The following is a 144,179-nucleotide window of genomic DNA, read 5'->3' as shown; positions in this document are numbered from 1 at the left end:
TGTTTACAGCACAAGAGGTTGAGTATGTTGTTACTCCGGCAACAGTTCGAAAAGCTTTACACCTACCTGAAAACTGTCAATTCAGTTCTGCTATGGAGGAACCATTGCTACAACAAATGATGGCTAATCTTGGGTATGAACAAAGTTTGGCTAAGTTGGGTCAACTCAAATGCCTATATATTCGAAAGGAATGGAGCTTATTCTTCGATTGCATTACGAAGACGTTTTCCAACAAGTGCTTAAGTTTTGATGTCATTCCTATTCTGACACAACAAATTGGGTATGCACTCTTAAACCAGTCTCATTTTGATTATGCAAAGACTGTGTTATGTTTTATAGGTGATGGAATGAAAGAGGACAGGAATGTAGTTTACTTTGCTAGGTTCTATCAGTTAATTTACAATTACTGTACATCAGATGAACCACAATTAGAAAGTGAACAGATAGAACCATTTAGATTAGCTAAAAGGGCTTTTACTGATCATTTCACTGTTGACAACAAGAAGGGAGTTTTAAGACCCCTTAGAATTCCTTTATCAGTAAAGCAAGCCCTTGTAAATGTTGATTATGAAACCTATTCATTGCTATATCCTAATGTCCAAGCCACCAACACACAACAGCCATCAGAACTAACCACTACCCAAACACAACAACCACAAACATCAGCACATACCAATCAACCATCAACACCTACAGTGAAGCCTTCTTCTAGAGAAAAGAGGACAAAGACTGTACCTCAGACACAACAAAAGAGAAGGAAGATGATTGTGAGAGATGAATCTGATGACGAGGCACATGTTCAACCATCGGAACTTGTTGCTGAAGTAGCTGAGGAAGTGTCTCCTCAGAAAACAAAGGCACTGGGAGTTCTAGGCCCCTCAAAAGGCTTAGAAAGATAAATTCTAATGACAAAGCTCCCAAAGTCTCTCCATCCTTGAAGAGATGGAAGAAACAAAGAGCTAACAGGGACATAGTTGAGTCAGATTCAGAGGATGTGGAAGCAACAGCTAAGGAAGAGGATCGGGAATCTCTGATCCCAAAAGAGCCAATTGTGATTGAATCCCTTCCATCTATACAACCAGAATTTGCTGAAGCCACTGAATCTACACCTCCACTGTCGCCAATTCAAGATGAAGAAACTGCTCAAGACAGAGTGCCTATACCTTCTATCTCTCCTATTTACTCTCCAGTACATGCTGATAATCCAGGTACAAGTGCTGAAATAGATATTCACAACTTGAATGTGCCTGAGGTTCTGTACTTGGAAGCTCCAACCATTCATCAACATACTCCACCAACAATACCAATTTTTGATGCTGATTTCAATACAGATATTACAACAACACCTCTTCTGAATCTAGATGATGAAGATCAGATATTAGGTGAGCATCAGAATTTGGATGTTGATCAGAATTTACTGCCATATCAGCACTTAGAGGATGATTTTGAAACCTCTATAGCCTCACATACTATCATTTTATCAGAGGATGTTGATTCTACAGACTCTGTAAGTTCTGATGCGGCAAATGTTGACACTACTGGTGAAGCTACTACAAATGTAAATGCTGAGGCAGCTGGTCCTTCAGGACATGCACCTCTACAAACAGTTGATAAAGCTGATTTGATTAAAAAAATTATGAGAGAGGATGCACCAGTACCTTGGAGTGAAACTAATAGAGGAAGGGAATGGATCAAGGAGTGGAACAAAGTTGATTTTGTTCCTACTACCAATATTCTTGCTGAGCACCTGGCTAAAGCTGATGAGATGCTAATGAATGATGACTTCAAAGCATAGCTCAGAGTTATTGTATTGAGTACAAGGAACCTTCAAGGTCAACACTCAATAACTCAAGCCAAGGTGAACAAAATTCAAGAAACACTGATTCAGCAAGATATGAATGTCAAATTGGAAAAGAACAGGTTTTTTAAGCCAGCCTTTGACCGCATTGGGTATATAGAAAAGACTCAAGAAAAGCAGCAAGCTCAACTATCTGATATTTTGAAGAATCAAGCTGCTCAACAAGATCAACTCAATGAAATCCAATCTTCAGTGGAACTACTTCTCTCTCTCCTATTACCTGAAGATGCCAAAAAGGGGGAGAAAGTGATTAAGTCCAAATGCTCTACTGATTTAGCACTGAAGAAAAAGGATGATGGAAATGATGACCAGGGAAACTCTGAAAAGGGTAGAGGTCATGGTCAAGGCATAGGCTCTTCATCTAGGAAAGCAGGAACTTCTACACAGAGATCAAGCTATGATGCTGATAGAAGAATAAGTTCTGATAAGCAAGTTCTGACTAAGCCTGATGTTCTGATATAGGGTGAAAGTCAAGAATCACAGAAGTTTATGCAGACACTGAAGTTCAAGGGGAAGGAAATAACAGTCTACTTTTAAGACCCCAAGCTACAGAAGCTGGATGAAGAAATTTCAAAAAGACTATTTCTCAAAGACAATCCAGGAATGGACTTTGAAATTCTGAAGGAAGAAGATGTAACACCCCCAGATCCGGGGTCGGGGATCCGGGTCGTCACGGTCTTTCTTTCCACAATATCACTTCACTTAATTAATAATAAATAACCTTATGCTGTGACCCCACACTAACACACACCACAACCCGTTATAGTCTCAGAGATGAAATTGAAATAAGTACAAGTCTTTGAATCCGCAATTTAAAAGTTATTACAACCCAAAATGATTACTTGATAATTTACAGTTAATTGCCATTATCTGCCACAAGTTATAATTATACATAATTTGATTCTCAAAAGTAGAGTGCCTGGTCTACCAATAGATCTACCTCTGCAGCTATAGCAGCTACAACATCATCGGGAAGACGCGGGACGCTTCCCACGCGCTTGCGCTGGGTCTGCTGGAGTCTGGCCATCTTTCCTAACTGTTGTTGTGTGATGAAGAAATAAAGCAAGAGTGAGCCTTACAGCTCGCAAGATAATATATAGTGATAACAATAACAATAATATATGTTTATGTTTATAGTTTTCAAAACCTTATTCGATATGTTTATAAGTATCCATTTAGATACTTATATTATTGTTATCACTATATATTATCTTGCGAGCTGTAAGGCTCACTCTTGATTTATTTCTTCATCACACAACAACAGTTAGGAAAGATGGCCAGACTCCAGCAGACCCAGCGCAAGCGCGTGGGAAGCGTCCCGCGTCTTCCCGATGATGTTGTAGCTGCTATAGCTGCAGAGGTAGATCTATTGGTAGACCAGGCACTCTACTTTTAAGAATCAAATTATGTATAATTATAACTTGTGGCAGATAATGGCAATTAACTGTAAATTATCAAGTAATCATTTTGGGTTGTAATAACTTTTAAATTGCGGATTCAAAGACTTGTACTTATTTCAATTTCATCTCTGAGACTATAACGGGTTGTGGTGTATGTTAGTGTGGGATCACAGCATAAGGTTATTTATTATTAATTAAGTGAAGTGATATTGTGGAAAGAAAGACCGTGATGACCCGGATCCCCGACCCCGGATCTGGGGGTGTTACAGAAATGGTATCAGAGCTAAGCGTTATAAACCTCAGAGATGATGCGACGATATAATAATAAACTCACAAAGATAATAAGAACTCTTGCCAAGTTCATGGTCGGACTACTTAAAGTAGCACTGACAGTTAAAACCCTTACGGGAACCCTTATAAGTATCATGATAGTAACTTAGCTCGTTTAATGTGTAGGCGCCTGAGATAGAGGACCCTGAGATGTTCGAACGTGAGCATGATGAGGCACTGCTAGATGTTGAGGATCAGGAGGAGCCTGAGATGGAGGAGGATGAGGAGGACCCCTCAGAGGAGTCATAGACGGAGGTCATTGCTATTTCAGATAAGGAGGACCCCTCAGAGGAGTCAGAGACAGAGGTTATTGCTATTCCAGATGAGGAGGACCCCTCAGAGGAGTCAGAGACAGTGGTTATTGCTATTCCAGATGAGGAGGACCCGGATGAGGTCCCAGTAGCTGAGGAGCGTGTTGGACCTATGGTAGTGTATGCTGGTACCCGTTTACCCACACTTCCGGTGGTCAGAGCCCCTACCCCTCCACCACTATCTTGGATTCCCGATGATGACAGCTCAGAGACCCATACTTCCGAGCCTAGGCAGACCGAGGAGGCACCCTCAGCGGCTCCTGATTCACCACCTCTTGACCCTGCCCACAGGCAGTCTTCGTTAGCTCATGGATATGTTCAGGATGTTTCTGAGGACCCGAGTGGCTGTTGCCGAGGGCCGACTGGATGAGGCCAGGAGGGAGTTGGATGCGGAGAGGGCGGGTAGGCGTACCCGAGCTTATGAGACTAGGGCTTCTATACCCTGATCCTTGAGGAGGGAGCTTACGGGGATAGAGCTCACGTCCCGAGCGAGACTCAAATCTCTCCAGGGGGACATGCATGGTAGGATCTCCAGGCGGCAGGCCGACTATATTTTCCGTCGTGCGATGGAAAGGGTATGGGAGCTGACCCGCTCCGGTGTGTGATTCAGGATTGACGATGGAATAGTCTAGTTGTCTAGTTAGCCGAGGCCTTAGTAAGAGCCAATTTTCCGGGATAGTTGACTTGTATATAGCATCCCTTTTTCTGACTAGACAGATAGACTCTTGTGTATCACTTTTGGGACAGATGACTGTAGCACTGTTGTACTTTTGACCAGATCAAACTATGTAATTCTCGCATTATGTATATATTTGTTTCCTTCGGTTCAGTTCCTTAGTGACGAGATCACTGTTTTTATCATTATTATTACTGCACTTCGTATTAGGACTGTCATAAAATAATAGAATTGCGATATACGTTCTCCCCATTATGAAGCTGTGCAAGGCACAATGTTGTATATGATTGTGACCTAACGTTGATTTTCCCAATAATTTTTTTTATTATCAGAATCATGCCGCCAAGAAAGATTGGAACTAGGGCGAACCCTGGATCTGAGGACCAGGGAAGCCATAACCAGGATGATAGGAACCAGGAACATAGTGAAGAGGAAGATGAGGATTATGTGGAACAGGATGACTCCCTGTATGAAGAGGAAGAAGAAACATATGATGTTGATGGATTTGAGATAGAGGCTGAAGAAGGAGAAACTGAGGTTGAGCAACCAGTACCAAACCCATGCATGGATCCCATGGGTCAGTTCATGCAACTCCTAAGGCAGAATTTGGAACGTCAACCCAACCCACCCCCTCAAGGAAATAACAATACTGTGGCAAACTCTTTCAGGGCTTTTAAGTCCCTTAAGCCCCCTGAGTTCCACGGATCAGCCGACCCAGTTGAGGCAAGGGCATAGTTAAAGGAAATGGAGAAATCCTTTGAGATCTTGAGTACCGATGAGGCACAAAAGACTGTATTTGCTACCTACCTTCTGAAAGGAGAAGCTAACTACTGGTGGGAGGCCAAGAAAAACATGGAGACAGATGCTATTATAACCTGGGAGAGATTTAGTCAGTTGTTTCTGGGAAAGTATTTCCCGAGGTTTATGGAAAACCAGATGGAGCTCAAGTTCTTGGAGCTAAAGCAGAATAATTTATCGGTAGCAGAGTACGAAGTGAAATTTACTGAGTTATCAAGGTTTGTGCCGGAATTTATGAGCACCGAGGAAAAGAAAGCTAGGAGGTTTCAGCAGGGACTGAAACCGTGGATTCAGAATAGGGTGGCAATCCTTGAGCTTACGGACTATGCCACTCTGGTGCAAAAGGCAACGATTGTAGAAGTCGGAAGTGAGCAGATGCAGAAGGAAAGAGAGAAGAAAGGAATAAAGAGGAAAAGTATGAGCATGGGTGGAGGTTCCGCAGTAATTCATAAGGAGTTAGCTCTTGATTTTTTCGGGGTATCCTATTTAAAAGATAATTTGCTGACATGACAACATCTCCCCACATATACTCAGATAACCTTGAACTTAGCAACATCGCATTGCACATTTATTTCAAGGTTCTATTTTTACGCTCAGCAATCCAATTTAATTGAGGCGAATACGGTGCAGTGACTTCATGAATAATTTCATGTTTTGCACAGAATTCACCAAAATGTGATACATATTCACCACCTCGGTCACTTCTTATTATTTTAATTTTTCCATTAATTTGAGTTTCAACTTCATTTTATGGGGCTCAAATTCTCTATAACTTCATCTTTACTTTTAAGCAAATAGACATAACAAAACATTGTACTATCATCTACAAATGTAATGAATTACTTATAACCTTCCCTTGTTTGATTTGATTTTAAATCACACACATCACTGTGAATCAAATCCAAGGGTTTTGTTTGCCTTTTAATTGTTTCAAACGATGAACTTGTTAATTTTTCCTCAACACAAATTTCACATTTGTATTTTGAACTAATTTGGAATGTTGATGTAACACCCTCCAAATCCGGGGAATGGATCTGGGGTATTACTGCCACTAATTACATTATTAAACTGTACAATATTTATACAAATATATAATTACCCCTTTTCTCCTATGACTCAGGATCTTTTAAGGCTAAGGTGTGAAAACAAGAACAACGTATTATCTTTATTACAACAACCCAAATAAAAAGGTCTTACAAGATTTCTTTATTACACACCATCTATCTATGCCAGTTTTAAACTAAGCTTCTTTTATTTAAACAACATCTACATCCGTTCTTGCTATACCTGCTCGGGCATCTTAAAACTCTCTTCTGGGATTGGAAATTAGCACTCTTGGTGCCAGAGGGTCCCGCCGTCTTACCCGCTTCTTGACCACTCGAGTACGGATGGGTTTCATTCTCGGCCTTAACTGAAAAACAAGGTGAATAACAATAATAGGGGGTGAGCCATAATTGCTCAACAAGCCTGCAACATATACATGTATATAGTGTAAAGAGAGAAAGTTAAATGAACCGGTAATCTGATTACTCGTGTAACCACATGATTCTGCAGGGAACAATGAAAGCCACTATCGGCGACTACCAAATGAATTAGACTGGACATAAAAACCAACATATGCACTATAATCTGCTGATCAGTCAGGATATAGCGCGGATCTATACCCAACTGCATAGACCCACCAACATATAGGGTGTTAGGTCCCGAATTATCGTAGAAGGGGGGATTGAATACAATAATCACTAAATTAAAAATTATTTCGAATCTTTAGCGGATAAAATATTTAGTGCTCGGTTGGTGGTTTCGTGTTTTTGAGAGGAATAGTGTTTGGAACGATAAAGATGAGGAACACAAGATATTCGGGGAAATATATATTCGTATATAAATCCTTAAGGGGTCTTGCTACACTCCGGTAAATAAATTAACCGGCTACAATCTAAGAACAACAAAGTTCCTAGCTTCTACAAAGATTTACAAATCAAATCCTATATAATAATCTAGCTTTTGTTTGTACTAGGATTTAATTACCGGGTAACGATTATAATGCCCCTATGAATATACAAGAATTAAATCGGGCATTATAACGTTACTCCGGTGAGAAGTTCAACGGATAAATAAAAAGCTTGAGCTTCTCTGTAAATCAATGCTGCCATTTTCACTTCTCTTTTGGGAGAGAAGATGAACAGAAAATAATTCAGAATAAATGGCTCTGTATCTTCTGCTGCAATTGTGTAGACTTTATCAATAAAATGTGTGACTGAGGATTCTCTGGCGACCAAGCTTTCTGTGGTGACAGGAGTACAGGGGGGAGCTACTTGATTTGTGTGGCGACAGGGGGGGTGGATAATCTCTGAGGCGACATGTTTCACTTGTACATGTTTATGTACTTAACATAACCTTTAACCAACATGTTCATGTACACATTAAGTTTTATTCCTTTTTTTGTTTCTTTCTTTTTGATTTTCTTTTTCTTTTATTTTCTATTTCCTTTTTTTGTTTTTCCTTTTCTTTATTTTCTTTTCCTTTTCTTTATTTTCTTTTTCTTTTTAAGTTTAAATTGTAACTAAATTAATTTATAAAATATACTTAAATATAACTTATATAAATAAACTAATTTAGATTTATAAAATAAACTTATCTAAAGTTTATAAGATAAATCAATTTGAAGTTTATTAAATAAATTATATTAAAGTCCATTAAATAAATTTATTTATTTACCAATTAAACTTTGAGCTTCGCCAATCCCTTGAGCCGCTTAGCTGTATACTCCGCGCACCTCTTCTCGTACTTTAACAGATAAACGTTCAATCCAAGTACGTTCCTCAACTTAACAATCCTTCTATAAATAATATCCAGAAGCCTTTCACGAGCTGTTGATGCCTGGTGCAACTGGTCTGGTTCACAGACGACTAACCCCGATTCAGGTCTTCGTATTATGGCCTTGATTGCAGTGTTAAGCTTGCCTCAACTTTATTGCTTCGAACACTGACTGTCAATAAAAAACTGTACTTTTACTAGAATCCTTTCTGGTACTCTAGACAATGTCTTCATTAACCTCTGTCTATACCCCGTCTCCAATTCTTCAGATTCCTATGCTTCGAACACTGTCTATCTTCAATCAATGCCAATATACTGAAATCTTCCAGTAGCACTTGTATACTGAATCTTCAATATTTCTGAAACCCTGAAAGTCTTTAACCTTTGTTCTTCACTGAGGCATGATCATATTATTGAACTTCTTTCAGTGACCTGTAGAAAGACTTCAGGCTTTCTTATAATCTTCTGATTCTTTGTATTTGCCTTATCTTCATTCTTCCTGATTTCTTGTGTAGACATAGTATTACTAACCTGTCATGTTCTAGTGTTGTCATTGTGTTGAGTTATCACATAACTGTTCATACAGCTACGCAGTCTTACCAACAATCTCCCCCTATTTGATTGTAAAACTTAACAAATAAATTAAATAGAGAGGATAACTCAACTAACAACTAGAAAAATTAATGTACCAGGACTTGTAAATAATGCTACTGGTTTTCTAGATCAAATACTGCATTTCCAGATTTCTTGAGTAACTGAAATGAAAGATGCTTGTTCCTCTAGCACTGATCTAATCTTCAAGTAGTTTCATCTTCATCTCCTTAGTTCTTCAACTCTCTACCAGATAACACTTCTCAGTCTTGAAGTAATCATCAGCATCTTCTTTTGTACAACCACATTTCTTGTTGAGAAGTGCATATCTCTCTTGTTTCTCCCCCTATGAGAATCAACTGCTTAAAGGAGATCACCTTCGTCTACCACCTCTCCCATATAATAGGATCCGCAGATAATAACTAATGGTACTCCCCTTCTGGAAAACAGCTTCTCCCCTTATGAAGAATAGTGTTGAACCAAACCACTTCTTCTGATTACTAGGAAATCACCTTGTGTTTTACTTCCTCTCCTGTATAATATGATCTGTAGTTACAAACAACAATGGTGTGGTGTAGTGTACATATGCTTTACCTTTTTCTTCCTCCCTGCTATTTCTCCCCCTTAGTTGAGGAATCCTCCAAACTATTATATAAGCTTTTATCTCCCCCTTAGAGAAGGAATTTATGTTGTTGTCTGAAGGAGTTCTCATATGTTACTTAGTTGGAAATGAAATAACAAGTCAGAGTCTGATCAACCATGTCCTTTGAAATTCTGTAAAATGGCTTCACTGTTGATCATCCTGTTAACCAATATTCCCAACTCCTTATACCTCCCAAATGTGAGATCACCAATTGTTACCAATTATGAGCTCCAAAAGGTCCCTAAGTATTCTAATCCAATATGTAAATTTTAGTTCCCTAAGAGTTAGGTTCCAATCATAAACAGATTCGAGACCCGAAGTATCAAGAACCATATTTAGGGATAGGGAAAGGGATATGGTTTTTGTCTTTCTTCCTCACCGTGAGTGTGTGTCTCTGTTTTGTGTGCCTCACAAGTGTTTCACTCTTCTCTCCACTCGTGTTTACACTCATTCTCACAAGTGTATCACTCCTCTCATAGCTCCAAAATCTAGTTGTACTTGCAAGGAAAATCACCTTAGCCATCCTTAAGGAGGTCACAGGTGGTGCAATGGGAGTTCGCAAATCCCCATCCTTGTTAGACTCATCAGATGAATCTGAGTCATAATCTACAAGTTGCTAGTTTCCCTTTTAGGGTTCCAGATTTGAACTCTGGGAAGGTAAACAATGATCCAAATAATTTAGCATAAAGATCAAAGTTCTCTTATAATGTCTGTGAAGACATTTCCTTGTGACTCATCAGGTAATATCTGAATCATTGTCAACAAGTTGCCGATCTGCACCTATGTCAGATCCACTATCCGCAGATGCATCCAGGTTTATTAGTCCTGGGGAGGTAGACACTGACCACTGACATATGGCTATTGGATCAGTATCCTCTCATAACACCTATAAAGGCAATTGGTCCATTAAAGAACCTTGAACAATCGAATATGACCGTAAAATGGTCAAAACTCTTGTTTCCATCAACTCTTCCTTTGTGTGTGAAACCTTTCCTTGTGCATCAGGAATTGTTTATGTTTGAGGTGGTGACACTACATCGGATACCCTGGCCGATAGGCGAATTTTAATAGACGCATCATGTTAAGAGGATGAATCTAGTAACTGTTTTGTGCCTTTTCAGCCATTACATCTTTTTGAGAAGATGTATGGGATCTAGCAGTTGTCTCAGTTTTGATATATTTCAACTTTGTAGGAGACATGGCTGTTGGGTTGACTTCAGAACCTTCCTTAGGTGGTGCACTAAGGCACTTTCTCCCTCACGCTCAGTCATACTTCATTTTAGTGGTAAGAGAGTGTTGGTTGGTTCTGTTTATGTGTTTATCTTTACAGTCTGGGATAGAAGTTATGGGTTTTCAACCTCATGACTATCAAATGAAATAAGGCCATTGGAGGCTGAACCTGCATCATAGAACATATGAAAATATAGAGATAAAATGCACTTAAGATCTATAATGAATGAAAATTATGCATTTAATCTTTTGAGAGAAATGATGTACAATAGTGATTTCAAAATGATTTAAATGAAATAAGCAATCACTAAAGTAGAAAGAAGTTTGATTTTCTCTTAAAACTGTTCGAGTACAAAAGTCTGTTTTTAAGCCTAAAAAGATAAATAATTTGACAAGACACAGACTGATGACCTAGCAGTATTAAGAAGAGAAAGAAAAATTTTGTCTTTTAATATGAATGAGTTTTTGTAAAAGCATTAATCACTTAGGGTAAAGTCTGAGCAATTCTCATTCATGTCAAAAGCTCCATAATCTATCTTTATAAAATTATTACCAACAATATTGTTTATTGATAAATAATCTTAATAAGAAGGACTATGATGCTGATTTCAAATTGTAGTGAATCTGTCAGATGTAGCAACTCATATAAATCCTAAAATCTCATAATTATCTGCAACAAAATATTAACAATATATCATTGTCTGATACTTGTCAAGTACTTTAGATACCAATAATTATGTTGCATCCTATTTTAAATATTAAAATAAGATATCAATGAATTAAATACCAATTATCTATCAAAAGGACATCAACATTCAATTTCATATATCATACAATTGTTAACTCCTAACAACTGTAATATCTCAAACAATATTGGTTCGCTGAATAAAGCAACATTAATTAACATTAATTTGTTTGCAATCTTAGAAAAATATTCTAAGTTCTATATACTTTGATCCATTGAGTATTGCATCTATATCAAAGTGTTTAGGAGTTTGCAAGTATGTATAAAAATTATTCTAAGTGGACAACATATGGTTACTTCTAATAAAGCAATCAAACATTTTAACCATAGTTGTACTTAAGAAAAATTTCCACACTTTCTATATTAGTATAAGTGACCGAAGATAAGCATTGATTACTTAGAGGAGTTCTAAGTAATGTCACAAATACTAATACTTCACAATTAGTTCATAGTTAAACTTTTAACTAAATATTATTAACTGATATAAGTCAAGAATTTACACACAACTAATCATGCTACAATCATATTCTGATTTCAGTGAATTCTTGAGATATAAGCATTGCTAAATTCACTAAAACCAAAATCTCAAAATTAACTTAAAACACATAAGTTACAATCAATATACTAGATATCAATTGTTGACAGATTTAGTTATAATAAATCATGCTACTTATTTATTTTAAGTTAGTTTGAATTATGGAGCACATAAAATCATTGAATTGCTTCAATTTCCATAATCCAAACTACCCAAAATAAATACTAAATAAATAAATACTAAATATCTATGAGTTAGATAATAGCACTTAAATATTTATAATTTTAGAAATACTTTCTAAGCATATAAAATATTGAGAGTTTTATACACATAACTTAGAAAATACTTCAACTTTCAATATCAGTGATTTTAGAAATAATCATTGATTACTTAGAACAAAAATTCTAAATAATATCACTAATACTAAAAGTATCATAATTATTCATACATGATACAAATAACTATGCTGCATATTATTTTAATACAATTCAAATTATGAGACTGATATGGAATGGAATTGTCTACAGTTATAATTTAAATCAATTAAAATAGTATTCAAACTTAATGATGTACTACTTAACTATCACGAATGTATAAGATATTGTAATCATGATAATCAAGATAGTAGCACTAAGTACGAGGTACTGGATTACTGATAAATTCAAAAATCCTTTAAATATTGAAGATTTAATACTTGTGAACTTATATAAAAAATTCCTTACATATGGGATTTCCAACTAATATGCAATGAATGATATCCCACACTTACAAACCAGTCTTGAAAGATTAATTTTAACAAGTGATTTAATAAGTGTTTCTACAAGTGACTCTTTGACTAAAAGACATGCTCTCAAAATAAATGATAACTGGTATGAAGGTGCCTTGTCATAGAGTGTTCCACAGAGTTGTTGGATTTGAGGTTGTTTCTTATCATAACAAGAAATCAATCTTCTTTCACGAAGTTGACAGCTTTCTGAGATGCTTCTCCTGTCACTTAGGTTGACAGCTTCAAAGATGCTTCTCCTGTCTTTCTTACAACCTGGATATTCTGTATCTGTATAGCTAAACATGTTAAGCACAATATCTTTAGGGTACTTTACTCCATGAGTTGGTAGTCCCATAAGATATCTAATAATCTTGTTAATAGCTATACAATTGGATTCTCTAGGATCCATTTGGAACCTTGCACATTGGCATCTTGAGAACATTACATGTTGTCTATTAACATTTGAGTAAAAGAGTGAGCTTGTCATACCTCTATAGCTTGTCATTATACCTGAGTTGCACTGATCAAGCTTTAGTGGTTTCTGTTGGTAAGTAGTCTTGGCATGTTCAGAATCTTCCAAATTTTTGCATCTTCAAAAGATCCTTAACTTACTTGTATTTCCATCATCCTTTTGGTTTACTTGTGCTCCTAAAAGAATTGTTCTTTTGGCTTGCTTGAGCTCCTAAAAGAATTATCCTAAAGGCTTTCTTGAAGTAATTCCAAAAAGAATTGTAACATTTCCAACATGCTCCTTCATACCTACTCTGCAATTACTTAGCAAATAATCTTGCAGAAGTCTTGGTTAGTAGACCAACATATAACATTATCATTATATCACTACACATATAAAACAATATGTTTGTGCCTAGTGATAAAGAGAGTTATTAATATGACGACTCTACTATTTCACATTAAATTGTAACTTCAGTTAGAGTCTCCTACCATGTCCTTGACTATTGCTTGAGTAGTATACTAGTTCATTCCAACCTGAAGTGAGCTTGTGAAGAAGAGATATACATAGTCCAATTGATCTGCTATTGCAAAGTCCATGAACTATTTTGCGTTGACTTCCTCTTTTGACTCACCAACCAGGAGTGCACTTGTACACATCTACTAGAGTCCAATTCCAAGTGTAATGTGCATCAGGTGCCTGATATGTCATAATATCCTCAAGTCTCGTCGCTGGTGCTATCTGTTAGATACTGCTTTTTGATAATAACCTAGCATCCAGTTTAGCCTTGTCCCTCATAACAATGCCATTGTCATCTAGTATGACTTCTGGTTATCCTTGTACCAATTATAATATTGTCATTTGGTTTGGATACCAGCTTCTCGACAATCTGGTTGCTAACTGATTGAGTTCATCTTGCTTTGCAATCACCGAATCAATCCGGATCCATCAGAGCTTCTATAACTTTCTTAGTTTCTTCTACAGATAAAGAACTAAAGAAATTATCATTCACACTCAGTAGCCCTGCTAATCATTACTCCACCATCTGGATCACTTAAGAACTAGACTCTGGGAATAATATTGACATCAAACCCTTTGTTTCAGCAGATATGTTCTTGTAGTATCCTCTTGATATTCAATGTGGTGTTGTATCTGACTAGATGATCCTTCTTTTGCTCCCCCTAAGTTGTTGTTGAGATTTTCTGAAAATCCTTACCCTTGCTGACTGGCTTCATTGAAATAATAAGTTGTGTTATATACTGCCATTCCACTGCTTGGATATGAATCATCAAAACCATTAATTTTCTCCTGTAACAGCTTGGAGCATTAAGTTATTGAAATATGCATTTAGACTGTTAATCATCTTCTGTTGATCAACCACAAATGCCCTGTAGGTTGTAGACTCCACTGAGTAGCCATGGAAAATATCCTAACTGTAGAACATTCTCTCCAAACACTTTGAGGTTATCCAGTATTTGCTTCTGTTGGCCATTAACTCATTAGTGGTCTTCATGTATACATCCTGATCAAGGCTTGATCTAACTTATTGCAAACTGTATTAACTGCTCCAGCCCTTTGGTATTTAGAAAGTCTTGATTAGCTCGATATTTCCCTTGTAGCTTTAATCAAGTTCGGGTTCTTCCTTTGTACTACTCCATTTTGATACGGAGCTCTCTGTGCTGAATATATCTCAAATACAGTTGCTTCCAGCTTGATCTCCTGATATGATCAATCACCATATATGATGTCTTGTCTTGAGAACGCACGAACAACAACTTTGTTTGATAAGAGTAGTCAACCACCATCACTAAGGTATATCTTTGCTTTGATGTGATGTTGTCTTTGACTCCTCTTTCTGACATGTCTCACATTTATCATCCTTCTGAATTTCAAATGAGGTAGTCCCCTCACTAACCACTTTTCACAAAAGAGTTCCTTGAATTGATGTTCAAGCGTGAGAGCTTCTAATGCCATAGCTAAACTTTTGTCAGATGAAGCTTTAGAGTAGAAACCATTGACTTCACCTTTCCTAATAGTCTAGCCACGGGCATATCCTTTCCTTACTCTAAGAGAGCAAGCTTCTCAATCTTCCTGCTTCAGATGAGACACTAATCCTTCATTGAATTGACGTTTTATCCTTTGATGCAGAATTGTCTAATAAGAGGATTTGTGCCTTGATTCTCCAGCAAGAAGTTGCTTCAACTATTATCAGTGACTCCAATAATTAGTTGTTATCAGTTATAGCAATTGTTGAATCCATGATGGCATCCCTTTTTCTGTATAGCTTGTCCTGTAATGAAAACATTTGTTGTCATCTGTAAAGATTATTGACGGAATAGCTTTTGTTAATCACATTTGATTGTGAGGCTCTTTCTTTCATCATATGCCTTGAGTATGAATTACCAAGAATACATATGAATCAATTAACCTGTTATGTCTTGCACTCACAAATGGATTAACAGTTCTTGGTACTCAACTTATCAGTTTGGGTCCAGATGGATTAGATATATTATTATAAATAGAGATAACAACAGCTGCAACCTTATCATGCTAATTCTTATCTTTGACTGACCATTTTCTCTATTTTAATACCCTTGACAAATCTGTCTCTAGGCTAGGAGAAAAATGGTTCCAACCTTACATAAGGAGGACTAATAGTCTTTGCCCTATTGTAATTCTAAACATGCTTTTCTATAATTTATGCAAGTACTAAGAGATGCATTCATGGCATAGAAATAAACAAGCATTGAAATATGAGTACATGGCATACATTCAGAAACATTATGCACAAGAATTAAGAAAGACAGGCATGATATGAAACAAACAGAATTAACAAATAAATCACTAATTCTATCTAGTCCAATCCTGTTGAAAAATCTCATCTAGCTATCTCAATCCAATTATAAATTAATACATCTTAACAAACAATTCAGATTAAAAAGAATAAATCACATTGTATTAGGATACAAAAGATAAGCATAAACAAAGGTCTTATATGCTGGAAAAACATATACCTCACTAAAGCAATTAATCATGTTCAACAAATATTCAAACACATTTTTAAGATCATCTAAAGTAACATGCACAAGTAAACATCAAACCTAGTTACCAGAAAAATAGTCTAGTGAACTAGTTCAGCATTATCTATTTGTGATGCCATCATGCTTGTGCGAGTGTTAAACATTTAAACACTATGATCTTATCATGAATTGAATATTGAGAGCAAATTATTGTATTGGTCCAAGAATTTGAAACCTGAGATATGTGAGTTGGACCATCTTCAGAGATTGCTATGAAAGCAAGATATTCATTATTCTTGTCATCTGATCCATCCCAACTCTTTCCCGTGCACTATTAGTTTTGACTGGCTGCTTCCCTAAGAAAACATTCCACCTCTGTCACAGCTCTTCAGCTGAATCCCTACTCATCCTTGTTTATCAAGCTTCTTGTTCTGTTGTAGCAAAACCCCTGATAGTTACTTGACACATATTGCTTGTCAAACCTGTAGCTATCAAATCTTGTTTATGTCCCAACCTCAGTCTGTAACCACCTCTTGAACTGAATCTATAAGTATCTCTGTTTCAGAATAGATAGGCTTGATCCTTGGATACGGCTTTTGTACTCCTTGTGAATCTGATGCGACTAAACTTTCCTGACAAGTGAAACACTGCCTTGACGTCCAGTCCCTCAAGTAATTCTACCTGAGCTTCCTTTGATTCATCTATCAGTAACTCTTACATTTTGTCCCGAGGTTCCAACTATACTGTATGTAACTGAGATGTTTGTTTGTCCCCACTATTCTCTCTGACCTCCACAATTATCCCCTGTATGATCTCATTGATTCCCGGATAAATATAGCATTGGTACAAACCACTGTGTGGCTGTATAATCTGGAATCATAAAGTTGTCTTAAAATCTCCGAGAAAAGTTGTACCCGTAGAAATTTCATTCAATTTCTGCGTCTAAAAACCCAGTGTTATCCTATGGACTAAGCCTTTGAGAAGGTTCCACAATTTTCGTCTGTAGGTCTTGAAATCAATTCCCTTGGAGTAAGAAAACAATTATCTATAATTTCCGTCTGAATAACACATGTTCTACATTTTCTTCAAAAAATTAAAATCCACTTTAAAAACCCGGAGGAATCCTGAGTCTACCAATATCTGAGTACCCTTATATTTAATATTTAAGAAAAATTAAATTTCTAGTATTTTTAATTTTCTTAGAAAATAAATTAATCAAAAATAAATATTTATGTAAAATCTAATTATCAAGAATTTTGAATTTTCTTAAAAATTGAATAAAACGTAAATTACTATTTAATAAAAATTTAAATTTAAGAATTTTAAATATTTATGGAAAAATAAATAAATCAAAAATAATTAATTAAGGGGCTACATAATTTAAGTGTTATGTTGCGATCCAGTCTCTTGCGATCAATAGGACAACAGTAGTGTACAAGGAAAAAAATCTCCAGAGATGCTATGGTGACTACAGCTGTGGCGATCAGGAGGACACTTGAATTTGCTTGTGCGGCAACTGGTGGAACAGAAATCTTCTGTGGCGACTGGAACAAAGCTACCGAGACAATAGAGTTTGGTTCGCGCGTGCACTGCACAAATTCTGCAGCGCGTGAGGTCCCACGCGTGCCCTTTTGCACGTGCACTTGCCAAACAGAAACAAAACTGGCTGTTTATTTTATTTCCCATACGTACGATACAACCAGGTTCAGGCGCGTGTGGCGATCCAGGAGGCTGACAAAATGATGATGCGGGCGCGTGTCCTTCGCCGCGTGTGGAGATTAAACATAGATACCACTTGCTGTTGTGTTTATAATTTATTCACAGGTGCATTTAACTCCAATTAACTGTACTTGAATTAATAGAATTGGCTCTGGATTCACACAACACAAATTGGTAGCTATATCCAAAATCAACAAACGTACAGAAAAATGGCAGCTAATAGGTACTAGAAAATCAACCGCAAAAAAATTTAAATTAAAAATTTTTATTCACTAAAATTTAAATAATATATTTACTTAGTTAAATTTATAAAATAAATTTATTTAAATTAAGTTCATGCAATAAACCTATTTAAATTAAATTAATAAAATAAATCTTCTAAATCAAATTTACCAAAATAAATTTATATAAACGAAAAATTAATAAAATAAATTATTTTTAAGGATCCTGATTTGTGTATCAATCAGTCATCCCTGATACCAATTGTTAGGTCCCGAATTATCGTAGAAGGGGGGGTTGAATACGATAATCACTAAATTAAAAATTATTTCGAATCTTTAACGGATAAAATATTTAGTGCTCGGTTAGTGGTTTCGTGTTCTTGAGAGGAATAGTGTTTGGAACGATAAAAATGAGGAACACAAGATATTCGGGGAAATATATATTCGTATATAAATCCTCGAGGGGTGTTGTTACACTCCGGTAAATAAATTAACCGGCTACAATCTAAGAACAACAAAGTTCCTAGCTTCTACAAAGATTTACAAATCAAATTCTATACAATAATCTAGCTTTTGTTTGTACTAGGATTTAATTACCTGGTAACGATTATAATGCCCCTATGAATATACAAGAATTAAATCGGGTATTATAACGTTACTCCGGTGAGAAGTTAAACGGATAAACAAAATGCTTGAGCTTCTCTGTAAATCAATGCTGCCATTTTTACTTCTCTTTTGGGAGAGAAGATGAACAGAAAATAATTCAGAATGAATCACTCTGTATCTTCTGCTGCAATTATGTAGACTTTATCAATAAAATGTGTGGCTGAGGATTCTCTGGCGACCAAGCTTTCTGTGACGACAGGAGTAAAGGAGGGGGCTACTTGATTTTTGTGGCGACAAGGTGGTGGATAATCTCTATCGCGACATGTTTCGCTTGTACATGTTTATGTACTTAACATAACCTTTAACCAACATGTACACATTTAGTTTTATTCCTTTTTTTGTTTTCTTTCTTTTTGATTTTCTTTTTCTTTTATTTTCTATTTCCTTTTTTTTGTTTTTCCTTTTGTTTATTCTCTTTTTATTTTCTTTTTAAGTTTAAATTGTAACTAAATTAATTTATAAAATATACTTAAATATAACTTATATAAATAAACTAATTTAGATTTATAAAATAAACTTATTTAAAGTTGATAAGATAAATTAATTTAAGTTTATTAAATAAATTATATTAAAGTCCATTAAATAAATTTATTTAATTTACCAATTAAACTTTGAGCTTCGCCAATCCCTTGAGCCGCTTAGCTGTATACTCCGCGCACCTCTTCTCGTACTTTAACAGATAAACGTTCAATGCAATTACGTTCCTCAACTTAACAATCCTTCTATAAATAATACCCAGATTCCTTTCACGAGCTATTGACGTCTGGTGCAACTGGTCTGGTTCACAGACGACTAACCCCGATTCAGGTCTTTGTATTATGGCCTTGATTACATTGTTAAGCTTGCCTCAATTTAATTGTTTCGAACACTGACTGTCAATAAACAATTGTACTTTTATTGGAATCCTTTCTGGTACTCTAGACAATGTCTTCATTAACCTCTGTCTATACCCTGTCTTCAATTCTTCAGATTCCTATGCTTCGAGCACTGTCTATCTTCAATCAATACCAATACACTGAAATCTTCCGGTAGCACTTGTCTACTGAATCTTCAATATTTCTGAAAGCCTGAAAGTCTTTAACCTTTTTTCTTCACTGAGGCATGATCATATTAATGAACTTCTTTTAGTGACCTATAGACAGACTTCAGGATTTCTTCTAATCTTCTGATTCTTAGTATTTGCCTTGTCTTCATTTTTCCTGATTTCTTGTGTAGACGTAGTATTATTAACCTGTCATGTTCTAGCGTTGTTATCGTGTTGAGTTATCACGTAGCTGTTCATACAGCTACGTAGTCTCACCAACATAGGGGTACCCAGGCACTATGGCCTAATAATAAAGGGTCTGGTTCACACCCGGCCCGTATCGTAACCATCCAGTCCATAGCTCAGCATCCGGAACAATCGGTATGCTTTTGATGTATCCCAACATCGTAATATATCAGAGTATATGTATATGTATGTATATACCTATTGGAATATGAATAGAGGATTCAATGAATTATGAGAAATCAGGAATCGGAACGAATTATGAATAAAGGAACAACAATTGTGTATCAGTGTTTGTAAACAAGAGTTATCCGGGTATAGCTGCCATGGAAATTTGAAAGCAAATCACTATTCTGAACTTGGAATAGGGGAAAAACTTGCCTGGTATACGCTCTGCTTCAGGTAGTTCATAGCTCCATATTTCTGGCGTGATCCGCCTTGTTGGTGTTGTTTCTATCAAAGAAAGATATTCATTTAGTTGATTCTCATCGCAATGGTATCTCAGATTGAGACCATGTAGCCCTTATCGTCTACCCATATGATTTTATCTGACTCGTATAAAAATAATTAGCATTTAGGACTCAATTACTCACATAAATCACATAGCACATAAGGCATATAATTGACTTAGGCTCATAAATATTTTTAGAATCGAAATCGGATCTATATTCGCATTAACAAGCAATATCTGACTCGTTTCCTAATTTTCTGGGATTTACTAGACTTGTATTTATAAATAATAAGGTCTATAATTAAATAAATACCGTAATCCGACTTGCTTTCGAATAAAATTAAGATTTATAATTATTTGTAATGGATTCAGGTCATTTTTCTGAGTCTAAGGGTCTTCGTTTCGATTAAATCGGATAAACGGTTCAATTATTACGCAATAAACAAGAATAAATCAATTATTAATCAATTAGAATTAATTATTTAAAAATAATTGAATCTCAAATATATATATATATATATTTAAATAATTATTTAGGAACAATCAAATTTAAAAATGATTTTCCCTAATTTTTGGAATTAAATAGAATTTACTACAAATTATTCAATTAAATTGATTAATTATAATTAAATAACTATTTTGAATAAATAATCAACTAATAAGTAATAATTAACTAGTTAGATAAATAAATAAATAACTAAATAAATAAATAAATCTTCGAATTTCTAAAATAAGAAAATAATTTAGAATTATTTACAAAATAAATCAGATAATTAATCAAATTATTTACTAGATTTATTAAATAATAAAAACTGATTTTTCTAGATTTTATAATATAGAAAATACAGAAACAGATTTTTAGAAATCAATTCAGGGTTTTCAGGATCAAAACTGGGTCGACTACCGAGTTGAAACCGGGTCAACTACGGGTCTTCAAGAACACCCCCGACCACCGCCTAGAATCCGGTGCCGGCGGGTTTTCCGGCAAGAGCGGAACGACGACGAAACCACATGGTTTTGGGCTGGTTTTTCTTCGATTTTAATCCCCACATCACAGAAACAACACCCCATCCCCCCAGCCTTCAGCCTCATCGATTTCGAGGCCGAAAAATGAAGAAACGCCACCGGTATCGGCGACTTTCCGGTGGGCTCAAAACGGAAACGAAACTCGACAAAACTGGTACCAATCAATTGCAAATTCGACGATCCACACATCTATAACATTCAAATTTATCTCAGCAACGACAATCAAAAACACCCAAATCGAACTTTAAACCAGAAATTACAATTCTATAATCGAATAATCTAAATACAAAATTGATAACAGGAATAGAAGGAGGATTCAAAGAGCTTCAGTTTGATTACTTGCATGATTGATTTGGTGAAAAAACACGATGAAATTACGGATGGATTCCAAGAACTCGAAACCCTAATTGCTAGAGAAATTGGGGAATTTCTTGATTTTTCTGAATTTTTTTTATAATTTTAATTAATTAAATAATAGAAAATTAGTTATTTAAATTTGTAATAAAAATACCCCTAATAAAAATTAAGGCCCTAATTATACATCTAATAAAATTAATTGGCCCTTTTATAATTTTTGGGTATTAATTTTGGATTTTAAATATTCAATAAATATAAAATATATGCCAAAAATTCCCAAAAATTAAAAATAATACAAAAATTCAAATAAAAATAATATTTCATAATTTCATGATCCTATAAAAATAAAAATATGATTTTTGTGGGGCTTTTGACACACGAAGGGGCCCGGAAAAGTCATTTTTCGTTAAACGAGAAAAATTGTAAAATAACTGGATGTTCAGAATATCGCTATGGTATAGGTCATACTAGGCAAAATAGGGCCAATGATTTTTTTTATGAAATATCAGCTATTAAAACACTGTTTGGGCCGCACAACTTTTGATATAAAAGCATTTAACCTAGAATAAAACACCCGATAATTACCCAAAACACGTTCTGACCGAAACATAATACACATAGCACATAACAGCTAGGGGTTTATAACTCAACACACTTAATAACATAATAAAACACATAAATCATCTGTATTAAGATATAATACAAACATAATTTCTCAGTCGTTACATCCTCCCCCTCCCATTATTAGGATTTTGTCTTCAGAATCTCGCTAGGAAAATAACTGGGGATACTTCTCTAACATTTCACTTTCAAGCTCCCAGGTTGACTCTTCAACCATAGGATTTCTCCACAAGACTCTTACTAATGGCACAAATTTATTTCTCAATACTCTCTCTTGTCGATCTAAAATTTTTATTGGCTGTTCTATATAAGACAAATCAGCCTGAAGCTCTATCGGCTCATATTCTATTACATGCCTCGTATCAGGGTTATATTTCTTAAGCATTGACACATAAAACACATTAAGGATTTGCTGCATATGGGGCGGTAAGGCTAATTCGTATGCGAACTTTCCAATTCTTTTCAAAATTTCAAATGGACCAACATATCGTGGCTTTAGTTTGCCTTTGTTGCCAAATCTAGTGAATCATTTCCATGGTGATATCTTCAGTAATATATGTTCTCCTTCACGGTAATCCAAATCCTTTCTAGTTTGATCTGCGTATTTGCGTTATCGATTTTGTGATGCTTCAAGTCACTTTTGGATAAGCTCTACTTTTTCCTTGGTCTGCTGAATCAATTCTGGACCTAGAATTTTACATTCTCCAACTTCATCCCAACATATAGGTCATCTACACTTCCTTCCATATAAGGCTTCAAAAGGTGGCATTCCAATATTGGCGTGATAGCTGTTATTGTACAAAAATTCTACTAGCGGTAAATGTTCGTCCCAACTGCCTTCAAAATCTATTGCACATACACGTAGCATATCTTCAATTATTTGAATCGTCCTTTCTCTTTGCCCGTCCGTCTGTGGTTGATAAGCGGTACTCATATTTAGCTTAGTACCAAGGCATTCCTGAAACTGTCCCCACAACGTCGAGTTAAAACGTGGATCTCGATCAGATACAATGGATACAAGGACTCCATGTCGCATCATTATCTCCTTAAGATATAAATGCACTAGCTTGTCAAACGAGAACCTCTTATTGATTGGAAGAAAATGTTCTAACTTTGTTAATCTGTCAATAATAACCCAAATCACATCATGGTTTGCTCTGGTTCTCGGAAGTCCCACTACGAAATCCATTTTTAGGTGTTCCTATTTTCATTCTGGAATATCCAGTGGTTGTAGTAATCCGCTTGGACGCTGATGCTCTGCTTTGACTCATTGGCACGTATAACATTTACTGACCCATTCATCTATTTTTTTCTTCATGTCTGGCCACCAAAAGTTTTCCTTCAAATCTCTATACATCTTCGTGCTCCCGGGATGAATTGAATATATTGAATTGTGAGCGTCTCGCAAAATTTCTTCTTTCAATTCCGGTACATTGGGTATCCAGATTATCGAGGCAAATCGTAAGATTCCCTTGTCATCTTTCTGACTTGTAATTTCTTCTCCTATCAAATTGTCGATTTCATGATTCATTACTTCTTCCTGACACTTTCTTATCTTTTCCAATAATTATGGCTGAAATGTCATTTCATAGTTCATTTCAGTGGAGTTTTCTGGAATACGAACTTCAATTTCCAATTTATCAAATTCTCCGATTAACTCTTCTGAGGATGTCAACATAATTAATCTTTCTTTTCGACTTAATGCATCTGCTACAACATAAGCTTTACCTGGTTGATAGTTGATTGACATGTCGTACTCTTTGATTAGCTCTAGAAAACGTCATTGTCTCGTGTTGAGTTCTTTCTGCTTAAAAATATACTTTAGACTCTTGTGATCCATGTAGATTTCACATTTCTCTCCATAGAGATAATATCTCCAGAGTTTCAGTGCGAACATAATGGCGGCAAATTCCAGATCGTGCGTCGGGTATTTTTGTTCATGAGGTTTCAGTTGTCTAGAAGCATACGCAATTACATTGTTGTGCTGCATTAATACACATCCAAGTCCTCAATAGGAAGCGTCACTGTAAATGATGAAATCTCCTTGATCATCTGGTAGCACAAGTACAGGTGCGGTAACTAGTCGATTCTTCAATTTTTGAAAACTTTCTTCACATTTTTCATTCCATACAAACTATTCATTCTTTCTGGTCAATTTGGTTAATGGCGTATCTATCTTCGCAAAATCTTTAACAAATCTTCTATAGTAACCACCCAGTCCCAAGAAACTTCTAACTTCCATCGCGGTCTTTGGTCTTTCCCAATTTAAAATAGCTTCAATCTTTGCTGGGTCGACTTAAATTTCTTCAATACTGATTATATGACCTAGAAATTGTATTTTCTTTAACCAGAATTCACATTTTGAGAACTTTTCATAAAGTTGTTCTTTCCTCAAAATTCCCAAAGTAATTTTCAAATGTTCCGCATGTTCTTCTTCAGTTTTTGAGTAAATCAAGGTGTCATCAATAAATACAATGATTAATTTATCCAAGTAGTTTTTGAACACTCTATTCATTAAATCCATGAATGACGCTGGTGCATTGGTCAGTCCAAATGCCATTACAAGGAATTCATAGTGTCCGTATCTCGTGCGAAAAGCAGTCTTAGGAATATCTTCCACTTTAATCTTTAACTGATGGTAACCCAACCTTAAGTCAATCTTTGAAAACCACGCCGCTCCCTTTAGTTGATCAAATAAATCTTCGATCTGTAAAAAAGGATATTTATTCTTGATAGTTAACTTATTTAGCCCATGATAATCGATACATAGTCGCATACTGCCATCCTTCTTCTTTACAAACAATGCCGGTGCACCTCATGGGGATACACTAGGCCTTATAATTCCCCCATCCAGAAGATCTTATAATTGCGTTCTCAGCTCTTTCATTTCAACTGGTGTCATTCGATATGGAGCCTTCAAAACTGGTTCAGTACCTGGTGCCAAGTCAATAGTAAACTCAATTTCTCGATCCGGAGGCAGTCCTGGGAGCTCATCTGGAAAGACATCGGAAAATTCACACACCACGGGAATGTCTTCGATCTTCGGACTTTATTTTTCCATATCCAACATGTAGACTAAATAAGATTTACATCCTTGGCATAGCAATCTTTTAGTCTGCATCACCATTAGGAATCTTTGCTTCTGTTTCTCGCCTTTGAATGTTATCGTTGCATTTTCTCCAGTTCGCAGATTCACTTTCTTATTTACGCAATCGATCTGGGCATTATTACCAGCTAACCAATCCATTCCTAAATTAACATCAAATTCTCCTAACTTGAAAGGTATCAAGTCAACTGAGAAATAATGTCCCGCTATTTCGATATCGCACCCTGGACACACTCGGTCTACCGCAATTTGATACTCATTTGCTAATTTTATATTTAACGTTTTGTCCAAGCATTGGATTTCACAATATAACTTATGAATGAATTCTTCAGAAATAAAAGATCTTGTGGCTCCAGAATCAATCAATACTTTTGCATCTACAGAATTCACAGGAAGCGTACCTGCAACCATGTTCGGACTCTACAGAGCTTTTTTCATTGACATATTAAAGGTCATTGCCTAAGGCTGATTCTGCTGTGGTGGTGGAGGTAATGCCAAAACCCTTGGAATACTGACTGCCATTGCTGCTCCTCTACAGTCTTTAACAATATGTCCCTTTCTTCGGCATTGGAAACAAGTGATCTCTGTCTTCCCTGTTGTGTATTCCCCAGAGTAGTGTCCCTTTTGCTTGCATTTGAAACACGTGACATTCGGCTTATTACAGATCCCTGTATGTTTCTTCGCACATGTCTTGCAATCGGGTAGTGCTGGTCTAATGACTCTTTGTCGATATGGGGCTTGGAGTCGGTTACCCGTCCTCTGAATGCCTTGTTCTGTCCTTCTAAAATTTTTATTTTTCTGGGCTTGAAATCCCGGTATCCTGTTGGAACGGCTCTAAAAACTTCCTTATCCCTTTTCCTTTTGAGATGCCTCACTTTCTCCTTCAATGATCATGGCCTTTTGAACTACTACTGTATATATCGTAAGTTCGAATACTGCCACTCTACTACGAATCCATGGCTTCAATCCCTGTTGGAATCTCTTAGCACGCTTATCATCGGTATCTACCTGTTCCGGAACAAATCTAGCCAATTCAGTAAACTTGGCTTCATATTCAGTGACTGACAAATTCCCTTGCTTCAATTCGAGGAACTTAATTTCCATCCGGTTCTTCATATAGTGGGGAAAATACTTTTCCAGAAAAAGCTCGGTGAATCTATCCCAAGTTACGACACTATCACCTTCTAGCACCTTCTTGGACTCCCACCAGTAATTAGCTTCTCCCTTCAAGAAATAACTAAAAAAATCTATCTTCTGATCTGCTTCTACCTTAATCAGTGTGAATGCCTTCTCTATCTCCTTCAACCAGGCCCTAGCTTTAGTAGGACCTTCTATACCCTCAAATTCTGGAGGCTTTCCCAACTGAAACTGTTTAAAACTAACAACAGGTACAAATGGTGGTACTTGGGGCTCAGGGCGAGGTGGCTGCTATAACATCTGCTGTTGGAACTGTTGTTGCTGCTGCTGCATTTGCTACTGCATCATCACCATTTGCTGTTGCATCAGGTGAAACATTTGGTCCATATGGTATTTATTATTTTGCCCTTCAGTGTTATCATTAGATGACTCATTTCTGGTTTTTCTTTTTGGTGCCATGTTTCTAATAATAAAAAAATGGTTCTTTTAATAATAATTTATTAAACAGGTAATAATCAACTTGTCTGGTATTAAAATAGTAAATTTAAACAAAGGATAATGGAAAGAAAACAATTTGAAAGATATCAAGATGAAAAATTAAAACAGTTCAGAACTTAAACAAATTATTTGAAATAATTTTAAAATTTGGAATAATAAATTGCACATCATTATTTTAAATAAAACAGAACTTAAGGTATGGAAAAACTGTAAAACAGTAAAGTAAATGTACATGCTATAAAGACTGAAATTTAAAATAAAAGAAAAAGTTGAAAAAGTTCATTATATATATATATGACACCAGCTCCAGGTGTTAGTGCTTGATACAAAAGGGTCTACATCCGATCTGTCATAGCTACTGCTGATACATGTCAAAACTAGATACTACACACATAAAAGCCTAACCACACTATACTATGCTGCCTCTATCTACATATGTCATATATAGTACAACACATCTGACTGACTGGCTGATCTCAAAAACCTGGTGGCATATAGTCTATCTCCTTTCAGATCCAATCTAAAACTGTCTCCACCAACCTCATGGCCCGGTAGTACACTACCTCGGTCGAATGTCCTCCTGTCTCTGCTCTCCAAACTCCTATGAAGCACGTCGATAAATCTGCCTGAGCCTCTCTCTCATAACATAATCTGGCTGTAAGGCTGTCACGGGACCGTACTCTCGGCTCTCAAACAATCCAAGAATCTCACTGCACTGAGCCCTCCACATATGCATATCCTCTCTCATCCTGGCATACCTATGATATGGCACGGTCCGAGGCTCTCTAAGATCTTTCTGCGATCCTCGGGAAGGTAAAGGCACAGGATGATCAATAACCTGCTCATCCATAAACTCAGCAGGCGGAAATTGGTAAATCCCTGGCACTGGGGCATAGATAGCTAGGGGAGCTGGGAATAACACCGGTGGTATCTGAGGCTCGATCAACTGAGGCTCGATCAACTGAGGATCTGAATGTACATCTGGTTGCTGAAATGGAATCTCTGGCTCTGGCTGCTGGAAAGGTATCTCTGGCTTTAGCTGCTGGAATGGTACCTCTAACTCATCCAACTGCAGAAAATTAATCGGGTCAGGTATCTCGAGCATCGGGAACTCAAGAGGTGGTAGCTGAGGTATCACTGGCTCAAAATATGGGAAAAAGTCTATGGGATCATGTACCTCTAGAACTGGTGGATCCACAGGTGCTGTTGGAGGCATAAATACTGGTGGTATCGTTATTCCAGACACAGTCCTCTCAGACGAAGATGAAGCCATCTGAAAAAATAATCATAACACAAGAAAAGGTCATTTCCCATTCCTAGAACTTACAATTTCCTAATCTAAGAAACTAGCAAAACCCTAATACCATTATCCTTATCTTATGTGATCTTTTATCTTATCTTATCTTAATGTTCTTATTTCAGGGACCAAAACCTAAGCTCTGATGCCAACTATAACACCCTCCAAATCCGGGGTATGGATCTGGGGTAATACTGCCACTAATTACATTATTAAACCTGTACAATATTTATACAAATATATTATTACCCTTTTTCTCATACGAACTCGGGATCTTTTAAGGTTAAGGTGTGAAAACAAGAACAACTTACTATCTTTATTACAATAACCCAAATAAAAAGGTCTTACAAGCTTTCTTTATTACACACCATCTATCTACGCGAGTTTTAAACTAAGTTTCATTTATTTATACAATATCTACATCTGTTCTTTCTACACCTCCTCGGGCATCTCAAAACTCTCTTCTGGGATTGGAATTAGCACCCTTGGTGCTAGAGGGTCCCGCCGTCTGACCCGCTTCTTGACCACTCAGGTACGGATGGGTTTCATTATCGCCCTTAACTGAAAAATAAGGTGAATAACAATAATAGGGGGTGAGCCATAATTGCTCAACAAGCCTGCAACATATACATATATATAGTGTAAAGAGAGAAAGTTAAATGAACTAGTAATCTGATTACTCATGTAACCACATGATTCTACAGGGAACAATGAAAGCCACTATCGGCGAGTACCAAATGAATTAGACTAGACACAAAAACCAATATTTGCACTATAACATGCTGATCAGTCAGGATATAGCGCGGATCTATACCCAACTGCATAAACCCACCAACATATAGGGGTACCCAGACCCTATGGCCTAATAATCAAGGGTTCGATTCATACCCGGCCCGCATCGTAACCATCCAGTCCATAGCTCAGCATCCGGAACAATCGGTATACTTTTGATGTATCCCAACATCGTAATATTTCAGAGTATATGTATATGTGTGTATATAAGTATTGGAATACGAATAGAGGATTCAATGAATTAGGAGAAATCAGGAATTGAAATGACTTATAAATAAAGGAACAACAATTGTGTATCAGTGTTTGTGAACAAGAGTAATCCGGGTATAGATGCCATGGAAATTTGAAAGCGATTCACTATTTTGAACTTAGAATATGGGAAAAACTTTTCTGGTATACGCTCTGCTTCAGGTAGTTCACATCTCCATATTTCTGGCTTGATTCGCCTTGTTAGTGTTGTTTCTATCGAAGAAAGATATTCATTTAGTTGATTCTCATCGCAATCGTATCTCAGACTGAGACCACGTAGCCCTTATCGTCTACTCGTATGATTTTATCTGACTCGTATATAAATTAATTAGCATTTAGGACTCAAGTACTCACATAAATCACGTAGCACATAAGGCATATAATTGAATTAGGCTCATAAATATTTTAAGAATCGAAATCGGATCTATATTATCATTAACAAACAATATCTGACTCATTTCCTAATTTTCTGGGATCCACTTGACTCGTATTTATAAATAATAAGGTCTGAAATTAAATAAATACCGTAAGCCGACTCTCTTTTGAATGAAATTAATATTTATAATTAGTTTTAATGGATTCAGGTCATTTTTCTAGTCTATGGACCTTCGTTTCGATTAAATCGGATAAACGGTTCAATTATTACGCAATAAATAAGAATAAATCAATTATTAATCAATTATAATTAATTATTTTAAAATAATTGAACCTCAAATATATATTTAAATAATTATTTTGGAAAAATCAAATTTAAAAATAATTTTCCCCTAATTTTTGGAATTAAATAGAATTTATTACAAATTATTCAATTAAATTGATTAATTATAAAATAATAAATTAATTTAAATAAATAATATGTAATTAGGAAATAATAAAATAAATAAATAAATATTTATATTTCCAAATTTCTAAATAAATAGACAATATTTTGAATTTATTACAGATTATTTAAGTAATCTGATTAATCAATAATTAATTAACTATTTTGAATAAATAATCAACAAATAAGTAATAATTATCTAGTTAGATAAATAAATAAATACCTAAATAAATAAATAAATTTTCAAATTTCTAAAATAAGAAAATGATTTAGAATTATTTACAAAATAAATCAGATAATTAATCAAATTATTTATTGGATTTATTAAATAATAAAAATTGTTTCATTTGAATTTTATAAAACAGAAATAATATAGAAAATACAGAAACATATTTTTAGGAATCAATTCCGGGTTTTCAGGATCAAAACCGAGTCGACTACCGGGTTGAAACCGGGTCCACTCCGGGTCTTCAAGAACACCGCCGTCCACCGCCCAGAATTCGGTGACGGCGAGTTTTCCGGCGAGAGCGAAACGGAGACGAAACCACACGGTTTTGGGCCGTTTTTTCTTCGTTTTTAATCCCCATATCATAGAAACAAACACCCTACCCCCCATCCTGCAGCCTCGTCGATTTCGAGGCCGGAAAACGCAGAAACGCTGCCGGTAACGACGACTTTCCCAAGGGCTCAAAATGGAAACGAAACTCGACAAAACCGGTACCAATCAATTGCAAATTCGATGATCTACACATCTATAACATTCAAATTTATCTCAGCAGCGTCAATTAAAGAAACCCAAATCGAACTTTAAACCCGAAATTACAATTCTAAAATTGAATCATCTAAATACAAAATTGATAACAGGAATGGAGAGAGGATTCAAAGAGCTTCAGTTTGATTACTTATATGACTGATTTGGTGAACATAAACACGATGAAATTGCATATTGATTCCAAGAACTCCAAACCCTAATTGCAGAGAAATTGCGGAATTTCTTGATTTTTCTGAAATTTTTTATTATTTTAATTAATTAATTAATAAAAAATCAGTTATTTATATTTTTAATAAAAACACCCCTAATAAAAATTAAGACCCTAATTATACATCTAATAAAATTAATTGGCCCTTAATTTTATAATTTTTGGGTATTAATTTTGAATTTTTAAATATCCAATAAATATAAAATATAAGCCAAAAATTCCCAAAAATTGTGAATAACACAAAAATGCAAAGAAAAATAATATTTGATAATTTCATGATCCTATAAAAATAAAAATGTGATTTTTGTGGGGCTTTTGACACCCGAAGGGGCCCGGAAAAGTCGTTTGTCGTGAAACGAGAAAATTCGTAAAACAGCTGGATGTTCATAATATCGCTATGGTATAGGTCACACTAGGCAAAATAGGGCCAATGATTTTGTATGAAATATCAGCTATTAAGACACTGTTTGGGCCGCACAACTTTTGATATAAAAGCATTTAACCTAGAATAAAACACCTGATAATTACCCAAAACACGTTCTGACCGAAACATAATACAAATAGCAAATAAAAGCTAGGGTTTTATAACTCAACACACTTAATAACATAATAAAACACATAAATCATCTTTATTAAGATATAGTACACACATAATTTCTCAGTCGTTACATTTGGTATATGGTTCAAGTTAATTAATCTACTCATTATTTCATAATTAACATGACCTAGTCTACCATGCCATAAATTGGAAGACTCAAGCAAGTATGCATAAGAATTATTGTTCTTATTAATATTCTTCACAGTCATTACATTCAGCTTAAATAGGCCTTCGGTTACATAACCTTTTCCCACAAATATTTCCATTTTGGACAAAATAACTTTATTAGATTCAAACACAATACGTAATCCATGCTTGTTCAACAGTGAACCATAAACCAAATACTTTCGGATCTCAGGAACATATAGGACATCATTCAGAGTCAGCTCCTTTCCAGATGTAATCTTCAACACAAGCTTGCCTTTCCCAAGGACTTCAGATGTTGCAGAATTTCCCATGAAAAGCTTTTCTCCGGTCTCAGTTTGTGAGAAGGTGTGGAACAACTCCCTGCTAGAGTAAATATGTCTAGTAGCGCCAGTGTCAATCCACCATTCTTTCGGGTTAGAGCCAATCAGATTCACTTCAAAAACCATAGAAGAGAGACTGATATCGGATATGTCTTGAGCCACATGATCCACCATGTGGGCCTTGTACTTCTTCCGCTTTGGTAGTTTACACTCAGTTGACTTGTGTCCCATCTTGTCACAGTTGAAACACTTTCCTTGAAATTTCTTCTTAGAAATCACAGCTTTAGGTCCCAAGTTGGGCTTCTTGTCTGGTTTCCCCTTCTTGAACTTGGAGTTCTTCTTGACCTCCACAACATTAACATTTGAAGAGCCAACAAACCGATTCTTATTGTCCTCCTCTGTTATGAATATGTTGTGAACTGGATGATACGTTAAACGAAACACCTTAGTAGATTTAACTTAGTGGATTTTTTAGCACTCGACGGATGATCTAATATAGTCCCGACGGATGAACATTATAGTCTCGAAAGATGACAAATTGACATCCATCGAGTGAGTAGCTTATGTAACTATAGTACATTTCTGCAAACAATATGTATTAGTCAAGTAGATTGCTTAGGTTTCTGTAAGTCATGTTGACTACTAGATTGATATACAGAATAGGTTGATTAATTGTAAATATGAGATGTCTTGTAATTCTGTATAAGTGAAATAGAGTCAAGTGGCAGATAGACTCCCGACGGATGATCTACAAGACTTCCGAAGGATGATCAACATAGCTCCCGACGGATGACAAACATAGTCCCGACGGATGATCAAATTCAAATAGTTGTTGACAGTGACAACACAGTCACATGCGTTGGGTTTTGCAAAAGGAATGTGGCATCTTGTTAAGCAGGATTTCGAGAACAAAGAAGCATTACTATTTCCATGCGATTGTGAAGATATTCAAAGATGTTGGAATAGAGTAGTGAAGCAGCATGAAGTTAGACTAGATATGTTTTGTTTTATTATCTTGTCTTATTATCATATAAACTTGGTGATATATAAACCAAGTGAAACAAGTAGAACAATTAACTAAGCAAGCTTATTTTCAGAGAAACATATCAAGCTGTATTCTGTAAGCATTTATCTGTAGTTTAGTTGTTCAAACTTGTAAGCAGCTGTGAGCTATTCAAAGCTTCACAGAGTTCTCAATTTGATATATATATATATATATATATATATATATCTAGTGGATACTTTCAAATCCACTAGAAAGTTTTAAAAGCTTGTGTTTTATTACTTAGTGTTTTGATTTCTATCACTATTTTATTCTGTACCATTGCTAATCAAACACTGTTATATTTATCAAGTTAGAACATTCTTTAAATTTGAAAAAGTAGCTAGAATTACATTCAATCCCTCTTATGTAATTTTTGTTGTATTTGTTAGGAATATGTGTATTAGTTTGATGATAAGTTAAGCAAAACACTTAAGTAGAAATCTAGTGTTTGTAGGCTCAACGGATAAGACCATCTTGGCTATCCGTTGAAGGAGTAGCTTTACTTAGCAATAAGTTTAGTATTGTAGCACATTTCACTCTCTGGTATCAAGCTGTAATTCTTAGATGTTGTTAGGAAATAATCAGTCATGTTGACTACTAATGGATGTACAAATAGGAGGGCTAATTGTAAATATTTCATGCCTTGTAATTTTGTATAAGTGAAGAAGTGTCAACGGATACTGAAGACCTTCAACGGATAAGAAACAATGCTTCAATGGATAATATCCATCAATGGATAAATGCTTCAACAGATAATATCCATCAACGGATAAGTGCTTCAACGGATAAAGACTTCAACTGATAATGCATCAACGGATAAAGCTTCAACGGATAAAGCCTCAACGGATAAGGCATCAACGGATGAAAGCTTCAACGGATGCTTAGTTCATTAGCAGTTGATAGTGACAATTCACAAGCTGACAGAGGCACATGGATTGACAGAGACATACTGGAATGTGGAAGCCTCTAGGGGGAATCAAGAAAATGTAGCATTTCCATTCTGATGCAAACAAGGAAGTATTCAAAGATTTACAGATTACTCTAGATTGCATTGGATAGAGAAATGAAGAAGAAACATGTGAAGAATCTTTTCAATTGTATTTTACAGTTTGTCTTCACTTGTAAACTTGGTGATATATAAACCAAGTAGCAGCTAGTAATTAGATATGAATTTTCCTTGAGCTGTTTAGAAATATCAAAAGAGAAAATCATCTAGTTTGTACTAGGAAGCCGCTGTGATTTAATTCTTTGAATCACAGATTTTCTGAAATAACACATCTCTGGTGGAACAACAAATCCACCAGAAAAGTTTTTTTTAAAGTTCTTTATGTTCATTACATTTGTGTTTGAATATATATCTGTCTGCATCAGCTCCAAGCAATTCACACACATTTGATCACTCAAACACTTAGCCTTGGAAACTGCTCAAAACTTGAAAAAGTTTTGAGATTTACATTCAACCCTCCTTCTGTAAATCTCATTGTTATTCCACTGGGAATAACAATTGGTATCAGAGCAAGCTCTTAACATACAAAGAGTTTAAAGATCTATTCTGCTAACATCATAAGTGCATAGAAGAATCCTCCTGCTAATATCATGAATAGGAAGGATATTGGTGTAAAGATCCCAGTCCTGGAAAAAGATAATTATCATCACTGGAAAGTGAAGATGCATTTACATCTTCTTTCTCAAGATGAAAGCTACATCAACTGTATTGAAAATGGTCCTCACATCCCTCACAAAGTAGCCACAGCTGCTACTGCAACAGTTGCTGTTGGACAGTCCATTCCCAAGCCAAAAGCAGAATGGACTATTGAAGACATGGAAGAAATCCGCAAGGATAAGAGAGCCATGAACATTTTGTTTAATGGCTTAGATCAAGATATGTTTGACAATGTCATCAATAGCCAAACTGCAAAGGAAGTTTGGGATACTGTACAAATCATCTGTGAAGGTACTGAGCAGGTCAGAGAAAACAAGATGCAGCTTCTTATTCAACAGTATGAATATTTTCACTTTAAAGAAGGTGAATCACTAAATGATACCTTCAACAGGTTTCAGAAACTGTTGAATGGATTGAAGCTGTATGGTAGAGTGTACCAAGTCAAGGATTCCAACTTAAAATTTCTTAGGTCTCTGCCAAAGGAGTGGAAGCCCATGACTGTCTCTTTGAGAAATTCTCAAGATTATAAGAACTTCACACTTGAAAGATTATATGGAATTCTGAAGACTTATGAACTTGAAATGGAGCAGGATGAGCTGTTGGAAAAGGGAAAGAGAAAAGGAGGAACAATTGCTCTTGTAGCTGACAGTGAGAAGATGGAAGCCAGGAATGAGGAGAAGACAATGCCAAGTCTCAAAATTGGTACAAGCAAATCAGAATCAAGCAAGGGTAAAGAGCAAGTTGCTGAGGATGAAGACAATTCCAGTCAGGATGAATCTGATGATATTGAAGAACATTTGGCCTTTCTGTCCAGGAGGTTTGCAAAAATGAAGTTCAGGAAAAACACAAAGTTCACTAAGCCAAACAAAAACATGGTGGACAAATCAAAGTTCAAATGTTACAACTGTGGCATTAGTGGACACTTTGCAAGTGAGTGTAGGAAGCCAAATTCTGAGAAAAAGAAATTTGAGCAAGTTGATTACAAAAAGAAGTATTTTGATTTGCTCAAACAAAAGGAAAGAGCTTTTCTCACTCAAGATGATTGGGTCGCAGATGGGGTAAATGAAGATGATGATGTGGAATATGTCAACCTAGCCCTGATGGCTAATTCTGATGAAAATGAAACTAGTACATCAAGCAACCAGGTAATTACTACTGATCTCTCTCAGCTTTCTAAACATGAATGCAATGAAGCCATAAATGATATGACCAATGAATTATATCATTTGCGTGTTTCCCTTAAATCACTAGCAAAAGAAAACACTAGGATCAAGGAGAATAATGTGTTTTTAAGTGATAGGAATGCTGTGTTAGAGGATCAGGTAATTGAGCTTGAAAAGATGAAACTTAAATGCTTGACTGTTGAGAGTGAACTAGCAGAAACTGTTAAGAAAGTAGAAATTCTTTCTACACAGTTAGAAAGTGAGCAAGAGGTAATCAAGGCCTGGAAAACATCTAGGGATATTAGTGTTCAGATTGCAAAGGTTCAGGGAATTGAATCATTCTGTGAGGATGCCTGGAAGAAAAACAAAAAGGAGTTAGAATTAATTGATGGATTGTCAACGGATGTGAAATCAACGGATGATGAAAGTTATCCGTTGAAGGAAGAAAAGGAGCATCCGTTGAAGGCTCATCAATTAAAACAGGTAAGTTCTTTTAAAAATAAAAGTCTCAATAAAAAGAATGTTTCAACTCTCAAGAACTTTGTCAAAGAAGGAGCTAGCACATCCAGAGATGTCAGTAAGGTGAATATAGGACACATGACTTTAGATCAGCTAAAAGATAGGCTCAAGTTGGTTGAGGATAAGAAGGAAACTAAAAGAAAATCTAAAAGAAATGGGAAGGTAGGGATTAATAAACATAACAATTACACACCTGATAGGTATGCTCCTAGAAAAAGCTGTGTGCATTGTAAAAGTGTTAATCACCTATCTGATAATTGTAAATCTGTTAAAAATGCTCCCATGCCTTCAAATCCCTCCATGCCTAAAATTTCTATGTCACCTCTGCATGCTATGCCTGTTATGTCTCACCAGAATCCCCATGCACATTTTGTAAACATGCCATATATTAACAATCCTTATTTTACTGCATTTAGCATGCCTCAAATGCCATACAATATGCCTATGTGGAATAACATGTTTACACAACCTATGCCTTATCAAATTCAAACAAATGTGTTAAATGATTCTGTGACTAACCCTACACTTCAACCAACCACATCTGAGACCAAGGGTGACCCAAAGTTACCTAAGTCAAAAGATGCAGGAGGAATGAAGTCTAGGAAAAAGACTAACAAGGCTGGACCCAAGGAAACTTGGGTACCAAAATCAACTTGATTGATTTTGTTGTGTGCAGGGACAAAGAAGAAATCTATGGTACTTGGACAGTGGTTGTTCAAGACACATGACAGGAGATTTCACCCTGCTCACAGAGTTTAAGAAAAGAGCTGGCCCTAGCATAACCTTTGGAGATGACAGCAAAGGATTCACTATGGGATATGGCTTGATTTCAAAAGAAAATGTCATCATTGATGAAGTTGTATTGGTTGATGGTCTCAAACACAATTTATTGAGCATCAGTCAACTATGTGACAGAGGGAATACTGTTTCCTTCAATTCTGAAGCCTGTATTGTCACAAGTAAAAAGGACAATAAAGTGGTTCTAACTGGAATTAGAAAAGGGAATGTGTACTTAGCTGATTTCAACTCTACAAATGCAGAATCCATAACTTGTCTTCTCAGCAAAGCAAGTCCAGTTGAAAGTTGGCTATGGCACAAGAAGCTGTCCCATTTGAATTTCAAGACAATGAATGATCTAGTCAAAAAGGACTTAGTTAGAGGAATGCCTCTAGTGGAATTCACAAGGGATGGGCTGTGTGATGCTTGTCAGAAAGGAAAGCAAAAGAAAGTATCATTCAGTAAGAAGCTTGAATCTGCAATTGATGAACCACTACAACTTCTACACATGGATCTTTTTGGACCAGTCAATGTATTGTCAATTTCAAGGAAAAGATACTGCCTAGTGATTGTAGATGACTTCTCAAAGTTTTCATGGGTTTATTTTCTTAAATCAAAGGATGAAGCTAGTGAAATCATCATCAATCATATCAAGCAAGTCAACAATCATCCTGATTTCAAAGTAAGGAATATTAGGAGTGACAATGGAACTGAGTTCAAAAATTCAACCATGAAGTTGTTCTGTGAAGAAAGTGGGATCATGCATGAGTTCTCAGCTCCAAGAACTCCACAACAAAATGGTGTGGTGGAAAGGAAGAACAGATCACTAATTGAAGCTGCAAGGACAATGCTTGAAGAGTCAAAACTCCCAACTTATTTTTGGGCTGAGGCTGTCAACTGTGCATGTTACACTCAGAATATTTCTCTAATCAATCAGGCAAAATGCATGACTCCCTATCAATTATTCAAGAGAAGAAAACCAACTTTAAACTTTCTACATGTCTTTGGTTGCAAATGCTACATCTTAAGGAATCAATCTGATCACAAAGGGAAGTTTGATGCAAAGGCTGATGAAGGAATATTTGGTGGTTATTCTGCTGGAAAATCATATAGGGTCTACAATCTAAGAACCAACATTGTTATGGAATCTGTACATGTTGTGTTTGATGATAAAAAGATTGATGGACTAACAGATGAGGGACATCATGAAGGACTCAAATTTGACAACATTGAGATATACTGTGATGATAGTGAAAGTGAGAATGATGAAGAAGGCATCTCAAGAAGAATTCAGAATCTGCCTTTGGATAATGCACAGAATGCTGCATCCGTTGAAAGTCATAATTCAGCTTCCGTTGAAAGAAGCATTGCAGCATCCATTGAAAGACAAAGTGCATCATCCGTTGAAGTTCATAATGAAGCATCCGTTGATCGCAGTCTGTCAACGGATAATCAATTCACTTCATCAGTTGATAGAGCTCCCAATTCCTTTCAAAGGATCAGCAACTCAGGGGGAGTTTCAACAAATCAACATTCTATCTCACATCATGACAATACTGAGGCAACCTCATCTAGGGCTAATCTACCACCTCAAAGGAAATGGACCAAGAATCACCCTTTTGAACTGATCATTGGTGATGCTACATCAAAAGTACAAACTAGAAGGGCTACTCAAGATGAATGTCTGTATAGTAGCTTTCTATCACAGGAGGAACCTAAGAGAGTGGAAGAAGCTCTATTGGATCCAGATTGGATTTTAGCAATGCAAGAGGAGCTAAACCAATTTGAGAGGAACAAAGTATGGAAGCTGGTACCCAAGCCAAAGAACAAGAGTTCTATTGACACAAAATGGGTATTCAGAAACAAGATGGATGAAAATGGCATTGTCATAAGGAATAAAGCCAGATTGGTTGCTAAAGGCTATTCTCAACAAGAGGGAATAGATTTTGATGAGACATTTGCTCCAGTTGCCAGACTTGAAGCCGTCAGAATCTTTCTAGCCTATGCAGCTAATGCCAATTTCAAAGTCTATCAGATGGATGTCAAGAGTGCATTTCTAAATGGGGTATTGGAGGAAGAAGTTTATGTAAGCCAACCTCCAGGTTTTGAAGATCAAAATTTTCCAGACCATGTGTATTATCTATTGAAAGCACTCTATGGACTAAAGCAAGCACCTAGAGCCTGGTATGAGACTTTGTCAAAGTTCCTTCTAGATAATCATTTCACAAGAGGTACTGTTGACAAAACTCTCTTCTTTAGAAATTTTAATGGCTCTAAGATACTTGTACCAATTTATGTAGATGATATTATATTTGGATGTACAGATGATAAGCTTTGTAAAAAGTTTGGTAAATTAATGCAAAGTAAATATGAAATGAGCATGATGGGAGAGCTAACTTACTTTCTTGGTTTACAAGTTAAACAAGTTAGTGGTGGAATTTTCATTAGTCAAACTAAATATATTTATGATCTTTTAAAGAAGTTTGACTTAATGGATTGTTCACCTGCAAAAACTCCCATGGCCACTGCCACTAAGCTTGAATTAAACAAGGCTGAAAAGTCTGTGGATATTACAAGTTATAGAGGCATGGTTGGCTCACTTTTATATTTAACTGCTAGTAGACCTGATATAATGTTTTCTACATGTCTCTGTGCTAGATTTCAAGCTGACCCTAAAGAATCTCACTTAGTGGCTATTAAAAGAATTTTCAGATATCTCAAGGGGACTCCAAATCTAGGAATTTGGTACCCTAGAGAGTCTGGTTTTGATCTAATTGGCTACTCAGATGCAGATTATGCAGGTTGCAAAATAGACAGGAAAAGCACAACAGGCACCTGTCAATTTCTAGGGAACAAGCTTGTATCATGGTTCAGCAAGAAGCAGAATTCTGTTTCCACATCAACAGCTGAAGCTGAGTACATTGCTGCTGGTAGTTGCTGTGCACAGATACTATGGATGAGGAATCAACTATTTGACTATGGTCTGACTGTTGACAAAATTCCAATATTCTGTGACAACACAAGTGCCATTGCCATTACTGAAAATCCAGTACAGCACTCAAGAACCAAGCACATTGATATGAAGTACCACTTCATTAGGGAACATGTGATGAAAGGTACAGTGGAACTTCATTTTATTCCAAGTGAAAAGCAGATTGCAGACATATTTACTAAGCCACTTGATGAATCAACATTCACAAGATTAGTAAGTGAGTTAGGTATGCTTAATTATTCATAATCTATGTCATCTATATAATCTGTCTTGAAGCCTGAAATGAAATTTGCTACAAGAACAAAGTTGGCTTTAATTAAGACTTATCCTATCAATGGATATTCTCTATCCGTTGAAAGCCAAAATTGTTCTATCAACGGATATTCATTATCCGTTGAAAGACAAATACATTTCTGGTAATTTTATCCATCAACGGATAAAATGGCGTTGTTCATCAACGGATAACTATTTCCCTTATCCGTTGAAGTGTCACGTCAGTTACTATAAGTGAGTCACAACCGTTGATTCTTTTACTCAACCGTTGATACAGATATACAGTGTTGTATGCAATTGTATTTAAGGTAGTTTTCAGAATTTCTACAGTTTTCTTTGTTCTTGAACGGCTGTAACTTACTTAAAAGTATCATTTAATCATTTTATTTACATTTTAATTCAAGAAAGTATAAAAGCCCAATTGAACTCTTATTCTCACTTTACGCTTTCTTGCAATTCTTATTCTCTTTCTCTCTAAATTTTCAAGTTTTTCTCTGCAACCTCTACTCACAACAATGGCACCAGTAGTCAAAATTATGTCTCAAACAGGATTTGTTTATGAAAAGAATAATTTCATAGCCTTGGTTGAAAAGAATGAAGCCCATTTTGATTATCACAAGATGATGGACTTCATCAAAAACTGCAAACTAAGCTATGCAATGCTGGAAGCCCCAACCATCTACTGTGAGGTGATTGAGGAGATTTGGACAACTGCAGAATTCAACTCCACAGATATGACTATTGCCTTCTCTCTCAAAGGTAATGACTATTGCATTAATTGTGATGATTTACAATCTTGCTTTAAGTTGCCTGAGAATAATGTCATGACACCACACACTGATAAAGATGTCTCTACTATGCTAGATTCCATAGGCTATGCTTTTGATTCTGCTAGTTTAGGTAGTATTAGAAGGAAAGGCCTTAGGAAAGAATGGAGTTTTCTTGGAGATGCCTTTATTAAGGTTTTCTCTGGGAAGATTAGCAATTTTGATGCTATCACTTCATCTCTTGTTAATATGCTCTATATGCTAGTTTCTGATAGGTACTTTAATTTTAGCAACTGTGTTATGCTAGAATTAGGTTCCAGATTAGGTAACAAAGCTAATAGACCACATTACATCTACTATGCTAGATTCTTTATGTTATTGGCTAACCATGTTGCTGAAGGTTTGGTTATATCCAATGAGAATAATAAACTCAAATGCTGGGCACAAGAGAAAAGGGTCCTTGCAGACCTTTTGAGAATGAACCTCAACAGCCAGGTGCCATTGGTATACTTGCCAATCATGAATGCACCACAGGTAAGTGAGGTAAATACTTCTATAACTCTTACTACTTCCAACCCCACTGTTTCTTTGCCTTCTAGTGTGGCTATGGAACCTGTGTCTTTGTCCAAACAGGCTCCTACCAAAGCCACCAAATCTAAAGTTTCCAAAGTCAAGTCAAAGAAACATACCTTTGTTGTTTCTCAAAAGACAACAGTTGTAACAACTACCATAAACCCTGAAGGGAGTGAACAGGGTGTGAGTGGTGAGGGGAGGGGTGAACATCAAAAAGCCCCCCAGGATAAGGTGGGAGAGGTGAGTGGTACCCAAACCAGCCAAGCCACAGTCTCTCAAAAGACTGTGGTGGTTCAAAAGGAGTCCAGCACATCCCTAGTTGCATCCTCCCAAAAGGATGTAACTATTGAAAATAGTCCCCAACCAGGGACACAGAACAAAAGAGGGAGGGACACTAAAGCCACACATTCACCATTTAAAGCCTTTTCAAGGAAGAAGAAGGCCAAAACCCTAGTTTCCACACAAGGGATACACACAGCACAGATACATCCACCAGTATCTGTGCCTTCTCAAATTCAGCTTGATGTGATTCCAGCAAATGTGGAATCACAACCCCATTCTCTCAATATAGAAACACACCATTCATCAAACTCTCCAACACCCTCTCTGGATGTGGATATGATATTCACATCAATTCCTGATTCTCCCTCATTAAAACTCAGGGAGGAGCCCCACTCAAAACCTGATGATCATCATCTTTTAGATGATTTGTTGGATCATCAGCCAATTCTTTCAGGTGTAGTTGAAGAATCTGTGTTACCTCACTTAAAATCAATCCACACAGATTCAACAATTATGTCACTTTCTATATCTACATCTTTTCCTTCCTCAACGGATATCTCTCATCCGTTGACAAGTGGTTGTTCTTCAACGGATAAGCTTAACAGCAGTTATCCGTTGATACCATCAGTTTCTACTTCAACGGATACTCCCTATCCGTTGATGGTCTCTACACACTTAACAGAAACAATTCCAACTGTAGAGGACATGGCAACTGTATAATCACTTTTAGGTTTGAGGGAAGGGAGTGATCTTTTGAGTGAGAGGCTGGTTTGCTCCCAGGCAAAAGGAGAGGTTGAGAGTCACCAAATGCATGCTATTTCTTCCAGCATGGCAAAAGTGAGTGAGAGGAGTGCCACCTTAGAAGGTGAAGGTGAGGGTGTGAGGGTGTGTGTGAGCCAGGGGGAGCCCCTGATGCAAGAACAGAGAGAAATTGAGAGAAAGGCAGGTACAGAAGCTATAAGGGTGGATCCATCCATTGCTAGTGAGTTAATGAAAGTGGATGATGCAGATAAGGAAAGATAATTTCAGCAACATTACAAAGCTGTCATTGATAACATTTCCTTGGATGCTGACACTTTTACTCACCCTGTTTCAGCCTATCAATTATTGGCTGCACAGGGCAATGTGGAGGCAGAACAGACACTACACATTGTACACACTTCAGAATCTCTTCTCAGAGATAAAGCTGCTGTCAACAGGCTGCCTTCTCAAGCTGGTGAGCCATCTGAAGAATTTGGAGTAAATTCTAATGATGATGACTCTAATTCTTTGAATGAGAGCATGAACTTAGGGGGAGTAGCAGGCCCAAATTCTGTTCCTGATCTTCCTGCATGGGCATGGGCAAAACCATCAACACCAGGAGAGTTTGGTGTCACTTTGGTCAGACAAGTCATGACAATTCAGCAGGCCCTTTAGGAGACTCAGGATGCTGGTACCAAGGCAATTCTTCAAGCTCATCTGGACTCTCTGCATCTCTTGCAGTTGCAGCATTACCAGCAAAATCTAAGTGTGGATGAGCTCAAGCTGGACATTACTGATCTGAAATCCTACAATGCTGAGAAATTGGATTCACTTACACCCTATGGTACTATGCAAGATTTGTTGGGGAGACTGAGGAAAGCATCTGATGCTGACAAGAGGCTGGCCAGATTGGAAGATAGGGTTCAAATCATTGAAGACTCTATGGTCACCATTCTTCAGAATCAACAAACTCAAACAAATCTACTCATGCAGCTGGCACAAGCACAAGGCTTGACCCCTACCCTTGATGATAACAAAAAGGGGGAGAATAAAAGGGAAGGGGAAGGAGAGCCATCTACAACAGTTCAGATTTTTCAAGTGCTAGTTCCTGTCATCACAACTTCTCCAACTATTCAAGTCAAAGGAAAGCTAGATGAAATTGATCTAATCCAGATAGCAGCAGCTGAATTGCAAGTCAAAGAGCAAAGGAAGAAGATTGATGAAAAGATGCAACTAATATTTGGTTCTACAACTTCTCAATCACAATCTGTGAAGCATAGCACAAAAGTGGAATCAATTATTATGGAACTCAAGCTAGTAGGGAGGCATAAGGATGGAGAAACTTCTTCCAAAGATCTGCAACCTATGGTTCTCAAGCCCAACAACAGATCCAATAAGGACTCTACAAAGAATCCTCTAAAAGAGGTGGATTTTCCTCTTCCAAAAGCTGATGAGGACAAGCTTTTAGGTAGAAGTATTGCATATCTCAAAGAGACCATGGATGAGGCTGTAAGGAGAAACATGGCTATTATCTTCAGAGAGGGAAAAAGCATATGTGTGATGCAAGGACATCCCAAATTCTCAATAGCCAAGAGGGAAGAAACCAAAAGGTTGAAGGAAGAAGCCAAACAGCTAAAGGCTGACAAAAGAGCACAAGCAAGGCTTGAAAAACAGCTAAAGTCAAGTCAGGCTGAGGAACAAAAAGAAATTGAAGACAAAGGTGAAGATGAAGCTATGGGGGACATGGTTGGTACTGAGATGGAGGAAAGAAGTAAGGAAGAATGGCAGAAAGGGAAAAGAAAGAAGGTCAATGCAAAGAGAAAGAAGGTAGATAAGACTGAAGAAACCCAATCAATATCCAAACCACTACCCTCTATTCCTGAACCAATTGTACCTGACCCCTTCATGAATATTCATAGTGAAACAATCATTCCCAAGGAGGAACCAATTGATTGGGACACCATCAAATTGCCCACCTTCCTAACCTCTTCTCCACCATCAAAGAAGCAGAAAAGAAGAATCAAATCAACACCCTCTAAAGCCTCAATCAAATTTACACAGAAGCCTAAGCCTAAACCTCAAACATCTAAAGATGATTATGTTCACATCTGTGACATAAAAGAATTTTCAAACATTGAACTCTATCTGGATGAGCTGGAGGATGTAAGGGGAATAGCTGCCTACAGACAGCTACCTGAGAGACTAGTGTTCAAATACAAAGGAGCTGGGGAAAGAATATGGCCTCTTCACAGAATTCTGAATGAAGGCTACTCTACCTTGATTAGAGTCTACTCAGCCATACAGAAGGATTCTGGCTTTACCAGGACTGCCAAGACTGAGATTCTCAACAAGATTGCCAACATAAGGAAAATTTGGAGGGAGCCAAATGCCTTGCCTAGAACTTTACTCATTCAAGAAAGAGGAATTACAATTCACAAATCACCTCATTGGTTGATGGAGTTCAGAGACAACAAAGGAGTCAAAAGATTTTTCAGAATTGAAGATCAACTAAAGATTGCCAGTAATGAAACTCTCAAGGATATGCAATCTAAGTTAGATATCAACGAAGAAGATGAAGCTGAATTCTACAGACAACTTCAACTTCAAATAGAGGAGAATGACAAGAGGCTAGAAAAGAAAACCAGGGATCAAAGGAAAATAAAGTAATTTGCTCAGGCTAAAGGAGCACCCTTGGAAAAAATGTAATTCTTCAATTCCATCTCAGCATATATATTTTTGTAGCACTTTTGAATTTCTACTTTGATACAGTTTATATATTTGTTAAGTGTTTTGTTATCATCAAGCTAAACCCAAATTTATGCCTACAGTTCTAGTAGACATAAATAGGGGGAGATTGTTAGGAATATGTGTATTAGTTTGATGATAAGTTAAGCAAAACACTTAAGTAGAAATCTAGTATTTGTAGCCTCAACGGATAAGACCATCTTGGCTATCCATTGAAGGAGTAGCTTTAATTAGCAATAAGTTTAGTATTGTAGCACATTTCACTCTCTAGTATCAAGCTGTAATTCTTAGATGTTGTTAGGAAATAATCAGTCATGTTGACTACTAATGGATGTACAAATAGGAGGGCTAATTGTAAATATTTCATGCCTTGTAATTTTGTATAAGTGAAGAAGTGTCAACGGATATTGAAGACCTTCAACGGATAAGAAACAATGCTTCAACGGATAATATCCATCAATGGATAAATGCTTCAACGGATAATATCCATTAACGGATAAGTGCTTCAACGGATAAAGACTTCAACTGATAATGCATCAACGGATAAAACTTCAACGGATAAAGCCTCAACGGATAAGGCATCAACGGATGAAAGCTTCAATGGATGCTTAGTTCATTAGCAGTTGATAGTGACAATTCACAAGCTGGCAGAGGCACATGGATTGACAGAGACATACTGGAATGTGGAAGCCTCTAGGAGGAATCAAGAAAATGCAGCATTTCCATTCTGATGCAAACAAGGAAGTATTCAAAGATTTACAGATTACTCTAGATTGCATTGGATAGAGAAATGAAGAAGAAACATGTGAAGAATCTTTTCAATTGTATTTTACAGTTTGTCTTCACTTGTAAACTTGGTGATATATAAACCAAGTAGCAGCTAGTAATTAGATATGAATTTTCCTTGAGCTGTTTAGAAATATCAAAAGAGAAAATCATCTAGTTTGTACTAGGAAGCAGCTGTGATTTAATTCTTTGAATCACGGATTTTCTGAAATAACACATCTCTGGTGGAACAACAAATCCACCAGAAAAGTTTTTTTTTAAAGTTCTTTGTGTTCATTACATTTGTGTTTGAATATATATCTGTCTGCATCAGCTTCAAGCAATTCACACACACTTGATTACTCAAACACTTAGCCTTGGAAACTGCTCAAAACTTGAAAAAGTTTTGAGATTTACATTCAACCCCCCTTCTGTAAATCTCATTGTTAGTCCACTGGGAATAACAATATTGTTAGGGAATAATAATTGGTATAAGAGCAAGCTCTTGAAGAACAAAGAGTATAAAGATTACAACAAACAATAAGATGAACAAAAAGGATGTTGGAGTAAAGATTCCATTTCTGGATAAAGACAACTATGACCACTGGAAGGTGAAGATGCACCTACATTTTCTTTCCCAAGATGAGGCTTATGTGGAGTGTATAGAGAGAGGTCCTCATATACCAATGAGAGCTGCAACTGGCAATGAGCCATCTGTTCCAAAACCTAGGCATGAATGGTCAGACCCTGATATTGAGCAAGCTAGGAAGGATAAGAAGGCCATGAATATATTGTTAAATGGAGTTGATGGTGATATGTTTGATAACATGATTAACTGTAAAACAACCAAAGAGATTTGGGACAAAATCCAGATTATTTGTGATGGTACTGAGCAAGTAAGGGAGAACAAGATGCAGCTACTAATTCAGCAATATGAGCATTTCCACTGTGAAGAAAGTGAGTCTCTCACTGATATTTTTAGTAGATTTCAAAAGCTACTAAATGCTCTGAAGTTGCATGGAAGAGTCTATCAAACAAAAGACTCTAACCTCAAGTTCCTTAGATCTCTTCCAAAGGAGTGGAAGCCAATGACAGTCTCATTGAGAAATTCACATGATTACAAGGAGTTCACCTCAGAGAGACTATATGGCATCCTTAAAACCTATGAGCTTGAAATAGAGCAACATAAGAGGATGCAGAAAGGAAGGAAGAAAGGAGGGTCCATAGCACTGGTTGTTGAGTCAGAGAAGGAGAAAGAGATGAAGGTAGAAGCTGTTGAGTCTACATCAAAGGTCTGTGAAAGTAAGGGTAAAGGGCTGATAGCTGAAAATGAAGATCAATTGAGCCAAGATGATATGTATGATATTGATGAACATCTAGCATTCTTCTCCAGAAGATTTGCCAAGCTAAAATTCAAGAAGAATTTTGGAGCAGCTAAGCCAAATAAAAACATGGTTGATAAGTCAAAATTCAAGTGTTTCAAATGTGGCTTGGCGGGTCATTTTTCTAGTGAATGTAGAAAGTCTGATTCCAGCAAAAAGAAGTTTGAGCCTATTGATTATAAACAGACAAACTTTGAGTTGCTCAAACAAAATGAAGGGGCTTTCATCACTCAGGAGAATGATTGGGCTGCAGATGGATTGGATGAAGATGAAGAAATAAGCTATGTCAATCTAGCCCTAATGGCCAAATCTGATGAAACAGAAACAAGTTCCTCAAGCAATCAGGTAATCACCACTAATCTAGCACATTTATCTAAAGCTGAGTGTAATGATGCAATAAATGACATGTCCACAGAATTATATCACCTGCGTGTTACACTTAAGTCCCTCACTAAGGAAAATGCTAAAATTAAAAAAAATTGTTTTTAAGTGAGAGGAATAATGTGCTAGAGTATCAGTTTATTCAATTTGAGAAATTGAGAATTGAGTGTAAGATTGCTAAGAATGAATTAACTGAGTCCTTGAAGAAAGAAGAGATTTTAAAGAAGCAGCTTGAACGAGAACATAAAGTGATTAAGGAATGGAAATCATCTAGAGATGTTCATGCTCAAATCACTAAAGTTCAAGGTATTGAGTCCTTTTATGATGCAGCCTGGAAGAAGAGTAAAGAGAAGCTTGAGTCCAATTTGGTTGAAGCATTGTTTACAGATGTGGACTCGACGGATGATGAAAATCATCCGTCGGATAATAAAAAGGATTATCCGTCGAGTGACAAGGAGCCACATCCGTCGGCTGTGAGTAAACCAGTTAGCAAAGCTAAGCTAGCTAAGTTGAATGAGTAATATGGATCAGTTTCTAAGAACTTTATTCCAGGAGAATCAAGTCAATTCAGGAAGGAAAAGAAAGTTAATGTTGGTGTTTTGTCTTTCAAGCAATTAAATGATATATTAGAAAAGATAAAACAGAAGCTAAAAGGAAAAACAATAGAAATGGGAAAGTAGGAATTAACAAACATAACAACTACACACCTGATTAATATGCACCAAGAAAAATCTATGTTAAGTGTGGTAGTGTTAATCACTTATCTGTTAATTAAAAACTTGCTATGCCTACTTCCATGTCTGCACCCTCTTCTTTTCCCAACATGACTGCCATGCCTACCATGCCTATGAATGTTATGACTACTCAGAATATGAATGCACAATTTGCTAATATGTCATTTTCACCTAATCCTTATTATGCTGCATTTAGTATGCCTCAAATGCCATTTAGCATGCCTTACTGGAATAACATGTTTACAAATAGCATGCCTTTTCCTGTTAATCAAAGTGTGCATCATAATTCTATTTTAGTGACTGGTTTCAAAGGTCCAACTCTAATGACTAAGGATGAATCATAAATTCCCAAGTCAAATGAGATCAAACCTAAGAAACCAAAGAAGAAAGCTAACAAGGCAGGACCCAAGGAAACTTGGGTACCAAAATCAACTTGATTTGATTTTGATGTGTGCAGGGAAATATAAAGAATCTTTGGTATCTGGATAGTGGTTGCTCAAGGCACATAACTGGAGATTCTACCCTACTCACTGAGTTCAAGGAAAGAGCTGGCCCAAGTATTACTTTTGGAGATGACAACAAAGGTTATACTGTGGGATATGGCTTGATTTCAAAAGATAATGTCATCATTGAAGAGGTTGCCCTAGTTGATGGTCTCAAGCATTATTTGTTGAGTATCAGCCAGCTTTGTGATAAGGTCAACCCAGTTACTTTCAATTCAGAAGCCTGTGGTGTGATAAATAAAAAGAGCAACAAAGTGGTTCTCACTAAGTAAGGAAAGGAAATATGTACTTAGCTGATTTCAACTCATCAAATGCAGAATCAGTAACTTGTCTTCTCAGTAAATCAATTCAAGATGAAAGTTGGTTATTGCACAAGAAACTGTTTTATCTAAACTTCAAGACCATGAATGAGCTTGTAAAGAAAGAACTGGTTAGAGGTATTCCTCAAGTGGAGTTTGCTAAGGATGAATTGTGTGATGCCTGCCAGAAAGGAAAGCAGATCAAAGCATCATTCAGAAAGAATCTTGATTTAACAATTGAAGAACCTTTGTAATTGTTGCACATGGATTTGTTTAGACTAGTCAATGTGTTGTCCATCTCAAGAAAAAGATTTTGCCTAGTCATTGTGGATGATTTCTCAAAGTTCTCTTGGACATATTTTCTAAAGTCCAAAGATGAAGCTAGTGAAATCATCATCAATCACATAAGGCAAGTCAACAATCATCCTGACTTTAAAGTAAGAAGAATCAGGAGTGACAATGAACTGAGTTTAAGAATTCAGTGATGAGATCATTTTGTGAAGAAAATGGGATTATGCATGAGTTTTCTGCAGCAAGAACTCCATAATAAAATGGAGTAGTGGAAAGGAAGAAAAGATCTCTTATTGAAGCTGCAAGGACAATGCTTGAAGAATCAAAGTTACCAACATATTTTGGGGCTAAAGCTCTGAATACTGCCTACTACATTCAGAACATCTCTTTGGTTAATCAAGCAAATTGCATGACACCCTACCAATTGTTCAAGAATAGGAAGCCAACTCTAAATTTTCTTCATGTCTTTGGCTGCAAATGTTGTATCATAAGGAATCAAACTGATCAACATGGAAAGTTTGATGCTAAAGCAGATGAAGGAATTTTTATTGGATATGCTATGGGAAAAGCATATAGAGTCTTCAATCTAAGAACCAACATTATTATGGAATCATTACATATTGTGTTTGATGATAAAAAGATTGAAGGACTACAAGATGGAGATTTCCATGAAAGCCTCAAGTTTGATAATGTGGAGATGGTTAGTGATGACAGTGATGATGAAAGTGATCAAAAAACAGTTACTAAGCATAATGCAAAAAAATCTACAACTAATGAAGCACATAATTCAACATCTGTCGAGTTACAAAACACTTCATCCGTCGGGAGACAATCAGCTTCATCCATCGAGATACAAATTGCATCATCTGTCGGAATAATAAGAGAAGCCGAGAGTCAGAATAGATCACCTACCGAAAGTACCCCTTTCTCAAATCAAAGATTCACAAACTCAATGGGAGTTTCTCATAATCAAAACTCAGTCACTCATCAAGACAATAATGAGGCCTCTTCATCTAGAGCTAATATAACACCCTCCAAATCCGGGGTATAGATTTGGGGCATTATTAATAACAACTACAAACTAAACCTGCACAAGCGGAATATAAATATGATAATTACCCCGAACTACTGCTACTCAGGATCTTTTAAGGTTAAGAGTTGAAAACAAGAACAACACACTAACTTTATTACAAACCCAAATAAAAACAATCTGTCTCAAGAACTCTCTTTGTTACAAAACTTTATTCTATCTACATTCTCACCACACAACTTTTATTCAAACCACACAAAACTTTTATTCAACCCAACATTACTACTTATCCTGTTACACCTGATCTGGTAACTCAAAGCTCTCTTCAGGAATAGGAAGGAACACTCTTGGTATAAGAGGGTCCCGCTGCTTGACTCGCTTCTTGACTACGCGGGTCCTGATGGGTTTCATTCTCTACCTTAACTGTAAAACAATAGGAATAACAATAAAAGGGATGAGCCAAAATTTCTCAACAAGCCTGCAACAATATATATATAGTATAAAGAGAGAGAAATAAGTGAACCAATAAGCTGCTGGTTTGAACAACCATATGTATCTGTATAGGATAATAATTTGCCAACACTGGCGAGTGCCAAATGAACAAGACTGGAAACAAGAACCAACATATTCACTATAACCTGCTGATCAGTCAAGATACAGTGCGGATCTATACCCAACTACATAGACCCAACCAACATAAGGAGTACTCAGGCAACTATGGCCTATTAATTAAAAGTCTGGGTAAAACCCAGTCCGCATCGTAACCATCCAGTCCAAAGCTTAGCATCCGGAACAATCGGAATGCTTTTGATGTATCCCAATACCAGGATATATCAAAGTATATGTAACAAGGGTAAAAGTATAGAAATACGAATAAAGGATTCAATAAATTGGGAGGAATCAAGAATCAAAGTGAAATATAAACAAGATTCAATAATTGTGTAACAGTGTATATGAACAAAAATTATCAAAGATAACTGATATGGAAAAATGAGATATAATTCACTATTTTAAATTTAGAATAGGGGAAAACTTGCCTTGCGTGTACTTAACCTAGTTCAACTCACCGCCTTCTGTCTCTAGCTTGCTCTGCCTTGCTGACACTGAACCAATCATAAAAAGATAGTCGTTTAGATAACTTACTATATACGTGTATCTCGAATTGATACCACATAACCTTATCAGTCTACCCATGCATTTCTATCTGACTCGCATATAGACACATATAATTATATAGCACGTAAGGTTCACATAACCACGTAAAGCACATAGCACATAAAGCACATAATTAATTTTTGGACTTATAAATATTTTTGGAATCGATTCTAGACTCATATCTGCATTAACTAGCCCAATCTGATCTTATTGCAATTTTTCGGGATTTATTTGACTCGATTCTACCCCTAATAGGGCCTATAAACAATTAATTATCACAAGACCACTCTCTTCCGGAAGAAATTATAACTTACAATTATTTCTACTGGATTCGTTTCATTTTTCTGAGTCTAGGGGTCTTCGTTTCGCTCAAATCGGACTAACGGTTTAATTATTATGAATTAAACAAGATTTAATTAATTAATAATTAATTATAAATAATTAATCATAATTAAATAATCCTTAATTATATTTTTAAATAATTAACTAATAATTATTGTATTTTAAAATAATTAATCCCTAATTATTAGGATTAATTACTATTTATTATAATTATTTACAAATTAATAATACTTACTCGATCAGATCGATTATTTACAAATAATCAATCGATACAATTAACTGATACGCTATTTATCGAATAAACACTAATTACACGAATTATAATCTAACTCAACGATTAACTACTCGTATAAATACGAGCTACTCACTATTCTCGAATACTATCGAACTATTATATTATTACTGTACCTATACGATTAATTAATCAATTGATTAATTGTATTTAATTATACGCTTCGAACAATTATTACGACATTCTTCGAATAATTATCGCTCGAATAATAATTCTCATTATCGAATCACTACTCGTATGAATACGAGTTACTCGTAATATTAACTAATTATCGGATTATTAATCATATTATTTAATCCTTATTTATTAATTACCTAATTATTAATTAATTACCTAATTATTAATTAATTAGATAACTAATAAATAATTAGATAAAAAATTAAATAATTAATTAAATAATTAAATTCTAAATTCTAAATTAATAAAATAATAAAATAATTAAGAAATTAATTATACTATTTTTCAGAATTTAAAACTAATTTTTAATTAATTATTAGAATTATTAAAACTAATTTTCTGATTTTAGAAAATAGAATAAATATTAAAAATATCAGAAATACATAACAGGTTTCACGGTTAGGGTTTTCAGGATCAAACCCGGGTCGAAACCGGGTTGGAAACCGGGTCGACCCCGGGTCGCGAAGAACGAACCGGGTCGCCGGCCGGTTCTAAAATCCAGCGACGAACCCAGGTTCCAGCCACGATTCCAGATGCGAAACCACAATATTCCCGTCATTTCTTCACGTTTACAGTCAATAGCAACACCACAACTGTTTCCCCCACCTTCCTCCTTCCTCAGCCTTCGTTCCCGGCCGTCCCCGTCACCTGAACCATCAACAACAGCGGCGATGGCGGCGCCGTTTCCGGCGACGCGAAAACAGAACCCAACAACCACAAAACTGATGCCGTTCGAACGAGGATTCAACGAGCTACACAACTACAACATCAAAATCTTCTAACAACTAACCAAAATCAAAACCCGAATTCGAAGTTTAAAACCGAAAATACGAAATTAAAATAAAGGAATCCAATAACAAAAACGTTTACATAATTAGAAATTACGAATCACAGGCTTCAATTTGAATACTTACACGTTCGATTTAGTTAACAGAATCACCTTCAAATCCTATATTGAATTTATGCCATGTTCTTCACCAACAAACCCTAATTTCAGAGAATTGGGCAATTTCTTGATTTTTTGAATTTTTTTATTATTATTAACTGAATAATTAACAATAAATCTGGTATTTATATTTATGAAAATAATACCCCTAAATAAAATTAAGGGGCTAATTACACTCCTAATAAAAATATTTGGCCCCAATTTTTAAAATTTTTGGGTATTAATAATGAATTTTTAAATATCCAATAAATACAAAATTAATGCTAAAAATTCTCAAAAATTGTGAATATTACAAAAATGCAAAGACAAATGATATATGATAATTTCATGATCATATAAAAATAAAAATGTGATTTTTGTGGGGTTTTTGGTAGCCGAAGGGGTCCGGAAAAGTCATTTTTCGCGAAAAATGTAAATTTGTAAAACGTCTAGGGGTTCAAAATAGCGATATGGTATAGGGCATTTTTGGCAAAATAGGGCCAATGATTTTGTTTGAAATACGGGCTTTTAAAACATGGTTTTGAGCTGTACGGGTTTTGATATAAAATATATAACTTACGATAAAACACTCAATAAATATCCAAAACACGTTTGGATCAAAACAGACAACACGTAACACATAGCAGTTTGGGTTTAATGACTCAACACATTTAATCACATAATAATACACATAATTTATCTTTATTATGATATAATACAAGCATAATTTCTCGGTCGTTACATTCTCCCCCCTTAACAGGATTCTGTCCTCAGAATCACACTATGCAAACAACTGAGGATACTTTCCTAACATTTAACTCTCGAGCTCCCAGGTTGATTCTTCAACCACTAGGTTTCTCCACAAAACTTTCACTAATGACACAGACTTATTTCTTAATATCATCTCTTGTCGATCTTGAATTCTTATCGGCTGTTCTACATACGACAAATTTGCCTGAAGTTCTACTGGTTCATATTCTATTACATGCCTTGTATCAAGGTTGTATTTCTTAAGCATAGATACATGTAATACGTTGTGAATATGCTGCATATGAGGTGGTAAAGCTAACTCGTACGCAACGTTCCCAATTTTCTTTAAGATTTCAAATGGTCCGACGTAGCGAGGTTTCAATTTTCCTTTGTTGCCAAACCTGGTGAGTCCCTTCCATGCTGATACCTTTAATAGTACATGTTCCCCTTCCTGGTAGTCCATGTCTTTTCTAGATTGATCGGCATATTTACGCTGTCGATTCTGCGCCGCTTCAAGTCGCTTGCGGATCAGTTCTACTTTTTCCTTGGTCTGCTGAATCAGTTCTGGACCTAGAATTTTATGTTCTCCCACTTCATCCCAACAGGTAGGTGATCTGTATTTTCTTCCATATAGAGCTTCATATGGTGGCATCCCAATACTTTCTTGATAACTGTTATTGTAAGAAAATTCCACTAGCGGTAAGTGCTCGTCCCAATTGCCTTCAAAGTCTATTGCGCATACACGTAACATATCTTCGATTGTTTGAATTGTCCTTTCGCTTTGCCCGTCCGTTTGTGGATGATAAGCTGTACTCATGTTCAACTTCGTTCCTAGACATTCTTGGAATTGTCTCCAAAATCTTGAATTGAAACGGGGATCTCGATCCGATACAATCGATACGGGTACTCCATGACGCATTACGATTTCCTTAAGATATAAGTGCACTAACTTGTCCAGTGAAAATCTTTCATTAATCGGAAGAAAATGTGTTGACTTCGTCAATCGATCAATGATAACCCAAATTGCATCGTGATTTGCTTTCATCCTTGGAAGTCCCACTACAAAATCCATAGCTAAGTGTTCCCATTTCCATTCTGGAATATCTAGTGGCTGTAGTAGTCCGCTCGGGCGTTGATGTTCAGCTTTCACTCTTTGGCACGTATAACACTTGCTGACCCATTCCGCTATTTCTTTCTTCATGTTCGGCCACCAAAAGTTTTCCTTCAAGTCTCTGTACATCTTTGTGCTTCCGGGATGAATCGAATATCTTGAACTAAGAGCATCTTGTAAAATTTCCGCTTTTAATTCCGGTACGTTATGTATCCAGATCCTTGAAGTAACACAAAAAATTCCTTTAGCATCCTTCTGACTGGTAATCTCTTCTCCTGTTAAATTGTCGATATCCTGGTCCATTACTTATTCCTGACACCTTCTTATTTTCTCCAATATTTCTGGTTGAAAAGTCATAGCGTAAATCATTTCGGTAGCACTTTCTGGTACACGAACTTCAATCTCCAATTTATCGAATTCCTTGATTAAGTCCTCTGAAGACATTAACAGGTTCAATCGTTCCTTTCGACTTAACGCATCTGCTACTACATTGGCCTTGCCTGGATGATGATTGATTGAAACATCGTAATCCTTAATTAACTCTAGCCAACGTCGTTGTCGCATGTTAAGTTCCTTCTGGGTAAAAATGTACTTCAAACTTTTGTGATCTGTATAAATCTCACATCTTTCACCGTACAGATAATGTCTCCAAAGCTTCAGTGCGAACACAATTGCTGCTAGCTCGAGATCGTGCGTCGGATATTTCTGTTCATGTGGTTTTAACTATCTGGAAGCATATGCGATCACGTTGCCATGCTGCATCAAAACACATCCAAGTCCTCGATAAGAAGCGTCACTATATATGACAAAGTCTCCTTGATCATCAGGTAACACAAGCACAGGTGCAGTAGTCGATTCTTCAATTCTTGGAAACTGGCTTCACATTTCTCATTCCATTCGAACTTTTCATTCTTTCGTGTCAACTTCGTCAATGGTGTGGCTATCTTTGCAAAATCTTTAACGAATCTTCTGTAATAACCGGCTAACTCCAAGAAACTTCTGACTTCAGTTGGCGTCTTTGGTCTTTCCCAATTTAAAATAGCTTCAATCTTTGCGGGATCCACTTGAATTCCTTCAATACTAATGATGTGTCCTAAAAACTGCACTTCCTTCAACCAAAATTCACATTTTGAAAATTTCGCATAAAGCTGCTCCTTTCATAATATCTCCAGTGTCATTCTTAAGTGCGCGGCATGTTCTTCTTCCGTCTTTGAATAAATTAAGATGTCATCAATAAATACAATGATAAACTTATCCAGATACTTCTTGAATACTCGATTCATCAAATCCATAAACGCTGCATGTGCATTTCTCAATCCAAAAGCCATCACAAGAAATTCATAATGTCCGTATCTCGTTCTGAACGCCGTCTTTGGAATATCTTTTGCCTTGATCTTTAACTGATGATAACCTGATCGTAAGTCGATTTTCGAAAATCATGCTGCTCCTTTTAATTGATCAAATAAGTCATCGATGTGAGGTAAAGGATATTTATTCTTGATAGTTAACTTGTTCAGCTCACGATAATCAATACACAGTCGCATGCTACTGTCCTTCTTTTTCACGAACAATACCGGTGCGCCCCATGGGGATACACTTGGCCTTATAATTCCTTTGTCGAGAAGTTCTTGCAACTACTTTGCTAATTCCTTCATTTCAATAGGTGGCATTCGATATGGAGCTTTCGAAATTGGTTCAGTCCCTGGCGTCAAGTCAATAGTAAACTCGATTTCTCGATCCGGTGGAAGTCCTGGAAGTTCATCTGGAAAAACATCGGGAAACTCACAAACTACAGGAATATCTTCAATTTTCGGACTTTCTTTGTTGGTATCCAATACGTAGGCTAAATAGGCTTGACATCCTTGGTGTAACAATCGTCTCGTCTGCATCATTGTTAGGAATTTCTGCTTTTGCTTTTCACCTTTAAATGTTACCGTTTTATTTTCTTCAGTTTGCAATTTCACTTTCTTATTTGCGCAATCAATCTGAGCATTATTACTACCTAGCCAATCGATTCCTAAAATAACATCAAACTCTCCTAACCTGAAAGGTATCAAATCAACTGAGAAATGACATCTCCCTATTTCAATATCACAATCTGGGCATACTCGATATACCGTAACCTGATCATCATTTGCTAATTTGATGACTAGCACTTCGTCTAACCACTGGGTTTTACAGTCTATCTTAGGAATAAAATCTTCAGAAATAAAAGATCTAGTAGCTCCTGAATCAATCAATACTAGAGCATTTACGGAATTTACAGGGAGCGTACCTGCAACCACATTCGGACTATGTACTGCTTCCTTCATTGACATGTTGAAAGCCCTCGCCCTGGACTAATTTTGTGGTGGTAGTGGAGGTGGAGGTAATGCTAAAACCCTTGGAATACTAGCGGCTATTGCAACTCCTCTGCAGTCTTTGGCAATATGTCCTTTTCTTCCACACTGGAAAAAAGTGACCTCTGCTCTTCCCATCGGACATTCTCCAGAGTAGTGTCCCCTTTGCTTGCACTTGAAACACGTGACATTGGGCTTGTTACAAATCCCCGTATGCTTTTTACCACATATTCTACAATCAGGTATAGGCGGTTGGATAAGTCTTTGCTGAGTTGGGGCAGGAAGTCAATTACCCATCCTCTGGTTGTTTTGTTCTGGTCTCCTGGCATTTACTTTTCCCCGGGCTTGAAATCCCGGCCTTCTGTTGAAACGGTTCTGGAAATTTCCTGGTCCCTTCTCTTTTGAGCTGCTTCACTCTCCCCTTCAATGATCATGGCCTTCTGAACAATAGCCGTATAGGTCGTTAGCTCAAACACAGCTACCCTGCTACGAATCCATGGCTTCAGTCCCTGCTGGAATCTCTTGGCCCGCTTTTCATCCGTATCCACTTGCTCAAGAACAAATCTGGCCAATTCAGTGAACTTGGTCTCATAATCCGCTACCGATAAGTTATCTTGCTTCAGCTCCAAGAACTTGATCTCCATCTGATTCTTCATAAAACGAGGGAAATATTTTTCCAGGCAAAGATCAGTGAATCTATCCCAGGTCACCACACCTTCCCCTTCCAAAGCTTTCTTCGATTCCCACCAATAATTGGCTTCACCTTTCAGAAAGTAGCTGGCAAAATCCGTCTTCTGTTCTTCCTCAACTTTCACCAACTTAAAAGCCTTTTCCATTTCCTTCAGCCAAGCTCTCGCCTTTGTAGGATCTGTGGAACTGACAAATTCTGGAGGCTTTACCGCCTGAAATTGCTTGAAAGTGACTGTAGATGTTGCTGGTGGTACTTGATGTCCTGGATGAGCGGCTTGCTATAAAATCTATTGTTGGAATTGCTGCTGTTGCTGCTGCATTTGTTGTTGCATCATCAGCATCTGCTGTTGCATAAGATGAAAATCTGATCCATTTGGTTATTATTGTTTTGGCCCTCGGTATTTCCATTAGATGAGTCGGGTCGTACTTTTCTTTTGGGTGCCATCTTTTTGACAATAAAACAATGGGTTCTCTTAATAATAATATACTAAACAAGTGTTATAGAATGAAAACAATCTTTATAATATTAAAACATCGTTAAAACAATTGATATGGTGAAAAACAATTTATTAAATATATAAATGAATAAAACAGTGCGATGTGTAAATAAATCCTTTTTAAAGTACTTTTAAAAATTTTGAAAACATAAAGGGTACAACATGATTGTAAATAAAACAATTTTTTTTTAAATATGTAATGGTAAAACAATGAAATAAATGTAAATGCTTAAATGACTGGAAAATAAAGAAAACGTGAAAAGGTTCATCTTATATATATATGGGCAGGGCACCAGCTGCAGGTGTCAATGCTTGATATAAAAGCCTATGATATGTCAGTCGTACTGCTACTACTATCAGTCAAAATTAGTAGCTACACTCATACAAACTAGTCATACAATACTATGCTGCCTCTATCTACAAAATATACAAGATACAACACTCCTCCGTCTGCTAGTCTCAGAATCCTGATGGCACATGGCTCAGCTCCTCCTGAAATGCCTCTAACACTGCCTCAGTAAGTCCCATCGCCCTACGGTATGCTACCTCTGCACTCATATCCTGCTGCCTCAGATCAGTAAGCTGCTGAGAACTAACTCTGTGAATCTGACGTAGCCTCTCCCTCAATATATAGTCTGGGTGAAGTGCTCGAACGGGACCATCCGCCTGGGTCTCGAACAATCCAAGGATCTCTCTGCACTGGTTCTGCCATCTAATCATCTCTTCTCTCTCTGCCTAAAAATGCTGATATATAACTGTATGATGTTCACGAAGATCCGTGCGGGAACCTCGAGAAGGTAATGGCCCATCTACTACTACCTCGTCCATGAACTCCGGCTGTGGAAACTGATATACCCCAGGAACAGGGGCATAGATAGCTAAAGGGGCAGGAAATAAGACAGGCTCCTCCATAGGTGCATACACTGGTGGCTCTGCCTCAGGCTCCATCGGTGGAATCTATGGAATCTCGACTGGTGGCATATGAATCTGGGGCTCTAGATCCTCCCACTGCGGAAGATCAATCATGTGAGGAATATCGAACATCGGGAACTCTAGTGGTGGAAAATTTGGTATCTCTGGCTCAAAATATGGAAAATAATCTGCAAAACCTAGTACCTCTGGGGGAAATGGTATCCCTGGTGCTGGTCCAGGTGGCAATGGTGGAGGTGGTGGCAATGGAGGAAAGATCTGCTCTGACACTGGAGCCACTACCGGTGCAACCACTGGATCTGTCTTGGTCCGCTCCGTAGATGATGATAAAGGAGCCATCTAATATACATAACAATAATAACACAAAAACAATTAAATCACAATCCTAAAACTCATAACTTCTAATCACATAAACAAATAATCCTAACACTCTTACTTCTATCCTATCTGATCTTCCTATCTTATCTTAATCCTAACGTTCTTGTTTTCAAGGGTCAAAACTTAAGCTCTGATGCCAACTATAACACCCTCCAAATCCGGGGTATAGATTTGGGGCATTATTAATAACAACTACAAACTAAACCTGCACAAACGGAATATAAATATGATAATTACCCCGAACTACTGCTACTCAGGATCTTTTAAGGTTAAGAGTTGAAAACAAGAACAACACACTAACTTTATTACAAACCCAAATAAAAACAATCTGTCTCAAGAACTCTCTTGGTTACAAAACTTTATTCTATCTACATTCTCACCACACAACTTTTATTCAAACCACACAAAACTTTTATTCAACCCAACATTACTACTTATCCTGTTACACCAGACCTGGTAACTCAAAGCTCTCTTCGGGAATAGGAAGGAACACTCTTGGTATAAGAGGGTCCCGCTGCTTGACTCGCTTCTTGACTACGCGGGTCCTGATGGGTTTTATTCTCTACCTTAACTGTAAAACAATAGGAATAACAATAAAAGGGATGAACCAAAATTGCTCAACAAGCCTGCAACAATATATATATAGTATAAAGAGAGAGAAATAAGTGAACCAATAAGCTGTTGGTTTGAACAACCATTTGTATCTGTATAGGATAATAATTTACCAACACTGGCGAGGGCCAAATGAACAAGACTGGAAATAAGAACCAACATATGCACTATAACCTACTGATCAGTCAGGATACAGTGCGGATCTATACCGAACTGTATAGACCCAACCAACATAAGGAGTACTCAAGCAACTATGGCCTATTAATTAAAAGTCTGGGTAAAACCCAGTCCGCATCGTAACCATCCAGTCCAAAGCTTAGCATCCGAAATAATCGGAATGCTTTTGATGTATCCCAATACCAGGATATATCAAAGTATATGTAACAAGGGTAAAAGTATAGGAATACGAATAAAGGATTCAATAAATTGGGAGGAATCAAGAATCAAAGTGAAATAGAAACAAGATTCAATAATTGTGTAACAGTGTATATGAACAAAAATTATCAAAGATAACTGATATGGGAAAATGAGATATAATTCACTATTCTGAATTTAGAATAGGGGAAAACTTGCCTTGCGCGTACTTAACCTTGTTCAACTCACCGCCTTCTGTCTCTAGCTTGCTCTGCCTTGCTGACACTGAACCAATCATAGAAAGATAGTCGTTTAGATAACTTACTATATACATGTATCTCGAATTGATACCACGTAACCTTATCAGTCTACCCATGCGTTTCTATCTGACTCGCATATAGACACATATAATTATATAGCACGTAAGGTTCACATAACCACGTAAAACACATAGCACATAAAGCACATAATTAATTTTTGGACTTACAAATATTTTTGGAATCGATTCTAGACTCATATCTGCATTAACTAGCCCTATCTGATTTTATTGCAATTTTTCGGGATTTATTTGACTCGATTCTACCCCTAATAGGGCCTATAAACAATTAATTATCACAAGACCACTCTCTTCCGGAAGAAATTATAACTTACAATTATTTTTATTGGAATCGTTTCATTTTTCTGAGTCTAGGGGTCTTCGTTTCGCTCAAATCGGACTAACGGTTTAATTATTATGAATTAAACAAGATTTAATTAATTAATAATTAATTATAAATAATTAATCATAATTAAATAATCCTTAATTATATTTTTAAATAATTAACTAATAATTATTGTATTTTAAAATAATTAATCCCTAATTATTAGGATTAATTACTATTTATTATAATTATTTACAAATTAATAATACTTACTCGATCAGATCGATTATTTACAAATAATCAATCTATACAATTAACTGATACGCTATTTATCGAATAAACACTAATTACACGAATTATAATCTAACTCAACGATTAACTACTCGTATAAATACGAGCCACTCATTATTCTCGAATACTATCGAACTATTATATTATTACTGTACCTATACGATTAATTAATCAATTGATTAATTGTATTTAATTATACGCTTCTAACAATTATTACGACATTCTTCGAATAATTATCGCTCGAATAATAATTCTCATTATCGAATCACTACTCGTATGAATACGAGGTACTCGTATTATTAACTAATTATCGGATTATTAATCATATTATTTGATCCTTATTTATTAATTACCTAATTATTAATTAATTATATAAGTAATAAATAATTAGATAAATAATTAAATAATTAAATTCTAAATTCTAAATTAATAAAATAATTTAGAAATTAATTATACAATTTTTCAGAATTTAAAACTAATTTTTAATTAATTATTAGAATTATTAAAACTGATTTTCTGATTTTAGAAAATAGAATAAATATTAAAAATATCAGAAACACATAACAGGTTTCAGGGTTAGGGTTTTCAGGATCAAACCCGGGTCGAAACCGGGTTGGAAACCGGGTCGACCCCGGGTCGCGAAGAACGAACCGGGTCGCCGACCGGTTCTAAAATCCGGCGAAGAACCCAGGTTCCGGCCACGATTCCAGATACGAAACCACAATATTCCCGTCGTTTCTTCACGTTTCCAGTCAATAGCAACACCATAACTGTTTCCCCCACCTTCCTCCTTCCTTAGCCTTCGTTCCCGGTCGTCCCCGTCACCTGAACCATCAACAACAGCGGCGATGGCGGCGCCGTTTCCGGCGACGCGAAAACAGAACCCAACAACCACAAAACCGATGCCGTTCGAACGAGGATTCAATGAGCTACACAACTACAACATCAAAATCTTCTAATAACTAACCAAAATCAAAACCCGAATTCGAAGTTTAAAACCGAAAATACGAAATTAAAATCAAGGAATTTAACAACAAAAACGTTTACATAATTAGAAACTACGAATCATAAGCTTCAATTTGACTACTTACACGTTCGATTTGGTTAACAGAATCACCTTCAAATCCTCGATTGAATTTCTGCCCTGTTCTTCACCAACAAACCCTAATTTCAGAGAATTGGGGAATTTCTTGATTTTTCTGAATTTTTTATTATTATTAACTGAATAATTAACAATAAATTTGGTATTTATATTTATGAAAATAATACCCCTAAATAAAATTAAGGGGCTAATTACACTCCTAATAAAAATATTTGGCCCCAATTTTTAAAATTTTTGGGTATTAATAATGAATTTTTAAATATCCAATAAATACAAAATTAATGCTAAAAATTCCCAAAAATTGTGAATATTACAAAAATGCAAAGAAAAATGATATATGATAATTTCATGATCATATAAAAATAAAAATATGATTTTTGTGGGGTTTTTGGTACCCGAAGGGGTCCGGAAATGTCATTTTTCGCGAAAAAGTTAAATTTGTAAAACGTCTAGGGGTTCAAAATAGCGATATGGTATATGGCATTTTTGGCAAAATAGGGTCAATGATTTTGTTTAAAATACGGGCTTTTAAAACATGGTTTTGAGTTGTACGGGTTTTGATATAAAATATATACCTTACGATAAAACACTCAATAAATATCCAAAACACGTTTGGATCAAAACAGACAACACGTAACACATAGCAGTTTGGGTTTAATGACTCAACACATTTAATCACATAATAATACACATAATTTATCTTTATTATGATATAATACAAGCATAATTTCTCGGTCGTTACAGCTAATCTACCTCAACAAAGAAAATGGACTAAAGATCACCCTTTTGAGCTCATTTCTAGAGTTCAAACAAGGAAAGCAACTCAAGGAGAATGTCTATATAGTAGCTTCCTTTCTAAGGAAGAACCAAAGAAGGTAGAAGAAGCTTTGTTGGATCCTGATTGGATTTTAGCTATGCAGGAGGAGCTAAACCAATTTGAAAGGAACAAGGTATGAAAGCTGGTACCCAAAACTAAAGGAAAGAATCCAATTGATACCAAGTGGGTATTTAGAAACAAGATGGATGAAAATGGCATAGTGGTCAAGAACAAAGCTAGATTGGTTGCTAAGGGCTACTGTCAACAAGAAGGAATAGATTTTGATGAAACTTTTGCATCTGTTGCAAGACTTGAAGCCATCAGAATTTTCTTAGCCTATGCAGCCCATGCCAATTTCAAGGTCTATCAAATGGATGTCAAAAGTGCCTTTCTGAATGGAGATTTGGAGGAGGAAATCTATGTCAGTCAACCCCCTGGTTTTGAAGATCCAAATTTTCCAGAATATGTCTACTATCTTTTGAAAGTACTTTATGGATTGAAGCAAGCACCTAGAGCCTGGTATGACACCTTATGAAAGTTTCTTTGGGAAAATCACTTCACAAGAGGTACTGTTGATAAAACTTTATTCTTCAGAAATGTTAATGGCTCTAGTATACTTGTTCAAATTTATGTAGATGATATTATATTCGGCTCTACAGATGAAAAACTTTGCAAAATGTTTGCCAAATTGATGCAAAGTAAGTATATGAAATGAGCATGATGGGAGAACTAACTTACTGAAAAGTTAAGCAAGTTAAGCAAGTTAGTGATGGAATATTCATTAGTCAAACTAAATATATTTATGATCTTTTAAAGAAGTTTGATCCAATGGATCGCAAATCTGCAAAAACTCTCATGGCCACTGCAACTAAACTTGAATTAAACACTACTGAAAAGTCTGTGGATATTTCAAGCTATAGGGGCATGGTTGGCTCACTTCTGTACTTAACAGCTAGTAGGCCAGATACAATATTTGCTACTTGTCTTTGTGCTAGATTTCAGGCTGATACTAGAGAATCTCACTTAGTAGCTATAAAGAGAATTTTCAGATATCTCAAATGAACACCAAAACTTGGCATTTGATACCCTAGAGATTCTGGTTTTGATCTGACTGGTTATTCAGATGCAGATTATACAGGTTGTAAAATAGACAGAAAAAGTACAACAGGAACCTGTCAATTTCTAGGGAACAAGCTTGTGTCCTGGTTCAGTAAAAAGCAAAATTTAGTTTCTACTTCTACAGCTGAAGCTGAATATATTGCTGTTGGTAGTTGTTGTGCACAGATTTTGTGGATGAAAAACCAATTATTGGACTATGGTCTACAAGTGGACAAAATTGCCATTTATTGTGATAACACAAGTGCAATTGCCATCACTGAAAATCCAGTACAACATTCAAGAACAAAGCACATAGACATCAAGTACCACTTCATTAGGGAACATGTAATGAATGGTACTGTGGAACTTCATTTTGTTCCAAGTGAAAAGTAACTTGCAGATATCTTTACCAAGCCACTTGATCAATCCACCTTTTCAAGGTTGGTAAGTGAGTTAGGTATGCTTAATTATTCTTAAATCATTTTAGATATTTTTGCAAGTTATAAAGCAGCCGGAAACTTAATTGATTTTTCTGTTTTGGATGAAATTTTGGCTAAGTCAAAATTTATATCCCGAAGGATGCTCATTATCCATCGAGTTTGATCATCCGTCAGAATATTATTTATTAATAAAAATCAATTACTTTTCTGGATTATTTTACCACCCGACGGATAATTGTTTTATTCTCATCTATCGAATTGTCTTAATCTTAGCCGTTAAAACTCTGAACATTTTCCATCGGGTATACTTACAGTTTGTAAGTATAACACGACGGATAATTGACAGAATTTTGACAGTTTATTTATTTTAAACGGCTATTTTGGGCTATTTTGATTGGTTACTTTATTTCACTTTATTATTTTTGATATTTATTTATGAGATAGTATAAAAGCAGAATTCATTTTTATTCTATTCTTTTATCATTCTCAAATCAATTGCTCTAACTCCTTTCTTCTCCAAAGCAAATACTCTCTCTGCAAATTTCCATATTTTAACAATGGCACCAGTAGTCAAAATCATGTCCCAGTCTAGATTCATATATGAAAAGAATAACTTCGTAGCTCTTATGAACAAGGAGATTCCACAATATGGAGATTTTCACAAAATGATGGACTTTGTGAAGGGCTGTAAACTCAGTTATGCCTTGCTGGAATCACCCACAATCTACTATGAGGCTGTGGAGGAGATATGGATAACTGCTGTGTACCAATCTTCTGACAAGACCATAACTTTCACTCTTAAAGGTAAGTGGTTCTGAAAGGCATATGTCATAACCTATTTGTTTATTCGAGGATTTAACTCAACTCAAATAAGAATGTAACAAGCAAATAGTGGATCTATCGTCAAAGAGATCTCTCAAAGTAATATTGGTCAAAGGATTCAGAAACAATGTTCATCTACAGACTTGATGAATTACTTCACTGGAAGAAGTTCAAGAAATTGATCAAGCGTCAGTGATATAAATCAAGATTGTGGATTTAATCAAGTGACAGAGATCTTGTCAGGGTATCAGATAATTACAGGGATTTAATCTGAAGAAAATCAAGTTATCAAATTCAAGACATGAAGAAACGTCACGAAAGTTAGTCACTCATGAACCAAACAGTACATCGAGTGTCAACATTGAAGTGGTGGAATTGATTCATAATTGACAGTGATTTTCAGAAGAATGGTTGCTGTTGTAGAGTAGTATTAATTCTCTATTAATTAATTAAGTCATATAGTTTAATTAAGAAAATAAATTATATCTGCAAAGATTGATTTATTGATTAAATGAATTAATTGATTAATTAATTCTGAATTAATATTATGAATTTTCAGAATTGATTTTGAATTTATATTCAATATCAATTCAGCATGACAATCAATTGAACCGGTATGACAATCTGGATTGTCATACCGAAAGTCATACTAGTTCAACAGATTGTCATACCGAAAGTTCTACCAGCTATGGGATTGTCTTGCTAGTTCAACAGATTTTCATGCTGATTGTCTTGCTAGTTCAAGTGATTGTCTCACCGATTGTCATGCTAGTTCAAAAGATTGTCTCACCAAAAGTCATGCCAATTCTCAGATAGCCATGCTAGTTCAAGTGGATTATGTTGATTGAATTATAAAAGACAGAAGCAGCAGATCATTCAAAAACAATTGAATACACATTCAACAACTTAAGAACAAAAGCACATCAGCCGAAACAAAAATTTCATCTCTTCACTGCTGCAATTCAAGATCATATATTTCTGGCAATTAAAGTTGAATCTAAACCACTAGAAATCATTCTCTTGTTCTTGTGTAACTATCTAGCGGATCAAAATCCCTAGAACTTAATCTCAAATTGCTTTTAGCATTTGATTCTTTTTATTGCAAAAAATAGAAAAAGTGCACGTCGAATTTATTCTAAATTTGTGATAATCTATTTGAGATTAATCCCTTGTAATCGATATCGTTGTTGTAACACCTTTCAAGTTTAATAATAGTTTTATTTAACTTGAATTTTATTTCAATTTTTTATTCCGCATTAAATTCTATTAAACGGTATAGTTTGTATTCAACCCCCCCTTCTACAAACATATTGGGACCTAACAATTGGTATCAAAGCCTTCTGATTAACGAACAAATCAAGATCCTAGACTTTTGTGATTTTTCAACTCCTTGAATTTTTATTTATTCAAAAATTCATAATGACTTCACAAAAAGTTGGAACCGTTAAAATTTCACTATTTGATAAAGAAAATTATATTATGTGGAAGAAGAATATGCTCTTATTTTTACAAGTGGCAAATCCCAAATATCTGAACTTGTTAAATAAGGGTCCAAAAATTCCGATGGTTATTGAACCAGAGGTGATAGAAGATGATGTTGTAATTACCAAAGCTAGAACCTATGCAAAAGAGCCTGAGGATTTTACTCCTGCTGAAAAAGAAGAAGCCTCCTTGGATGCCAGCCTTCAATTAATTTTAGTTGATTCCCTTGATCCCTTGATGAACATACATGTGATGAACTGTAAAAATTCCAAACACATCTGGGAAACTATTGAGGTGATTAATGAAGGTACAGAGGAAGTTAGGGAGAACAAGTTAGAGATCCTAACCTCTGAGTATGAACATTTTAAATCCAATCCAGGATAAGGAATTATTGAAGTGTTCGAGAGGTACAATACATTGATCAACAACCTGAACATAAATAGAAAATATTATTCAATCAGGGAGATCAACAAAAATTTCCTTTTAACACTGCCAACTCATCTTGAACATAGAATCACTGCTATAAGAGAAGCTAGAGATCTGAGTGAGATTTCTTTGGATAGACTCTATGGTGTGTTAAAAACCTATGAGTTGGAGCAGATTTAGCAGAAGGAAGTCTACGGGAAAGATAGAATGGTCAGCACATCTATTGCTCTAGTAGCTGAAGGTCAACAACAATAACAATCTCAACAGTCAAAGAGAATGGTACAGTCTTCCAAGGCTGAGGAAAATGTGTTAGTAGCAGAATATGATCCTCCTACTACAAATCAATCCAGTGATGATTTTTACTCCTTGGAAAAGCTGGAGCAATTGGAAGATGAGTCAATGGCCCAGATTGTCAAGAGATTCTCCAATGTTAGATTCAAGAGAAATCCCAAGTTCAAGTACAAGTCCAACTACAACAGATTCCAGAAAGGTGGATCTTCATCCTCTAACACCAGCAGTGGTGGATACAAAACAGAGATGGTTGATCGGAGCATCATTCGATGCTTTAACTGCAATGAGTTGGGATACTTTGCCACAGAATGCAGGAAGCCAAAGCAAGTAAGGAAGAACTCTTAGGATTCAAATCAAAAGAGTAACTCTAAAAGGGCTTATCTGGCAAAGGGAAGAAGCTGGGATGATACTGATCAAAGACCTTGAGAAAGAGGTCAATGAATTAAGACTTGTGCACATTAATCAAGACAAATTAAAAGAACAAGTATCTTTTCTAGAGAATAGAGTTAACTGTTATAGACAACTCAAAACTATTCTCAAAGACAAGATCACGGTCTTGAGACTAAGGTTAAAGCTTACTTTAATTCTTGTTTGAAGGCTAAAGAGTTCAACAGTAAGCAAGCTGTTAATCAAATATCTGGAATAGGTTTTGATTATAATCTGCTATTGGAGAATTAGGCATAAACTCCCCTCCTCATGTCTGTGCTAAAGGTAGGGAAGTACCACATATGCTTAAGGGTGTTGATAAACCCCTCTATAAAGGATCAATTGCTGAACCATTTGATGAGACCTCCTTTATTATTCAAGAAGAAATATATGCTGAAGATTGTGCTAATGAGAAGGTTGTTTCCAAGCCAAGTGTGTCAAAAGTTCCAGTCAAAGTTGCAAAAGCAACTGAGACTAACTCAGACATACATGAGTTGGATAACAAAAATGCCATGTCTACCATGCATAATTTGCCTATTGTTAATCCCTCTCATAAAGTATGTGGTGTTCCTAATTGTATGTCTTGTGCTTTTAATTTGATGTATGCTTATTTTAATGGTAAGCATGTTTCTAGTGATAAGACTACTCCTCATCAGCATGCGAATAATAGGAAGCATGGTAGGTCTAAGACTGCTAGTCCTTCTAAGGCTAGAAAGGAGACATTTGTGCCTAAGCCTAAACAAAAATTTGTTAAGGCTGTTTACAAGGTCAAATGTCTAGTCATTGAGAAAGTTGAGAACATTAAAGTTAAGAATGTTGTTTTTCCTGACAAAGGTCAATTCTAGAAGTATGTCAGGCCCAACCAAGTTTGGGTTCCGAAGAAGGTTTAATCCATTTGTATTGCAGGGCATTAAATAGGTGGAACCGGCAGTGTGGATTCTTGACAGTGGATCGTCAAGACATATGACCGGAGATAGAGCCCTGCTATCAAATGTGGTTGATAAAGCTGGCCCAGTGGTTACCTTTGGAGATAACAACAAAGGTTTAATTGAGGGATATGGCTGTTTGCAAGCTGGTAATGTTATCATTGAACTTGTAAATATTTTCTGTATTTTTGCTATATTTATATAAGTTTTTATTTGTATTTTTTGTAATTGTAAATATTGTTTGAGGTAGCACAGTTGTTAGGAGTTAACAATTGTATGATATATGAAATTGAATGCTGATATCTCTTTGATAGATATTTGGTATTTAATTCATTTTTTTAAAATTATATTAAAAACATATGCAACATAATTATTGGTATCTAAAGTACTTGACAAGTATCGGTCAATGATATATTGTTAATATTTTGTTGCAGATAATTGTAAGCTTTTGATATGAATGAGAATAACTTAGACTTTACCCTAAGTGATCAATGCTTTAACAAAAACTCATTTATATTGAAAGTCAAAATCTTTCCTTCTCTTCTTAATACTGCTAGGTCATCAGTCTGTGTCTTATCAAATCATTTATCTTTTTAGGCATAAAAACAGACTTGTGCACTCAAACATTTTTAGGAGAAAATCAAACCTCTTTCTACATTAGTGATTTCTTATTTCATTAAAATCTTTTGAAATCACTATTGTACATCATTTCTCTCAAAAGATTAAATGTATAATTTTCATTCATTATAGATCTTAAGTACATTTTATCTCTATATTGCCATATGTTCTGTGATACAGGTTCAGTCTCCAATGGCCTTCTTTCATTGACAGTCATGAGGTTGAAAACCCACAACGTCTATCCCAGACTGTAAAGACAAACACAAAAATGGAAAAAATTAACACTCTCTTACCACTAAAATGTAGTATGAATGAGCCTGAGGGAGATAGTGCCTTAGTGCACCACATAAGGAAGGTTCTGAAGTCAACCCAACAGCTCTGTCACCTACAAAGATGAGTAGTATTTAAACCGAGACAACTGCTAACCCCCATACATCTTCTAAAAAAGATGTAATGGCTGAAAAGGCACAAAAACAGTTACTAGATTCATGCTCTCAACAGGGTGTGTCTATTAAAATTTTCCTGTCGGCCAGGGTATCCGATGTAGTGTCACCACCTCAAACATAAACAATTCTTGATGCACAAGGAAAGGTTACACACACAGAGGAGGAGTTGACAGAAATAAAAGTTTTGACCATTTTAAGGTCAGATTCGATTGTTCAAGGTTCTTTAATGGACCAATTGCCTTTACAGGTGTTAGGAGAGGATACTGATCCAATAGCCATATGTTAGTGGTCAATGTCTACCTCCCCAGGCTTAAATCCCCTAGATGCATCTACGGATAGTGGATCTGACATAGGCGCAGATCGACAACTTGTTGACAATGATTTAGATATTACCTGATGAGTCACAAGGAAATGTCTTCACATACATTAGAAGGGAACCTTGATCTTTATGCTAAATACTTTGGATCATTGTTTACCTTCCCAGAGTTCAAATCTGGAACCCTAAAAGGGAAACTAGCAACTTATAGATTATGTCTTAGATTCATCTGACGAGTTTAACAAGGATGGGGATTTGTGAACTCCCATTGCACCATCTGTGACCTCCTTAAGGATGGTTAAGGTGATTTTCCTTGCAAGTACAGCTGAGTTTTAGAGCTATGAGGGGAGTGATACACTTGTGAGAATGAGTGTAAACACGAGTGGAGAGAAGAGTGAAACACATGTGAGGTACACTAAATAGAATCACACACTCACAGTAAGGAAGAAAGAGAAACTACTTGTTATTTCTTTTCCAACCAAGTGAAATATAAGAACTCCTTCAGACAACGACATACATTCCTTCTCTAAGGGGGAGATAAAAGCTTAAGTAATAGTTTAGAGGATTCCTCAACTAAGGGGGAGAAATAGAAGGGAGGAAGAAAAAGGTACACTACACCACACCATTGTCGTTTTTATCTGCGGATCCTATTGTACGGGAGATGTGGTAAATGAAGGTGATCTCCTTTAAGAAGTTGATTCCCATAGGGGGAGAAGCAAGAGAGATATACGCTTCTCAACAGGAAATGTGGTTGTACAAAAGAAGATGAAACTACTTGAAGATATGTTCAGTCTTGAGGAACATCTATTTGGAATCTGGAAAATGTTAAATATAATCCATAACTTTTCTGCTATTTACTTTGCATTTCTGATTACATCTTTTTCTTATTTGTTAATTGAGTTATCCTCTAGGTATTTGTTGTTATTGTCTAACAAACAAATAGGGGGAGATTGAAAGACATATGTCATAGCCTATTTGTTTATTCGAGGATTTAACTCAACTCAAATAAGAATGTAACAAGTAAATAGTGGATCTACCATCAAAGAGATCTCTCAAAGTAACATCTGTCAAGGGATTCAGAAACAATGTTCATCTACAGACTTGAGGAATTACTTCACTGGAAGAAGTTCAAGAAATTGATCAAGCCTCAGTGATATAAATCAAGATTGTGGATTTAATTAAGTGACAGAGTTCTTGTCAGGGTATCAGATAATTGAAGGGATTTAATCTGAAGAAAATAAAGTTATCAAATTCAAGACATGAAGAAATGTCATGAAAGTTAGTCACTCATGAACCAGACAGTACATCGAGTGTCAACATTGAAGTGGTGGAATTGATTCATAATTAACAGTGATTTTTAGAAGATTTTCAGAAGAATGGTTTCTGTTGAAGAGTAGTATTAATTCTCTATTAATTAATTAAGTCATATAGTATAATTAAGAAAATAAATTATATCTGCAAAGATTAATTTATTGATTAATTGATTAATTAATTCTGAATTAAGATTATGAATTTTCAGAATTGATTTTGAATTTATATTCAATATTAATTCAGCATGACAATCAATTGAACTGGTATGACAATCTGGATTGTCATACCGAAAGTCATACTAGTTCAACAGATTGTCATACCGAAAGTTCTACCAGCTATGGGATTGTCTTGCTAGTTCAACAGATTGTCATGCTAGTTCAAGTGATTGTCTCACCGATTGTCATGCTAGTTCAAAAGATTGTCTCACCGAAAGTCATGCCAATTCTCAGATAGTCATGCTAGTTCAAGTGGATTCTGTTGATTGAATTATAAAAGACAGAAGCAGCAGGTCATTCAAAAACAATTGAATACACATTCAACAACTCAAGAACAAAAGCACAGCAGCCGAAACAAACATTTCATCTCTTCACTGCTGTAATTCAAGATCATATATTTCTAGCAATTAAAGTTAAATCTAAATCACTAGAAATCATTCTCTTGTTCTTGTGTAACTATCTAGCGGATCAAAATCCCTAGAACTTAATCTCAAATTGCTTTTAGCATTTGATTCTTTTTATTGCAAAAATAGAAAAAGTTCATGTCGAATTTATTCTAAATTTGTGATAATCTATTTGACATTAATCCCTTGTAATTGATACCGTTGTTGTAACACCTTTCAAGTTTAATAATAGTTTTATTTAACTTGAATTTTGTTTCAATTTTTTATTCCGCATTAAATTCTATTAAACAGTATAGTTTGTATTCAACCCCCCCTTCTACAAATATATTGGGACCTAACAGGTTCTGCATTAATAGTGATATTATCAAAGCATGCTTTAAAATTCTAGATAACACTACTAGTGTTCCGCACACTGATGCTAATTTAGTTACCATGCTTGATTCTATGGGCTATGCACTTTCTACTTCTAAGTTAAGTGAGATTAGGAGGCTAGGTCTTAGAAAGGAATGGAGCTATTTGTGTGATGTGGTAACTAAGGTATTTTCTAGTAAAGTGAGTAATTTTGATTCTGTTAACATTGCCATGCTTAACATGCTCTATATGCTAGTTACTGATAAGTACTTTAACTTCAGTGACATGATCATGTTTGAGTTAGGTTATAACTTAGGGGAACTTAATAAGAGAGGTAAAAGTGTCTATTATGCTAGATTCTTTATGATGCTTGCTAACCATCTTATTGAGAACATTGCTACTGAGAACCCAACCAACAAACTGAATTGTTGGGTTCAAGAAAGGAGAATCATTGTAGATCTCAACTGAGCAAGTTACCACAAAGAGGTGCCCCTCTTCTACTTTCCAATCATGGATGGCCCTCGGGTAAGTGAGGTAAGCACCACTATCTCTACTCTTCCAACCTCATAAATTTATTTGCCTTCAAGTGTAGCTATGACATCCGTGTCAATGACCCAACATATGCCTACCCAAGCTACCAAATTAACAACTTCAAAATCCAAAGAAAAGAAAGCCCCCTCTGGTTTCTCTCAAAAGAAACCAGTTACAAAATCTACCAAACACAAAGAGGGGAGTGTGAAGGAGAGTGAGTTAGGTCAGGGACAGGGTGAAAATCAAAGAAACCCTAAGGATAAGGCTGGTGAGATTAGTGTACCCAAGCTTAGCCACACCACATTTTTCCAACAAGTTGTGGTTGTTAATAAGGAAATCAGCTCAATTCTAGTTGCATCCTCCCAAAAGGATGTTACTATTGAAACAAGCTCCCAACCAGGAGTACATGCCAATAGGGTAAGGGACACAAGTTCACCACAAACTTATGCTAGAAAGAAAAGATCTAAAACCCTTGGGGATGCACAGGGAACACACACAGTACAAACTGGAGCTAAAGACTCAGTCACTGCACCATCTCAAAGTCAGCTTGATGTGACTCCAATAAATGTGGTCACATCCAAAATCATTAATAATTGAAGCACCTGATACACTAAATTCACCCACACACTCACTGGATATAGACATGATTCATACATCACTTCCAAATTCTCCATCTTTAACTTTATTGGAGAAGCAAAAAATCCAACCAAGTGAGCATCATCTTTTGGATAATTTATTGGCTCACTTGCCAATTCTTTCTGAGTCTATTGAGACATCTGTGCCCAAATTTTTATCAATCTGCACAGAGTCTACAATAGTCTCCACTCCAGACTCATTCATTTCTTTTATCCCGGTGGATATTGTTCATCCTTCGAGTAGTGATTGTATCCCGACGGATGTGCCTAACAGCAGTCATCCGTCGGCTAGCTAAACTACTATCCTGCTGGATGTTCTTCATCCGTCAGTACTCTTTGCACAACTTCAAATCCCAACAATTGTCACAACTGCAGATGACCTAGTAGTAGTACAATCACTCTTAGGACTGAGGGCAGGGAGTGAATTGAGTGAGAGGCCGGGTTGCTCCCAGGCAAAAGAAGAGGAAATGAGTGAACCAATGTAGACCATTTCATCAGGTCTGGCAAAAGTGAGTGAGGGGAGTCCCATCTTAGATGGTGAAGGTGAGAGTGTGAGGGTGGGAAGCCAAGGTGAGCCCTTGATGCAAGAATAGAGAGAAAATGAGAGAAATGCAAGTACATGAGAAATAAGGATGGATATCATTGTTAGTGAGTCAATGAATGTCAATGATGCAGACTGAGAGAAACTATCTCATCATGATCAAGCTGTCATGAATTCCATCTCTTTGGATGCTGAGACATTTACTCATCCTGTTCCAGCATATCAACTCTTGGCTGGACAGGGCAATGAAAATGCAGAAAAGATGCTAAACTTGGTGCATACTACTCAATCAGTGCAAAGAGCAAAGGATGCCATCACATCCATGCCACCTAGAGCTGGTGTTAGGGCGGAAACACGCGCTAAAAATACACGCAAGTATACGCGTTCACAAGTAATATAGAATACTTTCTAGTTCGTTCCCACAGAGACTCAGACTAATTATTGTTTAATTAAACTCATGCACCAACGTATGATTACTCCTCAATGTTAAAACACTAACACTTAGAATTGTTGACTAAATATTAACTACAATTAATTACTTAGTTTATCACTTAAATAACACTTCAATTAACAATATTAAAACACTCATGAGATCACAACTTCATTATTACTTCCTTCAATATTATTGTTATTACCTTAGCATGTGACAGTGATGATATTAATCGAATAAGACGAAACTGATAAAAGCCAACTTTCATTGTACTCATACCATTCTACCAAACATCCACAATTAAGATAGAAGTTGAATAGGCATCAATTATGTTGAGTTCCTATATGTCTACAGAAATTGACAACACAACGATTTAAGCACAAGTTATTCCTTTTGATTACACAGGGTGAATAAAACTATTAGAGTTACTCACTAATCATGCACTTCATACATGAACCTATGCTAGCATGGCAAATTCTAAATCTCAAGATCCACCGTCGCTTCACAAGAGATTAACACCCTATCTTATATGTTCGCGACGCACATAAGAAGAATACGCACAACCAATACTAGATATCATACAATCATCACACACTAAAGTATTAAAAAATTAACTAAAGAATTCCATAGTAAATCCGTTATGACCCCATGATCACGATTAGCCTATAATAGCACTTATCGTCATCATGGGTTCATATGAAATTATGATAAACAAACACAAGAAAATAATAACTAAACTAATTATATTAAATCAGAGTACGTCACAAGAGTAATTAAGTTCAAAGTAAGAAAACTAGCATCCAACGTTACAACGAAATAAGAATCACAAGAAAATATGCTTTCTCTTCGTTGCTGTGTGCTAAAACGGTCTTCTTCCTTATCTCCTTCGCTCCTTGCTTAATACCACGATCCTCTTCGTGAAACGTCTCTAAATCTACTTATATAATAGTCCCATAAAACTCAGATTACATAGAAGTGGAAGCCAAACAGAAGTAGGAGTCTTAAAATAAATTATCTTTTTTCCCGACCCCGCGCGGCCGCTCAGCATAGCTGAGCGGGCGCTCAGCTTTCTGCGCGGCCGCTCAGCATAGCTGAGCGGGCGCTCAGGACCCTACTGGAAAAATCCTGAGTTTGCTCCGTTTCTTCGGCACAATCTGCCCATTTCCTTCCTCTCGCAATGGTGAACACATGCCAAGGCTTATTCTTGATGATTACTCCTCCGAAATGCAACTAATACCCTGAAATGCACAAACACTAGAAAAACGCATCAGATACACAAAATACTTGATTTCAAGGCACCAATTTAAGCCATTTCAAGATGTTCGAAGTGGTATAAAATGCCACTTATCACACCCCCAAACTTAAATCGATGCTTGTCCTCAAGCGTCACAGACTCAAAAACAAATAAAAACATGCATGAATGCAATCTATATGAAATACATCGATCCCCCTTACTATGAACAAACCAACCAAATTGCAACATCTCAACAAATGCAGTTAGGCGACTAAAGATCAATAAAATCATGCAAACAAACATACAGCCAGAAACGTGGTGGGTGCAGATGCTTAACAGATATGCTTCGGAACTAGACCAGTTATTATGACTCAACTATCATCAAGGCAATCACATGATTATACAAAAAATAAAAATTCTAGGCACAAAGTGACATATAACACTACAAGAATTCTGGAGCTTATTACGGAATCATGTTTTTTATTCACGACAACAATGCTTATTTGACCGTGTAATGAGTGAGGTCCACAAAAGACTTATACAATGGTATCCATGTAGCGAGCGTTAGGTTAGCGGATCCCAGACTCTAAAAGCCTTAGGTCACTAGGCACAAAGTCCCCTAAGAACTTAATAACTCGAATACCAAAGAGCCCACTCGTGATCAATTATGCATAAACACAATTTTTTTTTTTCAAAATTTCTGAGCAAGTGCGTTTCACTCCATCTTGCTCAACCCTAGACTACTCGCATAGCATGCGAGCCGGCTACTAGCCATTTAACGCCTAGCCACAACTAGCAACAAATTCCATTTTTACTCCATTTTTTTCTTTTTCATGCATTTATCACTAAGAACCTATTATCAAATTCTAAGCATAATAAATAGATTAACCACGAAAATAATTAGATCATAACAACAATCTAGCCCTTAAGCATTCTCTAAGACTTGGTGAAAATACAAGTGCTTCTAGAATGCATATCAACCTATACGACTCAATATCACTTTAATGCTATCACTACACTCGCATCAATATCAAAAATCAGTCGATAAATCATCGCAAAAGGGATCATGGTATATGCATGAGCTATATGATATGACAAAAAAATAAAGCTATAAATAAAAAAAATATTAAAAAAAACTATATGGAAAAAATTATGCAACTATATGAACTAAACTATCATGAATATGCAACTATATGACACACACAAAATATTCCTTAACTACCACCCCCAAACTTAAAATCTTCACTGTCCCCAGTGAAGGTAGTAGAAAGGAACACAGGGTATACCTACTCGGAGTCATCATCATCATCACCCTCAGTGGGTGGAGTATCAGGCGGCGGGTATGCAGAGTCCTCACCAAAAACTGGCCACTGGATATCAGTTTCAAGGCCCCGAAACGCAGTCCTTAATGCAAGGGTGAGCTCCTGAGCAAACCTGCTCTGTGTCTCGTATATGGTACCCATCAGCCGTGAAAGACTCCTATACTGGGTATCAGCCATCCCAGCACCCTCCTGAGCTCTCGAAGAACCAGCCTCATCACGCCTAGGCCTAGCCATAGTAGCACCTCATGCTGGATGCCCTCCTGGAAGACGATAACCCAGCCCATGCTCCTCGGGCTCACCACCGGTCCACTCCTGCATCCCATTTAGAGTCCCAGAATCAATCGGAGCGGCTAGCAACTGCAACTGCTCATGAGCCGGCCAGTTCACTCCCACTGCTCGGCAAAGCTTCGTGACCGTGGATGCATAAGGGATGTTCATGTGCTTAGCTCCCCTCAAAAACTTAAGAATTCCTTGGTAGATAAACTCACCAAGGTCCACATAGTACTCCTCGTTAAGAATTCCCCATAACAACTGTGCTCTCTCAACTGTTACCTCATGTGCATGCGAAGAAGGAAAAACATTAGCACAAATAAATGCATTCCATGCACGGGCATACCTGTTCATAGTGATCGTCGGGAAGTGACGATACTCATTAGTGCCGGTCTTGAAGGTCCAACCTGTGCCCGGCCTACAGAGAGTAGTACAAATCAAATCCAAGTCAAAATCCTCAGCAGTCTTCTCATTCCAGTTCTTCTCCTCGGGCTTCCTCTCTTGCTGCCCAATCACACGGCGAATCGCCGCTGGGTGATAATCAACCGTCAGCCCTCGGACCACAGAAAACCCATTCTTCTCGGCCTTCGCGTTCGCATAGAACTCGCGAACCACGCTCATCGGCACTGCTTCGGGAGACTTACAAAAAGCTATCCACCCCTTCTCTGCAATCATAGGTAGCAACTCACCATCCCTCCCCGATGGCAAAAACCCTCTCTCCTTCAGAATCGACTTCCCCAAAAGCCTAGTGTACTCCTCCTCTTCAGCTCTGTCATTCAACCGAGGCCTCGCAGCAGTACCCCTTGATGAATCATCAGTAGGGACTGTGTTGCTGTTATCAATAGTTTGTGCTCTCTTGGGTGCCATTGAATCTTGAATAAAAGTGTTTAAGAACTGAGTATTTGTGTTTGGGAGAGAGTTTGAGTGTAGAAAGTTTGTAGGGGATATGTAGGATGGGTGTATGTATATATAGGATGTGAATTAGGTTAAAACTAGATTAGGAGTGGGTTGAGGGATAAAATGATGGGTATTAGGAAAAAAATCGTGGGTTTATGGGCTAAAATTGGTTTTTTTATTTTTCTGATTATTTTGATTTTTTTCTGAACTTAAAAAAAATTGCTGGCAGTCGACCCCTGAGCGGTCGCTCAGCAGAGCTGAGCGGGCGCTCAGGGGGTCACTGGAAAAAAAATTTCAGTCCCGTTTTTCTGATTTTTTTGTGTTTTTGGATAGGTTATTAACTTCTAAGGGTTCCTGTAACAACAAATCATGGGTTGCTTCCCACGCAGTGCTTCTTTTTCGTCATTAGCTTGACGTTGCATACCTTTCTCAAGTAGTCAATAAAATGGCACTAACCACTTCTCGGTTTACCATGTCCCCATAGTAGTGCTTCAACCGCTGACTATTAACCTTGAATGCTTGGTCCGGATCATTCTAAAAAATTTCCACCGCTCCATGTGGAAACACAGTTTTGACAATAAAAGGTCCAGACCACCTTGATTTCAACTTCCCAGGAAAAAGTCGGAGACGAGAGTTGAATAAAAGAACTTGTTGCCCCGGCACGAATAACTTATGATGTAGCTTCCTATCGTGCCACCTCTTCACCTTTTCCTTGTACATTTTGTTATTCTCGTACGCTTGAAGTCGGAATTCATCAAGTTCATTAAGCTGAAGCATTCTCTTCTTACCAGCTGCATCTAAATCCAGGTTCAACTTTTTCAACGCCCAGTAGGCCTTATGCTCAAGCTCCGCAGGTAAATGATATCCCTTACCGTACACCAACTGAAACGGGGACATACCAAGTGTAGTTTTGTATGCTGTTCTGTAAGCCCAAACAGCTTCATCGAGCTTTAAAGACCAATCCTTCCTTGACGGACAAACAACCTTTCCTAGAATGCGCTTGATCTCTCTGTTAGACACTTTCGCTTGACCATTTGTTTGCGGATGATAGGCAGTAGCAACTCGATGATTCACATTATAACGCTGCAGCATAGAAGTGAACTTACGGTTGCCGAAATGCGACCCTTCATCACTTATGATTACCCGAGGTGTTCCAAACCTTGTGAAAATCTGCTTATGAAGAAAATTCAGCACTGCCTTTGCATCATTTGTCGCTAGAGCTTTGACTTCTACCATTTTTGAGACATAATCGACTGCCAGCAAGATGTACTGATTATTGCAGGACGAGACAAAAGGCCCCATAAAATCGATTCCCCAAACATCAAAGACCTCGACTTCAAGCATCATATTTAACGGCATCTCATCCTCTCTCGTCAAATTTCCCATTCTTTGGCAACGATCACACCTTAAAACAAACTGATGAGCATCCTTAAACAAAGTAGGCCAGAAAAAACCTGCTTGCAGAATACGAGCTGCCGTCTTCTCACCACCATAGTGTCCACCATAAACTGTGGAGTGGCAGTCTCGTAATATCCCCTCTGTCTCACAGAACGGGATACATCTCCTGATGATCTGGTCATCTCCCTCTCTAAACAAATATGGTTCATCCCACATATACCACTTCACCTCATGCAGAAACTTCTTCTTTTGAGCTGAGGTCAAATTAGGAGGCATTATATTGCTGACAAGATAGTTTACAATATCTGCAAACCATGGCTCTTCCTCCTGAACTGCGAACAACTGCTCATCCAGAAAAGATTCATTGATCAATGTCTTATCTTGTGAAGTAGACTCGGGATTCTCCAACCTAGAGAGATGGTCAGCTACTTGATTTTCAGTACCTTTTTGATCCTTGATCTCTAACTCAAATTCCTGAAGTAAGAGCACCCAACGAATGAGTCTCAGCTTCGAATCCTTCTTGGAAACCAAATAGCGAATGGCCGCATGATCAATGAATATTGTCACTTTTGTCCCAAGCAGATAAGATCGAAATTTCTTGAAATCAAAGACTATAGCCAAAAGCTCCTTCTCCGTAGTGGTGTAGTTCATTTAGGCCCCATTTAAGGTCTTACTCGCATAGTAGACCACATGAAAGATATTATTCTTGCGCTGCCCCAGAACTGCACCTACCGCATAATCACTCGCATCACACATCATCTCAAACGGCTCTGTCCAATCTGGTGCTGTAATAACTGGTGCAGTGATCAAACTCTTCTTGAGAGTCTCGAATGCCGCCAAACATTCATCATCAAATTTGAAAGGCACATCTTTCTCAAGCAAATTGCACAACGGCTTAGATATCTTCGAAAAGTCCTTGATGAACCGTCGATAAAAACCCGCATGACCAAGAAAACTACGGATTCCTTTCACAGAAATAGGTGGTGGAAGATTTTCAATGACTCCCACCTTGGCCTTATCCACCTCAAGACCCTTGCTAGAGACCTTATGCCCAAGAATAATGCCTTCATGCACCATAAAATGACATTTCTCCCAATTGAGCTCCAAATTAGTTTCCACGCACCTTTTGAGTACGGCACGAAAATTATTCAAACATTCATCATACGAATGTCCAAAGATGGAGAAGTCATCCATGAACACCTCGATATTATTTCCAATCATGTCGGAGAATATAGCCATCATACATCTCTGAAAAGTGGTCGGGGCGCCACATAACCCAAACGAAACTCTGCAAAAAGCAAACGTGCCAAATGGACAAGTGAAGGTAGTCTTTTCATGATCCTCTGGTGCAATACAAATCTGATTATACCCTGAATAGCCATCCAGAAGACAATAATACTCATGACCAGCCAACCTGTCAAGCATCTGATCAATGAATGAAAGAGGGAAGTGATCCTTCCTCGTGGCTTTGTTCAACTTTCGATAATCCTTGCATACTCTCCATCCTGTTACTGTTCGAGTGGGGATGAGCTCGTTCTTCTCATTTGCTACCACAGTAATACCTCCTTTCTTAGGCACATATTGTACGGGGCTCACCCAAGAACTGTCAGAAATAGGATAAATGATGCCTGCATCCAGCCATTTCAGAATTTCTTTCTTCACCACCTCCTTCATGATAGGATTAAGTCTGCGCTGCTACTCAACAGTTGGCTTACTACCTTCCTTTAGCAGAATTTTATGCATACAATATGAAGGGCTGATCCCTTTGATGTCTGCTATGGTCCTTCCAATAGCTGATTTGAATTCTCTCAAAATCCTTAAGAGCTTGTCTTCCTCACTACCTGAAAGGTCAGATACAATAATAATAGGTAAAGTAGATGTATCACCTAAAAAAGCATACCTCAAGTGTTCTGGTAATGGCTTGAGCTCCAAGGTAGGTGCTGCCCCTATTGATGGTTTGAGCTTTCCTTCAGCATTCTTGAGGTCAGAAGTACCAAGAGATTCAAACGGCATGTCCAGCTCTCGCTTCCAGGGGGAAGCATTCAGATATTGTAATTGCTCGTTGCCATCTTCATCATCACTATCAAAATCCCCCACTAAGGCCTTTTCCAATGCATCAGACATTAGCATGTGATCGAGTTCTGAAGTAACCGCAGAATCAATCACATCCACTTTTAAGTACTCCTCGTCTTCTGTAGGGAATTTCATTACCTTGAACACGTTGAAGGTCACATCCTGATCTTGTACCCGCATAGTAAGTTCACCTTTCTGCACATCTATCAAGGTACGACCAGTAGCCAAGAAAGGTCTTCCCAAGATTATGGGAATCTTCTTATCTTCCTCGAAATCCAGAATAACAAAATCTGCAGGAAAGAAGAGCTTATCCACCTTGACTAGCACATCCTCCACTATGCCCTTTGGGTAAGTAATAGAACGATCAGCCAATTGCAGAGACATGTATGTGGGTTTTGGATCAGGCAAATCCAACTTTTTGAAGATCGACAACGGCATCAGATTAATGCTTGCTCCCAAATCACAAAGGCACTTGTCAAACGATAACTTGCCAATGGTGCAAGGAATGGTGAAACTACCTGGATCTTTAAGCTTTGGAGGTAACTTTTGTTGCAGAACAGCGCTGCATTCTTCTGTTAGAGCAACGGTCTCAAGGTCATCCAGTTTCACCTTCCTTGAAAGAATACTCTTCATAAACTTCGCATAACTAGGCATTTGCTCCAGAGCCTCGGCGAAAGGTATATTGATGTGAAGTTTCTTGAACACCTCCAGAAACTTACCGAACTGTTTATCCAGCTTTTCCTGCTGCAATCTCTTAGGGAAAGGTGGTGGAGGATAGAGCTGTTTCTCCCCTGTATTACCCTCAGGCAGAGTGTGTTCAACAGTAGTCTTCCTTGGTTCCGCCGCTTTCTCCTTTTGCTCAGCTTCTTCATCTCTAACTTCAGCTTCTCCTTCTTTTGCCTTTTCAGCATCAGCAACTTTCCCAGACCTTAAGGTAATAGCCTTGACTTGCTCTTTAGCTTCCTTTCTGCCTGGTTGTAACACCCCCAAATTCGGGGTCGGGGATCCGGGTTGTCACGAGTTCCATTTCCCTTAATAACACCCAATCTTAATAAATAATCAACTACTCTGTACTGTGACCCCACAATAAACACACACACCACAAGTTATAGTCTCAGAGATGAATATCCAAAAATAATCACAAGTCGTTTTATTCCACAATTATATGCCAATGCACCTTAAACAGGTTTCTGAATAAATTTACATTTCCTTGCCATTATTACAATTCATGATATACATAAGTCTGATACATTATTAGTTGAAAACTTAGCCTATTGGTAATTTCTACCTCAGCTACAACGGCCTCAACGCTTCCAGAAAGCTGCGGTACGTTTCCTATCCGCTTGCGAATTGGGAGCTTGGTCCTGTTCATCTTATCTATCTGATGTTGTGTGATGAAAGAAGAAGCAAGGGTGAGCAGCAAGCCCACCAAAATAATATGTATAATGATTAACAATATATGAGCCTTCTCATAGTACTCATGAAAGTCTTGGTCAAAAGAAATGAACCAAATTGATATCTTAATGCGATGAAGTCGCAAAATATTCAGTATATATATACACATATACTTTTCAAAATATGGGAAGTCCTCTTCCATGCATAATACACACAGAGTTCCAGTGTATAACTGTATAAAAATATCGTTGCAAGGTGATCTCATATATCTAACCTTGTCTCAACATTTTTTTTTCCTGAAAATCTTTGTCATGCATAAGATAATCATTTATTAGATATAAGTTTAAAAGATGAAGTTACAAGATACTCCAATATACTTATATCTTTTCCAAATACTACTTGAACTACCACCGATCAAGTTATAATTAGTTTCAAAAGTTCATCACACTGATGAGACTACAAGATAAGACTTGTATAGATTCAATCTTTGAAATATTTTGAAGGAAATGAAGTTATGATATACTTCATTAAGTCCCGATATATATATACACCTATATATATACATACGTTTCCTGAAAACCTCTGTCATGTAAAGTATGAACAGAATTGCAATATCCAATAAATTTGGAAAGGAAAGAATTTTGGCATAAACCTGATATCTTGCTGATCAGGCAAAGATACCAATAAGTAACCTTTTCTACTAGTAGATGGACGAATTCCCCACTGGTCATCACCCTGGTCGCAATAGGACCTTATGCTGGACTGCCACTCAGCCACTTATGCATTTGATGGACTCCCACTGAGCCACTTACACTATCATGGACGCCCACTGAGCCCATGTTGCTTATGCCGACTCAATAGATGGACTTACTTCCCGAACGTTGGGTAAGTAATCAATTCATTTACCAAAACTGCAACCTTGTTGCGAATATAAAATACACCACAGAGTCGGATCCCTTAGATTTTTGAGCGAGTATTCAAGTCCCCTTAAAATGGAAGATCTTGAATTTGAAAACAAGTTTTGGGATCCGCTCTACCCTTTTTAAATTCATTTTGAAGACTCGAAAACATTTTTAAGAATGTTTGGAGTAATGCTGATTTATGAAATAAATCAGTCCCAATATGAAAGAAATATCTGAATATTATTATTTAAATAATATTCCCATAAAGAATAATGGAGGTAGAAGTTGGAAAACTTATACTCGAATGAATAGCAAATAATCAAAGATATACTTATACGAAAGTAATATCTTTATTTGAATAATCAAAAATAAGTTTGATTATCGACACCTTATTCTTTAATACAATAAAGAATATTATTAAGTAATAAGCGGAGTCATAATACCTCGAATGAATACTATAAATAATATTCATAAAATAAAATAAAGGAGTCATAAGCCCTCGAATGAATATTCGAAATAATATTCATATAATAAAATAAACTTAAAGTTATCGAATAAACCTTATTCGATTAATAGTTTTGAAAACTATAACCATATATATATAAAAATATATATTATACTCGGGAACATCGACTCCCGGTTTAGAAATATGTTCACCTTTTGATCCCCTATACTAAGGGTAAACTCAAATACCGCTTATCTCTAGCATAGGTATTATCAACTGAATCAACAGATATATGTATCAAGAATACGAAACAGGCATGCATATATACCATATCACATGCAACAATATATCGCAAGAATTTGCTAATTAACCATCATGCATCTATCACAAGATAATGCATATACATATGTATACATCACAACAACAGTATAACGGGTAGAAAACTTGCCTGAGCGACTGGGGGTTACAAATGGCTCGGGACGAGTCTGGTAACCTATAAGCAACAAGTAAGTTGGAATTAAACCAAAGTCACTTGTAAATCTATACTTTAACTAACTTAGACTCTAACGCTTGTTTTGCGCTTACTGATTCTCTTAAGTCACTCGGGTACCCTCGGCTCCACCATTTTTAATAATTTAACCTTTACGAGTTTTAAGGTGATTCCTTCGCGAGTGTCTTACCAACTGCCTAACACACTTACCATAAATGTTTCATACATTAATTAACCCTTTTTGGTCTTTAACCTATGTTTCAAAGTAAGGCGAGGGAAAAAGTTTCGTTCGCGAAACGCCGTTACTTGAAACGGTCGTTTCTCCTAAACCGTGCATCGGAATCGAACGAACTACATATTAAAACGAAGCTCGTAACACGAGCTATCTAGTCATGGCAATGGTCATAATCTATATGGGGTTCTCGAGTCCTAATTTTATGCACAAAAACAGTCTAAAGAAAATCGGACGTTACGACGGCTATGTTTACGCGATTTCCCAATTTAAAACCATTCAAAACCAACCCAATTCAACCTCAAATCAAACATACAACCAACATCCATCCTTATCACATCATATCAGACCCAACCAATTCAATTTTAACATTCATACTTATGCCTAAGCTTGAATTTAACTATACTACAATCTTTTAACCAAAACAACAACATTTACCATTCCATTTCAATACCATTTCAATCCCAAACTCTAAATCACAAACATTAAGCTACAATATCACCCTACTAATCAAAATCATCTTATAATACATAGGAATCTAGGGTTTGGAGATGATATACCTTCCTCGAAGTGGTGGGAGGAGCTAGGAAGCCTTAAGAAGCCTTGAGAAGTCTTAGGAATGCTTGGATCTTCAAGGAAATCAAGAAAAATTTCAAGTTAAAAACTTGAAAACACTATTCATTATCTTCTTCATTGATTAAATGAAGAATATTGAGAAGGAATTGATGGCTTAAACTCATGATATAGCCCTAACTAAGCATAAGGATGATTAGGGAATTAACTCACCAATTTAGGAAGCTTGAATCTTGAGTTTTGAATTTCTTGCCCTTTTGCAATAGTAAAAGCCGAGAGCAAGCTTGCTTGGATGAGAGAATGATTTTTGTGTTTTGATGAAAATGATTTGCTTGGCTTGGTTGGTTTGATTTTGTTTTTGTTTTAGTAAATTACCTAGTTGCCCTTGATTTTGTGTGGTTAAAAAGCCGCCACATCTCCTTCCTTCCCATGTCATGCCTATGTCATGATGTGATGTCATCCTTCCCTCTTTGTCCTCCTCTCATTGGTTGGGTGACATCACTCTCTCTCTAATCCCCTTTGATTAACTTCCTAATTTTTTTCCTAATGACCGCTGATCTGCTATACGGTTCGCTTAACTTTCGTTTTCGTTTATCGTTTGAAGGATCATACCCGGGATCTTATTACTTAGGTTCCCTTAACCTTTCTCAATACATTATATTCCTTTTTATGATCCTCTATTATAATCCTTTAATTTAAATCCTTTTTATCCTGCTACCTTATACTCAATTCTTTCCGTATCTAGTGGATTTCCGAGAAAAACCAAAGTGTTCGGAAATTGGATTCTGACGATCTTTACATACACTTATATCCCATATAAAGTACTAATAAAATCTCAGAATATCCATATCAGAACCCCTACATAGTGTGGCATGAAAAGTTTTCTCATTCAGCAAAAACACTATTCATAATGGTTTCAAAAATTTCCAAAAATTGGGGTTATTACAGTCTCCCCTCCTTAAAAGGATTCCGTCCCGGAATCAGATAGAAAATGAATAGGGATACTCTCTTAGCATTACACTTTCTAATTCTCAAGTAAATTCTCCCACATTGTGGTTCTTCCATCAAACTCTGAATAGTTTGATAATCCTTCTCCTAAGCACTTGTTCCTTTTTCAATCTATAACCCTTCCCGGTTACTCGATATAGGTTACGTCGGGTTGCATGTTTATGTGCTCATATGCCCTTATTTGTCTGGCATCCGAATTACACTTCCTTAAGATTGATACGCGAAACACGTTATGACTTGCTACAGGTTCGGGGGTAGGGCTAGCTCGTAAGCTAACTTTCCAATCCGTCTTAATATCTCAAAGGTCAAATGTATCTTGGGCTTAGTTTTCCTTTCTTTCTGAATCTCATTAACCCCTTCCAAGGGAATACCTATAACAACACTAGGTCCCCTACATCCCATTCCTTGTCCTTTCGTGTCAAATCAGCATACCTCTTATGTCCATCTTGGGTTACTACCAGCCGTCCTCTGATTAGATCTATTATATCCCTGGTCCTTTGGACTACTGCGGGTCCGAGCATCTTGCACTCTGCAACTTCATCCTAACATAAGGGAGATCGACATTGTCTTCCCTCAAAAATCTCATATGGCGATATCTCAATACTGACATATGATCTATTGTCGTGAGAAAACTCAATCCACGTTATGTGATCATTCCAATTTCTTTCAAGTCTATTGCACAGACTCTCATTATAGCTTCTAGCATTATAGCTTTTGCTTCTCACTACCCATTCTTTTCCAGTTCGTAGTCGCTACTACTTTCCGTTTCTAATATTATACTGGTTATAATTCTGCTCGTTAGCGTTCTATAACCTTTTAATAACCACGTCAACCTTAGTATCACGAATGTGTTTCCATTCCGCATACTACCACCACTTTATAACTCCTTTTTCAGTTGTTTCTATTTTCCAAAATTTGATCAATCATATAGAAGTAAAGGAATTTGTTGAGAGATCATTATGATCATGAACACTTGTTACATTGCATAGTTAGTACAGAAGGTGGCCAGCCTTTAGTACTTGACAAGCAATTAAACAATAGCTGGTATCCTACTCGGCTTCTATCACACAGATAGATAGTCATTCGGCAATACCTCCCCTTCTGGAAGGGTTGTTCTTCTCAGTTATATGAAATGAAAAGAAGAGAAAAGAACGAACTGAAGAGAATTGTATATAAGAAAAAAAATATTGCCATAAAATATCTGGCTTGGAACCTACCTCTGAATTATAGAGGTTTGTCATAAGAGAACAAAATATATATGTATTTATATCAACATCAAGTATTATAGCATCGTATTTCACATGCCTAAATATTTATTATTCCACTCATCATTCTACGGACCCATGCTCTTCCTCGAGCTTATACTCAATCACCTATGAAACTCCCTCGACATCGAAAATCGAATCTAGAATCTCATTTTATACATCATCGTTAATAGAATTCTATGCTTGCACCGCAACCTTCCTCGTATAGTAATACGACTCTCTATTGATAAGAAAGAATAATATTCAATAGGTAGATACTCTACTTAATTAGTCTATCAATGATAACTTATACACTACCACAACCCGATTAGTGGTACTCAATCTCAACACCCATTCCAATACAACTCTCACGGTTGTAATCAGCTCATTACTCGCAGAATCATTGCTGCCTTACTATGGTCCACCACGGACCTACTGTAGTCATTCATTTTCCATGAAGTCTTAATAGCTAACCATACGGAGTCCATACATCTCTTATCTAATTCTCCTAAGGAGTTAACATAACCACCAATCAAAATTCATGAAGAACACTCCAAACTCTGACGTACTTTCATGACATGAAGTAGATAAAATTGCAGAAGAGTTTCAATCAAAGTAACGATAGCAGGTTAATACCATTCTTAATCATATGCCTTCGATGGAAGACTTAACTCAAAGGTTCGTTTAGTCCTTTTTAAACATGGTCCAGGCTCATTCTCAAGATAGTACCTTCTAAGATAGATAGCCCGCTCATGGCGATTACACGAATTAAACCTTTACCAACTACTATTACGGCTGGGTATTGCACAGTCATCAGAAGGAATGCCAATCTTCCAAACCATAATACAACCTTCATAGCTTTAACCATCATCACTGTATTCCTTTGGCACAAGCGCCTATAATTATCCTCTTACCTTTAAAGTGTCGGCCACCTCTTTGGCCTTTCCTGATAGTAAAATTTCCTTACAGTCAATGTCATTTTAACCACCTCCAAATAAATTTTCTACCTCATTTCAATCACAGCTTATGTGAAGATGTTTTCCTTAAAATCTGATGAGTAAAAAAAAAATCACCATTTTTCTATAAGTTATTGCGTCAGTCTTTAGAGGTTAATCACTGTCATGACTGACTCTCAATCATAATTAGAACATCTTTTATCTTAAGTACTAATTGCCCTGAACAATTTCGACCATTACTGGTTCGATCCATACCTTCTCGTGGTTTAACACGTGCCCCACTTGGCATCATTATAATTACGTCATATTTCCTTTATCAACATTTCTATTCTTGAGAATTTTGAATATTACCTTTCTCCTTGTAAAACTCTTAAGGTTATCCTTAAATCCTTTATCAGGTACACCCTAGGCACAGGGCATATCAAGATACCATTTATTAATACCAGAATTATAGTCTATATACTTCTGAAAAATTTCTCCACTGATCCTTAAAGGTCGTTATTACCTTAATCCTTTCCTAATTCATACTGTCAAAACTCATGATGTCCCTATTAAGGGTGAAATGCCAACCTTTATGCATTCCCCTATGATTCGTTTTAAGTTACCGATGTTCTATCCTTAATTCCACCTTTAAAAAAAATACATGCATCCTTCCATGGATAAATCAAGTCATATATCCCTGATAAGGGTGTCTTATTCAATCATTCCCACCTCGATAGTATATGCCTAATTTTCACAATAACATCTGTATTCAAGATGAGGTCAATCAATATGGCCTCCAAAAGATAACAACGGTTATCCGCTTTTCTTGCCTAATTTGGTAACGATAACAAGGATGTTCTGGAAGATATTGGTCGTGTTCAACGCAAACTTCTTCTTAATAATTCCTTATTTACCTTTGTTGTTTACCTCAACAGTCATCTCAATGTTGGGATATCTTTCATACCTGGCGTCTCCCTTTCTGGGTATCATGCCACCGGTCTTACACTTTACATTCTTGAAGGTCCTTCCTTCATCCAATTTTCCTAATCTCTTACTTTCTTGTCTCTTTAGTCTATCCGCGTCTCATTATTTATCCTTCGAATTATCTCAAGGTTTCCTCGAATCCCCCCAACTTACAGGGGATAAAATATATGTATCTCTTATGCCCTCAACCATCAATTTTAACTCATGGTGAATCACCCTCATCCTGACGATTACATACTTTTCTATTTCTATTGCTACGAGTCTTTAGGGTTTCCTCATACCCAACTTCCTTATCATTCCTCAAACTCTATTGCCTTTATATTCCTTTCCACTTCAGTTTCTTTTTTTTTTCCTTTCTCTTATCATTATTTCATGAACCAACCCAACATAAGCATCGATTTCAAACATCCCGTCATTCTGGATTCGTGTCCTCAGAACGAATCTTGACAACTTTTACAACTTAGATTCATAATTCATCATACTCATCTGCCTTTGTTCTGGCTCTAAAGCTTTTACTCTATCTCTATAACCTTGGGAAGTACTTTCCTCAAAACAATTGACTGAACTTAAATCAGTTTATTATAATCTCTTGCTCCGTGCCTTCCTTGGTCTTTCACCAGCGGGTGGTCTCTCTCTTAGGAGGGTAAGTGATAAAAACAGTCTTTTGTGATTCGTCAATCATTTAGAATCTCAAATGATTCCCATATTTCCTTTAGCCAGGCTCTTGCCTCGACTGGGTCAGCTTGTTCCTTGGAACTCTGAGAGCTTAGCGACTTAGAGGTCCTGAAAGAATTTCACACCACATTGTTTCCTCGAGGTGGTGGTTGGGAATAAATTATAAGTTCTGTTTAGACAGGTCCATAAATTTCCGTATAGGAGTACCGTCTCGGGTCTCCTTATCTCGCTCGACTTTTGCTTTCTTAGTCTAAATATTTCTTCCTACTCCCCATAATTGGGGTCATCTTTTAATTTAAAATCTTCATTTTCCTCTTTATTATATTCCGGGTTCTTTATATCTTAATTGCGATCTCCCTGATTATCACATTCAAGGTTTACCCCTAATCTTATTCCTTGTGGGGGCATATTACTTGGAAAATTTTGAGAATCTCCGGATATTTGTCTTACTTACTTTGCTTAAGTCTTCCCCTCGTTTAGTCCTTGCACGATTGCAAATTATGAATTCTCAAGTTCGATAAACTTCATGACACTCTCTTAAGTGTTAATAGAGCAATTAACAATGTGATTTTATCACAAACAAACTGATCTGAACTGAAATTAATGAATATATACATAACCATTTGTTCGAGGGTACAACAACTGAACATATTAAAGAGGATTACATCATTTGAACTTATCGCTCCTATCCCAAAAGTACTACCATAGATAGTCATCTCGTCATTAAAACTAATCATTCATAACTTAGGCTAATCCCCCAAAAGCGGTGCTGCATGAAATTCTTGTCTGATTGCTCTGGCTCTGCACACTACCATGGATCAAGAAATGTGAGCACGAACGACATCCCTAACCTGCTCCATTAAAGTGGTGATGAGGTCTAGGATAGTTGCAAGTAGAGCTGGATCAATCTGACCCTCAAGATGGCCTCTAGCTATAACACGGGTGGTAGCCTCAATCCTTTCCATGCTATGAGCTAATCCTGCCGGAAGTACCCCACCCTCAATCCTCGGTGCAGTAAGTCGATCCAACATATCACTCCTAACATTACGGGCCTCAGACAGGCCACCCAAAGTCATATGATAATTGGCAATAAGAGAAGACTGAGTGGTAGCATCTAGCAGTCCATGGGGTGCAGGTGGCGCAGACCCAGGAGATCCAAACGGATAACCAAGCACGGTATCAGGTGACAATGGTGCAGGAGATAAAGGTGGCATTTCCTCAGCATGTGCTGGGCTCTGTACAGGGGAGGGAACAGGAATTGGTGGAACCTCATGGATGTCTACAGAAACCTCTGGAAGAGGGTCTGATACTGGTATAATTGGGGTCGTGGAAGGCCCCACTCCTTCTGCCCTCATTAACCTTTGTGCCCTTGGTAACTCTTCATCCTCTAGTGCCACCCTCGCGGCCATTCTTGCTCTGGTAGTCGCCCTGACTACGGTCATCAATTCCTCAGCGGTCCTCTCTTCATTCTCATCAGGATCCTCCATAAGATCCTCCTCAGCCACAATCCTTTCCGGAATAACATCCTCAACCGCAACATTCTCAATATGAATCTCATCCGGTCCCTCATTAGGGTACTCCATCGGATTCATAATTTGATCTCCAGCTTGTAATAAAACATCCTCATGCTGATGCTCCTGAACCTCAGGGTTCGGTGCCCTGCTGCCCTATACGAGAACGAACTATGTTACTATCACGATATTTATAAGGGTTCCTGTAAGGGTTTTAACTGTCAGTACTACGTTAGGTAGCCCGACTATGAACTTGGCAAGAGTTCTTATTTATCTTATTGTACTTATTATCTTAACGTCACTTCATGTCTGAGGTTTATAACGCTTAGCTCTGATACCACTTCTGTAACACCCCCAAATCCGGGGTCGGGGATCCGGGTTGTCACGAGTTCCATTTCCCTTAATAACACCCAATCTTAATAAATAATCAACTACTCTGTAATGTGACCCCACAATAAACACACACACCACAAGTTATAGTCTCAGAGATGAATATCCAAAAATAATCACAAGTCGTTTTATTCCACAATTATATGCCAATGCACCTTAAACAGGTTTCTGAATAAATTTACATTTCCTTGCCATTATTACAATTCATGATATACATAAGTCTCGTACATTATTAGTTGAAAACTTAGCCTATTGGTAATTTCTACCTCAGCTACAGCGGCCTCAACGCTTCCAGAAAGCTGCGGTACGTTTCCTATCCGCTTGCGAATTGGGAGCTTGGTCCTGTTCATCTTATCTATCTGATGTTGTGTGATGAAAGAAGAAGCAAGGGTGAGCAGCAAGCCCACCAAAATAATATGTATAATGATTAACAATATATGAGCCTTCTCATAGTACTCATGAAAGTCTTGGTCAAAAGAAATGAACCAAGTTGATATCTTAATACGATGAAGTCACAAAATATTCATCTATTTGATCTCACCTGCCCGGCATGGCATGCCATCACTCTTCCGTTGTGAACTCCGTTTCACTCGTTCAGTTGTTAGTTCTTGTCCCCTTAGTATATATATACACATATACTATTCAAAATATGGGAAGTCCTCTTCCATGCATAATACACACGGAGTTCCAGTGTATAACTGTATAAAAATATCGTTGCAAGGTGATCTCATATATCTAACCTTGTCTCAACGTTTTTTTTTTCTGAAAATCTTTGTCATGCATAAGATAATCATTTACTAGATATAAGTTTAAAAGATGAAGTTACAAGATACTCCAATATACTTATATCTTTTCCAAATACTACTTGAACTACCACCGTTCAAGTTATAATTAGTTTCAAAAGTTCATCACACTGATGAGACTACAAGATAAGACTTGTATAGATTCAATCTTTGAAATATTTTGAAGGAAATGAAGTTATGATATACTTCATTAAGTCCCGATATATATATACACCTATATATATACATACGTTTCCTGAAAACCTCTGTCATGTAAAGTATGAACAGAATTGCAATATCCAATAAATTTGGAAAGGAAAGAATTTTGGCATAAACCTGATATCTTGCTGATCAGGCAAAGATACCAATAAGTAACCTTTTCTACTAGTAGATGGATGAATTACCCACTGGTCATCACCCTGGTCGCAATAGGACCTTATGCTGGACTGCCACTCAGCCACTTATGCATTTGATGGACTCCCACTGAGCCACTTACACTATCATGGACGCCCACTGAGCCCATGTTGCTTATGCCGACTCAATAGATGGACTTACTTCCCGAACGTTGGGTAAGTAATCAATTCATTTACCAAAACTGCAACCTTGTTGCGAATATAAAATACACCACAGAGCCGGATCACTTAGATTTTTGAGCGAGTATTCAAGTCCCCTTAAAATGGAAGATCTTGAATTTGAAAACAAGTTTTGGGATCCGCTCTACCCTTTTTAAATTCATTTTGAAGACTCGAAAATATTTTTAAGAATGTTTGGAGTAATGCTGATTGATGAAATAAATCAGTCCCAATATGAAAGAAATATCTGAATATTATTATTTAAATAATATTCCCATAAAGAATAATGGAGGTAGAAGTTGGAAAACTTATACTCGAATGAATAGCAAATAATCAAAGATATACTTATACGAAAGTAATATCTTTATTTGAATAATCAAAAATAAGTTTGATTATCGACACCTTATTCTTTAATACAATAAAGAATATTATTAAGTAATAAGCGGAGTCATAATACCTCGAATGAATACTATAAATAATATTCATAAAATAAAATAAAGGAGTCATAAGCCTTCGAATGAATATTCGAAATAATATTCATATAATAAAATAAACTTAAAGTTATCGAATAAACCTTATTCGATTAATAGTTTTGAAAACTATAACCATATATATATATAAAAATATATATATTATACTCGGGAACATCCACTCCCGGTTTAGAAATATGTTCACCTTTTGATCCCCTATACTAAGGGTAAACTCAAATACCGCTTATCTCTAGCATAGGTATTATCAACTGAATCAACAGATATATGTATCAAGAATACGAAACAGGCATGCATATATACCATACCACATGCAACAATATATCGCAAGAATTTTCTAATTAACCATCATGCATCTATCACAAGATAATGCATATACATATGTATACATCACAACAACAGTATAACGGGTAGAAAACTTGCCTGAGCGACTGGGGGTTACAAATGGCTCGGGACGAGTCTGGTAACTTATAAGCAACAAGTAAGTTGGAATTAAACCAAAGTCACTTGTAAATCTATACTTAACTAACTTAGACTCTAACGCTTGTTTTGCGCTTACTGATTCTCTTAAGTCACTCGGGTACCCTCGGCTCCACCATTATTAATAATTTAATCTTTACGGATTTTAAGGCGATTCCTTCGCGAGTGTCTTACCAACTGCCTAACACACTTACCATAAATGTTTCATACATTAATTAACCCTTTTTGGTCTTTAACCTATGTTTCAAAGTAAGGCGAGGGGAAAAGTTTCGTTCGCGAAACGCCGTTACTTGAAATGGTCGTTTCTCCTAAACCGTGCATCAGAATCGAACGAACTACATATCAAAACGAAGCTCGTAACACGAGCTATCTAGTCATGGCAATGGTAATAATCTAGCAGGGGGTTCTCGGGTCCTAATGTTATGCACAAAAACAGTCTAAAGAAAATCGGACGTTACGACGGCTATGTTTACGCGATTTCCCAATTTAAAACCATTCAAAACCAACCCAATTCAACCTCAAATCAAACATACAACCAACATCCATCCTTATCACATCATATCAGCCCCAACCAATTCAATTTTAACATTCATACTTATGCCTAAGCTTGAATTTAACTATACTACAATCTTTTAACCAAAACAACAACATTTACCATTCCATTTCAATACCATTTCAATCCCAAACTCTAAATCACAAACATTAAGCTACAATATCACCCTACTAATCAAAATCATCTTATAATACATAGGAATCTAGGGTTTGGAGATGATATACCTTCCTCGAAGTGGTGGGAGGAGCTAGGAAGCCTTAAGAAGCCTTGAGAAGTCTTAGGAATGCTTGGATCTTCAAGGAAATCAAGAAAAATTTCAAGTTAAAAACTTGAAAACACTATTCATTGTCTTCTTCATTGATTAAATGAAGAAGATTGAGAAGGAATTGATGGCTTAAACTCATGATATAGCCCTAACTAAGCATAAGGATGATTAGGGAATTAACTCACCAATTTAGGAAGCTTGGATCTTGAGTTTTGAATTTCTTGCCCTTTTGCAATAGTAAAAGCCGAGAGCAAGCTTGATTGGATGAGAGAATGATTTTTGTGTTTTGATGAAAATGATTTGCTTGGCTTGGTTGGTTTGATTTTGTTTTTGTTTTAGTAAATTACCTAGTTGCCCTTAATTTTGTGTGGTTAAAAAGCCACCACATCTCCTTCCTTCCCATGTCATGCCTATGTCATGCTGTGATGTCATCCTTCCCTCTTTGTCCTCCTCTCATTGGTTGGATGACATCACTCTCTCTCTAATCCCCTTTGATTAACTTCCTAATTGTTTGCCTAATGACCGCTGATCTGCTATACGGTTCGCTTAACTTTCGTTTTCGTTTATCGTTTGAAGGATCATACCCGGGATCTTATTACTTAGGTTCCCTTAACCTTTCTCAATACATTATATTCCTTTTTATGATCCTCTATTATAATCCTTTAATTTAAATCCTTTTTATCCTGCTACCTTATACTCAATTCTTTCCGTATCTAGTGGATTTCCGGGAAAAACCAAAGTGTTCGGAAATTGGATTCTGACGATCTTTACATACACTTATATCCCATATAAAGTACTAATAAAATCTCAGAATATCCATATCAGAACCCCTACATAGTGTGGCATGAAAAGTTTTCTCATTGAGCAAAAACACTATTCATAAGGATTTCAAAAATTTCCAAAAATTGGGGTTATTACACTGGTACTTCCGTGTCACTAGGAAGTGTGCCAGGTTGACGATTGAACACTGCATTGGCTATTTGACCGATTTGATTTTCCAAGGTCTTGATAGAAACCGCCTGACTCTTGCATAACAGCTTAAGTTCCTCAAAATCAGCACTAGTAGGTGCAGCTGCACTTCCCTGTTGAGGAAATGATTGCCTTTGAGCATACTGCTGTGGTTGCTGGAATCCAGGTGGATTAAACTGTTTACTCACACCTTGCTGATATGGTGGCTGAATATCATTCTGATTTCTGTTGTTAGGATGATAAGTAGCTGACACAGGCTGCTATTGTCGCTGATAATTATTCACATACTGAACAGATTCATTGACAAGGGAACACTGATCCGTAGCATGAGAACCTGCACAAAGCTCGTAGACCATAGCTATTTGATTAACTCCATATGTAGCTAGAGAATCAACCTTCATTGACAGCGCCTGGAGCTGCGCTGCAATAGCGGTGGCTGCATCGACTTCCAGAATACCTGCTACCTTCCCAGGCATCATCCTCTGAGTTGGGTTTTGATGCTCATTTGCAGCCATAGTCTCGATAAGATTATAAGCCTCAGTATAGCTTTTGGCCCATAAGGCGCCTCCAGCTGCTGCATCGAGCATGGGCCGAGATTGGGCCCCCAAACCATTATAGAAACCAGTGATCACCATCCAATCGGGCATTCCATGATGTGGACACTTTCTTAACACTTCCTTGTAGCGTTCCCAAGCTTCGCACATAGATTTTGTCGGTTACTGCGCAAACTGAGTAAGAGCACTCCTCATAGCAGCAGTCTTTGCCATCAGATAAAACTTCACCAGAAACTTTTGCGCAAGATCTTGCCACGTAGTGATGGACCCAGCTGGTTCAGAATGTAACCAGTCCTTAGCTTTTTCCCTCAGTGAGAATGGGAAAAGCCTCAGCTTGATAGCCTCATCAGTCACGCCATTATACTTGAAAGTGTTGCAGATCTCGACAAAATTCCTTATGTGCATGTGGGGTTTTCAGTCGCAGCTCCTCCAAAAGAAACAGAATTCTGCACCATCTGAATAGAGCCCGGCTTGATTTCAAAGGTGTTAGCTTGAATAGCCGGATGAAGAATGCTTGACTGAATGTCATCAATTTTAGGCCGAGAAAAGTCCATAAGAGCTGGATCAGCCTGAACAATACGATCACCCATGATTACTGGTTCTTTCTGCTCAGTTCCTGAATCCGAATTTTCAAAATCTATCTTCTCCGGAATATCAGGAACTTCGTCTGTCACCTCAGCTGTATCTAAAGTCCTCTTGCGAGTACGAGAACGAGTTTGCATAAACGCTCGCTTAAGTACCTGAAACACAACCAGAAACAATAAGTAACAACTACGTCCTAATCACTGAGTCCTAATGACCAATGATGGTAAGTACATAAACTAAACAAATACGCCGAGTCCCCGACAGCGGTGCCAAAAACTTGTTAGGGCGGAAACATGCGCTAAAAATACACGCAAGTATACGCGTTCGCAAGTAATATAGAATACTTTCTAGTTCGTTCCCACATAGACTCAGACTAATTATTGTTTAATTAAACTCACGCACCAACGTATGATTACTCCTCAATGTTAAAACACTAACACTTAGAATTGTTGACTAAATATTAACTACAATTAATTACTTAGTTTATCACTTAAATAACACTTCAATTAACAATATTAAAACACTCATGAGATCACAACTTCATTATTACTTCCTTCAATAGTAATTGTTATTACCTTAGCATGTGACAGTGATGATATTAATCGAATAACACGAAACTGATAAAAGCCAACTTTCATTGTACTCATACCATTCTACCAAGCATCCACAATTAAGATAGAAGTTGAATAGGCATCAATTATGTTGAGTTCCTATATGTCTACAAAAATTGACAACACAATGATTTAAGCACAAGTTATTCCTTTTGATTACACAGGGCGAATAAAACTGTTAGAGTTACTCACTAATCATGTACTTCATACATGAACCTATGCTAGCATGGCAAGTTCTAAATCTCAAGATCCACCGTCGCTTCACAAGAAATTAACACCCTATCTTATATGTTCGCGACGCACATAAGACGAATACGCACAACAAATACTAGATATCATACAATCATCACACACTAAAGTATTAAACAATTAACTAAAGAATTCCATAGTAAATCCGTTACGACCCCATGATCACGATTAGCCCATAATAGCACTTATCGTCATCATGGGTTCATATGAAATCATGATAAACAAACACAAGAAAATAATAACTAAACTAATTATATTAAATCAGAGTACGTCACAAGAGTAATTAAGTTCAAAGTAAGAAAACTAGCATCCAACGTTACAACGAAATAAGAATCACAAGAAAATATGCTTCCTCTTCGTTGCTGTGTGCTAAAACGGTCTTCTTCCTTATCTCCTTCGCTCCTTGCTTAATAGCACGATCCTCTTCGTGAAACGTCTTTAAATCTACTTATATAATAGTCCCATAAAACTCAGATTACATAGAAGTGGAAGCCAAACAGAAGTAGGAGTCTTAAAATAAATTATCTTTTTTCCCGACCCTACGCGGCCGCTCAGCATAGCTGAGCGGGCGCTCAGGACCCTACTGGAAAAATCCTGAGTTTGCTCCGTTTCTTCACCGCAATCTGCCCATTTCCTTCCTCTCGCAATGGTGAACACATGCCAAGGCTTATTCTTGATAATTACTCCTCCGAAATGCAACTAATACCCTGAAAAGCACAAACACTAGAAAAACGCATCAAATACACAAAATACTTGATTTCAAGGCACCAATTTAAGCCATTTCAAGATGTTCGAAGTGGTATAAAATGCGACTTAGCACTTGGTGATGTTGTTGACTATGGTACTGGTGAGTCTGCAGATTTCTTTGGAGATGATGGTGATGATAGTGAAGAGCTCATGGACATAGGGGGATAAGCAGGCCCTAGCTCCAGATCTGGCATGCCATCATGGGCATTCTCCAAGGAATGTGATATTCAACACTTCAAAACCACTCTCATCCATAAAATTCAGGAGACACATAATGCTCTTCAATTCACTACAAATTCTAGCACCAGGAAGCTCTTACAGGAACATCTCAACTCTCTACAATTATATCAGATTCAAGCTCTTCAACACAATCAGGATATCACTTCTATCAAAACTGAGATTGACCAAGTAAAGAAGGATGTCTCTGAAAGATTGGATGCTAAACTTCCAGATGCAACAATGCTTGACATTAAAAGACAGCTAAAGAAGAATTCTGATCTTGTCACTAAAGTGGATTCCCTGGTTGCAAGGCTAACTGCAAGTGGCTGCACAAACTTCTACCTCCACTCTACTTGATGATAATAAAAAGGGGGAGAAAGATTCAACAATCCAATTCAATCAAGTAGAGCCAACCAGTGAGGGGGAGTATGTGGTAAATGTTCAAATCAGTCAAGTAATTGTTCCAGAAATTACTCTGCCAAAGCCACCAGTATTGGATAACATTGATCTGATCCAAGTAGCAGCTGCTAAACTTGACTCAAAGACAAATCCAAAGATGCTTTATGTTGCAGCTGCTGAGAAGGAACTAGATGAAAAATGGAAGAAGATTGATGCAGATATTTAGAAGAAATTTGGTCAGCTACAGAAGCCAGACAAGACTTTTCATCACCATTCTCAAGCCAAACATATCTCAGTGCATGAAATGAGTTTGGGCAACTTGGAAAAAGGCCAAACTTCTTGCATCAAATCTCCAAAAGCAAATCTAATCTTGAAGCCTAAAAGGAACTACTCAAAGTTCTTAGACAAAAATCTTGTGGATCTTGTGTTTGAAACACCTAGCCAGATGAGAAGAAGTTGTTGGCTAGGTCAATTGCATTTTTCAAAGATCCAACTGATTCAGTACTTAAAAGATGGATTGCCAAAATCTACAGAAATGGTAAGGAAATCTGTGTGTGGCTGGACACCCTCAGTTTGTAGAAGCTAAGGAGGAAGAGAAGGAAAGAATTAGGCAAGAAAAGAAGCAGGCTGCCTATGATGCTAAGAAGCTCAACAAAAGAAGGAATAAGTTGCTATCTTGGCTAAACTTCAAGATGTGAAGACTACAACTTAGATTTCTGCATAATCATGTGTGATTACTGAACCTCAAGATCAGAAAATGCAAGATGCACCCCAATAGATAATAAAACCAACATACAAGCAAGGAATCAAAAGAAAATTGGACTTTAGTGATGAGGAAATGGAAGACTACATTCCCAAAAATTATACAACTTCAACTCAGACATCCAAGCCCTCAGTGGTATATGAAGAATTCAAGGTGGATCCAACTAAGAATTTTCATGGTGAGCCTATAATTCCGAAGGATGAGCCAATGGACTGGGATAGTTTGCCAATTCCTGAACTAAATTTACCTATCTTCTACAAGCCAAAGAAAACAAAGATAAGAGCAACCAAGAAAAGCAAGCCTGTAACTCTCAGAACCAAGACCTTAACCAAATCTAAATCTACAGTCAACAAGGAAGATCTTTTATATATCTGTAATATCAAACAGTTTTAAGATTTAAACCTCTACTTGGATGAACTGGAAGAAGTAAGAGGAATTGATGCTCACAGACATCTTTCTGAAAGATTGGTGTTTAAGTACAAGGCAGAGAAAGAAATCACATGGCCTCTTCACAGGATTCTAGAAGAAAGTTGCTCTGTACTAATAAATATCTACTCATCTTTCAAATAGAACTTTGGATTCAATGTGACTGCAAGGAGATTGGTTCTAAAGAAGATTGAAGAGCTAAAGAGTAATAAAATCAAAGATGCACTTTCAAAAACTCTATCAATTCCCTTCACAGGAAAGAGTGTGCATTTGAGGCCTTATTGGCTGATGGAATTCATTAATGATAAGGGATTTAGAAGATTCTTCAGACTGGATGATTAATTGAGTATCTTTAGCAATGAGACTCTATTGAAAATGCAAGAAATGTTGGATCTATCTGAAGCTGATGAACTTGAATTTCACAGACAACTCCATAATCAAATAGAGGAAAAAATGGGAAGCTTGGGAAGAAATCCAAAAAGTCAAGGAAATAGAATTATCTGCTCAGACTAGAGGAGAACCTTGATAATGATTGTGAGAACTCTTTGTACACTTTGCTTTGTTCAAATTTTCAATAAATTTTGCAGCACTTATCAGTTGTATCTACTACTTTTTAATCTATATTTTTAGGGTATTTTGTTATTATCAAGTTTCTCTTAATTTATGACTACAATTCCAGTAGACATAAATTGGGGGAGATTGTTAGGATTATGTTGTGAACTTGATGATAAGTTAAACAAAACACCTTAGTAGATTTAACTTAGTGGATTTTGTAGGACTCGACGGATGATCTAATATAGTCCCGATGGATGAACATTATAGTCCCGACGGATGACAAATTGACATCCATCGAGTGAGTAGCTTATGTAACAAATAAGAACTGTAGCACATTTCTGCAAACAACATATATTAGTCAAGTAGATTGCTTAGGGTTCTGTAAGTCATGTTGACTACTAGATTGATATGCAGAATATGTTGATTAATTGTAAATATGAGATATCTTATAATTCTGTATAAGTAAAATAGAGTCAAGTGGTAGATAGACTCCCAACAGATGATCTACAAGACTCCCGATGGATGATCAACATAGCTCCCGACGGATGACAAACATAGTCCCGACGGATGATCAAATTCAAATAGTTGTTGACAGTGACAACACAGTCACATGCGTTGGGTGTTTGCAAAAGGAATATGGCAGCTTGTTAAGCAGGATTTCGAGAATAAAGAAGCATTACTATTTCCATGCAATTGTGAAGATATTCAAAGATGCTGGAATAGAGTAGTGAAGCAGGATGGAGTTAGACTAGATATGTTTTGTTTTATTATCTTGTCTTATTATCATATAAACTTGGTGATATATAAATCAAGTCAAACAAGTAGAACAATTAACTAAGCTAGCTTATTTTCAGAGAAACATATGAAGCTGTATTCTGTGAGCATTTCTCTGTAGTTTAGTTGTTCAAACTTGTAAGCAGCTGTGAGCTATTCAAAGCTTTATAGAGTTCTCAATTTGATATATATATATTCTCTGGTGGATACTTTCAAATCCACCAGGAAGTTTTAAAAGTATACGCAGGAAGTTATAGATTGTAACATAATTTGAGAAAAAATTTATAACAAATTTTGGAACCTTTTGCATTGTTTAGGTTTGAAACTCAAAATTTCCAAGAACTATAAATACATCTCATATTACTCGTTCTATTTTAGTTCTTTTCGTAATTGAATGATTGTTTAACATCGATTGAAATATTTTTTTGCGATTGTGTGTATATGTATGTATGAAGGTGTATGTATATGCTTAGTGATGAGTAAAATTGTAGTTTCGTTTATTAAAATTTGTGTGTACAGTTAAACCTCTTTAAAGTAGTAGGGTTGGGACCGAGAAAAAATATTACTTTAGCGAGTTTATTACTTTATCGGGACTGTGTCCATTACGTTGGAACCGGAAAAATATTATTTTAACAAGGTTATTACTTTAACGAGGTTATTACTTTAACGATTATTACTTAATCATGGTTAAACTATATATATATATATTGATTTGGAAATTAGGGTTTTGAGAATGGGTATTTGGAAATTGTTTTTTTTGGAGTTGATTGAGTAATTTTATTTGTTGTAAATTGATATTTGAATGATGAGATAATAGTATTGCCATTGTCATGAATTAATAAATTGTCATGATATTTTTTGGCGTTATTCATAAAAATTAGAAATAATGATGTGTTTAGATTGGTAATGGTATATTATTGTCATGAATTATTGTTGATGAATTTTTGTTTACAATTCTTTCAGGGATGGATAATTTTGACGATGTTGGGAATATGCTGCTTGGGCCGAATCGCCAAAACATAATTTGGGATAATCGGTATTATGTTAGTAAGGATGTTTGGGACGGTGACGGGAGAGAAGATTATGAGAGCTATTGTGGTAATAATTTATTGCGGGATTGAAAGTTAAGAAGATCGCAGAGGGAGTTGTTACACATGCTCGAGTCTGGGATATTTGCAAACCACCATGTTGTGTTGGCCACTGATACTAAGTTGATATTCATTTTTTTAAAGAGTTGGAGACCGGATACCAACACTTTCTTTATGAAACATGAGATATGACTATTACATTGGAGGATGTGGGCTTCATTTTAGAGTTTCCTGTTCAGGGGGAGGCATTGAGATGTGGGTTTATAAAGAACAAGGCTAAGTATTTTATTAATAATTGGTTTGATCCTTTAACTAATGCGGATGTGGAGGATGCTTTGTATCAGAAAAATAACAAGATATCTTGATTGTTTGATAGATATGATAGAGAGAAGACCAAGAAGAATAATATTTTGGCTACAGTTATACATATGAAGGCATATTTGCTATTAGTGATGGGTGTTATCCTCTTTCCTATGATTAATAGGGCTTTGTTTCATGTTCGTTACATCCTCCCTCTACCTAATATACGGGATATTCCTTACACAGAGCATTGGATAATGCTGCGAAGAAGGGTAGTAAAGGCATTGTTGCTTGTGTGTGGGTATTACATGTTTGGTCTTACGAGAGATTATCCGGTTGCTAAGGGATAGGCCTATTCTACTCATCGGGTTGTTTTAAAGAAGCGCGGGAAAGGAGGTCCTTTACAGAGTTTTTTATAGTGGTGAGTTTGATGGTTTTGCTGGTGATGAGGTGGTTTGGAATCCATATGCTAGATTCGAGGAGGTTATGAACTGGGAGATGATACATGCACAGGCAGCTGGGTGTGGTCGAGTGTCCCTCGTATGCTATAATGTGGTTGAGTGGCGGCATCCGGATAGGGTGAGCCAACAATTTGGTGCTAGTCTCCAGATTCCGCGTGAGCTAGTGAATACAGTCGGTTATAGGGGGACTAAGGAGGCCACTTTTGCAGGAGAGGATTGGTTGGTTCGGTGGTTTATTGATATTGGCAGATGGGCCATATTCTGTTCAGATTTAGATGGGCTTGTTTATGCAATGACTGGCATTGCTTCTGAGGCTTATTACATGGTGTGGTATGCGAATGTATCTTGTATCCGAATAGGGAAGCCAGATCCACACTCTCAGCCAAAGTATAAGACCATAGAGTTGTATTATAGCCTCGAGGGATATGAAGTTGTAAGTGTCCTACAATCTTTCATATTTCACATTATACATATGACACGATTTAACATTACACATATGACATGACACATTATCATTATTTATCGTTCACTTCACATATATTATTCATATGGAATTAATTTTGAAGCGTATATTTTTCTTTGTAGACGGTTGTTGGGCTTAATATGTAAAATCAATTCGATTCTGGAGTTCCTGCAAGGTTTGTGGAGGAGTTTGGGAAAATTTATGGTACCTTTCTTACACCTTTCAGAAGGTTGATGAAGAAGATTAAAAGACCACCTTATAGACCTCCCACATTTGAGAATATCAAATCGGATTCCATTTACGACATTGACATTGTAGCTATTCCTGATCAGGATGTCATTGACATGACACAACCACCCCGGCATGTGTCTCATCCTCCCCAGACTACTACATCATCTAGTAGACCTGCGAAACTTGCATCTCGCAGGATGAAAGAAGAAAAGTGGACTATCACGAAAAGTTTGAGCATGACAAAGAAGAATTAGATCTATGAGGATTGGGGATGGGGTATTGGGAATGAGCCGAAGATCCCGGGTGGTCTTACAGTTCAGGGCTATCATATACATGCGCCTGCGATGTAGAGCCTAGATCCAGGAAGATGGGTTGATGATAGGATCTTATACATCTATATGGTATTTTTCCTTACTCGTGCATCTTAGTTTATAAGTAAAGCATAAATTTAACATGTTGCTTAAAAGGGTCATCTTATGATTTTTTCCAATGTCTAAAACGTAAGGCAACACACCTTCTACTCTATTAGCATGCACTATCCACCTGCGGAGTATGAAATCATCATGACTTTTCGAAATTCATTTTTTAGTGAAAACTGCCAATAGGTGTCTACAAGGTAGCGCCGAATGTTCAAACATTTTACACATACACATTCTCGTGAAACCTACCTTGTCAAATGCAACGAAATAAACTTTTCTTCTCGTAGGCTCGGACATGGCCTATAACAACCATAATATGTATAGACATACCTTTCTCTATCCCCATCTTCACAAGCTTTTCGGTCTTTTTGAACAAAGTATTTTGAAGCCTTAACCAGTTCATCTTAAAATCTTCTAAACATAACCTTGGTGTAAAGATAAGAATCATGATACTCCAATGTGGTATGCATTTTAATGGAACAGTTAGACCAATAGTGACATAATCTTCTTCCTTCCCCCTCACGAATTTCCTTCCCAATTCGTTTTAGGAATTTTCAATGAATTCCTTCAACCTCATCGCCGAAACTACATAATTATCAAAGAAATAATTCACCTCTTCACTCCTCGATGTACTATTCTGAAACACAAAAAATATGTTCCTAGTATATGCAGTTATTTTATTTTCTCTGTAACTCATATAACCCTTGTAACCTCTTCACTCTTCCTAGTATACGTACTATTCTGAAATAATTCACCTCTTCACTCCTCGATGTATTATTCTGAAATAATTTTTATGTGATTTTATATGATTTTTGGTGAATTATCTGATGATTGGTGATATTATGTGAATGTTCATATGTGGTAAAGTCTAGGTATGTTAATTTTATTATGTCTAGAATAAAATATAGATAATTAAGGTATTTTTCTGGTAATTTTTGGAATATTATATGATTTTATATTGATTTATGAATTTATTAACTATTTTCTGAATGATTACAAAATTATTTTATAAAGTCGGGAATCGTCCAACCTCAACCGTTTTTACGTTTTAATAACCCGGAACTCTTCCGAAAACTCCTTCATAACCTAATCTGGTAATTTCAGACATTTTTCATGTTTTGACTTTTTCGATCCGGATTACGGTTTGACCCGTGCGCGACCCGGTGCAATATTTTCGATACGCTAACCTTTTTGATAACATCATCTTCATACAAATTGTTTTATAACAGCCCGGTTTTGATAATTATCTGAAATAGGATAATACTTATCCAAAACAGGATAGTGCTTATCCAAAATGGGATAGTGTTTATCCAAAACAGGATAGTGTTTATCCAAAAAGGATAATGTTTATCCAAAATGATTTATCGATCCAATATGATCCAGAACGTACTAATATTCTATAAATATAAATAGCCTTTTCTTATTTCATTTTCACGCGTAAAATCATAATCAGACAGTACAAATGTTAGTCGCTAAACACGCACTAATAATACACGCAAGTATACGAGTTCGCAAGTAGTATAAGATATAAATCAGATTCGATCCCACAGAGACTGTATTGGTTAACTAGTCAACTCATGCACTTAAGCAACAATGTATGGTTATTATTCAATGCTAAAACGATAACAAAGTGAGGTTGTTTATAACTAAGAATTAAACTAATTATTAAAATTATGAGAATAAGATAGAATGAGTTAATATATATGACAAACATGGGATTCTAACTTCATTAAGTACTTCATTCAATAGCCTTATTGTTCTTAACCTTAGCATGCAATGGTGATGACACTAATCAGACAACACGAAACTGATAAACGCCAACTTTCGTTGCACGAGTACCATTCTACCAGACATCCACAAAAGAGATAGAAGCTGAATAGGCACCAATTATATTGAGACCCTATATGTCTATAGAATTTGATAACATAACGGTTTAAGCACAAGTTATTTATCTTGATTACATAGGGCAAGTAAGATGGTTTAAATTACCTACAAATCATGCATAACAATTAACAATACATGAACCTATGCTAGCATGGCAAGTTCTAAATCCTTAAATTCACTTTCATTTCATTAAGAATTAACATGCTATCTTATAAATTCGCGACGCTCACAAGACGAATACGAACAACCAATACTAGGATATCATACAATCACCACACACTAAAGCATCTAAACAAATTAGCTAAATAAATCCATAAATAAATCCGCTAGAACCCCACGATAACGATTAGCCCATAATTGAATTCATCTCCAACGTGGGTTCCAAAGAAAACATGATATAGCAAATGTAGTCTTTATACGAATAAATAAACCAAAGTACAAATAAGAGTAAAGGTTCAGAAAAACAAGAAACAAGCAACCAAATTATAACTCAAAACAAAGATACACAAGAATAAACTAGATCGTCTCTGCCTTCCTTGAATTGTGCCCAAAAGGTCTCTTGTCGTCTTCTCCTTAGTTGATGTCTCTGAAAAATGACCTAAGTTATGTTTATATAGCAGTCCATGCATCCCAGGAGTCCAACAAATCGAATTATAATTGAATCAGGATTTTAATATCCCGACCCAGCGCGGCCGCGCGCTTCACGCGGCAGCGCGGCCGGACCTGCCTTCTGCCAAAAATTCTTTTTTTCTTCTTCTTCTTTATTCCTTGTAGCTTCGAGCCAGGATTTCAAGCTTTTATTCCAACACATCCTAAACACCATATTAGCATCAAAATGATGCTAATTCACCTGATTCACGAAGTAAAGCCTGAAATACAAAAACACCTGAAAACACATTAAAACACAAATAAATTGAGTACAAATACACCAACTCAAAGCTTATTGGAGCATAAATAAATGTCATAAATGCCATTTAACACACCCCTAAACTTGAATCGATGCTTGTCCTCAAGCATAAACAGACTCAAAGAACAAGAAATAAAAATGCATGAATACAACTAACATGAATGCATCGATCCCCAAAGAATAACTAAACCAATCAACCAGCAACACCTCAGCAAATGCAATTATTCGCATAAAGAACCACCAAATATCACAAATCAATCTACACACCAAAGACGTGCGTGTGTGCAAATGCTTACAGATATACTATTGCAACTAGATCGACAATCATAATCCACTACTTATCGAAACAATCACAAGTTTATAAATAGAATAAAAGCTAGACTCAAAATAACTTATAACACTTCAATTCTTATATCGGAGTTATCATGGATTCATGCTTTTATTCACAAAAAAACAACAAAAATATGCGTATTTGATCATGCAATGAGTGAGGTCCACAAAAGACTTATACAATAGCACCCATGTAGCGAGCGTTAGGTTAGCGGATCCCAGACTACAGAAGCCTTAGGTCACTAGTCACAAAGTCCCCTAAGAACTTAATAACTCGAGTACTAAAGAGCTCACTCGTGATCAGTTATACATAACACTTATTTTTTTCTTTTGTTTTCTCTTACATATTTTTTTTTCTTTTTTTTCAACAATTTCTGAATGAGTGCATTTCGCTCCATCTCATTCAACCCTAGACTACTCATAAGAATATGAGCCAGCTACTAGCCATTTGACACATATCCAAACAATTAGCAATGAAATCCAATTTCTCCCATTTTTAAATACCCATGTCTTTTATTATTAAGAGAATATCCTAGATTCTAAATATAAACAAGCGATTAAACATCGACTATCAAAAAAATCATGACTATGATCTAGCACTGTAGCAACCTATAAGAGTTAGTGAAATACAAGTGTCTCTAGCATGCAAATCAATCCACTAAGACTCAACATCACTAAATACGACATCACTACATTAGCATCAATATCACCAATTAATCGGAAAAATATATGCAACTATCATGAACATGCAAACTATATGAGACTCACACAAACTATATTCCTTCAACTACTACCTCCAAACTTAAAATATTCACTATCCTCATTGAAGGTAATAGTAAGGAATCAGGCATACCTACTGTGAATCAGAATCCTCACCCTCAACGGGTGGAGTGTTAGGCGTGTCCGGAGGTGGACACATAGAATCCTCACCAAAAACTGGCCACTGAATATCCACTCTAGTGGCTCTAAATACAGTCCCAAGTGCCTGGGTGAGATCGCGTGCAAAATGACAATGGATGTTGTGCATCACATCCATCCTCCGTGCTAGACGCCTATACTGCATCGAACTCAAACCAGCTCCCATGTCTGCTCTTGTTGCCTCCTCCTGATGCTGCTGTTGTGATGGACCGGCCTCCTCTCCATATTGAGCTCTCCAAGCAGCTCGACAGGCATGCTGAGAACCTTCCGCTGTAGCTGCCTCCATAGGCACACCACCTAACAGATGAGCATAAGAGTAACCAAGGCCCTTACGATCGGGCTTCCCTCCATACCACTCAACCATGCTGTGCAGTGTAGAACTGTGAATAGGAGCACTGGGAATCTGAAGTTGCTCATGTGCGGGCCAATGAACACCAACTGCCACGCACAACTTCGTCACAATGGACGCATAAGGAATATCCCCAGTAGTACCTCCCCTAAAAAACCTCAGGATCCCCTAATATATCACCATCCCCAAATCAATGTAATCACCCTGTAGAATACCCAAAGCAGACGAGCACGCTCCACCGTAATCTCATGCACATGCGAGGATGGCATGATGTTAGCATAAATAAACGAGTTCCAATCCCGTGCATACCTGTCCATGCATGAAGCGGGGAACGTGGAGTAATCAGTATTGCCCCTCTTAAACTTCCAATGAGTCTCATGCACACAGAGAGTAGCAACAATGAGATCCAAATCGAAGTCCTCAGGAGTCTTATCATTCCAAGTGTCCTGACCCAGCTTCCTTGAGGGTTGCTCAATCACTGTCCTAATAGCCTCAGCACTGTACTCAACAGTCATCCCTCTCACCTTCATGAAACCATTCTTCTCCACCTTAGCATTGACGTAGAACTCCCGCACAATACTCGTGGGAACAGTAGGGGAGCCTCATAAAAAGGAACCCAGCCCATCTCCAAAATCATCTCCAACAGCTTACCATCATTCCCTGATGGCAATAATCCTCTCTCCTTAGCAATAGGCTTCGAGAGAAGCCTCGTGTAATCCTCTTCAGCCTTAGAAGTAGAGAACCTGGGCCTCACACCACTCGCAGTAGAAGAATCGATGGCGCTGCTTCGAACTTGAGTTCTCTGTCTTTTGGGTGCCATCGGGATTGAAAAAGAAAGAATAAAAGCTTAAGTGTTTAGAGAGAATTTGTGTGTGAGAGTTTGTGAATTGGTGGAGAAGTTGTATGCAAGTGTATGTATTTATAGGTGGAGGGGTGTGAATTTGATAAGGAATAGAAGTGGGAATTGATTATGGGAATCATGGGAATAATGGAATTGATTATGAGAGGGAATTATGGGATGTGGAAGAGTAAAAATCGGGTTAGAATTGATTTTGGAATTAAAATCCCGATTATCTCTAACAAACTGCTATTTTTATTTTTTTTCAGAATAGGGACTCGGCGCAGGCGTGCGCTAGGACAACGCGGGCGCGCTTGGGTTCTCGAAAAATGGCACGGTCGCGCACTAGGACAGCGCGGGCACGCTCACTTACTGGAAAAACGGCGCGGCCGCGGGCTTGATCAGCGCGGGCGCGCCCAGCTTCTGTACTTGGCCCTGAATTTTTTCCTTTTTCTGATTTTTTTATGTTTTTCTCCTTTCTACTTGCTTCCTCTACCTAATAATATACAACATACTTGGGTTGCCTCTCAAGAAGCGCTTCTTTTATGTCGATAGTTCGATATAGAATCTCGAGATCAAGTGGACAATAAAACGGCATTAACCACCTTATGGTTTTCCGTATCACCATAATAACGCTTCAACCTTTGACCATTTACCTTGAATGCTTGGCCCGGATGATTCTCAAAAATTTCCACCGCTCCATGTGGAAACACAGTTTTCATTATGAAGGGCCCTGAACATCTTGACTTCAATTTTCTAGGAAAAAGACGGAGACGAGAGTTGAATAAAAGAACTTGTTGCCCTGACACAAATTTCTTGAGCACTAGACTCCGATCGTGCCACCTCTTGACTTTCTCCTTATACATCTTATTGTTCTCATAAGCTTGAAGTCGAAACTCGTCAAGTTCATTCAATTGAAGCATCCTCTTCTTTCCAGCCGCATCCAAATCCATATTTAATTTCTTCAAAGCCCAGTAAGCTTTATGCTCGAGCTCCACAGGCAAATGACACCCCTTACCATAAACCAACTAAACAGCGACATTCCCAATGAAGTCTTATATGTTGTTCTATATGCCCGAACAGCTTCATCAAGCTTCAAAGACCAATCCTTCCTTGATGGACATACCACTTTCTCCAAAATGCGCTTGATCTCCCTATTAGATACCTCAGCTTGACCATTTGTCAGAGGATGATAAGCCGTAGTGATGCGATGATTCACATTATACCTTTTCATCATGGCAGTGAACTTACGGTTGCAAAAATGCGACCCCTCATCACTGATTATGACTCTTGGAGTTCCAAACCTCGTGAATATCTGCTTTTGAAGAAAATTAAGCACGACTTTCGCATCGTTGTTCAAATTCTTGGAGCAAAAGAACCCATCTAATCAATCTAGGCTTCGAGTCCTTCTTCGAGATGAGATATCGAATTGCAGCGTGATTAGTGAAAACTGTCACCTTAGTCCAAGGTAGATAAGATCAAAATTTCTCAAAACCGTAGACAATAGCCAAAAGTTCTTTCTCCATAGTAGTATAATTCAGTTGAGCACCTTTGAGGGTCTTACTAGCATAATAGACCAAGTGAAATATGTTTTTCTTCCTCTGCCCAACCAACTACATAATTACTTGCATCACACATCATCTCAAAAGGCTCATTTCAATCAGGTGTAGTTATGACGGGTTCCGTGATTAAACTCTTCTTCAATGTCTCAAAAGCTGCAAGGCACTCATCATCAAATTTAAAAGGAACATCTTTCTCTAACATACTGCACTAAGGCTTTGAAATTTTTGAGAAGTCCTTGATGAAATGCCTGTAGAAACCCGCATGACAAAAAAACTACGAATTCCCTTAACATAAATAGGTGGAGGAAGATTTTCAATGACCCCCACCTTGGCCTTGTCCATCTCTAGACCTTTATTAGAAACCTTGTGCCCGAGAATTATGCCTTGACGCACCATAAAGTGACATTTCTCCCAATTGAGAACCAGATTGGTCTCAATGCACCTCTTGAGAACGTATCCCAGATTCTACAAGCATTCATCAAAAGAATCGCCAAAGACCGAGAAGTCGTCCATGAACACCTCCACATTCTGGCCAATCATATCAAAAAAATGGCCATCATACATCTCTGAAATATGGCTGGTGCACCACATAGACCAAAAGAAACTCGTTTGAAGGCAAAAGTACCAAATGGACATGTGAAGGTAGTTTTCTCCTGATCTTCTGGAGCGATACAAATCTAATTGTAACCCGAATAGCCATCCAGAAGACAATAATACTCATGACCAGCTAACCTATCAAGCATCTGATCAATAAAGGGTAATGGAAAGTGGTCCTTCCTAGTGGCTTTGTTTAGCTTCCTATTGTCCTTGCAGACTCTCCACCCCGTGACTGTCCGTGTAGGAATAAGCTCATTCTTCTCATTTGCTACCACAGTAATTCCACCTTTCTTTGGGACACATTGAACGTGGCGGGCTTACCCATGAACTGTCCGAGATAGGATAGATGATCCCTACATCTAGCCACTTTAGAATTTCCTTCTTCACTACTTCCTTCATGATTGTATTAAGTCTTTTTTGCTGCTCGACAGTAGGCTTGCTACCTTCTTCTAGCAGAATTTTATGCATACAGTAAGAAGGGTTGATCCCCTTAATATTCTCTATAGTCCATCAAATTGCCGATTTGAACTCTCTCAGAATTCTCAAAAGCTTTTCCTCATCACTACCTAAAAGGTCAGATGCAATAATAACAAGCAGAGTAGATGCATCACCTAAAAAAACATACCTCAAATTTTCAGGTAAAGGCTTAAGCTCAAGAGTAGGAGCTTCCTCAATAGAAGGCTTGAGGCATTTAGAAGATTTGTTCAATTCTTCCATTTCAAGAGATTCAAAAGGCATATCGATCTTCCTCTTCCAGGGAGAAGCATTCAAATATTGCAATTGCTCATCACCTTCATCATCTTCACTGTCTGAATTTCCTAATAAGGCTTTTTCTAAGGCGTCAGACCTTAGCATTTGATCAAGTTCTGATGTGACCACCGAATCGACCAACTCGACTTTTAAGCACTCCTCATTATCAGTAGGAAATTTCATAGCATTGAACACATTGAAAGTCACATCCTGATCCAACACTCACATTGTAAGCTCACCCTTCTACAAATCAATCAAGGTTCAGCCAGTTGCCAAGAAAGGCATTCCCAAGATTATGGGAATCTTCTTATCCTCCTTTAAATCAAGAATAACAAAATCAGCAGGGAAGATGAGTTTATCGAACTTGACCAAGACATCCTCCACAATACCTCGCGGATATGTAATAGAACGGTTGGCCAACTGCAAAGTCATATACGTCGGTTTAGGATCAGGTAGATCCAACTGCTTGAATATTGATAAAGGCATCAGATTGATGCTAGCTCCCAAGTCACATAAGTATCTGTCAAAAGACACTTTTCCAATAGTACATAGAATAGTAAAGCTTCTTGGATCTTTAAGCTTCGGAGGCAACTTCTGTTGTAACACAACACTGCATTCCTCCGTGAGAGCGATAATCTCTAAATCATCTAGCTTCACTTTTCGAGAGAGAATACCTTTCATAAACTTTGCATAACTAGGCATCTGCTCGAGAGCCTCAGCGAAAGGTATGTTGATATGAAGTTTCTTGAACACCTCCAGAAACTTCTCAAATTGCTTGTCCAACTTTTTCTTCTGCAGCCGCTTAGGAAAAGGTGGTGGAGGATAGAGCTGTTTCTCCCCTATATTACCCTCAGGCAGAGTGTGCTCAACAGTAGTCTTCCCTGATTCCACTTCTTTATCCTGCTACTTTGCTTCTTTCTCAGCCCTAGCTTCTTCAGTCAACTCTTGAGTTTGTTCGGGATTCACAACCTTCCCAGACCCTCAAAGTGATTGCCTTTACCTACTCCTTAGCTTCCCTCTTTCCTGGCACTTTAGTGTCACTAGGAAATGTACCAGGTTGACGATTTAGCAAGGCGTTGGAAATTTGCCTAATTTGATTTTCCAAGGTCTTGATCGAAACAACTTGACTCTTGCACATGAGCTTCATCTCCTCTAATTCAGATTTTTCAGTAGCTTGTTGCAGCTGGAGTTGTTGTTTTGGTGCATACTGCGGTTGCTGAAAACCAAGGGGGTTGTACTGCTTAGCTGGATATTGCCGATAAGGCTGTTGAACCGCATTCTGAGCGTTATTCCAACTGAAATTAGGATGATTACGGTTGTTAGGATGATAGGTGGCTGGCACAGGTTGCTGCATCGCTGGAAGTTGCTCACAAACTGAGCTGATTCACTAGAAATTGAGCACTGATCAGTCTCATGGGCACCAACACAAAGCTCACATACACTAGTGATTTGATTAACTCCATAATTAGCTAAAGTGTCCACCTTCATTGTCGAAGCCTTAAGTTGGGCAGCTATAGCAGTTGATGCGTCCAACTCCAGAATTCCTGCTACTTTTCCCTGAGTCAGTCTCTGGGAAGGATTCTGGTACTCATTAGCTGCCATCAGTTCAATAAGTTCATAAGCTTCATCGTAGCTCTTAGCCCACAAGGCTCCTCCTGATGCTGCATTAAGCATGGGTCTAGAATTAGCACCCAATCTATTGTAGAAACAGTTGATAATCATCCAATCAGGCATGCCATGGTATGGGCACTTCCTTAGCATCTCCTTATATCGATCCCAAGCCTCACACAGAGATTCTCCAGTTTGTTGAGCAAACTGAGTAAGAGCATTCCTGATTGCGGCAGTCTTCGCCATGGGGAAGAATTTAGTGAAAAACTTTTGAGCGAGATCTTCCCAAGTGGTGATAGATCCTGCTGGTAGAGAGTGTAACCAACACTTAGCTTTGTCCCTTAGAGAGAATGGGAAGAGTCGTAGCTTGATAGCATCTTCAGTCACATCATTGAACTTGAAAGTGTCACAGATCTTGATGAAATCCCTGATGTGCATGTTGGGGTCTTCGGTAGGAGAACCCCCAAACTGAACTGAGTTCTTTATTATCTGGATCGTGCTTGACTTGATCTCAAAAGTGTTAGCCCTGATGGCTGGTCTAATGATGCTAGATTGAATGTCATTAATCTTAGGCTTAGAATAGTCCATCAAAGCCTTCGAGTTTTCTGTGTGATCACCCGTAGCTACTACAATTTGCTCTTCAACTTTCTCTTCTTCTTCTACCTTCTTTTCTTCCTCAAAACCTTCCCTACGAACTACCACAAGTTCTTCCTTGGCTTTATCCAGTATTCTCTTACGAGTACGCGAACGCGTATGCATACACCCTCGCTAGATCACCTGAAATAAAACAAGGAAACAAGTAAGTAACAATGTCCGAGTCAATACACTTTAACGACCACTAATGGAAAGCACATAAACTAATAATTAACACTGCAGTCCCCGGCAGCGGCACCATGTTAGTCGCTAAACAAGTGCTAATATTACACGCAAGTATACGAGTTCGCAAGTAGTATAAGATATAAATCAGATTTGATCCCACAGAGGCTGTATTGGTTAACTAGTCAACTCATGCACTTAAGCAACAATGTATGGTTATTATTCAATGCTAAGACGATAACAAAGTGAGGTTATTTAACTAAGAATTAAACTAATTATTAAAATTACGAGAATAAGATAGAATGAGTTAATATTTATGACAAACATGAGATTCTAACTTCATAAAGTACTTCATTCAATAGCCTTATTGTTCTTAACCTCAGCATGCAACGGTGATGACACTAATCAGACAACACGAAACTGATAAACGCCAACTTTCATTGCACGAGTACCATTCTACCAGACATCCATAAAAGAGATAGAAGCTGAATCGACACCAATTATATTGAGACCCTATATGTCTATAGAATTTGACAACATAGTGGTTTAAGCATAAATTATCTATCTTGATTACATAGGGCAAGTAAGATGGTTAAAATTACCTACAAATCATACATAGCAATACATGAACCTATGCTAGCATGGCAAGTTCTAAATCCTTAAATTCACTTTCGCTTCATTAAGAATTAACACGCTATCTTATAAGTTCGCGACGCACACAAGACAAATATGCACAACCAATACTAGGATATCATACAATCACCACACACTAAAGCATCGAAACAATTTAGCTAAAGAAATCCATAAATAAATCCGCTAGAACCCCACGATAACGATTAGCCCATAATTGAACTCATCGCCAATGTGGGTTCCAAAGAAAACATGATATAACAAACGTAGTCTTTATACGAATAAATAAACCAAAGTACAAACAAGAGTAAAGGTTCAGTAAAACAAGAAACAAGCATCCAAATTACAACTCAAAATAAAGATTCACAAGAATAAACTAGATCATCTTCGCCTTCGTTGAATTGTGCCCAAAAGGTCTCTTGCCGTCTTCTCCTTGCTTGATATCTCTGAAAAACGACCTAAGTTATGTTTATATAGTAGTCCTTGCATCCCAGGAGTCCAGCAAATCAAATTGTGAATCAGGATTTTAATATCCCGACCCAGCGCGGGCGCGCTCTTCACCAGCGCGGGCGCGCTGACTTTCTGTTCTCCCGGCGCGGCCGCACGCAACACCAGCGCGGGTGCGCCTTCCTTCTGCCAAATTTTTTTTATTCTTCTTTATTCCTTGAAGCTTTTAGCCAGTCTTTCAAGCTTTTATTCCAACACATCCTAAACATCATATTAGCATCAAAATAATGCTAATTGACCCGATTCACGAAGTAAAGCCTGAAATGTAAAAACACTTGAAAACACATTAAAACACATTAAAACACATTAAAACACAAATAACTTTAGTACAAATACACCAACTCAAATCTTATTGGAGCATAAATAAGTGCCATGAATGCCACTTAACAACAAACCCCTGAAAACCAGAGAAAACCTTATTAAAATACCGTATTCTTGAAAATCAATCGCACAAACGAAGGCGTTATCGAACTCCGATTCGGGCGTGCAATATATCAAAACGAAGCTCTCGAAAACCTCTTCCTGAATCAACCATCTGTATTTGCCCAGAAATCAAGGTACATTTCTGATTTAATTATATTAATTCAAATTAATTATGGATTAAATTATGAATTTTTGTTCTTGATGTTTTTGATATGATTTGATGGCATAATCGTGTAGATCTTTCCTTCCTGGTCATTTTGGTATATTATATGTCAAAAACTGAGTTCTATAACATGCTTAAATTGATGTTTGATTCTCTGAATGAAGAACTAGGGTTTGTGTTCTTGAATGTTTTTAATTCGAAATTAGGGGTTGTAATTCCATTGATTCTGGGTAAAATCGGTTACCACCACTACATTCAAGACATTCCCATGAATCAAGCCATAATTTTTAGTTGGTTTTAGGAGTCGTAGTTTACCATATCGGAAAATTAAGTTCGGCAGCGGCGAAAATTTCCGTCGAGTTTTCCGGCTAATTCATGACTTTTCTGGTGATCTAATTTGCATATTCACGTTCCTGGAAGTTTCTAGTTCATCCCCTGTCAATTTGAAGCGTTTCTGGGCCTGTTTAGTGTCGCCGGAAAAGCTCGGGATTGCCGTTAATGGCGATCGCCGATAATCGGCGATGTGGATGGTTAATTACAGAAAGGCCCCTGTAGTTTGGCCAGATTTGTATTTCAGTCCCTGAAATTGTAAACCTTCACAAATATTGGATTGCTGTTTTGAAAAATTATAAAAATATATTTATGTTTATAGTTTACTTCCAGAAATTGTTTTAGTTATTTTAAAATTCCAAAAATCAATATTTTTAATTCTGAAAATTATTTTTAATTTCAAAATAAATCTTAATCATTTAATTAATTAATTTTAGTTGATAATTAATTATTTAATTAGTCAATTAACTTAAATATTAATTGATTAATTAATTTAATTAGTTATTAATTAATTAATTTTAATTGATTAATTAATTAGATTTAATTATTTAAAATTGATTTAAAAATCCTGGAAAATAGTTTCGAGCTTTAAAATATTATTTTAAATTATTTTCAATGCTCCATAATTATTATAAAATTATTTTAAAGTCAAATTCGGGTGTTCAAACCCTATTATTTAATTATAAAATGATTCGGAGTTCAATTTTAATTCCGAAAAATGTTTAAAAATTTGTATTAAATACCTGGAAAATCATTTTGACCACGAATCTTCTTTGAAAAATTATTTGGATTGAATAGCTTATGTGCTATGTGTTATATGTGACCTGATTGATGTATAAAATGATTGTGTGTACATTGTTTGACTGTTTTTGCTGTAACTTTTAATTCGTACGTCGGATTTGGGTGAAACGAAGGGTAGATAGAAGCTTGTATCGAATAAAATAAGTTGAGAAGTTGTGTTGATGAGTATATGTGATGTCTAACAGCGGAGGTGAGATATAGAAAAGGAAAGCAAGTGGTTAGTGAGTGGGAACCAATTGACAAATGTTAGTGAAGTGAAAGCGAATTGATAGGCAAGTGTCCCTGAACTTTATTATGATATGCTTGTAAATACTTTTGAACTCTTTTCATTATGTTGCAATTATTCCCAGTAATTCCTATTCTACATTATAAGTACTTTGAAGTGCTTAACCCTAAACCCTTATTTTTATTTATCTTGAGCCGCGAGCCTGATTTTTTGTAAACCCTTGACTGTTGAATTCTTGGATACGAACCACACATATCCGATACTACTTCACAAATACATATCTACCACATAGTGATCCTTGATATGAGATTGCTTATCAGATAAACCTTTATGCCTTGTATAGCAGAAGACCATTCCTTGTAACCTTTGCACCCTTGGTCTTCTACACTTTGATTCTTTCCATGAATTAAAAGTCAATCTTCTTGTTTACCTTGTTATACCTTTATGGTGTTGTGAATCACCTTATGCTTCAAGATAAATGTTGTTCATGATTCAGTTTATTGAATTACATTGTTTATCATGTTATTATAATATAATTGGATTGTTTTTAAATAGTGGTCGTATTAGGCCAATGTGTGCCTTGGATCCAGTACATAGAGCAAAGCTGGGAGCCTTGCTCGGGGTTAGTGTGTGACTGATCAACAACCTAACCTTGGTTTTTAAAAATAAAAGTGAATATCCAATTTTAATCATTGCTTATCAGGAAACTTGATTCCCTATATCATTTCAGTTGATCATTATTAATTTTCAGTGCTGTCATTGTGACTTGCTGAGCTAGTTAGCTCACTCTTGCGAATATGTTTATGTTCTTTTCCAGTTAAAAAGGAATTTGGTGATGGAGAGGATCCCCAGTCGAGTGTACCAGCTAGGTTTACAGGTTGAAGTATATAAAGCTAGCGGAAGTTGTGTGGCTTAGTGTGTGTTAAAAGTTTGTAATAAAGTTTGACTTTAAATGTAAGATAAATAAATTTAGGATTTGGTACGTTTGTAATAAATAAGATTGTGGCTTGTGGACATACTATAAACTATTGTGATCCTTGATTATAGTAAGTAGGGTCATTGTATATATTATTATATTCATAAACAGGTTTAAATATGGTGTGTGTATGTGTTATGGGCCCCAAACTTCTGACCCGGGTTTGGAGGGCGCCATAGGTTTGAAACTGTGACGCCCTCCAAACCCGGATCAGAAGTTTGGGGTTCACAACACATACACACTCAATATATATATATATATATATATATATATATATATACCTGCATATGAAAGTAATATATGTAAGGACCCTACTTACCATAACCATGGATCGTAACAGGTTAAAGTATGAAAATAAGCTACAACCTTAACTTTTATTACATCATACCAAATCCCAACTAGTTTCGCTTACAACTGATAATGATATGATTCTTGCAATCTTACATAATTCATCTACATTATAAAGCTCCTGCTACCTCAGTCCATCTTATCTTGGAATCCTAGCTCTCACACTGGACTGGGAATCCTCATTATCAACCCTTTCCTTTTCAACTATAAAATAACATAACAGATTTGCAAGAGTGAGCTAACTAGCTCAGCAAGTCATAATAGCAATAACTGAGGTTCAACAATGATCAGTTGAAATGATTCATAAGAAATAAGTTTCTGGATAAGCAATGAATAGAATTGGATATTCTTTTCATTTTTTAAAAACCAAGGTTAGGCTGCTGATCAGTCACACACTAACCCCGAGCAAGGCTCCCAGCTTTGCTCTATACACTGGATCCAAGGCACACATTGGCTTAATATGACCACGAATCTGGTCTAACCATAAATCTGGTCCACATTTATAAAACCATATAATTCTAAAATAATTCAACATGATAACCATTACAATTCAATAAAACAGAATCATAATTAACATTGATAAAGCATTTATCTCAGAGCATAAAACATTTCATAAGTATCACCAGGGTGTATCAAGGTGTAAGTATGAAGAATGGATTCAAGCCTGATGAAGAATCAGGTATCGGAAGAACAATAGTACAATGATAATACAGGGTATTGATCTTTGATGTGATAGGGTATTCAATGGTGTATAGGTTTTTGCATGCTCAAGAAATTCTGTTGAAATACTTGGTTTACGGTGTGTATGTATTTTTGGAGTAATATTATATTGGTATGGTTTAATATCTGGGAAATCAACCGTTGGTGGTTTATTAGAAATAAAGCTTACAGCTCAAGTTCAATGATATGATCACGGTTCAAGGTTGGATAGTTTAAGCACTTGCAATGTAAAACAAGATTTATTTTGAATACTAGCAACATGTTATGAGAAATTTCAGAAATATTTACAATATATCTCGAAGAAAGGTTCAGAAGGACTTGCCTTATCATAGATGATTTCCAACTTTACTTTTATTCATCTAACAATTCTACTCATCAATCAAATTCCTTCTTTTTATATGCCTTGCTTCTATTCGTCAATCACTCTCCTTCTCTTTCTATGCTTCAATTCTATCTACGGATCACTGACTTTCTTTTTCTATACCTCGCTTACTCTGCTAGGCATCACAAGCATCTATCAATAATCAGTCTCAAACCATTCTAATCGTCACATAGACGACATAAGCTTTTATCTACCCTTCGTTTTACCCAAATCCGATTTACAGATTGAAAGTTATGACTAAAACAGTCAAACAATAACCACATAGGCATCTAACACATCAATCAGATAGCACATAGCATGCAAGATATTCGATCAAAATAATTTTTCAAAGAAGATTCGGGGTCAATGATTTTCCAGGTATTTATTACGAAGTTTTGAACATATTTCGGAAATAAAATTGGACTCCGGGTCATTTTATAATTAAATAATAGGGTTCGAACACCCGAATCTGACTTTAAAATAATTTTATAATAATTATTGCGTCTTGAAAATAATTTAAAATAAAATTTTAAAGCTCGAAACTTTTTTTCAGAATTTTTAAATTAATTTTAAATAATTAAATCCAATTAAATAATCAATTAAAATTAATTAATAACTAATTAAATTAATTAATCAATTAATATTTAAATTAATTGACTAATTAAATAATTAATTATCAACTAAAATTAATTAATTAAATAATTAAGATTTATTTTAGAATGCAAATAATTTTCAGAATTGAAATATTGATTTTTGGATTTTTAAATTAATAAAAATATTTTCTGAAAATAATTTATAAAAAGAGATTATAATTCATGTAAATTATTAAAACAGGAGTCTGAGTTTTAAAAAACACAGAAACCTTGAGGGCTAAACTGCAAAAACAGCATTTCAGAAATTTTCTACAACAAAATGAATCAAAACTGGGTCAAACCCCGGGTCAAAATTGACCCGAATGGGTCACCTGGGTTTTGAAAAACACGGCGGCCAAAAAATAATCCGGCGAGGCAAATTCAGACAAACATGGAATCGTTCGATTCGATTCTACACTCCAATCAGTCCCTCAATATTACAACAACTCATAGATGGGTTCAGTTCGGGTTGACAACCCCTGAACAGTGTTTTTCAGCGAAAACAAATAGAATTCCGGCGAGCTCGATTACGGGTTATCCAGGAATCAACTGTTACATAAATATACATAAATCGACTCCACATTCAACAAGGAACACAACCTATTTAACAGAATCAGCTAATAACCCCTAATCAAGAAATACCCAAAATCGATCAAGAACATTAATATGAATATAACCCTAATTTCTTCAATCAGAGAATCAAACATCATTTTAAGCATGCTATTGAACTCAGTTTTTGACATATAATATACCAAAATGACCAGGAAGGAAAGATCTACATGATTATGCCATCAAATCATATCAAAAACATCAAGAAAAAAAAATCATAATTTAATCTATAATTAATTTGAATTAAAATAATTAAATAAGAAATATACCTTGATTTCTGGGCAAAATAGATGGTGGATTCAAAAAGAGGTTTTCGAGAGCTTCATTTTGTTATATTGCACGCCCGAATCGGAGTTCGATAACGCCTTCGTTTCTGCGATTGATTTTCAAGAATACAATATTGTAATAGGGTTTTCTCTGGTTTTCAGGGATTTTTACTGTCTGATTATGATTTTACGCGTGAAAATGAAATAAGAAAGGACTATTTATATTTACAGAAAATTAGTACATTCTGGATTGTGTTGGATCGATAAATACGTTTATTTTGGATAAACATTATCCTTTTTGGATAAGCATTATCCTGTTTTAGATAAGCACTATCCTGTTTTGGATAAGCATTATCCTTTTTCGGATAATTATCAAAACCGGGCTTTTATAAAATGATTTTTATGAAGATATTGTTATCGAAAAGGGTTAGCGTATCAAAAATATTGTGCCGGGCCGTGCACAGGTCAAACCGATAGTGCTTATCCAAAACAGGATAGTGCTTATCTAAAACAGGATAGTGTTTATCCAAAAAGGATAATGATATCCAAAACGAACGTATTTATCGATCCAACACGATCTAGAACGTACTAATATTCCGTAAATATAAATAGCCCTTTCTTATTTCATTTTCACGCGTAAAATCATAATTAGACAGTGAAAATCCCTGAAAACTGGAGAAAACCCTATTACAATACCGTATTCTTGAAAATCAATCGCACAAACGAAGGCGTTATCGAACTCCGATTCGGGCATGCAATTTATCAAAATGAAGCTCTCGAAAACCTCTTTCTGAATCAACCATCTGTATTTGCCCAGAAATCAAGGTATTTTTCTGATTTAATTATTTTAATTCGAATTAATTATGGATTAAATTATGAATTTTTGTTCTTGATGTTTTTGATATAATTTGATGGCATAAACATGTAGATCTTTTCTTCCGGGTCAATTTGGTATATTATATGTCAAAAACTGAGTTCAATAACATGCATAAAATGATGTTTGATTCTCTCAATGAAGAACTTGGGTTTATATTCTTGAATGTTTTAATTCAAAATTAGGGGTTTTAATTTCATTGATTCTGGGTAAAAATCGGTTACCATCACTACATTTAGGACGTTCCCAGGAATCAAACCATAATTTTTAGTTGATTTAAGGAATCGTAGTTTAGCAGATCGGAAATTGAAGTTCAGCGGCTGTGGAAATATTACGTCGAGTTTTCCGGCTGATTCAGGGCTTTTCTGGTGATTTAATTCACATATTCACATTCCTGGAAGCTTCTACTTTATCCCCTGTTAATCTCTAGTGTTTCTGGGCAGTTTTGAAGTCGCCGGAAAAGTGTATGGACGCGTCCATGGCTATCGGCAAGCTTGGGGGAGATGACTGTAAAATTTACAGTTTAGTCCCCCAAGTTTTGCAAACTTTGCGTTGTTCATACTTCTGTTTTAAAAAATTTTAAAAATCAAATTGAAGTTTTAAAAAAACTCAAAAATTAGATTTCTGCTTTGGTTATTTACAAAAAATTATATTCTCTTTTTATAAATTATTTTCAGAAAATGTTTTTATCCAAAAATCAATATTTTCAATTCTAAAAATTATTTTTATTCTAAAATAAATTTTAATTATTTAATTAATTGATTTTAGTTAATAATTAATTATTTAATTAGTCAAGTAATTTTAATATTAATTGATTAATTAATTTAATTAGTTATTAATTAATTGTAATTGATTATTTAATTAAATTTAATTATTTAAAATTGATTTAAAAATTCTGAAAAATATTTTCGAGCTTTAAAATATTATTTTAAATTATTTTCAAACCTCGATAATTATTATAAAATTATTTTAAAGTCAGATTCTGGTATTCAAACCCTATTATTTAATTATAAAATAATTCGGAGTCCAATTTTAATTCCGAAAAATGTTCAAAAATTTATATTAAATACCTGGAAAATCATTTTGACCCCGAATCTTCTTTGAAAAATTATTTGGATTGAATATCTTACATGCTATGTGCTATATGTGATATGATTACTGTATAATATGATTGTATATGCATTGTTTGATTGTTTTTGTTGTAACTTTCAATCCGTACGTCGGATTTGGGTAAAATGAAGGGTAGATAAAAGTTTGTATCGAATAGAATGAGTTGAGAAGTAGTGTTGATGAGTATATGCGATGTCTAACAGAGGAAGCGAGACGTTGAAAAGGAAAGCAAGTGGTTAGTGAGTGGGAACCAATTGACAAGTGTTAGTAAAGTGAAAGTGAATTGATAAGGCAAGTGTCCCTGAACTTTCTTATGATATACTTGTGAATACTTTTAGACTCTTTTCATTATGTTGCAATTATTCCCAGTAATTCCAATCCTATATTGCAAGTACTTTGAAGTACTTAACCCTACACCCTGATTCTTATTGATCTTGAGCCGCGAGCCTGATTTCTTGGAAACCATTGATGATTAAATTCATGAATACGAACCACACATATCTGATACTACTCCACAAATACATATCTACCATGTCAGAAATATTTGTGATGTCATGTCTAATAATAATTTGTGTTTAGTTTTCAGATCTTGACTAACAGAACAAATCAGGACTTAACTGGAAATCAGTACTTATACTGAAGTCAGAATTTAAGATATCAGAATATAAGTTATCAGAATTTAAGATATCAGAAGATATTCATCAAGAGATAATATCATGACTTAAGAAGACTTTTAGATAAGGAAGGAGGTTGATTGAAGGAAAAGAATATTAAGACTAACACAAGAAGAAATATGCATGGAGAAGAATTCTATGAAGAATAGAAGACTTGGATGAAAAGATAACTAATTGATATATTTTAGGATACAAACTTATATTCGATATCAATTAGAGATTATCTTGTAACTGTGTGGTATATAAACACAACATAGGGTTTACAATAGATGTGTTATCATTATCGAGAATATTGTTCATTGTAACCCTAGCAGATCTCGTGATATTTGTTCATCACTGAGAGAGAACGGTTCCATTGCAATACTGTTTTATTAATAATATTATTCTTTGTTACATACTTGTGTTCTTAATTCGATTTGACTGTATTATACACTGTATTCAAACCCCTTCTACAGTATGTGGACCTAACAAGTGGTATCAGAGCCTATCTGTTAATACATATACAGTAAAGATCCAAAACAATCATGTTTGAAGAAGAACAAACTTCAACCAAGCCCACCAAAACTGAAGAAACTCCAAAGACTCAAATCCACAGTCGATATGAGACTATTAGGGTTCCCATGCTGAGACCTTCTGAGTATCCCATATGGAAAGTGAGGATGGCTATGTTTCTGGAAGCTACAGATCCAGAATACCTTGATAGAATTAATGAAGGATCACATAAGCTAACAAAGCTCTCTGTTGTAGTTGCAGATCAGCCAGCAAAGACTGTACCAAAGGAGAAAAATGAGTATACAGCTGAAGATATCTCATCTATTGCCAATGATGCAAAGGTAAGGCACTTGCTGCATACTGCCATTGATAATATCATGTCAAACATGGTAATTAACAGTAAGACTGAAAAGGAGATATGGGATGCCGTGGAGACAATATGCCAGGGAACTGATGTAATTAAGAAGAACAGGAGGACTATACTCACTAAAGAGTATGAGCACTTTGACTTAAAACCTGATGAGTCATTAACTGGTTTATATGACATATTTGTCAAACTCTTGAATGATCTGTCACTGGTGGATAAGGAATATGATCATGAAGATTCTAATCTTAAATTCCTTTTAGCTCTTCCTGAAAGTTCGGATTTGAAGGCAACTACTATAAGAGACAACTATGCTCTTGATGAAACTACTCTTGATGAAATTTATGGTATGCTCAAAACTCATGAACTTGAGATGAATCAAAGTAGCAAGAGACATGGGAGAAAGTCAAGAACAGTTGCTCTTAAGGCTGAGGAGGAATCCCCTAAAGTGTTTGCCTCAAAGAAAAGTAAAGGAAAGGCTCTCATCACAAAGTCTGATTCAGATTCATCAACATCTGATAATGATGAGGATTCGGAAACTGAAAGTCTATCTGAGATGGATACTGATGAAGAGATGATGAGATTGTGTGCTCTTATGGTGAAGGGTATCACAAAGATAGCCTACAGGAAATTTAGAAAGGGAAAGAAGTTAAAGTCGAAGTTCTGATAAGAAGGGATTCAGAAAATCTGAAGGCAAAGCAGGAAAGTCTGACAGAGGAGATTACTCAAATGTTAAATTCTATAATTATGGTGAGAACTGCCACATATCTCCTGATTGCAAGAAAGGAAAAGGTGACAAAGGCAAGGCACTTGTCACAAAGAAGAAAAGCTGGACAAACACTTCATATTCTGAAGATGAGGTGAACTATGCCTTGATGGAAAATACTTATAGCAGTTCGGAAGCTGTTAGTTAAAGGTACCTCAAACAACTTATGCTTTTCATACTGATGATATTAACATGTGACAGGTTAACTTCTGAAAATCTGGCTTTTAAGAAAATGAATGACTATTTAGCAAAAAAGTTAGTTATGTTCCATCAAACTCAAAAACAAAGAGATGATGCTTTTTATGTTAGAGATGAAGTGTTAAAATTGAATCAATCTCTAAAAACTGAGTTAGAAAAGGAAAGAGAGATTATCAGGACTTGGACTAACTCTGGCAGAACAACTCAGAATTTGCTAAGAAGTGGAAACTGGAAAGAGGGCTTAGGTTATGGAGATGATAAAAGTGAAATAGGAACTGAACAAATTAAGCCAATTATTGTTAAACAGACTACTAATCCAAACACAAATCCTGTTAAGTTTGTAGCTAAAACTATAAAGTCTGGTTCTAAAAAGATGAAAGATATTGATACAGAAGTTAAGGCAGAGTCAACTTCTGACAAATTAAAACATGATAAACCAGCTGAAGTTAATATAGGCTTAATGACAAAGAAACAACTTAAGTATAAGCTGAAAGAGATTAAAAATGTAAACAAGGTAAAGCCACCTAGGAAAAATAGAAATAGAAAGGAAGGTGTGAACAAAAGCAATAATTATAAGTCTGTTCCTAATGCTCCTATAAAGAAATGTAATAACTGTGGAAGCACTAACCATCTTGCTTCTTTTTGCAGGAAGAATAAGGATATAAATTCTTTACCTCCTAAATCAGGAGTTAAGAATCAAAATGTTAGGTTTAAACCACAAAATCCTTGTTTTCATTGTGGTAATTTATGGCGTTCCATTTATACTTGTAAGGAATATCATAGTTTGTACTATATTATTATCAAATAAAACCTTCTTTAAAGAAAGTTAGCATTATTCCTTCTAGTGTAAGTTCTGATGCAAAGTCCGATACTGTAAAATCTGATAAGAAAAATGTTAGCATAAACTCTGAAATTAAATCCGCTGCAAATGCTAACAAACTTAATAAGGCCAAAGGATCCAAGCAAGTCTGGGTCCGTAAAACTAATCATTAGTGGTCTTTGTGATTGCAGGGCAATAGGAAAAATATCCTAGTTCTGGACAGTGGATGTTCAGGACATATGACTGGAAATAAAGCCCTGCTATCAGACTTTGTGGAGAAAGCTGGCCCAGGAGTGTCTTATGGAGATGGCAACATGGGAAAAACTTTGGGCTATGGCAATATCAATCATGGGAATGTCATCATTGAAAAAGTAGCTCTAGTCTCAGGACTCAAACACAATCTGCTAAGTGTTAGTCAAATCTGTGATAGAGGTTATCATGTGGATTTCTTTGAAGAACACTGTGAAGTTGTAAGCAAATCTACAGGCAAAGTTGTTCTGAAGGGATACAAGCATGGTAACATTTATGAAGCTAAGCTTTCAACAAGTTCTGATGGTTCTGCAATCTATCTGTTAAGTAGAGCATCAATTAAAGAAAGCTGGGATTGGCACAAGAAACTCTCTCATTTAAATTTTAACAATATAAATGAACTAGTCAAGAAAGATCTTGTGAGAGGACTTCCAAAATTAGTATTTGCTCCTGATGGCCTTTGTGATTCATGTCAAAAGGCAAAACAAAGAAAATCTTCATTCAAGAGCAAGACTGAATCTTCAATTCTTGAGCCTTATCACTTACTACATGTTGATCTATTTGGTTCAGTGAATGTCATGTCTATTGTAAAGAATAAATATGCTATGATCATAGTAGATGAGTTTACCAGATACACATGGGTGTATTTCTTGCACACAAAAAGTGAAACTGCATCTTTCTTGATTGATCATGTCAAACAACTGGATAAATTGGTCAAAGACTCTATGAAAATCATAAGAAGTGATAATGGCACTGAGTTCAAGAATATGATTATGGAAGAGTTCTGCAAAAACCATGGAATAAAGCAGGAATTCTCTGCTCCTGGAACTCCACAGCAAAATGGAGTTATAAAAAGAAAGAATAGAACTCTTATTGAAGCTGCACGAACTATGTTTGATAAAGCAAAGTTAATAACCTACTTTTGGGCTGAAGCTGTGCAGACTGCTTGTTTTACTCAGAATGCAACACTTATTAACAAGCATGGAAAGACACCATATGAGATGGTGAAGAAAAAGAAGCCAAATTGGAAGTACTTTCATGTATTTGGATACAAGTGTTTTGTTCTTAAGACTCATCCTGAACAGCTATCCAAATTTGATCTAAAAGTTGATGAAGGAATTTTTGTCGGATATCCACTTTCCATAAAAGCCTTCAGAGTCTATAATTTAAGAACAAGAGTTGTCATGGAATCTGTAACACCCCCAGATCCGGGGTCGGGGATCCGGGTCGTCACGGTCTTTCTTTCCACAATATCACTTCACTTAATTAATAATAACCAACCTTATGCTGTGACCCCACACTAACATACACCACAACCCGTTATAGTCTCAGAGATGAAATTCAAATAAGTACAAGTCTTTGAATCCACAATTTAAAAGTTATTACAACCCAAAACGATTACTTGATAAATTTACAGTTAATTGCCATTACCTGCCACAAGTTATAATTATACATAATTGATTCTCAAAAGCAAATGGTCTAATCTACAATAGATCTACCTCTGCAGCTATAGCAGCTACGACATCAACGGGAAGACGCGGAACGCTTTCCACGCGCTTGCGCTGGGTCTGCTGGAGTCTGGTCATCTTTCCTAACTGTTGTTGTGTGATGAAAGAAGAAAGCAAGGGTGAGCAGCAAGCCCACCAAAATAATATGCATAATTATTTACAGTATATGAGTCTACTCATAATACTCATGAAAGTCTTGGTCAAAAGAAATGAACCAAGTTGATCACTTAATGCGATGAAGTCGCAAAATATTCAGTATATATATATATACATATATACTTTTCAAAATATTGGAAGTCCGCTTCCATGCATAATATACACAAAGTCCCAGTGTATAGCTGTATAAAAAAAAATATATCGTTGCAAGGTGATCTCATATATCTAACCTTGTCTCAACGTTTTTCTGAAAATCTTTGTCATTCATAAGACAATTATTAATTAGATATAAGTTCTAAAGATGAAGTTACCAAATACTTCACTACATTTATATCATTCCCAATACTACTTGAACTACCACCGTTCAAGTTATAATCAATTTCAAAAGTTCATCCCACTGATGAGACCACAAGATAAGACTTGAATAGATTCAATCTTTGAAAGATTATTGAATGAAAAAGTTATGAGATACTTTATTTAGTCCCGATATATATATAACCACATATATATATCCCTTTAAACATTTCCTGGAACCTCTGTTATGTGAAGTATGAACAGAGTTCGAAACATCCAATGAATTTTGGAAAGGAAAAGAATTTTGGCATAAACCCGATATCTCGCTGATCAGGCAAAGATACCAATAAGTAACCTTTTCTACTAGTAGATGGACGAATTCCCCACTGGTCATCACCCTGGTCATAATTAAGACCTATGCTGGACTGCCACTCAGCCACCTATGCATTTGATGGACTCCCACTGAGCCACTTACACAATAATAGACCGTACCTCGGCCTGTCGCTTATGCCGACTCAATGAGAGGGGCTTACTTCCCGAACGTTGGGCAAGTAATCAATTCATTTACCAAATCTGCAACCTTGTTGCGAATGTAAATACACCACAGAGCCGGATTTCCCAGGTTTTGAGCGAGTATTTAAATCCCCTTTAAAAAGGAAGATCTTAAATATAAAAATGAGTTTTGGGATCCGCTCTGACTTTTAAAAATCATTTTGAAGACTCGAAAACACTTTAAAGAGTGTTTGGAGTAAGGCTGATTTAATGAAGTAAATCAGTCCCCAGAATATTAGAAAATATCTGAATATTATTAATTAAATAATATTCCCATAAAGAATAGCCTTTATAAAAATAATTGAAGTAGAAGTATTAAAATTTATACTTGAAACGAGTATTAAATAACCAAAGATATACTTATATGAAAGTATTATCTTCATTTGAATAATCGAAAATAAGTTTGATTATCGACATCTTATTCTTTAATAAAATAAAGAATATATCTCAGCAAATAATCGGAGTCATAGATCCTCAAATGAATATTCAAATAATATTCAAATAATAAAATAAACTGAGTCATAATACCTCGAATGAATATTATAAATAATATTCATTAAATAAAATAAAGGAGTCATAAGTCCTCCGATGAATATTCAAATCATATTGAAATAATAAAATAAACTGAGTCATAACCCTCGAATGAATATTCAAATAATATTCATTAAATAATATAAAAGAGTCTTAAGTCCTCGAATGAATATTCAAAATAATATTCATTAAATAATATAAAAGAGTCATAAGTCCTCGAATGAATATTCAAAATAATATTCATTTAATATAAAGGAGTCATACGCCTTCGAATAATATTCGAAATAATACTCGATAATAAAATAAAGTTTAAAGTTATCGAATAAACCTTATTCGATTAATAGTTTGGAAAAACTATAACCATATATATATATAAATAAATAAATATATATATATATATATATATATATATCCATATCCATATAAACTCTACTCGGGATCCTCGACTCCCGGTTTTAGAAAATATTTTCACCTTTGGGTCCCTATACTAAGGGTATATGCAAGTTACCGCTATCCTCTAGCATAGGTATTATCAACTGAACCAACAGATATATATTGAAAGAATATGAAACAGGCATGCATATATACCATATCACATGCTACAATATATCGCAAGAATTTTCTAAATAACCAACATGCATCTATCGCAAGATAATGCATATACAAGTGTATTCATCACAACAACAGTATAACGGATAGAATACTTGCCTGAGCGACTGGGGGTTACGAATGGCTCGGGACGAGTCTGGTAACCTATAAACAACAAGTAAGTTGGAATTAAACCAAAGTCACTTGTAAATCTATACTTTAACTAACTTAGACTCTAACGCTTGTTTTGCGCTCACTGATTCGCTTAAGTCACTCGGGTACCCTCGGCTCCACCATTTTTAATAATTTAACCTTTACGAGTTTTAAAGCGATTCCTTCGCGAGTGACTTACCAACTGCCTAAAACACTTACCATAAATGTTTCATGCATTAATTAACCCTTTTTGGTCTTTAACCTACATTTCAAAGTAAGGCGAGGGGAAAAAGTTTCGTTCGCGAAACGCCGTTACTTGAAACGGTCGTTTCTCCTAAACCGTAAATCGGAATCGAACGAACTACATATCAACACGAAGCTCGTAACATGAGCTATCTAAACATGGCAGTGGTCATAATCTAGCAGGGGGTTCTCGGGTCCTAATGCTATGCACAAAAACAGTCCAAAGAAAATCGGACGTTACGACGGCTATGTTTACGCGATTTCCAATATTTTTAACCCATTCAAACCCATTCCAAATCAACCCCAAATCCAACCTCAATCCATCATACAACAAACATCCATCCTTATCACATCATAACAATCCCAACAAATCCACATTAACCATTTATACTATTCTTTATCATGAATTTAAACTACACTTAAGTTCATTAATCAACAACCAAGATTTACAACTTCAAAAACAACCCAAAACCCATTAATCTCTACATACACAATCATCAAGCCTCTCATGAACTCTAATACTCATTTTATGCTCTTAACTTTCAATAACAAAGCTTGGTCAAGAGATTATACCTTCCTTGGAGAGTGGAGAATCAAGGGGATGGCTTGGAATCATCTTTAAAGCCCTTATCCAAGCTTAATCTAAACAAAACTTCAAGAACACAAATTTTAGTTCTTGAAAACACTATTCACCATCTTCTTTGATGATTTATAGAAAAAGATTGGCTTGGATTTAGAAGCTTAAACTTATAGGAAGTATGTAACTATCCATGGGGAAGCTTAGATAATTACCTTGCTAAATAATAAGTGGAGGAGCTTGAACTTCCATTTTTTAAAAAGAGAACCCGAGAGCTTCATGAAGAAGAAGAAGAATTTTTTTGTGTTTTGCCTTGTCTTGATCTTTTGGTTGGTTGATTTGGTTTTGTTTTTGATTTAGTAAAGTACCTTCTTGCCCTTGGATTTGTGTGGTTACAAAGCCACCACACCTCCTCCTTCCCATGTCATGCTTATCTCATCCACATGATGTCATCCTTCCTTCCTTGTCCTCTTTCTATTGGTTGGATGACATCATTCCCACTAATCCCTTTGATTAACTTCCTAATCGTTTGCCTAATGACCGCTGATCTGTTATACGGTTCGCTTAACTTTCGTTCTCGTTTATCGTTTGAGGGATCATACCCGGGATCTTATTACTTAGGTTCCCTTAACCTTTCTCAATATATTATATTCCTTTTATGATCCTCTCCTATAATCCTTTAATTTCAATCCTTTTTATCCTGTTACCTTATACTCAATTCTCTCCGTATCTTGTGGATTTCCGGGAAAAATCAAAGTGTTCGGAATTGGATTCTGACGATCTTTACATACACTTATATACTTCATAGAGTACTAATAATATCCCATAAGATCAATAACAGAACCCCTACATAGCGTGGCATGAAAAGTTTTCTCGTTCAGCAAAAACACTATTCATAAGGGTTTCAAAATTTCTCAAAAATTGGGGTTATTACAGTCTCCCCTCCTTAAAAGGATTCCGTCCCGGAATCAGATAGAAAACAAAGGGGGATACTTTCTTAGCATTGTGCCTTCTAACTCTTTAGTCAATTTTCCCACATTGTGGTTCTACCATCAAACTCTGACTAGTTTGATAACCCTTCTCCTAAGCACTTGTCCCTTTTCGATCTATAACCCTTTCTAGTTGCTCCATATAGGTTACGTCGGGTTGCATATCTATGCGCTCATATGCCCCTATTTGACTGGCATCCGAATTACACTTCCTTAACATTGATACGTGAAACACGTTACGACCTGCTACATGTTCGGGGTTAGGGCTAGCTCATATGCTAACTTCCCAAACGTCTTAATATATCCAAGGGTCCAACAAATTGTAGACTTAACTTTCCTTCCTTTCCGAACCTCATCAATCCTTTCCAAGGGATACCTATAACATTACTAGGTCCCCTATTTCATACTCTTTATCCTTTCGTGTCCAATCAACATACTTATCATGTCCATCTTGGGCTACTACCAGCCGTCCTCTGATTAGATCTATCATATCCTTGGTCCTTTGGACTACTGCGGGTCCGAGCATCTTGCGCTCTACAACTTCATCCTAACATAAGGGAGATCGAAATTGTCTTCCCTCAAGGATCTCATAAGGCGACATCTCGATAATGACATATGATCTATTGTCGTAAGATAACTCAATCCGAATTAAGTGATCATTCCAAATTCTTTCAAGTCTATTGCACAGACTCTCATTATAACTTTTATCATTAGAGCTTCTGCTTCTCAATACCCATTCTTTTCCAGTTCGTAATCGCTACTACCTTCCGTTCCTAATATTATACTGGTTATACTTTTGCTCGTTAGCGTTCTATAACCTTTTAATAACCACGTCAACCTTAGTATCACAAATGTGTTCCCATTCCGCATACTACCACCACTTCATTACTCCTTTTTCAGTTGTTTCTAGTTTCCAAAATTTGATCAATCAAATAGAAGTAAAGGAATTTGTTGAGAGATCACTATGATCATGAACACTTGTTATATCGCATAGTTAGTACAGAAGGTGGCCAGCCTTTAGTACTTGACAAGCAATTAAACAACATGTGGTATCCTACTAGGCTTCTATCACAAAGATAGATAGTCATTCGGCAATACCTCCCCTTCTGGAAGGGTTGTTCTTCTCAGCTTACATGAAATGAAAAGAAGAGAAAAGAACGAACTGAAGAGAATTGTATATATGAAAAAAATATACAACCACAAAATATCTGGCTTGGAACCTACCTCTGAACTATAGAGGTTTGTCATAGGAGAACAAAACATATATGTATTTATATCAACATCAAGTATTATAGCATCGCATTTCACGTGCCTAAATTTTCTCTATCCCGTCCATCATTCTATGGACCCATGCTCTTCCTCGAGCTTATACACAATCACCTTTGAAACTCCCTCGACATCGAAAATCGAATCTGGGATCTCATTCTATATATCACCGTTACTAGGATTCTATGCTCGCATCGCAACCTTCCTCGTATAATAATACGGCTCTCTATTGATAAGAAAGAATAAATATTCACTAGGTAGATACTCTACTTAATTAGTCTATCAATGATAACTTATACACTACCACGACCCGATTAGTGGTACTCAATCTCAACACCCATTCCAATACAACTCTCACGGTTGTAATCAGCTCATTACTCGCAGAATCATTGCTGCCTTACTATGGTCCACCACTGACCCACTGTAGTCATTCATTTTCCATGAAGTCTTAATAGCTAACCATACGGAGTCTATCCATGTCGTATCAAATCCTTCTAAGGAGGTAACATAATCACCATTCCTGATTCATAAAGAACACTCCTGATCCTGACATACATACATGACATGAAGCATATAAAATTGCAGAAGAGTTTCAATCAAAGCACCGATAGCAGGTTAATACCATTCTTAATCATATGCCTTCAATAGAAGACTTAACTCAAAGGTTTGTTTGGTCCTTTTTGAAACATGGTCCTGGCTTCTCTCAAGATAGGACCTTCTAAGATAGATAGCCCGTTCATGGCGATTACACAATTTAAACCTTTACCAACTACTATTACGGTTGGGTATTGCACAGTCATCAGAAGGAATGTCAATCTTTCAAACCATAATTCAACCTTCACATTTTTAACCATCATCGCTGTATTCTTTTGGCACACGCGCCTATAATTTTTCCTTTTACCGTTAAAGTGTCGGCCACCTCTTTGGCCTTTCCTGATAGTAATAGTTCCTTACAGTCAATGTCATTTTAACCACCTCCAAATAAATTTTCTACCTTATTTCAATCACAGCTTATGTGAAAATACTTTTCTTTAATATCTGATGAGAAAAAAAAAAAAAATTTCCATTTTTCCATAAGTTATCCCCTCAGTCTTTAGAGGTTAATCACTGTCATGACTGACTCTCAATCATAATTAGAACATCTTTTATCTTAAGTCCTAATTGCCCTGAACAATTTCGACCATTACTGGTTCGATCCATACTTTATCGTGGTTTAACACGTGCCCCACTTGGCAACATTATAATTACGTCATATTTCCTTTATCAACATTTCCATTCTTGAAAATTTTGAATATTACCTTTCTCATTGCAAAACTTCTAAGGTTATCCTTGAATCATTCCTCCTGTATTCCCTAGATACAGGGCATATCAAAATACCATTCACTATTACTAGAACCCTTGTCTATATACTTCTGAAAAATTTCTCCACTGATCCTTAAAGGTTATTATTACCTTAATGCTTTCCAATTCATACTGTCAAAACTCATACTATCCCTATCAAGGGTGAAATGCCAACCCTTATGCATTCCCCTAGGATTCGTTTTAAGTTACCGATGTTCTATCCTTAATTCCACCTTTAAAAAGGTACAAGCATCCTTCCATGGATAAATAAAGTCATATATCCCTGATATGGGTATCTTATTCAATCATTCCCACCTCGATAGTAAATGCCTAATTTCACAATAACATCTGTATACAAAATGAGGTTAATCAAAATGGCCTCCAAAAGATAACAACGGTTATCCGCTTTTCTTGCCTAATCTGGTAACGATAACATGGATGTTCTGGAAGATATTGGTCGTGTTCAACGTGAACTTCTTCTTAGTAATTCCTTATTTACTTTTGTTGTTTATCTCAACAGTCACCTTAATGTTGGGATATCTTTCATATCTGGCGTCTCCCTTTCTGGGTATCATGCCACCGGTCTTACACTTCACCTTCTTGAAGGTCACTTCCTTCATCCAATTTTCTTAATTTCTTACTTTCTTATCCCCTTAGTCTATCCGCGTCTCATTATTTATCCTTCGAATTATCTCAAGGTTTCCTCGAATCCTCCCAACTTACAGGGGATAAACTATATGCATCTCTTATGCCTTCAACCATCAACTTTAACTCATGGTGAATCACCCTCATCCTGACGATCATATACTTTTCTATTTCTATTAATAGGAGTCTTTAGGGTTTCCTCATACCCAACTCCCTTATCATTCCTCAAACTCTGTTGCCTTTTTATTCCTTTCCACTTCAATTCCTTTTTATTTTCCTTTCTCTTATCATTATTTCATGAACCAACACAACATAAGCATTGATTTCAAATATCCCGTCATTCTGGATTCGCGTCTTCAGAACGAATCTTAACAACTTTTACAGCTTAGATTCATAATTCATCATACTCATCTGCCTTTGTTCTGGCTCTAAAGCTTTTACACTATTCCATAACCTTGGGAATTACGATCCCGAAAACAATTGGCTGAACTTTAATCAGTTTATTATAATCTCTTGCTCCGTGCCTTCCTTGGCCTTTCACCAGCGGGTGGTCTCTCTCTTGGGAGGGTAAGTGACAAAACAGTCTTTTGTGGTTCGTCAATCATTTAGAATCTCAAATGATTCATCTATTTCCTTTAGCCAGGCTCTTGCCTCGACTGGGTCAGCTTGTTCCTTGGAACTCTGAGAGCTTAGCGACTTAAAGGTCATGAAAGAATTTCCTGCCGCATTGTCCCCTCAGGGTGGTGGTTGGGGATAATAGTCTAAGTTCTGTCTAGATAGGTCCATGAATTGCCGTATAGGAGTACCGTCTCGGTTCTCCTTTCCTTACTCGACTTTCTGTTTCCTTAGTATGAAATGTTTCATCCTACTCCCCATAATTGGGGTCATCTTTTAATTTAAAATCCTCATTTTCCTCTCCATTATGTCATGGGTTCCTTCTATCTTGATGGCGACCTCCCTGACTATCACGTTCAGGGTTTGCTCTAAATCTTATTCCTCAAACTATGGCTCTCATCTAAGTTCTCATCCTTACGCTCTTGAACTTTCGAAACCCAAATTCTATAGGAATACCTCATTATTCCCTTATCCTCTTTCTCGGTATTAATCTCATATTTATTTGTTGGCTCTCTGCCTTCATTCATCACCTTTCTCTGGCACAATATGCTCTTTTCCGATAATTCGGACTGTATTGCAATCTCAAACAGCTTTTCGGTACCGGCTCCGGTTACCTTCATATCTATTTCCATTTTTTTTTTTTTTTTTTTTCAATATCTCTTATCAACTTTCCCAAAGACATTAACCTCTTGAGTCTCTCCTTTTTACTAAGGGCATCAGCCACCACATTGGCTTTCCCCGAATGATAAAGAATCTCCCAATCATTATTCTTGATTAGCTCTAACTGCCTCCTCTGGCATATGTTGAGCTCTTTCTACGTGAAAATGTACTAGAGCACTTATGGCTTAGGTAATTCTCGCACTTCTCTCCATACAAGTAGTGCCTCCAATCTTTAGGGTAAACTATTGCCACGAGCCTAAGCTCATGAGCGGGGATATCGAATTTCATACTACCTTAATTGTCTTGACATGTACGCGATTACCTTACCGTGCTGCATAAGCACGCACCCTAAGCCCTTGTGCGAAGCGTCACTACACTTCACAAAATCTCCTTTTCCATCCGGCAATGCCAGCATAGGGGCCATCACCAACCTCTGCTTCAGTTCTTGAAAGCTGTTCTCACATTTCTCTGTCCATTCGAACTTCTCAGTCTTATGAGTAAGCCGCGTTAAAGGGGTTACTATCTTTACAAACTTGAACGAACCTCCGGTAGTGACCGGTCAATCCTACCTCTGGTAGTCGACCAAACCATGGTCATCAATTCATCAGTGGTCCTTTATCCAATCCTGTCAGGATTCTGCATGGGGTCCTCCTCAACAACTATCCCTACTAGGACAACATCCTCAATATCAACATCATCCGATCCTACATTAGGACACTCTATCGGATCCACAATCCGATCTCCAATTAGTAATAAAGTATCATCGCGATGTTGCTCCTCAACCTCAGGGTTCGGAGTCCTGCTACCATATACGATAACGAACTACGCTCCTATCACGATATTTATAAGGGTTCCCATAAGGGTTTTAACTGTCAGTGCTACGTTAGGTAGCCCGACTATGAACTTGGCAAGAGTTCTTATTATCTTAGTTAACTTATTATCTTAACGTCCCATCATCTCTGAGGTTTATAACGCTTAGCTCTGATACCATTTCTGTAACACCCCCAGATCCGGGGTCGGGGATCCGGGTCGTCACGGTCTTTCTTTCCACAATATCACTTCACTTAATTAATAATAACCAACCTTATGCTGTGACCCCACACTAACATACACCACAACCCGTTATAGTCTCAGAGATGAAATTCAAATAAGTACAAGTCTTTGAATCCACAATTTAAAAGTTATTACAACCCAAAACGATTACTTGATAAATTTACAGTTAATTGCCATTACCTGCCACAAGTTATAATTATACATAATTGATTCTCAAAAGCAAATGGTCTAATCTACAATAGATCTACCTCTGCAGCTATAGCAGCTACGACATCAACGGGAAGACGCGGAACGCTTTCCACGCGCTTGCGCTGGGTCTGCTGGAGTCTGGTCATCTTTCCTAACTGTTGTTGTGTGATGAAAGAAGAAAGCAAGGGTGAGCAGCAAGCCCACCAAAATAATATGCATAATTATTTACAGTATATGAGTCTACTCATAATACTCATGAAAGTCTTGGTCAAAAGAAATGAACCAAGTTGATCACTTAATGCGATGAAGTCGCAAAATATTCAGTATATATATATATACATATATACTTTTCAAAATATTGGAAGTCCGCTTCCATGCATAATATACACAAAGTCCCAGTGTATAGCTGTATAAAAAAAAATATATCGTTGCAAGGTGATCTCATATATCTAACCTTGTCTCAACGTTTTTCTGAAAATATTTGTCATTCATAAGACAATTATTAATTAGATATAAGTTCTAAAGATGAAGTTACCAAATACTTCACTACATTTATATCATTCCCAATACTACTTGAACTACCACCGTTCAAGTTATAATCAATTTCAAAAGTTCATCCCACTGATGAGACCACAAGATAAGACTTGAATAGATTCAATCTTTGAAAGATTATTGAATGAAAAAGTTATGAGATACTTTATTTAGTCCCGATATATATATAACCACATATATATATCCCTTTAAACATTTCCTGGAACCTCTGTTATGTGAAGTATGAACAGAGTTCGAAACATCCAATGAATTTTGGAAAGGAAAAGAATTTTGGCATAAACCCGATATCTCGCTGATCAGGCAAAGATACCAATAAGTAACCTTTTCTACTAGTAGATGGACGAATTCCCCACTGGTCATCACCCTGGTCATAATTAAGACCTATGCTGGACTGCCACTCAGCCACCTATGCATTTGATGGACTCCCACTGAGCCACTTACACAATAATAGACCGTACCTCGGCCTGTCGCTTATGCCGACTCAATGAGAGGGGCTTACTTCCCGAACGTTGGGCAAGTAATCAATTCATTTACCAAATCTGCAACCTTGTTGCGAATGTAAATACACCACAGAGCCGGATTTCCCAGGTTTTGAGCGAGTATTTAAATCCCCTTTAAAAAGGAAGATCTTAAATATAAAAATGAGTTTTGGGATCCGCTCTGACTTTTAAAAATCATTTTGAAGACTCGAAAACACTTTAAAGAGTGTTTGGAGTAAGGCTGATTTAATGAAGTAAATCAGTCCCCAGAATATTAGAAAATATCTGAATATTATTAATTAAATAATATTCCCATAAAGAATAGCCTTTATAAAAATAATTGAAGTAGAAGTATTAAAATTTATACTTGAAACGAGTATTAAATAACCAAAGATATACTTATATGAAAGTATTATCTTCATTTGAATAATCGAAAATAAGTTTGATTATCGACATCTTATTCTTTAATAAAATAAAGAATATATCTCAGCAAATAATCGGAGTCATAGATCCTCAAATGAATATTCAAATAATATTCAAATAATAAAATAAACTGAGTCATAATACCTCGAATGAATATTATAAATAATATTCATTAAATAAAATAAAGGAGTCATAAGTCCTCCGATGAATATTCAAATCATATTGAAATAATAAAATAAACTGAGTCATAACCCTCGAATGAATATTCAAATAATATTCATTAAATAATATAAAAGAGTCTTAAGTCCTCGAATGAATATTCAAAATAATATTCATTAAATAATATAAAAGAGTCATAAGTCCTCGAATGAATATTCAAAATAATATTCATTTAATATAAAGGAGTCATACGCCTTCGAATAATATTCGAAATAATACTCGATAATAAAATAAAGTTTAAAGTTATCGAATAAACCTTATTCGATTAATAGTTTGGAAAAACTATAACCATATATATATATAAATATATATATATATATATATATATCCATATCCATATAAACTCTACTCGGGATCCTCGACTCCCGGTTTTAGAAAATATTTTCACCTTTGGGTCCCTATACTAAGGGTATATGCAAGTTACCGCTATCCTCTAGCATAGGTATTATCAACTGAACCAACAGATATATATTGAAAGAATATGAAACAGGCATGCATATATACCATATCACATGCTACAATATATCGCAAGAATTTTCTAAATAACCAACATGCATCTATCGCAAGATAATGCATATACAAGTGTATTCATCACAACAACAGTATAACGGATAGAATACTTGCCTGAGCGACT

The 144,179-nt window shown here is 36.4% G+C and overlaps 1 non-coding gene across 1 annotated transcript; it reads left to right on the top strand.

Moving 5' to 3' along the window:
- Positions 1-117,281: 117,281 nt before the first annotated feature.
- On the top strand, positions 117,282-117,388 carry LOC141710221 (small nucleolar RNA R71). The gene has a single exon (XR_012570753.1). It is a non-coding gene; the product is annotated as a small nucleolar RNA R71 (small nucleolar RNA).
- Positions 117,389-144,179: the final 26,791 nt, after the last annotated feature.

Source organism: Apium graveolens, chromosome 2, assembly GCF_009905375.1.
Source record: "Apium graveolens cultivar Ventura chromosome 2, ASM990537v1, whole genome shotgun sequence".
NCBI classification, from domain to species: domain Eukaryota; kingdom Viridiplantae; phylum Streptophyta; class Magnoliopsida; order Apiales; family Apiaceae; genus Apium; species Apium graveolens.
This window is presented reverse-complemented; position numbering and strand designations above follow the sequence as displayed.